This window comes from Schistocerca cancellata, chromosome 1 (assembly GCF_023864275.1).
Source record: "Schistocerca cancellata isolate TAMUIC-IGC-003103 chromosome 1, iqSchCanc2.1, whole genome shotgun sequence".
NCBI lineage: Eukaryota > Metazoa > Arthropoda > Insecta > Orthoptera > Acrididae > Schistocerca > Schistocerca cancellata.
The window spans coordinates 514,119,251-514,246,174 of NC_064626.1; the positions used below are offsets into that span (position 1 = coordinate 514,119,251).

At 42.7% G+C, this 126,924-nt stretch overlaps 1 protein-coding gene across 1 annotated transcript; it reads left to right on the forward strand.

Moving 5' to 3' along the window:
- The first annotated feature begins 35,684 nt into the window (after nucleotides 1-35,684).
- LOC126187411 (beta-1,4-glucuronyltransferase 1-like) lies at nucleotides 35,685-112,593 on the forward strand. Its single transcript, XM_049928517.1, has 5 exons — nucleotides 35,685-35,807; nucleotides 55,573-55,833; nucleotides 70,388-70,695; nucleotides 98,598-98,907; nucleotides 112,369-112,593. Exons 1-5 carry the CDS (start codon nucleotides 35,685-35,687, stop codon nucleotides 112,591-112,593), a joined length of 1,227 nt encoding a protein of 408 aa, XP_049784474.1.
- The last annotated feature ends 14,331 nt before the right edge of the window (nucleotides 112,594-126,924 follow it).

The following is a 126,924-nucleotide window of genomic DNA, read 5'->3' on the forward strand; positions in this document are numbered from 1 at the left end:
AACAACGATGCATGAGCAGCGCCTATTAGACGGAGAGGGTCCGACAGTCCGTCGGTGCCAGTCATTCCATCAGGAAGGAAGCACATGGCTCATGTTGTCAGTAGTCCAACCATGCCTAGATGGTCAGTACTGGGGTTCGATCGCGTCAGCGTTGTTACTTTCTCCCAGGAAGGGCTCTCAACAAGGGAAGTGTCCAGGCATCTCGGAGTGAACCAAAGCGATGTTGTTTGGACATGGAGGAGATACAGAGAGAAAACAGGAACTGTCGATTACGTGCCTCGCCCATGCCGCCCAAGGGCTACTACTGCAGTGGATGACCGCTACCTACGGATTATGGCTCAGAGGAACCCTGACAGCAACGAAGTCATGTTGAATAATGCTTTTCGTGCAACTACAGGACGTCGTGTTACGACTCAAACTGTGCGCAATAGGCTGCATGGCGCACAACTTCACTCCCTACGCCCATGGCGAGGTCCATCTGTGCAACCACGACACCATGCAGCGCGGTACAGATGGGCCCAACAACATGCCCAATGGACCGCTCACGATTGGCATCACGTTCTCTTCACTGATATGTGTTGCATATGCTTTCAACCAGACAATCGTCGGAGACGTGTTTGGAGACAACCCGGTCAGGCTGAACGTGCCTGACACAGAGTCCAGCGAGTGCAGCCAGGTGGAGGTTCCCAGCTGTTGTGGGGTGGCATTATGTGGGGCTCAAGTGCACCACTGATGGTCATGGAAGGCGCCGTAACGGCTGTACGGTACGTGAATGCCATCCTACGACCGATAGTGCAACCATATCGACAGCATATTGGCGACGCATTCGTCTTCATTGACGACAATTCGCACGCGCATCATGCACATCTTGTGAATGACTTCCTTCAGGATAACGTCATCGCTCGAATAGAGTGGTCAGCATGTTTTCCAGACATGAACCCTATCGAACATGCCTGAGATAGATTCAAAAGAGCTGTTTATGGACGACGTGACCCACCAACAACTCGGGAGGAATCTCCGCCGAATCGCCGTTGAGGAGTGGGACAATCTGGGCCAACAGTGCCTTGATGAACTTGCTGATAGTATGCCACGACGAATACAGGAAAGAATTAATGCAAGAGGACGTGCTACTGGATATTAGAGGTACTGGTGTGTACAACAATCTGGACCACCACCTCTGAAGGTCTCTTTGTATGGTGGTCCAACATACAATGTGTGGTTTTCATGAGCAATAAAAGGGCGGAAATGATGTTTATGTTGATCTCTATTCCAATTTTCTGTACAGATTACAGAACCGAGGTAATGCAAAACTTTTTTTGGTATGTGTAATTATGTGTATAGACAGTTCATCCATTCCAGAAATCGAAAATCCCAACGGTTTCTGCCTGTTATCGACACTGATACTGGCAAGATATGGGTCACGGGAATTCCAAGACTCTTTTAATTTTATATTCAATGTCGGATTACCGGCCGTTGTGGCCGAGCGGTTCTAGGCGCTAAAGTCTGGAACCGCGTGACCGCTACGGTCGCAGGTTCGAATCCTGCCTCGGGAATGGATGTGTGTGATGTCCTTACGTTAGTTAGGTTTAAGTAGTTCAAATTTCTAGGGGACTGGTGACCTCAGCAGTTAAGTCCCATGTGCTCAGAGCCATTTGAACCATTTTTTCAAAGTCAGAAATATTTTTTCAGATTTTTTCCCTTTAGTTGTACTGTGAATCTTTCTCCTTGCCAAGTTTCATGATTATAGGTGAATAAATATAGTTCAGACGCAGTTTATACATAGAGAACCATTTTAGTTGGTATGAATAGGTTCATACAACTGACTGCAGTGCGGAAAAATAGTGCCCAATGTACCACGGGGTGTTTGTTTTAACTTGAAACAACTAAATATCTTCAAAAGTGCGCATCGCAGGAAGAAAATGTGCCTGATGAAAAGTTTGTATTTTGGAAAGGGACATCTGTTTGTACTTAAAGTGGCCACACTCCCCCCAAGTTACTTGTAACGTAACATAGACTTGTGTTCCATTCAGTTTTGACTTTGGCGAGTCCCTCGATTGCCGTCACCAGGGTGACTGATGGTGTGTCCTTGCGTCCAACCGCCGTGACTGTGCGCTGGGCGCTACGTGGCCACCAGCGGAATACAGTCCACAGCGACTGATAATGATGACGCACGAACACCAAGCGACTCGGCACAACTGCTTTCCGGAGATGTTTCTCGCACAAGTAATGGATGTTTGGTCTGTAGAAGAGAAAATCGAAATAATTTTAATTTAAGGCGAGGCTGCAAGAAATTTGGAAGTTTCCTTTGCTCTTGCTCCCGAACGTTTTGGTGACAGGCCACGATCCCGTGGTACGCGAAAAAACTATTCCCTTTCGGATGAGTCCGGTCCCATTTGATTGATTGTTTTCTGTTAGAAAAGTATCGTAGTATTGGTATTTCAAGAGTTGCAAAATGCTGTTAGAAGATCTGTGAAAGCTTAGAAACAAAACAGTGCTATGTTTCCACGAAGGAGTTCAAGAGGAGATGTAACCCTACTCCTCTTTCAAGTTAAAGAAAAGCTAGCCATTTTTCAGCACAGTACCTGAGATTCCTGCGGACTGCAGTAAGGTTATTCAGATTGTTTCATTCAGAATGTCTTCTAAAACGTCACAATGGTCAACGCTCGTTTGTTACATGGTTCAATGTCTCGTACTTCCTTGAACTGCTCGGTTTGAAAGTTAATCAAAATGGCAACCCCTAATATAACCGCTCATGTCCTCCAGCACTTCTCCATAAACTTTGTCCTGAAGATAAACCCACAACAAAAAATCCGTCAACGTAAGGTCAAATGATCTGGCAGGCCACTTAACCGGACCACATCTAACGATCCACCGACCGTTGAAAACGCGATTTAATGCTTCTTGGGCTGTTGCTGAGTTGCGTGTGAGACTGCCATCGTTTTGAAACCTCGTGTTCTGTCGTACTACAGGGGTACATCTTGCAGTAGCTGACGATATCTTTCTATGTGCCTCACGAAAATAAGGAACCAAATATTTTGTCGCCTACGATACCGCTCCAAATGTTAACAGAAGAAGGGCACTAATGATCAATGTCACGTATTCAGAGCGGGTGCTCCACACTGCAACAATGCATGTTATGACGGTTAACTTCGCCATGGTTCGTAAAAGTTGACTCGTCGGGGAACATTCCTCGACAAAAGAATTGCGGGTCTCTTTGTAATTGCATGAGTGCACAATTCCAAAACCCCATTCGATTATGAAAATGATTCCCATGAAGTTCTTGATGCATGTATTTGTGACGGTTTAGAACCGCCGTGACACTTGTGTGAACAATTCCTCACCGGCGAGGTATTTCTCGGGTACTCGCGTGTGGATTAGGAGACACAGCTGCTAGTGCTACAGTTTCATAATTGCTGTTCCCCGCAGCAGTTGCTTTATGAAGTTTTGGGCTTCACACTTTCTGTTGTATACGTGAGCGGTGCAACAACAGATAACACAAGGCGTGAGTAATCAACGAGGTTTATTCCTCCAAAAGTGAAGACAGAAAACAGAATAATGCAGTAGTTTAATGAACGTGCTTGAGCTGTTAGTGGTACGTCTATTAACGAAGTCCGCAGATGAATCCCGTGTATGGAGCGCCCAGTAGTAGAAATCCCTGAATACTCCACATCCAAGTGTAGTCTAAATCGATAAGAGGAGGAACCGAATGGTGTGGCATTAAGGTATCAGCAGCACTGAAGTCCGAAAGCAGACTACCGGCATAAGATCCCGTATACGGTTATAAGGCCCTGGCAGTGTTGGAATACGCCCTCCGTCGGTGAGTCTACGATGGTGTGGCATCAAGTGACTAGCGCGGAACCATCACGCAACCATCTGACGTCTCTTTGTAACGGCTACGTTACCGCGGAGGCAGCTCGGGGCAGCGGTCACGCCTGCGTTGTGGGTATGGCGCTTATGGCTGGAACAACTGGTTTTAGGTTACGTCAGTTTTCTTTCAACGCCATTTTAAGCGGACTGTTAAAAACCGCTCAAAATAATCGGCTTCTGAAATAACTGATTTTCGATTTCTTTAGTCCTATTATTTCCTGTAATAAATCTAGAAATCGAATAAACATCGAAAAATTTTGACTTCCTCAGTTACAAGATACATAGGATCAAAATATTAAATTAAGTAGGCAAATAAAAGAACTCAGTCCATACACGCCCGCTGGTTTTCTGTAAACGTGATAAGTGGTCGGCTACCACAAAAAATCACAAGTATTCCCTTACTGATTCAAACTTTTTGAAACTCGACTCAAAAAACTCATGTTGTAATTGGGGATCATGCCGTCATTTGGACGTCGCTTATAAACAGTACTAAAGGATGAAAACGGAGGTTGAAGAACCAGTTTTTCGTGTTAATTTCTCCGTTTGAAGGGCAAAAAGCAGGTTAAGGCATACTGTCTACAGACTGGAAGCAGATCAGCTGCTTTCTATTTTTATTGTAAATTTAAAAAAAAATGATCTGTTAAGTTTTAAGTGTTTTTCTAATGTTATGTCGAAAGTTTGTTGTGACTCTTCCAGTTTTTTAAAGCAAATGGAGCATCCTACTTCGTAAAATACTTCAAGACTGCGGGTGGTGCCATTCCGAAATACAACCGATGTCCGACGACCACAATGAGAAACTACGATATTGACCAGACGGGGCGCACTGCATGTACGCGTGTACTCATAGGCCACGCCACATGGTAACAGGTACATTATTGTCTCAACAATATTGAATTAAACCTTAATGCAATTTTTTTGTTGCTCGTTTCTGTCAGCATTGATAGAAAAATAAAACTGATCGCTTTTTCCATTTTCTACACTAACGCAGATTTCAAAGCAATGAAATTTTTACGAATAAAAATTACTCTACTTTAAGGAAGATTTATTTGGAAAAGAAAAATTTTAGCACTACTGTTATGGCTAATTGTTGTTGTTGTTGTGGTCTTCAGTCCTGAGACTGGTTTGATGCAGCTCTCCATGCTACTCTATCCTGTGCAAGCTTCTTCATCTCCCAGTACCTACTGCAACCTACATCCTTCTGAATCTGCTTAGTGTATTCATCTCTTGGTCTCCCTCTACGATTTTTACCCTCCACGCTGCCCTCCAATGCTAAATTTGTGATCCCTTGATGCCTCAAAACATGTCCTACCAACCGATCCCTTCTTCTAGTCAAGTTGTGCCACAAACTTCTCTTCTCCCCAATCCTATTCAATACCTCCTCATTAGTTACGTGATCTACCCACCTTATCTTCAGCATTCTTCTATAGCACCACATTTCGAAAGTTTCAATTCTCTTCTTGTCCATACTAGTTATCGTCCATGTTTCACTTCCATACATGGCTACACTCCATACAAATACTTTCAGAAACGACTTCCTGTCCCTTAAATCTATACTCGATGTTAACAAATTTCTCTTCTTCAGAAACGATTTCCTTGCCATTGCCACTCTACATTTTATATCCTCTCTATTTCGACCATCATCAGTTATTTTACCCCCTAAATAGCAAAACTCCTTTACTACTTTAAGTGTCTCATTTCCTAATCTAATTCCCTCAGCATCACCCGACTTAATTCGACTACATTCCATTATCCTTGTTTTACTTTTGTTGATGTTCATCTTATATCCTCCTTTCAAGACACTGTCCATTCCATTCAACTGTTCTTCCAAGTCCTTTGCTGTCTCTGACAGAATTACAATGTCATCGGCGAACCTCAAAGTTTTTACTTCTTCTCCATGAATTTTAATACCTACTCCGAATTTTTGTTTTGTTTCCTTTACTGCTTGCTCAGTATACAGATTGAATAGCATCGGGGATAGGCTACAACCCTGTCTCACTCCTTTCCCAACCCCTGCTTCCCTTTCATGTCCCTCGACTCTTATAACTGCCATCTGGTTTCTGTACAAATTGTAAATAGCCTTTCGCTCCCTGTATTTTACCCTTGCCACCTTTAGAATGTGGAAGAGAGTATTCCAGTCAACATTGTCAAAAGCTTTCTCTAAGTCTACAAATGCTAGAAATGTAGGTTTGCCTTTTCTTAATCTTTCTTCTAAGATAAGTCGTAAGGTTAGTATTGCCTCACGTGTTCCAACATTTCTACGGAATCCAAACTGATCTTCCTCGAGGTCCGCTTCTACCAGTTTTTCCATTCGTCTGTAAAGAATTCGATTTATTATTTTGCAGCTGTGACTTATTAAACTGATAGTTCGGTAATTTTCACATCTGTCAACACCTGCTTTCTTTGGGATTGGAATTATTATATTCTTCTTGAAGTCTGAGGGTATTTCACCTGTCTCATACATCTTGCTCACCAGATGGTAGAGTTTTGTCAGGACTGGCTCTCCCAAGGCCGTCAGTAGTTCTAATGGAATGTTGTCTACTCCCGGGGCCTTGTTTCGACTCAGGTCTTTCAGTGCTCTGTCAAACTCTTCACGCAGTATCGTATCTCCCATTTCATCTTCATCTACATCCTCTTCCATTTCCATAATATTGTTCTCAACTACATCGCCCTTGTATAGACCCTCTATATACTCCTTCCACCTTTCTGCCTTCCCTTCTTTGCTTAGAACTGGGTTGCCATCTGAGCTCTTGATATTCATACAAGTGGTTCTCTTCTCTCCAAAGGTCTCTTTAATTTTCCTGTAGGCAGTATCTATATTACCCCTAGTGAGACAAGCCTCTACATCCTTACATTTGTCCTCTAGCCATCCCTGCTTAGCCATTTTGCACTTCCTGTCGATCTCATTTTTGAGACGTTTGTATTCCTTTTTGCCTGCTTGATTTACTGCATTTTTATATTTTCTCCTTTCATCAATTAAATTCAATATTTCTTCTGTTACCCAAGGAGTTCTAGTAGCCCTCGTCTTTTTACCTACTTGATCGTCTGCTGCTTTCGCTACTTCATCCCTCAGAGCTACCCATTCTTCTTCTACTGTATTTCTTTCCCTCATTCCTGTCAATTGTTCCCTTATGCTCTCCCTGAAACTCTCTACAACCTCTCGTTCTTTCAGTTTATCCAGGTCCCATCTCCTTAAATTCCCACTTTTTTGCAGTTTCTTCAGTTTCAATCTGCAGTTCATAACCAATAGATTGTGGTCAGAGTCCACATCTGCCCCTGGAAATGACTTACAATTTAAAACCTGGTCCTAAATCTCTGTCTTACCATTATATAATCTATCTGATACCTTTTAGTATCTCCAGGATTCTTCCAGGTATACAACCTTCTTTTATGATTCTTGAACCAAGTGTTAGCTATGATTAAGTTATGCTCTGTGCAAAATTCTACAAGGCGGCTTCCTCTTTCATTTCTTCCCCCCAATCCATATTCACCTACTATGTTTCCGTCTCTCCCTTTTCCTACTGACGAATTCCAGTCACCCATGACTATTAAATTTTCGTCTCCCTTCACTACCTGAATAATTTCTTTTATCTCGTCATACATTTCATCAATTTCTTCATCATCTGCAGAGCTAGTTGGCATATAAACTTGTACTACTGTAGTAGGCATGGGCTTTGTGTCTATCTTGGCCACAATAATGCGTTCACTATGCTGTTTGTAGTAGCTATCCCGCACTCCTAATTTTTTATTCATTATTAAACCTACTCCTGCATTACCTCTATTTGATTTTGTATTTATAACCCTGTAATCACCTGACCAAAAGTCTTGTTCCTCCTGCCACCGAACTTCACTAATTCCCACTTTATCTAACTTTAACCTATCCATTTCCCTTTTTAAAGTTTCTAACCTACCTGCCCGATTAAGGGATGTGACATTCCACGCTCCGATCCGTAGAACGCCAGTTTTCTTTCTCCTGATAACGACGTCCTCTTGAGTAGTCCCCGCCCGGAGATCCGAATGGGGGACTATTTTACCTCCGGAATATTTTACCCAAGAGGACGCCATCATCATTTAATCATACAGTAAAGCTGCATGTCCTCGGGAAAAATTACGGCTGTAGTTTCCCCTTGCTTTCAGCCGTTCGCAGTACCAGCACAGCAAGGCCGTTTTGGTTAATGTTACAAGGCCAGATCAGTCAGTCATCCAGACTGTTGCCCCTGCAACTACTGAAAAGGCTGCTGCCCCTCTTCAGGAACCACATGTTTGTCTGGCCTCTCAACAGATACCCCTCCATTGTGGTTGCACCTATGGTACGGCCATCTGTATCGCTGAGGCACGCAAGCCTCCCCACCAACGGCAAGGTCCATGGTTCATGGGGGGGCTAATTGATATTTCGAATTTATATCCAGTTATCAGTAAAAAATAAAAGTACCTGTTATTACTGAGGCAGCAAATACAGAAATATCCGGTTATTCAGATTTAAAATACCGGCATTAGTTTTAACCATTCGGTTTTTCCCAGTCGTACTGCGCTCTACAGCTGAACCGGCCGTGGACTGTCTGACAAAGTGTGACCTGCGGACGGGTAGCAACAGGTTCCATGGTGAAGGCATTGATGATACCACATTTTCTTCAGCAGTAAATGGTTTTGTAAAATGTAACCTTTCGCGACCTGGAATGTTACAGCTAATAAAATGTTCCGGGCTATGCCGTGGTTGAATGGATTTTACCCAACATTTCATCCCCATCTGCGGAGGACATTATCAAGGGGAATCTTTGAATGTCTGATTCACACCTTGATTCGCTATTGACTGCAGCAAAAATTCCGCTTCCGTGTGCTTCCGCGCAGTGGCGTGGCGTCCCAAGTTTTGAATACCAGAAAGCAATTGGCCGTTGTCGACAGACGTCGTCGGCTGTTGCTATCACCCTATGGTGGAAGACTGGTACACATCTTCTTCAGCACCGGAATCCGGCTGTCATTCAATTTCACGCCCTCCTCCTCCCTACTGAAATTCCTGGCTGTTTTACAACCTCTGTGACCTGTCTGTATAGCCTTTCATGGTATCCGCTTGTGGCTGCCAGTACTTAAGACCTACCAAACAGAAAGTGCTTGTCACGTAGCTGCAAAGAATGTTCCGCAACAGCTGATCTGCCAAACTAACCTCTTCTGCAATTGCCTTTGTCCTCTTCTAGTCGTTCTTTGACCATTTTTTGTAGTTCCCACGTGCACCGCCCTATAGGCACACGGAATCCTATAAATTCGGTTGGCGTGCATCCTTGGACGATTTTAGATGATTTTACATCTTCCGGATGGGTTTGTAGATTGCCGCGTTGTTCCATCTAGAAGATCACAAGGGCAATCGCAGAAGAGGAGAGATTGACAGATCAGCTGTTGCAGAACATGCTTTGCAGCCAGGAGACCATTACATTCATTTCGATAGGACTCAAGCGTTGGCAGCCACAAGCGGATACCATGAAAGGCTATACAGACAGGCCACAGAGGTTGTAAAACACCCAGGAATTTCAATAGGAAGGAGAAGAGCGTGAAGCTGAATGATATCTGGATACCTGTGTTGAAGAAGATGCGTATAGTGCGCGCAAAAGATGTTTTCAGCCAGCTGGGGAAGCGTGGAGAGAGCGGCAATGGTGCCGGATCGCTCAAAGCGCTGGAGGGGATATGTCGAGCACTGGAGCGGAAGCGCCGCTCTAAACTGAAGTCTAAATTCACATTTTTGGTAAGTATTAAGTGGGTCACCACCATGGTACACTTGCATGGTGACCATTCAGAAAGATCTATCACCTCCCCTTTGGCTAGTATCTAAAAAGAATTCCGCCGAAAATGCAGCGATTTATTTTCACCTGGTTTGTTAACCACTTGTAACTTTCAGTGGGGAATTTTGAGTAAAACCTACACATTTCTCTCGTTGTAATGTTAAAAATTTGGTCTTTTCTCAAACCTCAGCAGAGTTTACACAGTCTCACTTCACTAACATGTTGTGCAGACTCAATTGCGAGAGAATTCTGAAACAATGGTTTATTATTAAGTTAGGAACTGAGGAAAAGTAAAGTCAGCATCTTATGAAAAAGGACATCCTTGGTACAAAATAAACATCTATGACTTAACTTACGTTTTTCCAAAATCCATAGGATTTCTCGTTTCACCAGTTACCGAAGGCCCTTAAAACTTATATTCTTTCATCGGAGAAGTCTGTAGTCAGTGGAATAACACGATAGATAATGAAGTTTTTCATAACAACCATACGGCAAAATACTCTCCTCTTTGTGTGCTATCATTTGGCAATATCTCATTTCGATATCTCAAACCGTTTTTGAAATATAAGGAAGGTTGTGGATCTATCACTTGGTCTTTATCGCTATCGCAGTGCGATCGCAAATGAGTGCGTTACATCAGATCAATTTTCTAGAGATTGGTGCCAGATAGAAACCTCAAACAAAGTCTAAAAAAAATTCAATACATTAGCTAAATTTCATATGCAGCAACATTTTATGTAATATGCACCAGACGCTAAATTATAACGACCCCTATTTTTCATTGCAATCATTTTCGAATGTCGTGCAGTGTTTTACTTTCACAACTGGCCATGGTGGCCAAGCGGTTCTAGGCGCTCCAGTCTGGAACCGCGCGACCGCTACGGTCGCAGGTTCGAATCCTGCCTCGGGCATGGATGCGTGTGACGTCCTTATGTTAGTTAGGTTTAAGTAGTTCTAAGTTCTAGGGGACTGATGACCTCCGAAGTTAAGTCCCATAGTGCTCAGAGCCATTTTAACCATTTGATTTTCTCTTCTGCAGATCAAGCATCCTTTACTTCGAACGTGCCAGAAACCTCCGGAGAGCAGTTGTGCCAAGTCGTTCGGTGTTCTTGCTTGTTAAGGTGCAGCACGTCGCATGGGGGGATGCTGAGCGGTGGGGCGAGCGTTATCACTGTCTTCCTTACAGTCGCTGTGGACTGTACTCCACTGGTGGCCACACAGAAGCCACACAGCGCCCAGCTCGGGTGTTATGGCGGTTGGACGCGAGAACAACCGAAACCAGTCACCCTGATGGTGGCAGTCGAGGGATCCCGCCGAAGTCAGTCATCCCCGTGGTGTGAGGAATCGCCAAAATCAAACCCGAATGGAACAGAACACTAGTTTACGTTACAAGTAACGTACCTGCAAAAGTTTAAATGTCTAACCATAAAAATTTTACTGCACAATCAAAGTTACAGAATTAAATCAAATTTTTAATGAAAATATCAGCTGTTGAGAACAAAAAAAGTTCACATTCTTATCGCCAATGTAACGGGGAATTAAATTCATCGGTGTTGTGTGATGTCCTTAGGTTAGTTAGGTTTAAGTAGTTCTAAGTTATAGGGGACTGATGACCATAGATGTTAAGTCCCATAGTGCTCAGAGCCATTTTTTTAAATTCATCGGTTCTTGAATGCGAATAAACGGAAAAATTGAATTTTGTCGACTACCGTGCCGTCTACCACGAATGGAAAAAAAAGTTTCGGGTAAACCCTAGGTATTTTTTGGTGAACAGCTCTAATCTGCTGAGAGATGTACAAACCAACTCTTTTCACAGATCAAGTCACTCATTGAAATGGACTAGCTCTTTTTCATGACTTAGCATGACTTAGCATTCAAAATAAATAAAAGGAAGGTACATGTCTTTTTAATTCAGATCACTAAACCTGTATTTTTATCTGAATTTGTCCTATTTTGAACGACCACATAAAGAGGAGTAATAATTTTGTGCCATATCCCTAATAATTTTCAGATACAAAGTTTTTAAATTTAGTCTGCTGTAAAAATTATGAAGATTGTAACAAAACCCTAAATATTTCTCATCAAGTAGATAAATTTTAAGAATGAAGACTGATTCTTGTTATTTTTCCTAGTTTTACTGGAAAAAATATAAAAATTATATTAATATAATTAAAATGTATCTGCAGTGATCATTTACAGTCAGTATTATCATATACGTTCCCCATAAAGGAAAAATTAATCAGTGTTTTCATTTATAAACAAAATTTGACCCACTTCAATCGATGCAAGTCTCTTTCTCTTCTTAGTGCACAGTTCTCCTGCATTTGAAAATATTCGTTCACAGGCCACTGACGCTGCTGTGATACACAATACCTTTAGAACCATCTGATACAGCGCTGGCCACAGCAATTTCATTGTTTCCTTGGGGAATGATAGCCATTTCAACACAAACCTTGTACTATGACAAGCCAAAACTTTACTAAAAAGCTCACCGCGACGTTGGATGCCACCTGGTAACGTTGCGTTTACGTGAAGTGGTATATATATATATATATATATATATATATATATATATATATATATATATATATATATATATATATATATATAAGTGGAGCAGACACGGACGGGTGATCACCATAGCGAAGATATGAGATGCAAATGGGGAAATGTATTGAGATTAGCGACTTTGACAAAGAGCAGATTAGTATTACGCAGAGCCTGTAAAATAGTACCTCGAAAACAGAGAAGTTGGTAGAATGTTTACTGTCGACACTGACTATGGAAAGAGTTAGAAGGACAGAGAACCTACCATTAGGCACTAAATGTTTGGGCGTCCACGACCCTTCACACAATGTGGGATTCTGAGGTTTGTCTGCTTTGTAAAATAAGACAGATGGCTATCTGTGGAATCTCTGTCGAAAGAGCAGAATGCTGGTGCACGCACAGGTGTTTTGGAGCCCTCTGTTCATCGCACACTGTTGAACAAAGAGCTCCACAGCAGACCACCCCTACCTGTCCACATGTTCACCCAACAACATCTTCAATTACGATTGCAGTGGGCACGGGACCATCGGGATTCGACCGTCGATCAATGGAAATATGTCGGCTCTTCGGGTGAAAGACATTTATGGTACATCGTGTCGGTTGTCGTGTCCATAACCGCCGTCATCGAGCTGCACGGCGGTTCAAAACGTGCAGCGCGTCATTGGGATCAATATTATGCTATGGGAGACATTCTCCTGCACTTGAATAGGAGCTGTAGAAAGACCTGTGCGTAGACATCCAATGCCACACACCTCCACAAACCTACTAACGAACTGTCGGGTCCATGATACACAGATCAATTACGTGTTTCGTTCCATAGAAGGACAAACAAGCTATGAAGCAGCTGGTCATGATGTTTTGGCACATCAGTGTATGTACACACTATAGTACAAATGATGTATCACTCCTGAGTCCCAATGTGTAGGCCACACCTGGCTGTGTGCAACCAACATAGCATAACTATGTCGCAGGTCCTCAAACCCTTTGCTGCACAGTCGTTTGGCTAAGCACAATGGGTTCCACAAGAGACTACTAGAGAACACTGCCATGGCACCCAGTCCAGATGTAAACTAATGCCGACATACAACAAATACTAGAAAATATGTTATTAGAAATGAGTCGGTCCTTAAAGCTTGTAAATTATACTTCATTACAATAAGTGACACTGCAGAATCTTATCACATTGATTAAATGATATGACGAGTTGTTGTTTGCGATCCAGATTTGAATTCGCTGATAGCCAAACAATGCTTGCATGTCTAATCGAGACTCGACTAGGCATAAAGAGACGTAAAATATCCAAGTGTTCACCAGTATCAGTTTACAAGGCCAAATGTCCAAACGTGGAAATAAATCACGACATGTTCAGCACAGCAACGGGCACCCCTTGAAGCTTATACAGTGTTGCCTGCGAGAAGTAACCACGAAAGGTACGTAACAAATGCAACCCACAAGCATGAAACGCCGTAAAGTAAAGTTGTGGTGATGACGGACAGTAGAACGCAGTATCTATATGAAATTTTAACTAAGTACAGTCAAATGTCAGATATAAAATATGATCACTAATAGCGTGATATTGGAACCTATAACGACGATACAAATTAGTTTTGACTGGGATTCGAACACGACGCCTTTCGCTGTTATATTATAGCTACAAATAAACATGAAATGTTTATTGTTACTTCGCCAGTAGCGAGATGTGCACATCTTCGGCTAAAGGCAGGGTCGTTGTTGACCACATACAAAGTGCTGTCAACTATCAAATTTCTTTTCACCAGTAGTTAGCAGCGTTCCATTCGTGGGTACCTGGAGGAGTTTGGCATTGTGAGGAAATAATGAAGTGATGGGAATGTATAATCTCGAAGGGTTGAAGTCAAGAGAAACGTTGGAATCGGAGCTCGAATCCCAATCGAGTGTCAATATTTTCGAAATCTCAAGGTTATTTAAAATAAGAATTGAAGATCCTACATGACGGTTGGTTCATGAACTAAAATAACTAGAGCTCCAAAAAGGCTTTTCGTATCGTTCCTCATAATGGGCTTTCAATCACATTGCTTTCCCATGGTCTGTCGTCTCAGTTGTGGACTGGATTTGTGATTTCTTGTCTGACAGGTCACACTTCACAGCAACTGGCGGGACGTCACCTAGTGAAACAGAAGTGATGAGTGTGATTCCGCAAGCAAAGTGATGTATACCTTCTGCTATTTCTATTAACTATTTAGCAGATAATCAGAACATTTCTCTTAGATTTGTGGCAGGTAATGCTGCCGTCTAGGAATTGGAAAATCACGTTGAAAACATATCCTCACGGTGCAAAACGTGACAATTGACCCTAAACAATAAAATGTGTGCGGTTACTAAATATTCCTTACTTAGACATATGCTACAGTTCGTTTCATCTTAGAAGAGAGAGAAATGAAAGGAATGTTTCCAGAACGAAGAATAGATTGTAGGTAAGGGGATATAAATGAATACAGTGTGATATGTTTTGAGAGAATGATGGATGACTTTGAAGAAAGTAGAAATTAAACGAGAACGTATAATTTCAGTGGAAAATGGTAGGTTTGTTTACAACGTTTTTGGAGAATGGGGTAGAAGGGCATTCGGTGTGATATTGTAAGAGAGGCAACAGAGAATGAAGGAGAAATTAACAATGAATAACAGTAAGATGAAATCGTTTGCATAATTTTTCGAGGATGGTGTATTAAGGATGCTGTACTAATAGATGGAGGAGAAGAGAGAGAGATGTATTTGAAATAGCACAATATAATTTTAAAGCTTCCCTCTAAACTGATTACTTTGTAAGTATCTAGACAGGTATAAATGAAATAAAAATAGAATATTAAAGAAACTGTATATTCAAAAGAAATTCAAATTTTATTTCATCTGTTGCCAGTTGATCTTCCACTGGTTCTCAAAGAGGAAAACTGGAGAAAAAGACGACATAAGAAAATGTTTTAAATACTCTGATATTTTATCCAGATTCACACACTGTTTTGTACTTCTGTCTGTGTCTTGGCATAGAATCTATAAACCGTCGAAGGTAACAGCCTGAAGAAACAACTTACGCCCAGGCTTCAAAACGGAGTCCGAAAGAGCGTCAGCTGTAGTTCTTCGTTGATCCATTATATACCATGGGACAACGGCTAGTATGTATTGCTTAGTGCAATCATTTACCAACAGCCATATGTAGTGTATAAATTTATTTTATGAACTTATGTGCTACCAGTTTCGGCATTACACCGATGCCATCTTCAGGCCCCACACGTCATAGTCGTAAAATCGCTATACACGGAAGGAGCCACATAACTGGATCCGTAAATCAAATCGTTATGCAACAGCTCTTGGTGGCCAGGCGACACAGAGTCTGTGGTTCCAGATTAACGTTAAACACGTCCAGTTGCTGCTGACTGGAACAGAGTTGAATTAGTTTTGGCTGTCAGAGGCGGAAGTCGCTGTTTGCAGACACTCTGGTTGTAGTAAGCTTTCCTACACAAGTAATGTTATTTTACTTCACGAACCAATCGTCATGTAAGGTCTTAGGACCTTCATTTCTTATTTTAAGTGACACTGAGATTTTGAAAATGTTGACACTGTACTGGGATTCGAGCTCAGATTCCAATATTTCTCTGGATTTGAACCTTTCGAGATGTTACTGTCTCATCATTTCATTGTTTCCTCACTATGCCAAACTCCTCAAGTTCCCTGCGAACGGCGCGATCCTAACTGCTAGTGAAAGAAAATTTGACAGTTGACACCGCTTTGTGTAAGACCAACAAAGGCGATATGCGTAGGTTGGAGTCTCAGCCAGCACAGAACTATTTGTTGCGTTACCTTTAGCCGAAGACGTGCACATCTCGCTACTGCTGAAGTAACAGTAAACATTTCATGTTTATTTCTAGCTATAACATATTAGTGAAAGATGCCCGTTTCGAATCCGTGCCAGGCAAAAATCATTTGTATCGTCGTTTCAGGTTACAATATCACGCTATTTGTGAACATGATTTATATCTGACATCTTATTGTGCTTAGTTAACACTTCATATAGGTACCGGATTGTACTCCTCGTCCATCGCCACAACTTCACTTCACGGCGTTTCACGCATGTGGGTTGCATTTTATTACATAGCTTTCGTACTTACTTCTCACAGGCAATACAGTATAAGCTTCATGGGGTTCCTGATGCAGTGCTGAATATATTATTTCCAGGTTCGGACATTTGGCCTTGTAAACTGATACTGGTGAACACACCGATATTTTACGTCTCTTTATACCTAGTCGAGTCTCGATTGGATACGCAAGTTTTTTTGGATAACATTGGGTTCAAATTCAGATCACGAAAGAAACAAAGAAACTTATCGTTTCATTTAACTGGTATGATAAGACTTTTGTAGTGTCACTTATTGTAATTAAGTTTAATTTACAAGAATTAGGAACTGTCTCATCTCTAATAACGTGTTGTATAATATTTGTTGTATCATGGTATTAGTTTACATCTTCCATAAAGAGCAGTGTTCTCTACTGTTCTCTTGTGGTAACAATTTTGTATAGTCAGACGACTATACCCGTCAAGGCTTCGGTGTTTAGAGGATCTGCGACACAGCTTTGTCATGTTGATTGCATTTTTCCGCAGTGCAGTCGACTGGTTGAGTCAATTCATGTTAACGAAAGTGATTCCCTGTGTATAAATTGCGTCTTAACTCTTTTTTTCTACCAGAGCTATCCTCGTTGGTTTTGTTGAATATTCCACCAGCCAGGTCTGTCACCTCTACGTGTTTCGGTTCTTTAACCCACGGCGACCACTTCACCATTCTTGTTGTTAACTGCTAGCGATTGCATCAGCCTACGCGGCTGGCGTCCCGGTGTCTATAAATGCGTGTACAAGTCCAGTTACTGACTCGTTTCCAAATCTGTTTGGATGAATAAATAATTTTTTACTTGTATTTGTGAAATGTCGGGACATAAACATTCACTTTATATATTCAACTCCTGAGATCATAACATATGTGGAATGAAGCATGAGCTCAGTTATCGAACTGCCAGGTTACAGATGAGACAGAATGCATTGGTTAACACATCATTTGCTAATTTACTCTTAAATTTACGCCACTATATTTCACGCAAGACTAGTAAAATGCTCTGAAACGCTTTTCAATAGGCCCTTTTACAACGGATAGGCACAATTGCAAGAACATCTTAAAATTCTTCGGACAAATACAGTGGCTGATGTGGAAAAGATATGTAAATAATTTCTTTATTTTGTTTGTCTTTGTTACATTAATACACATTGTTCTAACTTATCCATCATGTATTGCTGATTGGAACAAGTGTGAACATTATGTTATAACTATTTAAAATGAGAATATCTAACATTAGTCACAAAATGTGTCGTGTATGCTATTGGTAATGAAACTGGACATTGTAGTACACGCATTTTAATGAAGAACACGAAACATCAAGTCAGATTTAGTTCGTATATCTTCAAGTTCTGAGTACTATAACATTGTCTGCTTACAGGGGCGTTTGGTACACAAGGAAATCAAGTCACAATAAGAAAATTTCGACAGAAATAGGAATAAGGTTTTTGCTGAATAATTGCTTACAAGAAAACGTTTACACCATTTTAAGCTATTTGAATGACAGAAGAGATTTTGTGTTATATATTCACATACTGAAGAAGGCTACGTTTTAGTGCTGTTACAAGCTACCTAGAAGAGAAAAGTAAAATTTTGGACTTGTTTCTGACTGTATTGTACTTGTATCTTTCTCTTTATTCTAGACTCCAGGTTTTATTTAGGAAACAGTAAATGAAATTTCTTTTACTTTGTATATCATTATAATTTTATTCTCTGTACCTGCTTATAACAAATATTTCCAAACACAAAATTACACATTTCAGTTTCAAAGCAAACTGTATTCATTTTCTTCTGCTTGCCCTTGCAAAACTGAGGAAGCTGTTGTGGCAGTGTCAAACCGTAGTTTCAGGAAGAAATGGCAATGCACAGGTGGTATGCATAGCAGTAAATCCTTCATGTCCTTTTTCATTGTTTTTGTTTCTGGTCGAACTTTGGTATAAAGACTGCCCTGCTGGATGTTGCAAAATATCACACAAGATGGTTTGGCTTCTTGATCTTAGGTCACCTTCGTCAAAATGCACATTAGGGTTCAGAATCTGCTTAAACATCAGGGTAAAAGGAGATTCGATTTCATTATGTAGCCATATTATGGTCAGCCAGTTGATGCCATAACTATCGTTAATGTATTCTTACAAGATTCTAGAGGATAAGAAGTCTTAAGAATAGCATTTAAACGACTTCAAATCCGAGGGATGTTTTCTTGCTTCTCTAACGATATCTATCCAATCATTTGGTGTGTAAATGTGCGAAATTGTCCTACTGGCTTTCTCCACTAAACCAAAACCACTTTCGTTAGTTACGGAAGAATGTTCTGATACCAAGAATCTGTGATCAATGGCTGAGACTTGACGTTCGGATCTTTATATAACTTCGTGAAAGACAATGACATTTTAATGTCCCTGTTTTGGGCGGTGCAGGAGTCTCAATATAAGATTATTTTATTATGTGTAGAGATTACATATCCTTACAGATCTCACTCCAATCCTTAAGAAATATTTGAAGCTAGTGCCTTTAGGATTTCCGGACCAACTCTTTAAGACCTCATAATTGGATCTAACTGAACAAGTTCCCAGTGGTATTCATTTTACCGACTGTGATCTCTAAGTGTCCTGAAGGAGTGAAATATTTTTTTCTCTCTTCTTCTTTGACTTGATTTTTGGCTTTGTAACATGCAGCAGGGGGCATTAGCTGCAACACTTACGTTCTTCCTTGTAATATACTCCTGCCCTCAGTTCCACTGGCGTTGTCTAATACTCTTTTCCGACTTCCCAGGATGGCGAGAAGTGGGCTAATATATTACACAATGGCTGTGAAAGTACCATATAATTTTGTTGTTAGACATTTAAGCTCAACAGCCCAGTCTGGTTATTAAGTCGTTATTTAATTCCAACTTGCCCAATTTACAATATAATTATTATCTTACCTGAGCTAGAACACTAATATTACGAAGCGTTATCTTCAGTATCTTCAGATGAGTCACATATAATCAGTTCGATTTAATTAGAGCTCACACAGCGACAAAATAAGCATCATGCCAACTGTGACAATGGACATGTTCTTGTTGTGTCCTGAGCGCTTCCCTCCGTGCTCTGCTGTGTTTGCAATCCTACAGCAGTTATTTGCAAATAACCGGATATGACTCTTCTTCGCTCTCAAAGCAGTTACATAAATAGTGCTTAAAAGTGGGGTAAATCAAAGGAGGACTTGATTCCCTTGTGCTTTGAAAGCCGTATATATTATTCTGATACTGTCATTTATTCACATTTAACGCCAAAATTATACCAAAATTACCATTCAATATAAATAATTTTCATGTTAACAGTGTTCTCATGTTACGTCGATACACCGTACTTTTTTGAAGAGAGATAACATTTTTTTCCAATTTAGAGGCCAGAAGAACCTTGATGTACTCGTACCTGTAATTAACTTATTGGGTACAAGAAATTAGCTGAAAATTTTGTGTCTAAAATATTTTTATTAATAAAAAATTATCCATTTATTATCTGTTACTCATATAATTCAAAACAACGTAGTCGACAAATTAATGTAAAATTACACTACAACTATTGTGTATACGTTGGAAACCATTATGAATAGTTACTGTTTGTAAAACAAAATAATCAAAAATTGGTGTAATCAAGAAAATTTCTCGAATAATGTTGATACTAGAGCCACCTGGGTCAAAACAACTACACTTATTTTTTATGTCGTTTATATAAAAATTACGGGAATGAAAGTATGTAAATATTTACTTAGACACAACAGCATACAAAATCGTTTGTTGCCATGAGAAATTTGGTTTGAAAAGTAGTAGTGTGTAAGATATCCGTCTTTCAGCACAATTGTGCCGTTATCCGTTGGTATTTTTAGTCCGATCATTTTCTTTAGCTTATTAGGACCTTTTTTGCATTATTATACAGTCTGTTATAACTATTTCTGTGGCATCTGCCCTCATCTGCAAGCTCATCTATTGTAGGAGAACACACAGAAAAATAGTAAATGTTTTCGGTGAACCATACTTGCAAGTTAACAATGCAGAACTTCACAAAGCACAATTTTTACGTTGCTGCTGTGTGTTTGAGCACAAATTACATTCACCTCAACAGATGTGTTGCAGATTACTTTATAAATTGTGAAATAGGTGATGTCATCTGCAAAATCGAAAAAAAACTGCGTCTTTTTATCAGTGTTTGGTCTTAAGACGTTCTTGGCCAGATAACCGCTGTGCTATCTAATCAACTGACGATCACTCTTTCGTCATTGCGACTGCTGTTCCCAGGGAGTGTGCGTTCCTATCAATATCTGCCGTCACTTATCAACTGAAAGTGACATGTTGTTGTACTCTTTATTCAGGCCGCTTCCTCTGGCGTGTTATCAGCTCTGTTTCGCAGAATTTGTTCCTTATTTTGAACACTGTGGTCAACATTTCTCTCCAGACTGCTCTCTTATTACAGCCGACAACAAGTCTCATTATACGGCTGTGACTGTGAACGATTGTGACTTAAAGCAACGAAGCATCAGTCGTACTGAAGAGGATTTTAAATCATAACTCAAAGGCAGACTTGATCTAGCTATCCTTGTCAAATTCTACACAAAAATTGACAACGAAGACTAGTTACTACTAATGCCATTTGGCTCTTGCAAATGTGGCAAAAAGAAGATTTTTTAAAAAAATTAGTCATACCGTTACATCAGATGCGGTGAAGTGGCCGTAGGTGAGACATCTCAGAAGAATCCGGTAGCATGCGATTCTGTGTGATATAGGGTATGCTGATCGGTGTGACAAAAGTGACATTTAATCCTCACAAAAGGAAGTATGTTAGTAACGTAGTACACTTTTAAACCGTAGAAAGAAATATTGATACACTATTAAAGTACAAAACGATTCACCTAACACTGTTCTTTAAACTGTACTAAATAAAACTTCACTGCTCCACTACGTGCATCATCCGTTTTTCTGAGTTTCATACTTCAACGCTCCATCCTCTTCTCCCATTGTATTTAGAGAGCCTACTTGTATGTAAATTACAACTTAGTTTCTCATCGACTTAAGTTAATGATCATGAAATATTGGCATTCTGTCATCTGCAGACAGCCTGCTACTACTCATTTACAATAATGTCTCTCAATGCTGTCCATTGCCGCGGAAGAGCAAATAGACTGGATGAGGTACCTCTGAGATTCTACAGAGATTATGCGAAAGAACTTGCTCCGCTACCAACAGTGGTTCATCGTATGTCGCTGGAACAACGAAAAGTATGTACCGATTGTAAAAATGTTCACATCATTCTCACTCGCTAGGAGGTTCGCCAGATAGTTGCGCGTGATTATCGGTGTACATCGCTGATGTCAGTTTGTTATAAAATTACGGAACAGGTTTTATACTAAGCGATTGCGGCGTTTTCGGAGTATGAAAATCTCTTCTGGGTTCTGTAAACAGAGATCTTGCGCAACTCTGTTAGCTCTGTTCGTCCATGAGAGCCTGATCACCGTGGACAAACGCGTCCAGATAAATGTCGTGGACTTTAGCTGCTGCGTGGCACTCGATGCACTTGCGCACTGTCTTTTAGTGAATAAAATACGAGCCTACCGAGTATCGGACTGGATTCGTGACTGGATTCAGAATTCCTTGCAAACACGCGGCAGCATGTCTTTCAAACCGGAACAAACTCGACTGGTGTAAAAGTAATTTCCATAACACGCGAATGGTGTGTTATGGGGCCATCACCGTACACAACAGACATTGATGTTCTAATGCCTAACGGTGGAGGCTCGTGAGGCTATTCACGAGCGATACTGTTGTCTGCTAGGGAGTAACGACACCTGAAGACTCCTGCGAAATGCAGGAAGACATGCAGGGCATCGTCTAACGTGGAATATATTAATAAGTGAACATCGGAAACTGAGTACCGATTTTCAATATTTTGTTTATTTATTAACTGATGTGATTAGAGCCATCAGTCCCTTTCTTACATTGGACCAGGATTGAACACGCAGAGTACATTTTCTGCAACATTCTTTCCTAAGTAATAACAATTTTGATATGACAGATAGTATTACAATGATTTGAGTGTCTGCTGTGGCAATGTGGTTAAATAATACTGACTATAGACTAATAAAGTTAATACTGGCAGTACTTGTACTATTGCAGCTGCTGCCACTAATAGTGGTAATAGTAATAACAATAATAATAACAGATATAAAAAGAAGTTACTGACTACAAGATAGATATTTTCTGATATACCGAGTTCTGGGGAAAGGAAATTTAAGCAGACTGCACCGGCTAAGAATACTGGGAAATGACGAACATCTGGTTGGAAAGAAGGATACACAAGGCTAACGAGCGCGTACAGGAAGAATGGTAATCCTTACTGTTGCTTTACTAGATACATTAATTGTCTTCTGAAGCTGGAATTGTTATTCAGTTGCGGGAGGTTGTTTCATAGTCGAGTTCTTGTTACTGAGAATGACTTAGAGAAAGTGGCTGAACGATGGAGTGGGACAGAAAGGATATTGCTCCAATGTAGATCAGACAAGAGCGTTAAGATCGACGAGAGATTTGGTGCACAGTGTACGTCGATAGACAGCAGAGAAGACAAAAGGCATGGACACCTCTGCGCTAGTCTGCACGCAACCAGGATAGCTATCTATGTAATGGTGAAATGCGATCAAAGAGTCGAGCATCACAGATATAACGAACACAGGAATACGCAAGAAGTTCCAGGCGCCCTGAGATTTCCTGGGAATGGCTTTGCGAGATAACATCGCTGTAATCAGTAATTGGAAGCGTAAATGTTTGTACAAGTTTCTTTTTCAAGTCAAGAGCAAAGAGCCTTTTACACTTTTGTAGGGAATGGAGACATGCTGATGTCTTCTTGCACATTACAGTTACATGCTCAGTCCAGTTAAGATTTTCATCTGTTATTATTCCTAGACTCTTTGCTGAAGGAGAGAAGTTGATATTGGTCCCATTTAGAGTTAAAGGTTGTAGGAACTCCCGATATTTCGGGCTAATGAGCCTAGAATGGCCAGTCAGTACCTCTTGGGTTTTGAATACGTAAAGCTTTATATCGTACGTGCACACAGGTCGGTACTGAGATTTTAGATAGCTGTCTTCAGGTCTACTGCTTTTGCACTTACATGCAACTGGACGTCATCAGAGTAAATTTGGTGTTTGCAGTAGCACAAAACGGATGATATGTCATTTGCGTTCAGTGAAAAGAGTATAGGACCTAATACAGGACAGCCGCGCGGGTTTAGCAGAGCGGTCTTAGGCGCTGCGGTCATTGACTGTGCGGCTAGTCCCGGCGAAGGTTCGAGTCCTCCCTCGGGCATGGATGTGTGTGTTTGTCCTTAGGATAATTTAGGTTAAGTAGTGTGTAAGCTTAGGGACTGATGACCTTAGCAGTTAAGTCCCATAACATTTCACACACATTTGAACATAATACAGGACAATGGGGGACACCAGATATTGACTCCATTGTGGCTTCTTGATGTCGCACATGATGCGATGCTGGCGAAGCCATTGCAATGCATCTGGCGAGAAATTTAGGCTGCAAGTAAAATGTCAAAGTCAACAGTGTCAAAGGCTTTGCTGAAATCTAAGAAGCGCACGACTGTTGGCTCTTGTGCATCCATGTCAAATTGCAGGTCATCTGCTACCTTAGTTAAGGGAGCTGTTGTGCTCCGATATTTACGGAAATGTGACTAGTACTCGTCTAGTAGACTTTTTATACTGTAGTTAGGTTGTTTGCTAGCTGGTTGTGGACTATATATTCTAAGGCCTTGGACAGTGCAAGAAGAAAGCAAATAAGTCGGTAATCAGAGAGTGCTGTGGCAACGTCCTTTTTTTAGGCAGCGACTTATCTAGTCCCTGTTTCCAGGCCTCAGGGAAAACGGTTAAGGATTGGTTGAAAACGTGGCGGCCTGTGTCTGCTTCACAAAAACCAGATCAAATCACAATCTTCTCCATTCCAAGAATGTCTGAAGTAACTGTGTTTTCTTACCCACCATATACTTTGCTTTGAAACATTAGTACAACCCTCAGTACATAATTTGTTTGTAGTGGGACGTATATGCCCGAGAAAACTTCATACAATGTAGAGAACATTGGTATATGGTATGTCAAAGTCATCTTCGAATGTTATGTTGAAACTTGCGTTTTTCGTTGTATTTTTCATTGTCAGTAGAATAAATGCGCTTTCGTACTGACTTGTTATGTTTTCTTTCGTAATTGCCACCCTGTGAAAATCAATCAATCTAAAATGAAAAAATTACCTCTGAAGAGCTTAAATTCACATGAACACATGGATCGAGTTAGGTTCGTGGGACACATGTGTGGAAATCAGAGACTGGAACGCACCCAAGGAATAATTGAGGACGTGGGTTGAAAGTGCCACTCTGAGATGAAGTGATCGGCGCAAGAGAGGAATTCGTGGCGTGCCACATCAAACCAGTCAGAAGACTGATGATTCTAAAAAAAATTGCAATTAACGTTTTTAAACTTCGTAAACTGGCGATGTCAGATCTCATATATTGAATGAAGGAAGGCAGGAAGGAAGACTGGAGTTTAACGTCCCACCGACAGCGCGGTCATTAGAGACGGAGCACGACCTCGGCTTAAGAAAGAATGGGAAAGAAAGTCTGCTGTGCTCTTTGCAAACGAATCATCCCGGCATTTGCCTGGAGCGATTTAGGAAAAATTACGGAAAACCTAAACGTAGCTGGGTGCCTCCTAGCTTAGTTTTATAAATTTAATCATTGCATTGTATTGCACTTAAATTAAATGTCTATCTTTGACTTCTTTCCAAATCTCTGAGACCTCTCTCTGTGGGATCCGTGTAATATGCTAATTTGATGATTTTTCTTATCATATGGCTCATTCTTTGGGATTACGGTATGCCTCGAATGGTAACAGATCATTACGTACACTTTTCTAACGATTTCCGTCAGGGCACATGACGTATTTTTGTTTCATGCCTTTTCTTCCACTGGAACTACACCCCAAGATTGGATTTGGCCTCTTCGATAATTTTTCTCCATTTCTGTCTGTAATTCGCTTTAGACCTCCAGTTAAGACAAATAACTGTGGTTCTTCACCCTCGTCCCTCCATGTCAACCTGGGTCGTCCTCTCGCTCTTTTTCCTCCAGGTTCACTGCCGCAGGCTTTCCTTGCAGGATCCCTCTCATCGAGTCGTATTACATGTCCAGCCCGTCTCGATCCACACAATTTTGTGAACTTGACCACATCACCCTCCTAACTTCTACTTCATTAGAGTATGGAAGTATGGGTTTAACACAATCGTCAAGTACATATTCTAATTGTCCCAGAAAAGTGTTTCAATGTAGCCAATGTTTCTTTAGACTGATTTTCATTCAATTGATTGAGAACCCAGTAGTTCAAAGTTCTAGCGAGCCTCTTTAAATGATAATGTGTGTTATCTGGAAGATTTCTGGTAATTGCTTCTTAAGAGCTGGACGCCGGAAACTTTAACATTTTCGTAAAACACTGATGGATTAAAAAATAAACCTCTATCAGGAGCCACATTCCTTATCTCTCTTCATTTGATTGACACCATGTTCTGGCCACTTAAGAGCTCTCAGATCACACTGGTCCACGGTAATTTTCTTGGTTCAAAATGGTTCAAATGGCTCTGAGCACTATGGGACTTAACATCTGTGGTCATCAGTCCCCTAGAACTTAGAATTAATTAAACCTAACTAACCTAAGGACATCACACACATCCATGCCCGAGGCAGGATTCGAACCTGCGACCATAGCAGTCGCGTGGTTCCGGACTGAGCGCCTAGAACCGCTAGACCACCGCGGACGGCGGTAATTTTCTTGCATCTGAAGCCCTCATATCAGTGGCGAATTGGATCAAATTCTATGATCGGGGCCGTAAACGTGCGCTTCTGCAGTGATGTTCTATTCAGAAGTAGCAGGTTCAAATACTGGCAGTGGAAGGAATTTTCGCCACCAGCGTTTGACAGGTGAGATAGAAGAGGTGATGGCGTAAAGTGTTCATCACCAAACTTGACCCAGTTTCCTGGATTAAATTCCTCAATTCTCTGCTGTGCCTAACGGAGCATAGGAATGAAACACTGTCAGTTGTTTTCAGAATGAATTTTCACTCTCCAGTGGAGTGTGCAGTGATTTGAAACTTCCTGGCAGGTGGAAATGTTTCAAGTCCCAGTCCAACATACAATTGTACTGCCAGGAAGTTTGAAAACAGCGCACACTTCACTGTAGAATGAAAACTTATTCTGGAAACAAATTCCAAATTTCACAGGAGTTCTCCTGCATGCCTTACTGTACTAGAAGTCGTGGAAGAAAGGATACAGCGGAGAAACGTCTTAGCCACAACCGAGGGGATTGTCTCCTGAATGCATTTTCACTCTGCAGCGGAGTGAAACTGTGAGGAATGTTCGTGAGCGGTGTGTGGATATATCAGTCGGTAGAGCACTTGCCCGCAAGAGACAAAGGTCTCAGGTTCGAGACCCGGTCCAACACAGTTTTAATTCGCCAGGAAGTTTTGCTATCATCTGTCGAATGGGGACGTTAAATTGCAAACCCGAGTTAGTGCTGTTCAAGACGAGTAAGTTTAATGCGCTGGTCTCGACTTCCACCCATTCCCTTCTAATCCATCGCCATCAAAAACACAAACACGACGTTAAAAGCTGTACAGACATTCATGAAAATCAACTACACTGGTCACGCACAATGAGGAGACAGCATCCATATTTCGCAAATGAAAAGTATCTACCTGCTTTAAGATAGAAAACTTGTCCAATTAGAGACTTTTTTAAGCACAAGATATGTAATAATTCATATACCTGTGGGCACTCATTAATATTTAGTCCTAATAATAGATGCTGCCACAAGATACAAAGAGCGTCTGGGAAGTTCGATGAATAATCTCAGAAAATAAAGGTAACAAGAGTTACGAACAAAATACCTTCACTTGCCGTCGAAGTAATGAATATCAGTTGCAACACATTTCTGACATCGGTTGTGAATCTACTGGAAATTGTGAGAGAACGCTTGCTGTGGAACCGCTCCAAGTTCTGTGGTCACATCTTACTGGATATTAGTAACGTCTTTGCGTGCTCAGTTTTTCGCACAACGCTAGCTGACTGTTCAGCACCCTCCTTATTCTCCAGATTTGGCGCCACCAGACTTCTTTTTGTTTCCTTGTCTTAAATAAACCCCGAAAGGCTCACCGTTCGCAGATGTTGCGGACGGTGCCTCATCAACATCTACGTCTAGATGGATACTCAGCAAATCACACTGAAGTGCGTGGCAGAGGATTCATCGAACCACCTTCACCATAATTCTCTATTACACCAATCTCCAAAATCTAATATAGCGAGGAAAAAACCAGCACCTATATCTTTGAAGGAGAAAGCTGGTGATTGAAGTTTCGTGAGAAGATACCGAAGCTACGAAAACGCCTTTCTTTTAATGATATCCACCCCAAATACTGTATCGTGTCAATGACACTCTCTCCCCTACTTCGCGATAACAGAAGACATGCTGCTCTTCTTTTAACTTTCTCGATGTACTCCGTTGATCCTGTCTGGTAAGGATGCCAGACCACGGAGCAGTACTCCAAAAGAGGGCCGACAAGCGTAGTGTAGGCAGTCTCTTTAGTGGATCTGTTACATTTTCTAAATGGTCTGCCAATAAAATGAAGTCTTTGGTTTGCCTTCCCAACAGCACTTTCTATGAGTTGTTTCCAATTTAAGTAGTTCGTAATTGTGGTTCCTAGGTATTTAGTTGAATTTGCGGCCTTTAGATGCCTCTGAGCATTATGGGACTTAACAGCGGAGGTCATCAGTCCCGGCCTTTAGATTTGACTGATCTAACGTGTAACCGAAGCTTGATGGATTCCTTTTAGCGCTCATGTGGATGACCTTACATTTTTCATATTTAGGGCCAATTTCCAATTTTCGTACCATACATATATCTTCTCTAAATGGTTTTTCAGTTTGTTTTGATCTGCTGATGACTTTACTAGACTCTCAACGCCACCATCTTCTGCAAGCAACCTAAAACGGCTGCTCATATTGTCTCCTAAATCGTTTATACAGACACGGAACAGCAGAGGACCTGTAACACTGCCTTGAGTAACACCGGAAATCACTTCTGTTTTACTCGATGACTTTTCGTCAGTTATTGATAACTGTGACCTCTCTGAAAGGCAATTACGAATCCAGTGACATATCTGAGACGATATTCCATAAGCCCGCAGTTTCACTACAAGCCGCTTCTGGGATACAGTGTCAAAAGCCCTCCGAAAATCTAGAAATACGGAATCAATTTGAAATTCCTTGTCAGTAGCACTCAACACTTCGTGTGAGTAAAGAGCTAGTTGTGTTTCAGAAGAACGATGTTCTCTAAATCCGTGTTGACTGTGTGTCAATAGACCGCTCTCTTCGAGGTAGTTCATAATGTTCGAATACATGTTCCAAAATCCTACTGCATATCGACGTTAATGATATAGGCCTGAAATTTAGTGGATTACTCCTACTACCTTTCTTGAACATTGGCGTGACATGTGCAACTTTCCAGCCTTCGGGTACGGTTCTTTAGTCGATGGAAATGTATATTATTGTTAAGTATGGACGTACCGCAGCAGTGTACTATGAAAGAAACCTGATTGGTTTCCAATCTGGACCGGAAGACTTGCTTCACTACTCCAAGGATATCTCCTTCTACGTTACTCATGTTGGCAGCTGTTGCTCATTCGAATTCTGGAACGTTTATTTCGTCTTCTTCGGTAAAGTAATTTTGGAAGGCTGTGTTTAGTAACTCCGCTTTAGCAGCACTGTCGTCCATTGCCATCGTGCAGAGAAGGCGTTGATTGTTGCTGCCGCTAGAATACTTTACATACTACCAGATCTCTTTGGATATTCTACCAGGTTTAGAGACAAAGTTTCTCTCATTTAAGTCCGCGCTAAATTTCGAGCTTCTGTAAAAATATATCGCCAATCTTGGAGACTTTGCGTTCGTTTAAATTTGGCATGCTGTTTTCGTTGTTTCTGCATCAGGGCTTCGAGCGATTCCAAGAATCGTTTGCTGACTGTTTCCAGCGGCTTTACAACTGATGTTGTAACAAATTGTGATTACTTTGAAGGCCAATAAAGGTGTTTTGTTTGTAACTCTTGTCTCCTTTATTTTATGAGAACATTCACCGGACTTTTCATAAGAATCTTGTATTTTAATTTCATTTTCTTTTCTTGCTAAGCTATCGTTCACATACTGTTGGAACTCTAAGGTAGCTCTGACCGTGGGAGGAAAATCAGAGCATGGATTCCCATCGACGACGAAGTGAGCAGAGAGGTAACACAAGCTCTGATTAAACAAAGACGCGGAATGAAATTGGCTGTGACCATTTTATGCAAACCATTTTGGAGTTTGCATTCTTTACCACTTTATTCTTATTCTAGATTTCCTGTGTCGCGGCGATATTTCCTGCATTCTTCCATATTTCAACCTGGCCTACCGACCTCTTTACGGAAAATGTTGGGTCATCTACAGGTTATCAATTGAACTAAGTCATGAAATAAATGAGTACGTAATTTTCCTATATGGTTTCGTCTATAGTTCAACTACTTTTTAAATGAAGAAGGATCTTTATACGTTTTGATCTGATTTATACAGGGTGTCCCAGCTATCTTGTCCACCCAAAATATCTCTGGAACAATAACACCTATTGGAAAACGACTTTCACCGGTATCAATGTAGGGCTGGGGCCCATGAATGTACATATTTGGAAACATTCTAAAACGAAAGCATATGTGTTTTTAACACAAACTTACGTTTTTTTAAATGGACCTCATATATTTTTTCTTCAGCAATCCATAGCATGACAAAGCACATACACAACGGCGTTGATTGCATCGCAATATTCCCATTACATCCCGAGATATTGAGACGCGAAGTTGACGCTCGAAACACCCGACATGCACACCTAGCGCACGTCCTGAAGCTCAGGCGTGAACCCCCTGCTGCCCGTAATCGCGATGTGATTGACATGTGTAATCACACCTCCATACTTATCAAGAGGTCCGAGACGAATAATACGGTGTGCTGCCATCAACTCTCATAAGCACATAATGGTTTCCCTCTTGCACGTTTTACGTATCTATGTACGCAATATGAACCAGTACCGATCGGTGTACACCCGTCAGGTTGTCTTATTTATCCTGCACACCCAAAATAAGGTTTATCTAATGCGTCATATGACCCATTGTGCCTGTCGCGCAGGGCCTGGCTCTACCTAGTCAAGTGTCCAACGTAGTTCTCACTACTGCCACAGTTACCACTTCGCCTTGTTTATGATTTGCGACCCATGAAAACTCCTGTACTCCACCACCCTCCGAGCATCCCATTTGTTGTTGCTTTGGGGTGCAGTACACCGCTTGCCAGTGTAGTTGTGCATCAGAGTAATCTAGTGACGGCACGGAGGTAGAACACATTGTGAATAAACGTTGTGTTGTGGAACTTATACTGTACAGTATAATGTACACACATGAAAATATGGTAGAAATGCTGCTGATCTATGGAGAATGTACTTTGACGGGAAATACGTTATGAGATTCCTTGTTTGTTGATAGTACTGTTAGCGAACATTATGATTATTAAGTTAATATGTCTGTTTTCTACCCTATTCTACATACCTGTACTGTACCCTGTTGTAGGTGGACGAAATGCTGTTCAGGCAGAACGACTGTACAGAAGACGATTCCCTGACAAGCCATCGCCTTCGCGCCGGATGTTTGGTCGTCTCCCATCTCGTCTACGTGAAACGGGAAGCTTAAATCCAAAACCTCGACATCGTCCTAGAACACGCACAGATGAACGTGCTGAAGTTGCTGTGCTCGCTACCATAGCTGTGAATCCTCAAATCAGCACACGTCAAATTGAACGTGAAGTTGGTGTGTCGAAATCAAGTGCACAGCGTATTCTTAAACGTCATAAATGTCATCCTTACCATGTTCATTTACACCAGGATCTTCATGGAAATGACTTCCGCAATAGGGTAACATTTTGTCGGTGGGCTCAGTAAAAACTTCTGACTAATCCAAATTTTGTTGCAGATGTTCTCTTTACCGACGAGGCATCATTCTCCAACAAAGGAATTGTCAATACGAGGAATATGCATTACTGGTCCGCAGACAATCCAAAATGGCTCCGTCAGGTAGAATCAACGTCCGTGGAAAATTAATGTTTGGTGTGGGATTTTTGGAGATACCATTATCGGACCTTTCTTTATAAATGGCATCCAAAATGGCAGACAATACTCCAGATTTATACGACACAATCTTCCTGTTCTCTTGGACACCGTACCTCTGAACCGGAGAACAGTCATGTGGTATCAGCATGACGGATGCCCTGCACATAACGCCTTACGAGCACGACGACTTCTGAACCGTAAGTTCCCTGGCCCAGTTAGGTGGCCTGCCTGATCTCCGGACCTTACACCGCTGGATTATTTTCTTTGGGGAGCAGTGAAGGATGCTGTTTACCAACATGAACCAACAACACCAGAGGACATGAAGCAACGCATTATTGATGTTTGTACGGCCATCAAAGAGGAAACAGTAGCACGAAGTAGGGCATCCTTCATCCGCAGAGTGACCCTATGTATGCAAGCCAATGGGCATCACTTTGAGCATGAGATGTGAACGCTTGTAACCTCCCCACAAAATTGTATAAATAATAATAATGAATATGATTCTAATTCTAATTTTAGTGTAACCTCAGAACAAAATTGGTTCCCATTTATAACCTCCCTACAGAAATTCATTCACATTTAACCTCCACACAAAATTTGTTTCCTATTTAATGTACCCACAAAATTCTTTTCTCATTTAATGTAAGCTCGAAACAGGAAAATTCCTAAACCTCGTAATAAAAAATAAATTCAGTAACCTGGTAAATTTTGGACGACAGCAGTGCTGCGTCATGGCCCTGTAAGATCATTCTGAATAAAAAAGGAAAAATTCTTACCTCAATAAAGTACCCGAATATATCTACTCTTACAATAAATTTTCCGGCACAGCTCTGTGCAATGCTGGCCGATAGATTTGTCATTTATGGAAGGAAGCAACTGATTTTTCTTTTGCAACAATCGGAATGATCATGGATTGGAGAAATTAGTAAATTCTTTAAATTGAAATGAATGCTTGTTAGAAATTACTTTATATGACAAAGATTATTATTAGGACATTTTTAAAAGATTTACATGGGAGTTCACATAACATTACTAGATATGCGCGAGGCTGCTTTTTACCTTATACAATAATACTCAGGCTCCAGCACCGCTGCACCGCGAACAGCCAGCCAACACGATACACCGTACCATACCAGAGCAGACTACAGACTAGCGTAGACAAGCGCAGACTAGCAACAACTTACTGCCACAGCTACACAGTTCCTACTCAGTCAACACTGCACTCTGGTCAGCGATTCTCTTATACCTTGCATATCACAGGCAGTGCATGAGCAATACATCGAAATTACATCTGCTCGGACCTCTTACACGCTATGTTTAGTACAGGGCTATTACAAATGATTGAAGCGATTTCATAAATTCACTGTAGCTCCATTCATTGACATATGGTCACGACACACTACACATACGTAGAAAAACTCATAAAGTTTTGTTCGGCTGAAGCCGCACTTCAGGTTTCTGCCGCCAGAGCGCTCGAGAGCGCAGTGAGACAAAATGGCGACAGGAGCCGAGAGAGCGTATGTCGTGCTTGAAATGCACTCACATCAGTCAGTCATAACAGTGCAACGACACTTCAGGACGAACTTCAACAAAGATCCACCAACTGCTAATTCCATTCGGCGATGGTATGCGCAGTTTAAAGCTTCTGGATGCCTCTGTAAGGGGAAATCAACGGGTCGGCCTGCAGTGAGCGAAGAAACGGTTGAACGCGTGCGGGCAAGTTTCACACGTAGCCCGCGGAAGTCGACGAATAAAGCAAGCAGGGAGCTAAACGTACCACAGCCGACGGTTTGGAAAATCTTATGGAAAAGGCTAAAGCAGAAGCCTTACCGTTTACAATTGCTACAAGCTCTGACACCCGATGACAAAGTCAAACGCTTTGAATTTTCGGCGCGGTTGCAACAGCTCATGGAAGAGGATGCGTTCAGTGCGAAACTTGTTTTCAGTGATGAAGCAACATTTTTTCTTTATGGTGAAGTGAACAGACACAATGTGCGAATCTGGGCGGTAGAGAATCCTCACGCATTCGTGCAGCAAATTCGCAATTCACCAAAAGTTAACGTGTTTTGTGCAATCTCACGGTTTAAAGTTTACGGCCCCTTTTTCTTCTGCGAAAAAAACGTTACAGGACACGTGTATCTGGACATGCTGGAAAATTGGCTCATGCCACAACTGGAGACCGACAGCGCCGACTTCATCTTTCAACAGGATGGTGCTCCACTGCACTTCCATCATGATGTTCGGCATTTCTTAAACAGGAGATTGGAAAACCGATGGATCGGTCGTGTTGGAGATCATGATCAGCAATTCATGTCATGGCCTCCACGCTCTCCCGACTTAACCCCATGCGATTTCTTTCTGTGGGGTTATGTGAAAGATTCAGTGTTTAAACCTCCTCTACCAAGAAACGTGCCAGAACTGCGAGCTCGCATCAACGATGCTTTCGAACTCATTCATGGGTACATGCTGCGCCGAGTGTGGGAGGAACTTGATTATCGGCTTGATGTCTGCCGAATCACTAAAGAGGCACATATCGAACATTTGTGAATGTCTAAAAAAACTTTTTGAGTTTTTGTATGTGTGTGCAAATCATTGTGAAAATATCTTAAATAATAAAGTTATTGTAGAGCTGTGAAATCGCTTCATTCATTTGTAATAACCCTGTATGTAGTGCTGGTATCACAGTGGAAGTTTCTACAAAGGGCCATTTTACCCAGTGATGTTAAGAAACATTTGTTTGCAACAATTTGTCATTTAACGCATTAGATAAACATAACATTGATAATTATGTGATAATAAAACTAACTGGTTAAACATGTTTACATTCATCTTCTTTGTCCTACCTGAACTTCCCAAATCAAAACATTTTTACCTAAACAACGGTAAAACTTTTAGTCCACTTGCTCGTTTCACTAAAACCATCAACATGAATTTTACTATTACGAGTGGATGATTAACTGTCACTTGCACTAGATCTACAATAAAGTAAAGTTTTAACGTTGAACGGCATTACCTTTTTAGTAACGGATTAACGATAAGCGAAGTTAACTTTGTGACTAACGTTGCGGTACACCGATATGTTACAGAACCACATCACCTCTAGCCTATGGGATAAATACCTGCTGGAATGTACGACGTTAATTCAGGATGGCAGCAGACCGTATTATTCGTTTCGGACCTCTTGATAAGCATGGAAGTGTGATTACGCATGTCAATCACATCGCGATTACGGGCAGCATGGGGTTCACGCCTGAGCTTCAGGACGTGCGCTAGCAGCGCATGTCGGGTGTTTCAAGCGTCAACTTCGCGTCTTAATATCTCGGGATGTAATGGGAATATTGCGATGCAATTAACGCCATTGTGTATGTGCTTTGTCATGCTATGGATTGCTGAAGAAAAAATATAGGAGGTCCATTTAAAAAAACATAAGTTTGTGTTAAAAAACACATATGCCTTCGTTTTAGAATGTTTCCAAATATGTACATTCATGGGACCTAGCCCTACATTGATACCGGTGAAAGTCGTTTTCCAATAGGTGTTATTGTTCCAGAGATATTTTGGGTGGACAAGATAGCTGGGACACCCTGTATACAGATATATCAATGAAGTGACTGTAACATCATGAAACTATTTCAATCATAAGTAAATATTAACATACAGCAGAAGCGGTCTTTTTCATCGTGTGCAATGCAAAATTTAAACATATACGTCTACCTCCTCACCCAAACTTTTGTCGTTCCCCCGAGAGTTATCTAGGACAGTATACGCGCGCTTAGAATTCGGCCAATATAATCGCACAAAGACTCCTATCAATACGATACGCAACAGCTAAATAGATACAATGTTTTTGAAGTTTTTCTTGGACCAGCGTTCCCGCATGTTAACAGTATTAGAAGACACTGGCGGCCTCTGTTATCGATACTAACACGTTTAGTCGCAGAAGCCTCAATGCTAAATGAATTAGCATTTCGTAGAGGAGTAATGGAGCGGCCGCGCTAACTACGTGCACACGCTTACGGCGCCGTCATTGGTACCTCGCCTTCTACACTGGGAACACCTACAACCCAGATGTGTATCGCCATCTACGGTACTTGTGTGTACACTTTAGCTCTTCGCAGATCAGAATGCGCAGAAATGGCGGTACAGTGATTCGTGCCACTTGCTGCGTCGTCATCGTGTGCATCACACTGGAGCTATACCTGCTGCTGCCCGCCTCTCTGGTCTGCCTTTCACCTAAATCGGAACACGTGAGTGCCATCCTAGGTCAATCATGAAATAATGTTCTAACGGCCCTTGCCATACCAGCACCAGACGACAGCAGTACACAGAAGGATAACATAAAAGAAAACGTAGCAAACCTATAGCGTATGATCACAACTCTGTTTATACAGTGAAGACTACGATCAAAAATTATCGTTATCGTGTGCGTCTTGACAATCACAGTGTACGTCTTTGACTTTAACATTTTAGATTTTCGCCATACCAGTTGGCGTCACCCTGAATGCTTTTCTATCTCCTATAGCACTAATATTTATTTTATTTAACCCATGGAAAGTTTTAGATTTAAATAATACTTTATTTTCGCTTGTTTCATTACGAATTGTGCATGAAGCAGTCTTCCTGTTGGCTGCATGAGACACAATGGGCAATACTTCGACTTACAACACTTCACTGAAACAACTACAGAAGATTTGTGACTAATACAAGACTTAATCTGATGAACGATTCATGAATGGCGCATGTTTACCGAATAGAAGCAACTACTTTGAGCGAAGTTAAATGCACAGTATTAAACCGACACGGTACTGATGATGGATGATTCAGCCCCGGCGTTATCATTAACTATAAAGGCAATAATGTATGACAGGATGCAAATTAAGTCGTAGTGTGTACGCATGTAATCAACAACGGTTTCGCATGTGGTACGCCTCATCGGCGCCTCCTAACAGGACCACATATTTCTCACAAAGACTGATAGGGGGCTGCATATCACCCACTTTGACAGCTTGAAAACACACACTTGTAAATAATGTTCATTTCTTAGGGCATTCCACTCATGTCTAATGTTGAGCTTGTCAACCTGTGTCGAAATCTGTGAACTTAGTATTCTGCCGAGGTGGAAATCTTGTAAGCGTGGCGCCTCCATTGTCCAAGGGCGCTACGTGCCCAGTGCTTAAGAAACATACTGAATTCGCATCCGGGAGGTCGACTGTTCAAATCCCAGTCTGGTCATCTAGCCGTGGGATTTCCATGATTTATCTAAATCACTTGTCGCAAATTCCGGGATGCTTCCTCTGAAAGAGTGTAGCTAATTTCTTTGCTCAGCCTATACTGATATTCGGCTTCATTTCAAATGACCATGTCGTCGACGGGACGTTTAAACCCAATCTTCCTTCTTCCATTGTGCGCTATTATCCTTACCAGCATGCGGAACAAGCGCATTTTGTTGATTAGGTGCCAGTGAGAAATCGTACCGAATACCTAACAGAAATGAAAGAAAACAGCACTACCTGGCTTCCGGTGTCTACCGCCTTCTGGATCTGGACAAACAGAACGACTTGAGTTTCTCACGATCCTTGTCTTCGGAACCCATTTTGATTCTTACAGAGGAGATTTTAATCTCCAGAAATGTCATAATATGCAAGCGTAAAACATGTTCTAAAATTGTACAAATGACTGATGTCAGAGATACAGACCTATAGCTCTGTGCGTCTGTTCGACGACCCTTCGTGCGTTTTTCTAATTACCAGGAACACTTCGCTCCTCCGGAGACCTACTGTACATCGCTGTCACAAGAGGGGCAAGTTCTTTTGCGTACTTTACATGGAATAGAACTGGTATCCCGCCAGGTCCAGTGGGATTCCCTCTGTTGAGAGATTTCAGTTGTTTTTCTACCACACCCATGGTTGCTTACACTGAGGTGACAAAAGTCATGACCTTCAACAGTACCTCATAAAGTTCTGTCTGACCTCCTTTTTTCTGGCGTAGTGCAGCACTCGATATGTCATGGACTCAGCAAGTCGTTGGAAGTCCCCTGCAGAAATATTGAGTCAAATGGTTCAAATGGCTCTGAGCACTGTGGGACTTAACATCTGAGGTCATCAGTCCCCTAGACTTAGAACTACTTAAACCTAACTAACCTAAGGACACCACACACATCCATGTCCGAGGCAGGATTCGAACCTGCGACTGTAGCAGCAGCGTGGTTCCGGACTGAAGCGTCTAGAACCGCTCGGCCACAGCGGCTGGCAAATAATGAGTCATTCTCGCTCTATAGCCATCCATAATTGTGAAAGTGTTGCCGGTTCAGGATTTTGTGCATGAACTGACGTCTCGATTATGTCCCATAAATGTTCGATGGGACTGATGTCGGGTGATCTGAATGGTCAAATCATTCGCTCGGACAGTCCAGAATGTTCTTCCAACTAATAGTGAACAGATGTGGCCCCGTGACATGGTGCACTGTCATCCATAAAAATTCCATCGTTGTTTTGGAATATGTAGTCATGAATGGCTGGAAATGGTCTGCTCCAGTCAATGTTCGGATCAGCTGGACCAGAGGACCGTGGCTCGAATCCTATCATCAGCTTTTACGAACTGAAATCGGGACTCATCTGACGAGGCCACAGTTTTCCAGTCTCTAGGGTCCAACCGATATGGTCCCGAGCCCAGACACTGGAGGCAATATCGTGCTCTTAGCAGAAACATTCGCGTCGGTCGTCTGCTGCCATAGCCCATTAACGCCAAATTTAGCCGCACTGTCCTGACGGATACGTTCGTCGTACGTCCCACATTGATTTCTGCGATTATTTCACGAAGTGTTACTTGTCTGTTATCACTGACAACTCTACGCAAACGCCGCTGCTCTCGGTCGTTAGGTGAAGGCCATCGGCCACTGCGTTGTCCGGGGTGAGAGGTAATGCCTGAAATTTGGTATTCTCAGCACACTCTTGACATTGTGCATCTCGAAATACTGAATTCCTTAACGATTTCCAACATGGAATGTCCCATGCCCCTAGCTGCAATTACCATCCCGCGTTCTCTTCAAAGTCTGTTTACTTGTGGTGCGGCCACAATCACGTTGGAAATCTTTTCACATGAATCAACGCACTGGCCTTTTATACCTTGCGTACGCAATACTACCGCCATCTGTGTACATTCATATCGCTATCTCATGACTTTTGTCACCTTGGTGTACTCGCCATTTTGTCACTTGTGCGACGATTTGACGTAGGCACTACAGTGCGATCTTCTTCTGCGTGAAACAGTTTTGGAAAAATACGTTTTACATTTCGAATCTTGTGTGTCCTTCTCCTCTTCAGTTTCGTTATGGTCACAGAGTGCCTGGACAGATGGCATCGATCTGTTTGTTGATCTAACACAAGACCAAATCGTCTAAGGACTCTCTGTCAAGTCGTCAGATAGAATTTTACTTTCTAATTCACTGAACGCTTCACATTTGACTTTCCTTACTGATCTATGGTTAAGACTGAAACGCTATCAATTTCTGTCCATAATGGCTGCGGTATCGACCGTGTCTTCGGCGATCGTTTTCGGTGCGTCGTGCGCCGCTCTCGTCTCCGCAGAAGAAACACTTAAATCGGCCGCCGCAAGCCATCGGTAAAGAGGGCTTGCCAAACGCCACCGTGTGTCGCTACAAATGAAACCAGAGGACGTAGAATTCGCAATTGTGATTTCTTCGCGCGTCCTTCTTGACCGCCTTCCTCAGAGCTCCACCTCAGATTTTCCTCAGGCTTCTCTCTGGTCTCATCGACCGTAAGGATGACAATGCATTGAGAACTTTACAATCCTAGCAAGACGCTAGTGCTACTACGACTGCTAGTGAATATTGATAATCAAGACTAGTGGAACAGAGAAAGAGAGACGGACTCCAAGACTGCAGAGAGACTCAAGGATACAAACTTAAATTTGCTTCATACAGAACATATTGAACATAAATACAGTTATATTTTAATACTTCTATAGTGTTTGATGTGTTCTAGAGTGTCCAACACCTCGTTAGACCGCTGGACAGAACAAACCCATCATTAGATTTCATTAAAATAGCGAAGCCTTGCAAATTCTAAGAAAAATAAATAAATAATCGACGGACACGTAAGAAATTATCCGACTTGGATGGAAAACGGTAGATGTAGCGTACATGTATAGACAAACAAGTGATTACAATTTCAGAACAATTGGATAACTTATTCAAGAGAACGAGCTCCACAAATTGAATAAGTCAACAATGCGTTGATCCAGCTGGTCCTTATGCAAACAGTTATTCGGCTTGGCGTTGACTGAGTGATATCGTGACAATTTCTATCCAATTGGCGCGTAAGATGGTCAATATCCTGAGCTTATTGGAAGGCGCTACCCTTAAAACTCCGAACGTCCTCAATTGGGTAGAGATCTGGGGACATTGCCGGTCAAGGTGGCGTTTGAAAAGCACGAAGACAAGCAGCAGAAAGCCTCACAATGTGTACCCGCCCATTATCTTGTTGAAATGTAAACCCAGGATGGCTTGCCATGAAGGGCAACAAACAGGGCGAAGAAAATCGTCGACGAACCAATATGACAATCAAAGTGGTCCTGCTGTGAAATGTAATGTTACCACAGACCATCACTCCCAGTTGTCGTCGGGCCGTATGGTGCGAGTCAGGTAGGTATCCTACCGCTTTCCAGGGAGTCTCCAGATACGTCTCCAGTGGTAATCGAGGCTCAGTTCGAAGTGGGACTAATCACTGAAGACAATTCTACTCCGGTCAATGAGATTTCAGGGTGAAGACATGTCTGGTGACGTCCTACACAGTGGTGGGAAGTAGTACGGAGCTGGTTACGTGAGGACACTTTTGATATAAAATTGATACGCAAATTAATTAAATTGATAAATTAATCACTCCCGCCCAGCCCACACCCGCTCCCACACCCCCTCCCACGACCACGCCCGCCCCCAACCCCGGATGATGTCACGTGTTTTTCTCAGGTGGACGTGTTTTCTCGCTTTGGTAGAAGGGGACCTGTCGTAGTGTACAAGACAGCTACATTCTCTTGAATTATAGCTTCTTGTTGTCGAATGGAAAATGACTGTGTTTTTCTTTTTTAATAGTTGCTTTATTATAGGAGTCGAATTGATATTAAATAGTCCCGCGCAAACGGCGGGCGATTACCCTACGAAGCTCTAGCTCTCCCTTGGTCGGGATAGCGGTCATTTATCACGGTTCTGAGTGATGCCGGCGACGCGCCTTGTACTGAAGGTACTGCAGTGTGAGGCTGTGCTCACTTTATGCGGGAGGGGCTTTCTGTTTCGCAAACAGCCGACTTTTGAAATAGCCATCTGGAGCATCCTCCGGATGGGTGGGTTTATGCTACTTCATTTCCTTTTTTGTGTTATCTAGGACCGTCGACTTAGAGAAACCTTTTGACAATGTTGACTGGAATACTCTCTTTCAAATTCTAAAGGTGGCAGGGGTAAAATAGAGGGAGCGAAAGGCTATTTACAATTTTTACAGGAACCAGATGGCAGTTATAAGTCGAGGGGCATGAAAGGGAAGCGGTGGTTGGGAAGGGAGTGAGACAGGGTTGTGGCCTCTCCCCAATGTTATTCAATCTGTATATTTTAGCAATCAGTAAAGGAAACAAAAGAAAAATTCGGAGTAGGTATTAAAATACATGGACACGAAATAAAAACTTTGAGGTTCGCCGATGGCATTGTAATTCTGTCAGAGACAGCAAAGGGCTTGGAAGAGCAGTTGAACGGAATGGACAGTGTCTTGAAAGGAGGATATAAGATGAACATCAACCAAAGCAAAACGAGGATCATGGAATGTAGTCGAATTAATTAGGTGATGCTGAGGGAATTAGGTTAGGAAATGAGACACTTAAATTAGTAAATGAGTTTTGCTATTTGGGGAGCAAAATAACTGATGATGGTCGAAGTAGAGAGGATATAAAATGTAGACTGGCAATGGCAAGGAAAGCGTTTCTGAAGACGAGGAATTTTTGAACATCGAGTATAGATTTAAGTGTCAGGAAGTCGTTTCTGAAAGTATTTGTATGGTGAGTAGCCATGTATGGAAGTGAAACATGGACTATAAATACTTTGGACAGGAAGAGAATAGAAGCTTTCGAAATGTGGTGCTACAGGAGAATGCTGAAGATTAGATGGGTAGATCACATAACTAATGAGGAGGTATTGAATAGAATAGGGGAGAAGAGGAGTTTGTGGCACAACTTGACAAGAAGAAGGGACCGGTTGGTAGGGCATGCTCTGAGGCATCAAGGGATCACAAATTTAGCATTGGAGGGTAGCGTGGAGGGTAAAAATCGTATATGCCGACCAAGAGATGAATACACTAAGAAGATTCAGAAGGATGTAGGCTGCAGTAAGTACTGAGAGATGAAGAAGCTTGCACAGGATAGAGTAGCATGGAGAGCTGCATCAAACCCGTCTCAGGACTGAAGGCCACAACAACAGCAACAACAACAGGACCGTCGCCTCAAAGGCACACCACATATCGTGAGTGCCGCAGAGGGCTGCAGTGGTACGCGGGTTGGCAGATAACAGTAAAGGGCGCACAGCGGTCGTCGAACACAGCCACTCTCTGTCTAGGGAGGTGGTGCATGGGGGGCTCTGTCGCTATTTTGACGAACAAGTTGCTCTTGAGGCGGCCGTCCTTTCATCTCCTATTGTTTGGTTGACTATACACGCTATTGGCGTAGGAGCGTCGCCTCACGTGGTGACTTCGCCACTGTAGCTTCCGCGCCGTCTCCAGCCCCCTCCCAGCAGGTAGCAGCTTTCCAGCCTGGTGACATTCACGATGGCCGCCTCGCGCGACATGAAAGGTTCTGCGCCGCGTGAGCTGATGCGAGTGTTCTTAGGCGGCCTAATGATGCAACCACGACACATGTGCTGCACGTCCACGTGCCTGGCGGTCTACTGGTGACCACGTGTCTGCCTCCGTCAGGGGGGCAGCTGACAGAAGCTGTAATCTGTATACAATTCTGCTCTCAAGCCACACTTTGTTGGTCATTACCGGTTTTAAAGGTTAGCTTCTTCCGCCACAGCTCTGTCCTAAGGATACCATCGACATATATTTCGAGGACTGCAGCTGGCACCGGGCATGCTAGATTTTCCATCTGTCTCAGATTGGACAAAGAATGTTTTTCTAAAGCTAGCAGCTGCATCCAGTTTTCGATCCACTTGCCAGCAAACATAGTATGGGTGTATCAGACTATCCATCTGTCTCAGAATGAACAATGTTTTTCTAAAGCTAACAGCTGCATCCAATATTCCATCCACTTGCAGTCAAACACAGGATGTTTGTTTCAGATCTTTCTTTCCTCCCCCCATGGATGTGATACTTTCCTCAAACAGCCGCACCAAGCCTGCTTGAAGAAAAAGGTAATGAGATGGGGAGCTATTAATATCAATAGGGGTTACTCTGGGAAGAAGGTAGAGCTGGCAGAGGCTGCAAGTAAGATGGGGCTGGACGTTTTAGCTGTTAGTGACATTCGGATAAGGGGTGAGAAAGAAGAGGAAGTGGGAGAATACAAGGTCTAGCAAGTCAAAGCAGGAATAGCACAATGGGGTGTAGGGCTTTACATCAGGAAAGAAATGGAACCCAGCGTAGTTGCAATAAGGTATGTAAACGAACGACTGATGTGGATAGATTTGACAGTCTCTAGCAAGAAAATTAGGATTGTGTCAGTATATTCGCATTGTGAAGGGACAGATCAAGATAAGATGGATAGTTTTTATGAGGCACTCAGTGATGTAGTTGTTAGAGTAAAGGACAAGGACAGTGTTCTGCTCATGGGTGATTTTAACGCCAGGATTGGAAATCGAACAGAAGGGTATGAAAAGGTTATGGATAAATTTGGAGAGGATATGGAGGCCAACAGGAACGGGAAACAACTCTTGGATTTCTGTGCCAGTATGGGCTTAGTAATCACAAACTCCTTTTTTAAACATAAGAACATTCACCGGTATACTTGGGAAGGCAGGGGAACCAGATCTGTCATTGACTATATAATAACAGATCAGGAATTCAGGAAGGCTGTGAGGGACACGCGTGTATTCAGGGGATTCTTTGATGACACTGATCATTATTTAATCTGCAGTGAAATTGTGATTGTGAGGCCGAAAGTGCAGGAGGTCAGGTCCAAATGTAGGAGGATAAGAGTGGAGAAACTTCAGGATAAGGAAATCAGGCACAAGTACATAACAGCGATCTCAGAAAGGTACCAGTTAGTTGAATGTAGTCAATTACAGTCATTGGAAAAGGAATGGACAAGGCACAGGGACACAGTACTAGAAGTGGCTAAAGAATGTCTTGGAACAGTAGTGTGTAAAAGTAGGATGAAGCAAACAGCTTGGTGGAATGATGCAGTCAAGGCAGCCTGTAAAAGGAAAAAGAAGGCGTATCAAAAATGGCTACATACCAGAACCCAGGTAGACAGAGAAAGTTATGTTGAAGAAAGAAACAAAGCCAAACAGATAATTGCAGCATCCAAGAAGAAATCGTGGGAAGACTTTGGAAACAGGTTGGAGACTATGGGTCAAGCTGCTGGAAAACCATTCTGGAGTGTAATTAGCAGTCTTCGAAAGGGAGGTAAGAAGGAAATGACAAGTATTTTGGACAGGTCAGGAAAACTGCTGGTGAATCCTGTGGATGCCTTGGACAGATGGAGGGAGTATTTTGAAGAGTTGCTCAATGTAGGTGAAAATGCGATCAGTAATGTGTCAGATTTCGAGGTAGAATGGGATAGGAATGATGATGGAAACAGGATCACATTTGAGGAAGTGGAAAAAATGGTCAATAAATTGCAGTGCAATAAAGCGGCTGGGGTGGATGAAATTAAGTCGGAACTCATCAAATACAGTGGAATGTCAGGTCTTAAATGGCTACACAGGATAATTGAAATGGCCTGGGAATCGGGACAGGTTCCATCAGACTGGACAAAAGCAGTAATCACACCAATCTTTAAACATGGAAACAGAAAATATTGTAACAACTACAGAGGTATCTCTTTAATCAGCGTTGTGGGTAAAATCTTCTCAGGTATTGTTGAAAGGAAAGTGCGAGTATTAGTTGAGGACCAATTGGATGAAAATCAGTGTGCGTTTAGGCCTCTTAGAGGTTGTCAGGACCAGATCTTTAGCTTACGGCAAATAATGGAGAAGTGTTATGAGTGGAACAGGGAATTGTATCTATGCTTTATAGATCTAGAAAAGGCATATGACCGGGTTCCTAGGAGGAAGTTATTGTCTGTTCTACGAGATTATGGAATAGGAGGCAAACTTTTGCAAGCAATTAAAGGTCTTTACATGGATAGTCAGGCAGCAATTAGAGTTGACGCTGAATTGAGTTCATGGTTTAGAGTAGTTTCAGGGGTAAGACAAGGCTGCAACCTGTCTCCACTGTTGTTCATATTATTTATGGATCATATGTTGAAAACAATAGACTGGCTGGGTGAGATTAAGATATGTGAACACAAAATAAGCAGTCTTGCATATGCGGATGATTTAGTTGTGATGGCAGATTCGATTGAATGTTTGCAAAGTAATATTTCAGAGCTAGATCAGAAATGTAAGGACTATGGTATGAAGATTAGCATCTCCAAAACGAAAGTAATGTCAGTGGGAAAGAAATATAAACGGATTGAGTGCCAAATAGGAGGAACAAAGTTAGAACAGGTGGACGGTTTCAGGTACTTAGGATGCATATTCTCACAGGATGGCAACATAGTGAAAGAACTGGAAGCGAGGTGTAGCAAAGCTAATGCAGTGAGCGCTCAGCTACGATCTACTCTCTTCTGCAAGAAGGAAGTCAGTACCAAGACTAAGTTATCTGTGCACCGTTCAATCTTTCGACCAACTTTGTTGTATGGGAGCGAAAGCTGGGTGGATTCAGGTTACCTTATCAACAAGGTTGAGGTTACGGATATGAAAGTAGCTAGGATGATTGCAGATACTAGTAGATGGGAACAATGGCAGGAGGGTGTCCACAATGAGGAAATCAAAGAAAAACTGGGAATGAACTCTATAGATGTAGCAGTCAGGGCGAACAGGCTTAGATGGTGGGGTCATGTTACACGCATGGGAGAAGCAAGGTTACCCAAGAGACTCATGGATTCAGCAGTAGAGGGTAGGAGGAGTCGGGGCAGACCGAGGAGAAGGTACCTGGATACGGTTAAGAATGATTTTGAAGTAATAGGTTTAACATCAGAAGAGGCACCAATGTTAGCACTGAATAGGGGATCATGGAGGAACTGTATAAGGGGGGCTATGCTCCAGACTGAACGCTGAAAGGCATAATCAGTCTTAAATGATGATGATGATGATGATGATGATATAAGTTATAATTTGCAGGTATGACACTCTGAGTTCCTATGCCAGTGGGAGTGGTGGTGTAGCACGGAAGCTACAATGGTGAAGTCACTACATGAGGCGATGCTCCTACGCCTATAGCATGTATAGTCAACTAAACAATAGCAGATAAAAGGACGGCCGCCTCAAGTGCAACTTGTTCGTCCAAAATATAGCGACAGAGCCCCCATGCACCACCTCCCTAGAGAGAGAGTGGCTGTGTTCGACGACCGCTGCGCGCCCTTTACTGTTTTACTGCCGACCCGCGTACGGCTGCAGGCCCCTCCGCGGCAATCGCGACATGCGGTATGTCTTTGAGGCGACGATCCTAGACAACACAAAAGGGAAATTAAGTAGCATACTCCACCCATCCGGAGGACCCTCCAGATGGCTATTTCAAAAGTCGGCTGTTTGAGAAAGAGAAAGCCCCTCCCGCATAAAGCGAGCACAGCCTCACGCCGTAGTGCTTTCAGAACAAAGCGCGACGCCGGCATCACTCAGAACCGTGGTAAATGACCGCTACCCCGACCAAGGGAGAGCTACAGCCTCGTAAGGAACTCGCCCGCCGTGCTGCGCTGGACTATTTAACATCAACTCGACTCCTATAGTAAAACAACTATTAAAAAAGAAAAACACAATAATTTTACATTCGACAACAACAAGCTGTAATTCAACAGAATGTAGCTGTCTTGTACACTATGACAGGTCTTCTTCTACCAATGCTATGCTATATCATACTAGAGTTTATGAAACAAATCGTGAGAGCCTGTCTCGCCCTGTGTAGGTGGAAGAGTGAAATTTCGTTAAAAGATATCGCCACAACGGAAAAAAAGAAACTCTTATCAAGAATCATTCTGTGGTGCCCTAGCCATCTCTTCCACCCGCCAGGCGGCACGTCATTGATATCAATTTGATAGGCTAATTAACTGAACTGATCGTGAGAATCACACTGCGAAATTTTTTCCCTGCATAACACCAGTTGGTATCGTCAGTTTTTGAGTTGTATTGCGATTTTATGCCATCCTTGTGCAGCACTATGCATATTGTTGTGTAATTAGGCCCAATCTTTTTGATTAATTACATAATAAGGGTCAATCTTTGCGTCAGTTTTCCGACCAGAAAAATAAAGTACACTAACCTAACCTTCCCCCCCCCCCCTCATGTGGACAGTTTCCTTGTGTTGGGGGAAGAGCACTTGGGCTTTCCATCCAGTAGAATCACGCTTCGAGTCCCAGAAACGGCACAGACATTTTTAATTTCCCGTCAATTCCAAGCACCTCTGGTGGTTTAATTGTGTTTGGGGGGTACACTTGGGCTTTCCGCTCAGAAGGAGCAGGGTTCGAGTCCCTGAAAGGGTACTGGCAATTTTAATTTACCTCCAATTCGCACGTGTGGGGAGGGGAGGGGTGGGATGTCAGCATAGCCCTGGTACAAAGAAATTCCCGCCGAAATTCGAAGTTCCTATCAAAATTCCAATTTCCCGCCAAAATTCAAAATTTCTTCCAATAGTGTAGGTTGGGGGAAGGGTAGGGGAGGGGTGTGGGAGTGGGAGGGGGAGAGAGGTTGATGCACACGTGCGACTGAGAAAAATACGTGACGTCATCCGGGGCGAGGGTGGGCGTGGTCGGGGCGTGGATGGGGGAGGTGACCAGGTGCGGGGGTGATTAATTGATCAATTTAATTAATTTGCAAATCAATTTGATATCAAAAGTGTCCTCGCGCCGCCAGTCCCCTACTATTGTGGGATGCCAAGCCTAGTGTTGCCCACCATACAGCCCGACAACAATGACTGATGGTCTAGGGTGGCATTTCATTTCGTAGCAGGACACCTTTGGTTGTCATCCGCAGCACCCTTACAGCACAGCGGTACGTCGACGACATTCATCGCCCCGTTTTGTTCCCCTGGATGTCAAACCATCCTGGGCTTGTATTTCAGCAAGACAAAGCACGATGAGAGTTTCTACTGCTTGACATCGTTCTTGTGAAACCCTACCACGGCTAGAAAGGTAGCCAGACGTCTCTCAGAGTTGGAACGTTTGGAGCATTATGGGCAGGGGCCCCCAAGCAGTTCTGGATCCTGACGATCTAACGCGCCAGTCAGACAAATTCGCGCACTACATCCCTCAGGAGGACATCCAACAACTTTATCTATCAATGGAAAGCCGAATAACTGCTTTCATAAGGTTCAGAGGTGGAACGTTATTGACTTGCTCAATTTGAGAAGCTCGTTCAGTTGAATAAATAACCCAATTTTTCTGAAATTGTAGTCATTGGTTGTCTATGTATTTACATCACATCCAATTCGCACAATTCTTTCGTGATAAGTCGCTTTTTCTGATATTATCACAACATAATTAAGCCACAGTTACATCGGCAATACATATAAACAACGCCAAGGTAATTTTCTTTATATCTAGACTGATGAGCCAGAACATTATGACCACCAGCTTAATAGTTTGTTTGTCCGTCTTTGGAAGGAAATACATCACTGATTCTGCATATCAGGGATCCAATAGTTTGTTGGTAACTTTCTGGAGGTATGTAGTATTACATGTGTAAGCACTGGTCACGTAATTCTTGTAAATATCGGGCCACTAATTTGCGTACTCGGTAATATCGCCCGATAGCGACCCAGATGGTTTCCATAGGATTTACAGCAGGCGAATTTGGTCGCCGAGACATCAACATGAGTTCACTATAATGGCGCTGAGGCCGCTGTAGAACGATTCTGGCTTCGACACACGGTTTTACTACTGACAGATGACAAGGCCGAGGGGAAAGAAATCAAGCATGAAGGGATGCAAGTGGTTCGCAGCTGACAGCGTGTCTTCGATTATTACCACAGATCCCATGTAAGTGCAGGTGAATGTCTCACATAGCGTAATACTGCCCCCACCAGCCTGGGTCCGTGGTGGATTGACGTTTCGAGCCGCCGTTCACCTCGTTAACAACGTTTGTGGAGACGACCATCGACCTAGCGTAGCAAAAATATGATTCATCCGAAGAGCTGATACGTTTCAATTCATCGACGGTCGAATCACAATCATCCAGTGCCCATTGCAATCGGAAGTGAAGATGTCGTTGCTTCAACATGTGAACACGTAGGGTGATCTGCTGCGGTGCTTCATGTTCGACACGTACGACAAACGGAGTGGTCTGAGACACCTGTGTTTGCATAAGCATTGTGCTCTTTTGGTAGAGATGCCACTATCCTACTTTACAGAGCAGACAAGCCTCCGAACCCCACTTTCTATTAAGAGTCGTGGACGTCCAACCACTTTGTACTCAATGGTTGTTTCACTGTCCTCCTATATTTTTCCGTAGATTCTCACGACAGTAGCACGTGAACATTTGACCAACTACGCCGTATTCGAGATACTAATTTACAGGCTCTGCGTAACAATAATCTGCCCTTTGTCATAGTCACTTATCTGAAGTGTTTTCCCCATTTTCAGCCCATATCTTCCCTAGCGTGATCCCTCGCGCGTATCTGCACCGCTTACATACTTCTGTTACCACGTCACGTGCCCGGGACGCCACCAGGCGGCACCCAACGTCGCTATGGGCAGTGATCATAATGTTTTGGCATATTAGTGTATTGACGATGCCACTTTGACTTTATCATATTAGGATAATACAAGGGTTCGTCTGTTTTAAAAAGATCTGAAGATGGTCATTGTGTCCCGAGTATGAAGACATTTCTGTGATCATAGACTGTAATTAAAGAAACAAATTCCCTCTGCTAGTGTCGTTGCTGATCCTCGATGAACTGTCGTTGTTTGCTAATCGTATATCTCAGACTCTGTATCACTGTCGGGTACAAGCGCCAGTGTCGACTTCAGTTTTCTTGATTTGCTGTCATACTCATCGAATGTCAATGCTGTTGATAAAAGAGAGAAATACATAGCAAGACGGAGAAATAAATGACACTTTTATAATAGCCAATAATTACACTGAAGTTACCGCGATCCATGACGGTCCCTTGGATATTACAGAAGGCGCGACGTGGTTCTTATTGGGCTGTGTGATCACCACGGACGGCAACGAATGCTCTGAAACGTGCTCCCATGTTGGCCACAAGGTTGGTAAAGGAGTTATTCTCCTCGACCACCACAGCTGACAGCTGCTGAAAAATCTTTGGTGTATATTGACATGTTGCAATACGCCTCCCCAACGCATTCGACACGTGCTCGATGGGATTTAAGTCAGACGAACGGGAAGTCCAGTCAACTCGCCGAATATTCTCTCGTTGATAGCGCTTCACCACCTGCGCAGTTCGATCAGGTTGCGGATTGTTATCTATAAAAATGAAGTCAGGGCTGAACACATCCTTGAAGAGACGCACGTGAAAGAGTAGTACAGTGTCACAAAAACGTAGAGCGGTGAGTTCACCGTGTTAAAAGATTTGGAGGTCAGTACATCCACGTAACAACGTGCCTCCCTGCACGATAGTAGACTACATGGATCATCGTGTTCGACAATCTTGCTGGGTGTGTTACGTGTTCCCACCTCTTGCCACATGAGAGTACGTGCATTAATGATCTAGTGGGTAACAGTGAACGGTCTGTGAGACTATTCATGGGCTATCTTGTTGTCTACAGGACGTTAACAACACCAGAAGACTGAAGCGAAATGTACGAAGAAGTTCAGAGGACCGACTATTGGTACAGGGACTGGAAGTTGACCCTTAACGTACAGAAATGTAACATGTTTATAAATATGTGAAGAGATCCATTAATCTTCCATTACACCATTCGAGACAAAACACTGAAAATGATAACTACCGTAAAATACTTAGGAATAACCATCCAGAGCAACCTGAAACGGAAGACCACATCAAATGCAATTTAGGAAAAGCAGATGCCTGGCTGACATTGTGGGAGAAACTTCACGACATGTCATTCGTCCACGAAAGAAGTGGCTTAAGTAACATTTGTTCAGTCCATTCTCCACTATTGCTTATCACTATGAGCCCTTACCAAGTTGGGTTATTAAATGAAACAACAAGTTTACTATTACCAGTTACTGTTTATTTATCTCCACGATACGTTTCAAAGGTTTAATGGTCACAGGTTTCTTTTACTATCGTAACACATCACATATATACTGCCGTATCTTGTAAACAAATATGGCGTCGGAAACTACTGGGTGCATGGATTGTAAAGCAGAGGAGAAAACATTATCACAAGGTACAAAGAATATACCTCCTACCAGCATTATTACAGAATAAATTTTAAAGGATTGGGAGGTGTTGTTTTGAGGTGTCGAATAAATTTGTTGGTATAAATACCTCAGGTGGTATATAAAACCGATTTTGACAACTTGAAATAGCTTAAACTACATACTCGTTTATACAATCAGGTGAAGTGTTACAAACTTTAAGTACAATAATCATGTTGGCTGCAGTGGTATAATTATACACAAATAACAGTTTTGGTTGGGATTCGTAGATAGATATGAAAGGCTGGAGGCAGAAGGGGAGAAAGAGAAAGTGAGAGGGATAGAGAGGGTGGAAAGAGTGATTTTATGAGAGCAAACTTTACAAGGAAAGGGGTCCTAGGATTATATCTGTTACATATAATAACTGCCTAAAGGTTGGTGTAATACATTGTTTAATGCTTCAAAATATGCAGATGGATGTGTAATTTGTGCCAGTAGTTGATGTGCATATAGTTTCAAGCTGACAAGGGGTACAAGCTGTTGGTGTGATGATATGTCTGTAAATGAGGTCAATCTCTTGTACACTGGACGGCTGTCATGATAACATAACTAAATATTTATGGTAAATATTAAGATGTAGGTGTGTATGTGTACATTGCAATTTTAATGGCGTACGCAGTTGCTGAAAACAAAGATGATAGTATTTTATTATTGTCATTTTTGTCATTTAAGATGGATTCAGGTTGTTTTGTTTGGTGTCTGTATATTTGGAGTGTTTCAAGGACGTCTAGTTTTCTGCCTTTTGGTTGGATGTGTAGGATGCTGATACTTGTGTTGTTAACATGGTGTTTTGTTTCGGGCAGCTATTGATGGCGTGTGGCATTTTTTTGTTTTTTATTGCTGCCATGTGTTCTTTGAATCTAATCTCAAATGACCTGCCTGTCTCGCCTATATAGAAGAAGTCACAGTCCAAACATTCAATTTTGTACACATCTGTTTGATGAAGTGGGAGTGATCTCCGTTATTTCTTCTTCTAATGTGAGAGGAAGTAATGTGTTGCCCGACTCTTCCCCGAATACACTCTGTCGGAATTCCCAAGGTAAAATTCTCCTCGATCACAACGCCTCTCTTGTACTATCTCAAATTCTTTGAGAATTTTGAAGAGAAGCATACACATTCAATAATGAGAGAACACTTAAAACCGCAACAGAAGTTACACATGTCTAAAACATAGAAGTACCTACTGGTTCCACACTTGCCTCATTTGACATACAAAACCTTTATTCCTCTGTGCCAATAGATCCCACACTACAGATAATCAATGCCAACCTACAAAAGCACAAAAAAATTCCTTCATCTCACATTACTGAGCTAATGGACCTGCTTGAATTCACACTTTCACACAAATATTTTAAATTTAACAATAAAATTTACAGATAAACAGATGGTATGGCAATGGTCTCGAATCTTTCCGGATTGCTAGTTGAAATATTTATAAGTAACTTAGAAGACAAAATCCTGAATTCCAGTCACCACCTCCTCAAAAATATCATCTACTACTACAGATATGTAGATGGTCGCGAAATGACCAAGACGAGAAAATCACATAAACTAGAGCTCATACGGACGTTTACCGGTAGTGATTCTTCCCACACGCCATTCGCAAATAGTACCCTCCGCAACACACCGTAATCTAGCTTAAGAAGTATAGACGTAAATGTAAATGCAGAAGGCAAAACGCGCGGCATCTGATCCTCAGCCAGAAATGACTGAATGTCTATTACAACAGACAGTTTTTCGACTCCATACCGTTTATCGCAGCAAATATGATTCAGCGACTCCTCTTCCCAATCCATGCCCCTTCCATCCCCTCGTCTTGATTGAAACTTTACACTTCCAAGAAACAATATATAAATTCGCATACAAATAAATTCTTCACTATAATTTCGCATATTAGTTTTAAATAGGACAAAGTGTAGTCTGATATATACTGGAGTGCCAAGGAAACTGGTACACCTGCCTAATATTGTGTAGGGCCCCCGCGAGCACGCAGAAGTGCCCAACACGGCGTGGCATGGACTCCACTAATATCTGAAGTAGTGCTGGAGCGAACTGACACCATGAATCCTTCATGGCTGTCCATAAATCTTACGGAAGAGTACGAAGGGATGGAGATCTCTACTGAACAGCACGTTGCAAGGCATCCAAGATATGCTCAATAATATTCATGCCTGGGGTGTCTGATGACCACCGAAAGTGTTTAAACTCAGAAGAGTGTTCCTGTAGCAATTCTGGACGTGTGGGGTGTCGCATTGTACTGCTGGAATTGCCCAAGTCTGTCGGAATGCACAGTGGACATGAATGGATGCAGGTGATCAGACAGGATGCTTAAGTGTGTATCACCTGTCAGAGTCGTATCTAGATGTATCAGGGGTCCCGTATCACTCCAACTGCACACGTCCCACACCATTACAGAGCATCCAGCAGCTTGAACAGTCCCCTGCTGGCATGCGGGGTCCATGGATCCATGTGTTATGTGTTGTCACACTACTTTCTGTTCCTGGTCTTCAGAACTCAAGTTGTACATTTTTTCTCGAACATATGTGGTACTGCTTCCTTCAAGTACAGTATATATCAATACAATTTAAAATAGTTATCGTAAGCCTTTTCTTCGAGTGTTTTCGTTAATTCTACAAGGCCGTAATCAACACCTACAGCTTTATTCTTTGAACCGATTTACTGCTATCTAATTCTTAACTCACAACTGACGGACCACTCCTGTCTTCACATTTTATAGAACGCTTCGCCAAAATATTTTGAATTGCACTTTTCGTTTCAAAATGGTCCTGAAATTTTTGGTACGCACATTCAATGCTTAGCCAACGTTTCAGCAATCATGCATCGGATACACACAGTAAATAAGTGTGTGTCTTGAAATATTTGACTTCCAGGTAAGTAAAAAATGCTACATCACTTTATTTGTAGACTCACTGAAAAATAAAAATTCATCTTTTATCTTGATTCGATCATAATTTTCCAGCAGTATCGAAGGCTCTGAATGGATTAGAAGCCGCTTTTAGGCCAAGTTTGTTTTTTTTAGTCAGGTGGCCAGTTCAGAGATATTGTAAGTGGTTCATTTTGTTGAACAGCCAAAAAATTTAGGCATTTTTACAGTATAGCTGAATGTAATTAAGCTACTTACTTACTCACTGGTCATACCGTACTCGAGTCCATTACCGCAGGAAGGTATTTTTGCCATCTGTCCCTGTCTTGGGCTATTTCCTTCCATTCACCTTCAATACCTAGGCTCCTCAAATCAGCCTTCACATTGTCCTCCCATCTACTCCTCGGTCTCCCCACAGGACGTTTTCCCTCTAGGTGCCCTACCAGTACTCTGCGCGCTGCCCTGCCATCCATTCGAGCTACGTGACCCGCCCATCGCAGCCGACGTGATTTAATAACACTGATTATGTCAGGGCTTGAACAGAGTTCGTGAACCTCTTCGTTGTGCAGTTTTCGCCACTCTCCGCTAATGTCATCCATTTTTGCTCCGAAATTTTTCCTCAAATTTTGTTTTCAAATACTCGAAACGGCTTTTCATTTTGCACAGTGCGAGACCAAGTCTCACACCCATACAGCATAACTGGTAGAATAATAGGTTTGTATATTCTAATCTTTTAATTCCTAGACAATATCCGTGATGAAAGTAATCTATTCAGTGAGAAGTAGCACGCATTTCCCACCTGTAACCTCTTCTTCAGTTCGGATTCAATCTCATTTCTCGAAGTGATGTCCACGCCTATATACTTAAATGTGTTCACCTTTTCAAACTTTTTCCACACCCTCTCAATTATCTGCTGTCATTCGTACAATATATTCTAGGACTAAATTAAAAAGTAGCGGAGACAGGGCATCTCCCTGCTTAAGTCCGTTCTTTATTACAAATTCCTCTGACTCCAATTTCCCCACACGTACTCTATCTTTTGTGTTTTTCAAACTCGCTTCTATAAGTCTAACATACTTCTTTGGTATTCCAAGTATCAAAAGAATTCTGTACAATTTTGATTGCAATACTGAGTCATATGTAATTAAGCTACAACCATTAATATTCCAGAACTTAAAACTAGCAGTGTCTCAAGTCTTTTATGATTCATGACATAACTTAGTTTTAATATTCGGAATAAGAAAGGTCACAACAAGAAAGGTACGCTCAACTGCACTGTCCCACTTTCTGTAAATTATTACACATATTTCTTGAAAGGATGAAGATGTTTATCACGTTAATACGTGGAGAGTTATTACTTGTACCTCTGACACAAAAATAAACTTGGACTAATTTTTGGCCATCCAACGTAACGAACCTCATTTGAAAATGTACTGTCCTGCAGAGTTTTCAGGCTCTCAGCGACTCCAACCAATTTACGGCAGCGCGTTCACCGTAACTGAATGTGCTTCCAGTGACACAGGCCTTTCTGGTGCAGGTATCGGCACCGGAAAAGTACCGCGTGCGGCAGTTCGTGTCGGTGGGCGACCGCTGGCAGCAGCTGCCTACGTCAGCGGGGGACTGGACCACGTGCCTGGCGCTGCACGCCTCGCTGTCGCACGTGCACCACGTGGAGCGCCAGGCACGCTCCTGGAGTGGGCCCCTCTCCGTCGCGCTCTTCGCCGCCGGGGACGACGTCCGCCTGCTGCTCGCCTACGTCACGTTCCTCAGGCGTTGCCGACGACACGTGCGAGACCGGGTACGTCCGGCCACGAACCCCGCTGTTCTGCAACTGGGCGTCTGTCACATATACTCCTGAGATATTGTCACCGTCATGAACTTTTTTGAAACAGGTTTTATGGACCTGTTACACAGAAGGTAGTGGAAGGACATTCACAAAAATGTTAGAATTAAAAAAAAAGCCATGATTTTCAGGATGTCTTTTACAGTGGACACTGGGTCTTTGTAACGTATGAGATCTCTTCAAAAAATACCGGAACATTCGTAATTTCGCACCAGTGGTGTATTGGACCGTAATGCGGTTGGCATCCCTGCACACGCCTATATTTAATGTGTAATTCCCAGAAGTTTCATTGTTTTATATCTGTTAGTTATTGTTCAGTGCTGTACTGAGTGGAATGCTGTGTCGTACAGTTTGCGAATTTCGAGATGACAGAGTTAGAGGAGCAATGCGTCTGCATTCAATTTTGCGCGAAACTCAAGAAAACCTTCACAGAAACCAAACGATGCAGGAAGCGTATGGTGATAAGTGCTTAAGCCGTTCTCGGTGTTACGAATGGTTCGCACGGTTTAAAAATGGGCGGAAGGATGTTAAACATGACCCTCTTTTAGGGCGCCCATAGACGTCTACCGACGACGCTCATGTCAACGAATTTGTGTGTGGCAATCGAAGACTGATTCTCCGAGAGATTACAGAAGAATGTAACATTTCAGTTGGATCAAGTCATGAAGCTCTGACACAGCATCTTGGAATGCATCGTCGTACAGCCCGTGAGTCGAGACCAAAAAGACCTTCGCCTGGCAGTCTGTGAAGAGCTATTGGATCCCGCAAATGAGAACGAGTTGTTCCTCAAGAGAATCATAATGCTGGTGAGTCGTGGGTCTACGGTAATGATGTTAAGAGTAAGGTTCGATCTTCACAATGGATAGGGAAAGGTTCTCCAAAACCAAAAATGCTTGTCAGGTCGGGTCAAATCTCAAAATCATACTGATAGTTTTCTTTGACTTTGAAGGATTAGTTCGTGCCACAGGGACAAATTGTAAATAGATGGTACTACCGCGTCGTGTGGTGACGCCTGCTTGAAAATATGAAAAGGAAACGTCCTGAAGTGTGGCGAGACAATTCGTGGCTGTTGCATCACGATAACGCACCCACACATTCATCCCTGTTGGTGCGTGACTATTATACAAAGAAAGAAATTACTGTGCTCTCTCATCCTGTGTACTCTGCAGCCTTGATCCCTGTGGACATTTTTTTTATTTCCAAAGTTGATAACTCCGTTGGAAAGACGAAGATTTGCAGCAATAGACGAGATAAAAGAAAATCCGATGACGGATTTCGCGCGATCCAGCAAGAGGCATACCAAGACTGTTTCCGGAAATGGAAACAGCTTTGGGAGCGGTGTATCAATTGTGGAGGAGAGTATTTCGAAGGAGACCATGCATAATAAGTAAAAGGTATGCATAGAAAAATTTTGTGGACAAAGTCCCGAATGTTTTGAAGAGATATCGTATGAATAAACATTAGAAAGAAAGTGAAAAATGTAAAGAAAGTGCTTCATTAGCGATTTACTGATATCGCTTCTATACTGTCATTCCAAATTTTGAAAAAGGCTGCTGCTGTATTCACTTGGGGAAGGAACGTGATTTTGGTGCAGCTCAACAGCTAACAGACCGGTATCATCCTCCTCCTGCCGCTCCTCCTCCTCCTCCTCCTCCTCACTGACCTCAGGATCAGACAAGTCTCCATTCAAAAAGATAATCTACAATTTCTTCTGAACCGAGTTTTGACTTGTATCCTTTAACAAAATGATCTTATTAACATAGTACCTACTTTGCTTACTTACAATAGTAATAACAATAATGCATTAGATAATGTCATTTAGCAACAATGTTAGCAAAGATAATCACCATTGGTGCCTTGGGACTAGTGCTCGAAACTGTGGTACTAAGTCCCCCCGTCCGTTGCAATGGACATTACTATTACGTTACCATAAGAAAGAAACACCCAGTAAAACCAAATCTTACTGCTCAGCAAATCCATATAAACAACACTTATAAATATCATCTGCAATATATTTTCATGGAATAAGTTCCGAGAAATACACGGTAGTGAAGGAGTATTCGCCTGCTGTGGTAAAACGTCGTAAACAGAGTGGCTGCTTGGCGTCAAGTGGTCGTGGTGCCGTGTCTCCCGCCAGATGGCTGCACCATACTGTCCATTCAAATGGACCACGGGAAATACAGCATCTTTGATAGCAGGTCAGAAAATTCCATGTCCATTATAGTGGCAATTGGGTCTAAGGGGGATATGCAAGTATTCAGGCTAGGAAAAGGCTATACATCATAAGCGACGTGCCTCAAAAGGGATGCTATAATCCAACTCTGCATCTTCACCATATTCCGAGACATTTATACTGGAATGTTCTTGAAGGGCACGGTATAGGCTGTCTAATATCGGTCCCCCACTATGGCCCATAAATAACGTCTTCCGTTAGCAGTTAACCGTCTCATTTCTTCCATAGATTCTTGAAAGGTCACGCGTTGATCTTGTCATAAAACTTCTAAGGACTTTTCTCCTTCTGCAGGTGTTGTAACTTCGTTGTCTGTCACTTCTAATGAGCTGTTTTAAATGTTACTGGTTTCACTATCTTTCTGAGGCTTCTTGTATTTTTACCATTGTGTTATTCGCTAAGTTTTCAGGCAAGTCCCACTTGACCTAATTACGGTCTATGAGACGCACGCTATTAGATTGCATAGACGCTCCTTTTCTATATTGAACTTAACTGTCACATCCAAACAATAAATGTTTAGACTTGACTCCCAATTCACATATGCACATTTGTGGCTTAATAATCTGGTAACCCCACTGTCAACAATTTTTCGCCCAGTACCGCCAAAACTTTGCGTACGCGACGGCAATTTGATCCTAACTGCTGTATAGTCGAATTAGACGGGAACTCCGTCAATTTTGTTTCCATCTTACGAGTGAACTAACAAACAAAATGTTCAAATATGTGTGAAATCTTATGGGACTTAACTCCTAAGGTCATCAGTCCCTAAGCTTACACACTACTTAACCTAAATTATCCTAAGGACGAACACACACCCATGCCCGAGGGAGGACTTGAACCTCCGCCGGGACCAGCCGCACAGTCCATGCAGTCCATGTCTGCAGCGCCTTAGACCGCACGGCTGACTGAACTAATCGACAGCATTGAATGATGCAAGAACAGTACGGGGGATCGATCTTTCCTCTGTCCATTGATATATAATACTTCGTGCTATCTCTTACATAAGTGATGAAGTATTATGAATAGCTTAAGGCTGCACTACACGGCTCTCACTCGTGGAAATAGAGAACGACCTTGAAAAGCAGTACGGCTCACAGCCGTGGAATTAATCTAATAGTTTAATTCCGAATAAATATACAGGATAGGGGCCTTGGCTTGTCAAAAAGTAACGTCATCACAAACAAAAAGTTTCGTCCTTTCGAGACCTCAGGCTGATAACGTATAAGACAGCCCTAGCTTATATAGCGGCCTCAAATCAGCGAGGAAGAGAGCCCAGAAGTTTCTACAGTTGTATCAATATCCAGGCATAGTCACATGCCACTCACTGATGATCACATCTTGCAGAGCTACCAGACTGCGATGATGTTGACCGATACATTTCCACCGTTCCAAATAGCCCCAAACATTTTAACGGCATTAAGACCGGGCGATTTAGTGTGTCAGTTGATGAAAGGTAGGTTGTGTTCACCAAACCAAGAACGGGTGCATGCACGGCTGTTGGTGTACTGGAAGACGGGAAGAGTCCACAGCATACCTAACACAAAGATGAAGGAGCAGTGTTTGGTCACTGAGAATATTGATATAAACTTCCTAGCTCCAGCATAAAGTTTTAATCTCTCAGGAAGTCTCAATTCTACGCACACTCTGCTGCAGAGTTAATATTCATTCTGGTAATAATCCCACCCAGACTATAACTAAGCCTTCTCCCAATATCCTTTCTTCCAACAGTGCTAGACCATCAAGTCTGCAGGAGATGTTCTGTGAAGTTTGGAAGGCAGTAGATGAGATACTGGCAGCAGTAAAGCTCGGAGAGCGGTTCGTGAGTCGCGCTTGGGTAGTTCAGGCGTTGGAGCACTTTCGCCACAAAGGCAAATATCCCAGGTTCGAGTCCCCGTCCGGCAAACAATTTTAATCTGCCAGGAAGTTTCATACCCGTCCATCTTCATGATAACCTAAATGTGCGGACACTAGCCGTGGTACAATAAACACCGCGGAAACGTCCGGGCTGAACTACGCTCTCCACACACTGCGGGTGCCGACGCTACACTTGTCATCTAGCATCATTTCAAATGAGGCAAAATCGAGACTCTTAGGAACATACTACATGCCTGCAGTAAGCTACTGCCCCGTTTCTGTGTCTTTTGGCCCCATAGATACGTGCAGAGTTTTGCGCCGCTGAGGGCAATATCCTTTTACAGACTAAATATCCACAGCATGTAGTTCTGCTTACAGTGTTCATTCTGAAACTGGTGAGATGGACCTGCATTCAGAGACAGCAGCAGTCCCTGTCGGGTTTTAGTCATTGACGAGGAGTGACCCTTGTCTCCGGTCGCTGTCGGCTACAATGTCCTTACGGCCTTTGTTCTTACCCCATGTTATATGGCTACGAGTAGCACACCGTTACTTTTTCACGTGCGGGACAACCCGCGTTGATACGACAACAAATATGGCAGTATCATTCACAATGTGGTCACTGACACATCCAAACACGACAGCTTCTGTCTTTCCGCTGTACTGCTACGTCTATACGTCGATGAGTCTTACTGCGCTGGTTCCATACACATAAATCACTCCATTGCGATGGCTTTCAATGATGGACTGTTAAATGAACGCATGGTACCAGACCAACATCATTAGCATTTATTCAAAGCGACCACTGTGCTCTTTTAAGATGGTGGCTAATACGACATCTGGTGAACTTATTTCATTCTTGTTATTGGGATGATATAGTTTCGTTGCAATCGTTCACGGATCTTTGAGAAAATCCCACAAGCCATCATGCTGCATTTCTCATGCCCCAGACGTGTTGCCATTCAGCAAGCACGCATTATTTACGTTTTTTCTTGACAGTGATGTTCCGAACACTAAAATCACTTTCTCTACAGTGCTTGTGCGTAGCTAATAATAATAATTACATGTGGTTCAACGGCCACATATTTCAATTGTACGCAACTTTGGCCACACGCATTTACTGGCGGGGAAAGATGACCTACTGTCTGACGAATCACGTGTCGTTCCTGGCTACTTTCAGATTATTGAGAAGTGAAGGCTATGTTAAAGACAGAGTGAATTATTCTGTATTCGAACCTGAATCTGATTTCTCTACCTTTCGGATTCCCGACCGTGCGGAACCGATGACTAGCCTCTAGATACCACACTTCTATGTCGATGACGCCAGAGCTTAATATAGGGAAGGGTTTCACAGCCTTTGTACTAAAAGCGCCCATTACTACGAGCTGTATTTCTGTTTGTCTATGTCACGCAATTTGACCGCAAAATGTAATTTTTAGTTCCATAAAAAGTAAATATAAAAATTACACTACTGGCCATTAAAATTGCTACACCAAGAAGAAATGCAGATGATAAACGGACATTCATTGGACAAATATATTATACTAGAACTGACATGTGATTTCATTTTCACGCAATTAGGGTGCATAGATCCTGAGAAATCAGTACCCAGAACAACCACCTCTGGCCGTAATTATGGCCTTGATACGCCTGGGCATTGAGTCAAACAGAGCTTGGTTGGCGTGTACAGGTACAGCTGCCCATGCAGCTTCAACACGGTACCACAGTTCATCAAGAGTGGTGACTGGTGTATTGTGACGAGCCAGTTGCTCGGCCACCATTGACCAGACGTTTTCAATTGGTGAGAGATCTGGAGAATGTGCTGGCCAGGGCAGCAGTCGAACTTTTTCTGTATCCAGAAAGGCCCGTACAGGACCTGCAACATGCGGTCGTGCATTATCCTGCTGAAATGTAGGGTTTCGCTTGGATCGAATGAGGGTAGAGCCACGGGTCGTAACACATCTGAAATGTAACGTCGACTGTTCAAAGTTCCGTCAATGTGAACAAGAGGTGACCGAGACGTGCAACCAATGGCACCCCATACAATCACGCCGGGTGATACGCCAGTATGGCGATGAGTAATACACGCTTCCAGTGTGCGTTCACCGCGATGTCGCCAAACACGGATGCGACCATCATGATGCTGTTAACAGAACCTGGATTCATCCGAAAAAAATGACGTTTTGCTATTCGTGCACCCAGGTTCGTCGTTGAGTACACCATCGCAGGCGCTCCTGTCTGTGATGTAGCGTCAAGGGTAACCGCAGCCATGGTCTCCGAGCTGATAGTCCATGATGCTGCAAACGTAGTCGAACTGTTCGTGCAGATGGTTGTTGCCTTGCAAACGTCCCCATCTGTTGACTAAGGGATCGAGACGTGGCTGCACGATCCGTTACAGTCATGCGAATAAGATGCCTGTCATCTCGACTGCTAGTGATGCGAGGCCGTTGGGATCCAGCACGGCGTTCAGTATTACCCTCCAGAACCCACCGATTTCATATTCTGCTAACAATTATTGGATCTCGACCAACGCGAGCAGCAATGTCGCGTTACGATAAACAGCAATCGTGATAGGCTACAATCCGACCTTTACCAAAGTCGGAAACGTGATGCTACGCATTTCTCCACCTTACACGAGGCATCACAACAACATTGTTTCCAGGCAACGCAGGTCAACTGCTGTTTGTGTATGAGAAATCGGTTGGAAACTTTCCGCATGTCAGCACGTTGTAGGTGTCGCCACCGGCGCCTGCCTTGTGTGAATGCTCTGAACAGCTAATCATTTGCATATCACAACATCTTCTTCCTGTCGGTTAAATTTCGCATCTGTAGTACATCTTCGTGGTGGAGCAATTTTAATGGCCAGTAGTGTATTTGTCTGTCTGACACATCCAGTATTACTAGGAGCAGTTCTTAAAGGGCATCTTGTTGCTCAAAATTGGTCACACCACCTTCGGCAGTAATGGAGTCTTCCAGCGTAACTATGGCCCCAATGGGGTACTACGATGTTGTTGTTGTTGTGGTCTTCAGTCCTGAGACTGGTTTGATGCAGCTCTCCATGCTACTCTGTCCTGTGGAAGTTTCTTCATCTCCCAGTACCTACTGCAACCTACATCCTTCTGAATCTGCTTAGTGTATTCATCTCTTGGTCTCCCTCTACGATTTTTACCCTCCAAGCTGCTCTCCAATGCTGAATTTGTGATCCCTTGATGCCTCAGAACATGTACTACCAACCGGTCTCTTCTTCTCGTCAAGTTGTGCCACAAACTCCTCTTCTTCCCAATTCTGTTCAATACCTCCTCATTAGTTATGTGATCTACCCATCTGATCTTCAGCATTCTTCTGTAGCACCACATTTCGAAAGCTTCTATTCTCTTACTGTCCAAACTATTTATCGTCCATGTTTCACTTCCATTCATGGCTACACTCCATACAAATACTTTCAGAAACGACTTCCCGACACTTAAATCTATACTCGATGTTAACAAATTTCTCTTCTTCAGAAAAGCTTTCCTTGCCATTGCCAGTCTACATTTTATATCTTCTCTACTTCGACCATCATTAGTTATTTTTCTCCTCATCGAAAAACTCCTTTACTACTTTAAGTGTCTCATTTCCTAATCTAATTCCCTCAGCATCACCCGACTTAATTCGACTACATTCCATTATCCTCGTTTTGCTTTTGTTGATGTTCATTTTATATCCTCCTTTCAAGACACTGTCCATTCCGTTCAACTGCTCTTCCAAGTCCTTTGCTGTCTCTGACAGAATTACAATGCCATCGGCGAACCTCAAAGTTTTTATTTCTTCCCCATGGACTTTAATACCTACTCCGAATTTTCCTTTTGTATCCTTTACTGCTTGCTCAATATACAGATTGAATAACATTGGGGAGAGGCTACAACCCTGTCTCACTCCCTTCCCAACCACTGCTTCCCTTTCATGCCCCTCGACTCTTATAACTGCCATCTGGTTTCTGTACAAATTGTAAATAGCCTTTCGCTCCCTGTATTTTACCCCTGCCACCTTTAGAATTTGAAAGAGAGTGTTCCAGTCAACATTGTCAAAAGCTTTCTCTAAGTCTACAAATGCTAGAAACGTAGGTTTGCCTTTCCTTAATCTTTCTTCTAAGATAAGTCGTAAGGTCAGTATTGCCTCACGTGTTCCAACATTTCTACAGAATCCAAACTAATCTTCCCCGATGTCGGCTTCTACCAGTTTTTCCATTCGTCTGTAAAGAATTCGTGTTAGTATTTTGCAGCTGTGACTTATTAACCTGATAGTTCGGTAATTTTCACATCTGTCAACACCTGCTTTCTTTGGAATTGGAATTATTATATTCTTCTTGAAGTCAGAGGGTACTTCGCCTTTCTCATACACCTTGCTCACCAGATGGTAGAGTTTTGTCAGGACTGGCTCTCCCAAGGCCGTCAGTAGTTCTAATGGAATTTTGTCTACTCCCGGGGCCTTGTTTCGGCTCAGGTCTTCCAGTGCTCTGTCAAACTCTTCACGCAGTATCGTATCTCCCATTTCCTCTTCATCTACATTCTCTTCCATTTCCATAATATTGTCCTCAAGTACATCGCCCTTTATAGACCCTCTATACACTCCTTCAATCTTTCTGCTTTCCCTTCTTTGGTTAGAACTGGGTTTCCGTCTGAGCTCTTGATATTCATACAAGTGGTTCTCTTTTCTTCAAAGGTCTCTTTAATTTTCCTGTAGGCAGTATCTATCTTACTGCTAGTGCGATAAGCCTCTACATCCTTACATTTGACCTCTAGCCATCCCTGCTTAGGCATTTTGCACTTCCTGTCGATCTCATTTTTGAGACGTTTGTATTCCTTTTTGCCTGCTTCATTTACTGCATTTTTATATTTTCTCCTTTCATCAATTAAATTCAATATTTCTTCTGTTACCCAAGGATTTCTAATAGCCCTCGTCTTTTTACCTACTTGATCCTCTGCTGCCTTCACTATTTCATCCCTCAGAGCTACCCATTCTTCTTCTACTGTACTTCTTTCCCCATTCCTGTCAATTGTTGCCTTATGCTCTCCCTGAAACTCTGCACAACCTCTGGTTTGGTCAGTTTATCCAGGTCCCATCTCCTTAAATTCCCACCTTTTTGCAGTTTCTTCAATTTTAATCTGCAGTTCATAACCAATAGATTGTGGTCAGAATCCACATCTGCCCCTGGAAATGTCTTACAATTTAAAACCTGGTTCCTAAATCTCTGTCTTACTATTATATAATCTATCTGATACCTTTTAGTATCTCCGGGATTCTTCTATGTATACAACCTTCTTTTATGATTCTTGAACCAAGTGTTAGCTATGATTAAGTTATGCTCTGTGCAAAATTCTACCAGACGGCTTCCTCTTTCATTCCTTACCCCCAATCCATATTCACCTACTATGTTTATTTCTCTCCCTTTTCCTACTCTCGAATTCCAGTCACTCATGACTATTAAATTTTCGTCTCCCTTCACTATCTGAATAATTTCTTTTATCTCATCATACATTTCATCAATTTCTTCATCATCTGCAGAGCTAGTTGGCATATAAACTTGTACTACTGTAGTAGGCGTGGGCTTCGTGTCTATCTTGACCACAATAATGCGTTCACTATGCTGTTTGTAGTAGCTTACCCGCACTCCTATTTTTTATTCATTATTAAACCTACTCCTGCATTACCTCTATTTGATTTTGTATTTATAACCCTGTATTCACCTGACCAAAAGTCTCGTTCCTCCTGTCACCGAACTTCACTAATTCCCACTATATCTAACTTTAACCTATCCATTTCCCTTTTTAAATTTTCTAACCTACCTGCTCGATTAAGTGATCTGACATTCCACGCTCCGATCCGTAGAACGCCAGTTTTCTTTCTCCTGATATCAACGTCCTCTTGAGTAGTCCCCGCCCGGAGATCCGAATGGGGGACTATTTTACCTCCGGAATATTTTACCCAAGAGGACGCCATCATCATTTAACCATACAGTAAAGCTGCATGCCCTAGGGAAAAATTACGGCTGTAGTTTCCCCTTGCTTTCAGCCGTTCGCAGTACCAGCACAGCAAGGCCGTTTTGGTTACTGTTACAAGGCCAGATGAGTCAATCATCCAGACTGTTGCCCCTGCAACGACTGAAAAGGCTGTTGACCCTCTTCAGGAACCACACGTTTGTCTGGCCCCTCAACAGATACCCCTCCGTTGTGGTTGCACCTACGGTACGGCCATCTGTATCACTGAGGCACGCAAGCCTCCCCACCAACGGCAAGGTCCATGGTTCATGTGGGGGGGGGGGGGGTACTACGATATGGGAGCCCAAATCATCACCGACGCACCGCTATGTTCCAGTCTTTGGGCGCAAATTCGGCTCGCAGTCTCATCCGACCAAATGGCATTCTTCCATTGCTGCATGATCCAGAATTTATGGCGTCGGCACCACGTTTTCCTGTTACGAGCGTTTGCATCTTTGATGAGTAGTGTTGGAATTCCATTTCCTGCATTTTCCTGATTTTGGAGCTGCCTTCGTGTTGTTTTGGTGCTGACAAGGCTCGCCAGTGCGACATTCAGCTGTGCAGTGACTTTTGCATCTGTCGTCCTCTTACTTTTCGTCAGCATCCTTTTCAGTGACTGCCTGTCACACAACACACACTTTCGTCCGCGTTGTGATTTAGCGGATGACATTTTCCGCTTACCCCGAATGTGGTGTACATCTATGATACTGTGTCTCCTGGAACATTAAACACTTCGGTTACCTTTCCTACCAAAGCACACACCAAACGAGTACCGACAATTTGCCCACTTTTGAATCTACTTAGCTCCGACATAAAGCACTCACACCTACACGGAGCACTGTTCAGATCACCACTGACACTTGCAACGTGTTGAGGACACGGCACACCTTGTGGTTCAAAATGGTTCAAATGACTCTGAGCACTATGAGACTTAACATCTGAGGTTATCAGTCCCCTAGAACTTAGCACTACTTAAAACTAACTAACCTAAGGACATCACACACATCCATTCCGGAGGCAGGATTCGAACCTGCGACCGTAGCGGTCGTGCGGTTCCAGACTGTAGCGCCTAGAACCGCTCGGTCATCCCGGCCGGCTGCACACTTTGTGGCTAAACATCAGTACAACTGCGCAACCTGTAGGCTTGGCTAGCATGGCTGTTTTTGGCAACAGTATATTGCTTGTTTAGTGTTTTTACTGCTATTGTACAGTTCCACCTTATACACTCCTGGAAATGGAAAAAAGAACACATTGACACCGGTGTGTCAGACCCACCATACTTGCTCCGGACACTGCGAGAGGGCTGTACAAGCAATGATCACACGCACGGCACAGCGGACACACCAGGAACCGCGGTGTTGGCCGTCGAATGGCGCTAGCTGCGCAGCATTTGTGCACCGCCGCCGTCAGTGTCAGCCAGTTTGCCGTGGCATACGGAGCTCCATCGCAGCTACACTGGTAGCATGCCGCGACAGCGTGGACGTGAACCGTATGTGCAGTTGACGGACTTTGAGCGAGGGCGTATAGTGGGCATGCGGGAGGCCGGGTGGACGTACCGCCGAATTGCTCAACACGTGAGGCGTGAGGTCTCCACAGTACATCGATGTTGTCGCCAGTGGTCGGCGGAAGGTGCACGTGCCCGTCGACCTGGGACCGGACCGCAGCGACGCACGGATGCACGCCAAGACCGTAGGATCCTACGCAGTGCCGTAGGGGACCGCACCACCACTTCCCAGCAAATTAGGGACACTGTTGCTCCTGGGGTATCGGCGAGGACCATTCGCAACCGTCTCCATGAAGCTGGGCTACGGTCCCGCACACCGTTAGGCCGTCTTCCGCTCACGCCCCAGCATCGTGCAGCCCGCCTCCAGTGGTGTCGCGACAGGCGTGAATGGAGGGACGAATGGAGACGTGTCGTCTTCAGCGATGAGAGTCGCTTCTGCCTTGGTGCCAATGATGGTCGTATGCGTGTTTGGCGCCGTGCAGGTGAGCGCCACAATCAGGACTGCATACGACCGAGGCACACAGGGCCAACACCCGGCATCATGGTGTGGGGAGCGATCTCCTACACTGGCCGTACACCACTGGTGATCGTCGAGGGGACACTGAATAGTGCACGGTACATCCAAACCGTCATCGAACCCATCGTTCTACCATTCCTAGACCGGCAAGGGAACTTGCTGTTCCAACAGGACAATGCACGTCCGCATGTATCCCGTGCCACCCGACGTGCTCTAGAAGGTGTAAGTCAACTACCCTGGCCAGCAAGATCTCCGGATCTGTCCCCCATTGAGCATGTTTGGGACTGGATGAAGCGTCGTCTCACGCGGTCTGCACGTCCAGCACGAACGCTGGTCCAACTGAGGCGCCAGGTGGAAATGGCATGGCAAGCCGTTCCACAGGACTACATCCAGCATCTCTACGATCGTCTCCATGGGAGAATAGCAGCCTGCATTGCTGCGAAAGGTGGATATACACTGTACTAGCGCCGACATTGTGCATGCTCTGTTGCCTGTGTCTATGTGGCTGTGGTTCTGTCAGTGTGATCATGTGATGTATCTGACCCCAGGAATGTGTCAATAAAGTTTCCCCTTCCTGGGACAATGAATTCACGGTGTTCTTATTTCAATTTCTAGGAGTGTATAACATAGTGGTTTCAAATAGGAGTTCTTTTTTTTTTTTCTAGCGCCTTCGTCTCGGATCTGCGCAGTATCTCGGAATTGTTATGAATGGATTTGGCATGTTTATGTTTCTAAGAAGCCCTTCCTGTCACCACCCTCACCCTCTTACTTCCCCCCCCCCTCCATCCTTCCCCCGTGAGCCCGTGAGGAGGGGGAGGGAGTGTCCAACTGCGACGGTCTGCGTGTAGCGTGATTCATGGAGAAATGTGTGAATGTTTTCTAAATCTTTGAATGTTTGCGAATGGTGTAAATGAGTCGCGACTTGGATGTGGAGAAACCGCCTATAAACCATATCCAGACTGGACACTGTCCGGCACACCGTCCCTTGTCGTTAATCCGATGGGTGGAATCGATCCGGGGCCGGGGGCCGGCGCACCTCTCCGATCTGGAAACGGGGGTTCAACAAGCACGGCTATTCTGGTGGAATTGCAGTGTGGGATAGCATATATTTCAACATCAGAGTCCTGTCCACACTGGATTTATACGTTTATTTTTTGTTATTTTGCCTCTGGATTTAATCCACGATCATTGAACTTTGCAGTGCGTTTTTTAAGCAACCCTAGCATAAATTTGGTGGCCTTGATTCATGGTCTGCGAATACATCATAGTATCTAAGATACAGCTGTGTCTAGTGAAAAACTGTTTGCTCATGAGCATTAGCTTCCTATACAATTCCGGCCACAGCGATATCAGAGATTTGATGTTTTGCCGGATTTCTGATATCCATAGTACACTCGTGAAATGGTCGAACGGGAAAATCCCGACTTCGTCGCTATCTCGGAGATGGTGTGCCCAATGGTAGTGCGCGGATTTAAATTTTGATAAGCTGCCATTGTAGCAGCAGTAACCGATCTCACAACTGCGCCAGACACTTCTTATCTTATGTAGCCTTTGCCGTCCGCAGCCCCGTATGCTGCCTGTTTACATATCTCTGTATTTGAATACGCATGCCCATACCAGTTTCTTTGCCGCTTCAGAGTATACGGGGTGGTCCATTGATCGTGACCGGGCCAAATATCTCACGAAATAAGCATCAAACGAAAAAACTACAAAGAACGAAACTCGTCTAGCTTGAAGGGGGAAACCAGATGGCGCTATGGTTGGCCCGCTAGATGGTGCTGCCATAGGTCAAACGTATATCAACTGCGTTTTTTAAAAATAGGAACCCCCATTTTTATTACATATTCGTGTAGTACGTAAAGAAACATGAATGTTTCAGTTGGACCACTTTTTTCGTTTTGTGATAGATGTAGCTGTAATAGTCACAAACGTATAAGTACGTGATATCACGTAACATTCCGCCAGTGCGAACGTATTCGCTTCGTGATACATTACCCCTGTTAACATGGTCCGTTTACCAATTGCGGAAAAGGTCGATATCGTGTTGATGTATGGCTATTGTGATCAAAATCCCCAACAGGCGTGTGCTATGTATGCTGCTCGGTATCCTGGACGACATCATCCAAGTGTCCGGACCGTTCGCCGGATAGTTACGTTATTAAAGGAAACAGGAAGTGTTCAGCCACATGTGAAACGTCAACCATGACCTGCAACAAATGATGATGCCCAAGTAGGTGTTTTAGCTGCTGTCGCGGTTAATCCGCACATCAGTTGCAGACAAATTGCGCGAGAATCGGGACACCATACACGAGTATTGTTTATTGGCGTCCACTTTCTATGATTGGAAATGATTTGTGGACTCGAGCATGATGAACTATTCCTGTATGCAGGTGAGTTTCCACTTACTGTGGCCTACGGAGCAGCCACCCAATGACACCGTCGTCGCGGCTGGGGACCAGCTGGAGGAAGCAGACTGCGGAGAGGACGACGAGCAGGTGCTGCAGCGGCTGCTGTGGCGCCAGGCGCACCCTGTGGGGGAGCAGCTGTCGTACCCGCAGAACCTGGCCAGGAACACAGCCAGGCTCGCCTGCCCCACCAGCCTCACGCTCTGCCCAGACGCTGACATGCTGCCCCCTGCAGGCTTCGATGTCCACGCTGCACTCGCGGAGCTGTTCAGCCGCCAACCACCATGTAACAGGTATCGTCATAAGTGTTGAGTTACTTTGTTATGCTCACCTGCTAGTTTTCAGATTAGCTACCGCTTGCAGGTAAACCACCTGGAAGTGCTCAACAGGTATTCACAAATCTTCAGAAATGTCAGAAACCAAATCATGAGTATGAGCCTACAGTCATTGATGGATGTATTGGGAGGGTTCCCATAATCCACGTGTCAGTATCCAGGGTATTTCCTATTTGCAAATAGACCGTCTGGAATTACCTCATTTGGTATTTGTCGATGTCCAGAAACTATCAGAAACCATGCCATCTGCATTACTTCCACAGCTGTTGATGGATGTATCTTGGGGGACTCACACAGCAAGCACGACCATCGAAGTTTTCTCAGATGTCGATCTGAGTTACAATCAGCGATATTTCTGGACCAGGAATGTACTTTCAGCTCTTGATCATACACTTCCAACCACTTGTGGACACATCAATCAGCGCGACAAGCCCCACTGTACTGCTGAACGATTCTATCCTCCCCAAGAAAGTCAATCATTTTGGTCGGATGAACATGAACATTAAGTACGCACAAGCGTTCCACGTGCATTAACAATCTAGAGAACTCAATGCAACTACGCTATTGGCCATTAAAATTGCTATACCAAGAAGAAATGCAGATGATAATTGGGTATTCATTGCACAAATATATTATACTAGAACTGACATGTGATTACGTTTTCACGCAATTTGGGTGCATAGATCCTGAGAAATCAGTATCCAGAGCAACCACCTCTGGCCGTAATAACGGCCTTGATACGCCTGGGCATTGAGTCAAACAGAGCTTGGATGGCGTGTACAGGTACAGCTGCCCATGCAGCTTCAACACGATACCACAGTTCATCAAGAGTAGTGACTGGCGTATTGTGACGAACCAGTTGCTAGGCCACCATTGACCAATTGGTGAGAGATCTGGAGAATGTGCTGGCCAGGGCAGCAGTCGAACATTTTCTGTATCGAGAAAGGCCCTTACAGGACCTGCAACATGCAATCGTGCATTAACTTGCAGAAATGTAGGGTTTCGCAGGGATCGAATGAAGGGTAAAGCCACGGATCGTAACACATCTGAAATGTAACGTCCACTGTTCAAAGTTCCGTCAATGCAAACAAGAAGTGACCTAGACGTGTAACCAATGGCACCCCATAGCATCACGCCGGGTGATACCCCAATATTGCTATGACGAATAGACGCTTCCAAAGTCCGTTCACCTCGATGTCGCCAAACACGGATGCGACCATCATGATGCTGTAAAGAGAACCCGGATTCATCCGAAAAAATGACGTTTTGCCATTCGTGCACCTAGGTTCGTCGCTCCTGTCTGTGATGCAGCGTCAAGGGTAATCGCAGCCATGGTCTCCGAGCTGGTAGTCCATGCTGCTGCAAACGTCGAACTGTTCGTTCAGATGGTTGTTGTCTTGCAAACGTCCCCATCAGTTGACTCAGAGATCGAGACGTGGCAGCGCGATCCGTTACAGCCATGCGGATAAGATGCCTGTCATCTCGACTGCTAGAGATACGAGGCCGTTGGGATCCAGCACAGCGTTCCGTATTACACCCCTGAACCCACCGATTCCATATTCTGCTAACACTCATTGGATCTCGACCAACGCGGGCAGCAATGTCGAGATACGATAAATCGCAATCGCGATAAGCTACAATCCGACCTTTATCAATGTCGGAAATGTGATGGTACGCATTTCTCCTCCTTACACGAAGCATCACAACAACGTTTCACCAGGCAACGCCGGTCAACTGCTGTTTGTGTATGTGAAATCGATTGGAAATTTTCCTCATGTCAGCACGTTGTAGGTGTTATCACCGGCGCCAATCTTGTTTCACTGCTCTGAAAAGCTAATCATTTGCATATCACAGCATCTTCTTCCTGCCCGTTAAATTTCGCGCCTGTAGCACGTAATCTTCGTGGTGTAGCAATTTTAATGGCCAGTAGTGTATTTTATAGAGCGTAGCGATGAGACCAACAACTTGTGCTATTACAGAAATGCTTACAGATTCTTAAGGCACGTCCATCGTACAAGACACAAAAAAATTACTCGACGGACAAATCTGCAACAGTACAGTTTCGATACTGTTGATCACGTTCAAGTTTTTCTGGCCAATACACCACAGCCAACACTAATACAGAACCATCAGTATAGTTTGGAGCCCCATGTGTAGCAGGGTTAATTAAAACGTTGAAGGAGACATATCTGTCTTTTCACTGATTTGTTTGGATGATGAGCTGTTTCATTATAGCATGAAGATCGGCTGCCAAAGAAGCTCGATAACAGTTTACAGAATTTCACGCTAGGTCATTTAGCTTACTTATGTTATACTAAAGCCATCCAAGCTCACTAATAGTTCACAGACTTCGCCGTTCGATAAATCCCGATCTTTGTATGAAAGCACATTATCATCCAAGCTTTGGAATTAGGATAATTCACTTCCTTTATTCACAATGGCAATAGACGAAAAACATGCAGTAAAAATGTAAGTTCTATCATGTTAGCTGAACTAAGTCATGATCATAGATTGCCACATGCCACCGGCTACACGCTGCAGATGCACAACTATGATGTGCTCATAATAAGATGACCCAACAGTGTAATGTCTGTGTCTTGTAAGCTGATGTATCGAGATAGTCTAGCTCAATAACTCCACTGTTCAGACAATTTTTATCAAGTGAAACTAGGTATCGTCTAGTCCGAAGCCTAAACACAGTCTTTTAGCAGTTGTTTCTAATCACTATCTGCAAGTAGAAAACTGTCGCAGCCATTTACGTATTCAGACCCATGTAAACATAAATAATTGTTATTCACTGCGAAAGGAAAGCGAAGTTAAATTTTGTTCTTTTACTGTTATTCAATAACTCTAATGTGACATAAAATGCACTTGAAAGTGTAATGACGAGTTGTAAAACAAACCTGCATAAGTTGTGACAACTGGGAGGATTATTCCTCGATAATACTTTATTAAAGGGGATGATTATTAGGCCCCAGTTGCTATCGTTTTAAACATAAACTAAAAGAAGAATACTGTCTCTGATGCACCAATCAGATTTAAGCGTTAGGTTAATCGTAGGTGCAATAAATCAAAATAATGGACCCCAATTAAAGATTTTAAGTTTAAGAAATGAAGATATTGCTATTAATAACACACAAAATTTCGTAGGCTGGCGATAAACTCTTCATAACTGAGTAAATTGAAGCTTCGCTCGATCCCCCAATATACAGGCTGGCGAACAGCTACATAATTAAAATAACCACATTAGCTGGGAAACGCAGGCGGTGTTCACAGCTAAAATAACCGAAAAATGGTTCAAATGGCTCTAAGCACTGTCATCAGTCTCCTACTTAAACCTAACTAACCTAAGGACATCACACACATCCATGCCCGGGGGAGGATTGGAACCAACGACCATAGCAGCAGCGCGGTTCCGGACTAAAGCGCCTAGAACCGCTCGGTCACAGCGGCCGCCAAAATAATCGAAGTCATATTCGACACTAACACAATTAAGTCATAGTTTAAATCAACACGATGCACTCATCTTAAGTGTCAATCAGGGACGAAAATAATCGAAGTGCCCGTTGGCAAATGGAGTTAGAAATCAGAGTCAGTGCAAATAATCCAAATTCCAAATCGGCTTCACTCGCAAAAATACAAGCGCTGCTGAACAATCGACAGAAATAAAATAGTTGCACTTAGTCATCGACGCACCCCTTCCAAGAGACTCCAAGCATCTAAGTCACTTAATGACTTCATGCTGTTGTCAATCTCTTACAGCATTTTAAATAAAAGTACAATTGAAAATCTGAATGCATAATTAGACGCAAGATAAAATTCTAAACAAAACTGGTATGTTATACTTAAGTCTGTGCTTAGTAGTTCTTCACAAATCAACTTTAAACATTTGCAAAATTGAGCTGCGGTTATCTGGATCGTTCATGATCTTTGCGCATTCATTAATTACAGCACAGTATAGACTTGTGTGCCATCTTTACCCCATAGAAATTTGGCTGCCATTTCCACTGCCATAGTCAGAGTTCATGCAGTTCTAATGATGCAGAATAAACACATCTCATTGTTCCAGAGTGGCCAGATGCTCATCACTGAAGTCGTCCATCGAACAGGTGACGTTACTGATAGAAATGACGTTAACATTCCAAATTATCATGCTAGATAATTCTGAAAAGACTATGGAAGTGATTACTCACGCTTCTGCCTACGTCATTACTCGCACAATCGTGCTGTACGACGAATGAATTAGCTAGTAAGTCTTTCCAACAGGTTAAATACAAGAAACGTTTTGTTTATTCTTGCCGAATCGTGTACTCGCGTCATGAAGACTTGCGAAGTGCTCTTCAAAGACTGTAGAAACAGACAGAAATTAATTTGTTCTCACCATTTTTTAAACAGCATTCAACGTCGTTCTAATATTGCATAACTGTCTGAAGCTATCATGTTCCATGTATGAGGACATTTACTCTTTTCCTGTAGCACTTATCTTAGAAGACTTACCTTAGAAGAAATATTAAGGAAAGGCAAACCTATGTTCCTAGCATTTGTAGACTTAGAGAAAGCTTTTGACAATGTTCACTGGAATACTCTCTTTCAAATTCTGAAGGTGACAGGGGTAAAATACAGGGAGCGAAAGGCTATTTACAATTTGTACAGAAACCAGATGGCAGTTATAAGAGTCGAGGGACATGAAAGGGAAGCAGTGGTTGGGAAGGGAGTGAGACAGGGTTGTAGCCTCTCCCCGATGCTATTCAATCTGTATATTGAGCAAGCAGTAAAGGAAACAAAAGAAAAGTTTGGAGTAGGTATTAAAATCCGTGGAGACGAAATAAAAACTTTGAGGTTCGCCGATGACATTGTAATTCTGTCAGAGACAGCAAAGGACTTGCAAGAACAGTTGAACGGAATGGACAGTGTCTTGAAAGGATGGTATAAGATGAATATCAACAAAAGCAAAACGAGGATAATGGAATGTAGTCGAATTAAGTCGGGTGATGCTGAGGGAATTAGATTAGGAAATGAGACACTTAAAGTAGTAAAGGAGTTTTGCTATCTGGGGAGCAAAATAACTGATGATGGTCGAAGCAGAGAGGATATAAAATGTAGACTGGCAATGGCAAGGAAAGCGTTTCTGAAGAAGAGAAATCTGTTAACATCGAGTATAGATTTAAGGGACAGGAAGTCGTTTCTGAAAGTATTTGTATGGAGTGTAGCCATGTATGGAAGTGAAACATGGACGATATATAGTTAAGACAAGAAGAGAATAGAAGCTTTCGAAATGTGGTGCTACAGAAGAATGCTGAAGATTAGATGGGTAGATCACATAACTAATGATGAGGTATTGAATAGAATTGGGGAAAAGGGAAGTTTGTGGCACAACTTGGGTGGAAGAAGGGATCGGTTGGTAGGACATGTTCTGAGGCATCAAGGGATCACCAATGTAGTATTGGAGGGTAGCGTGGACGGTAAAAATCGTAGAGGGAGACCAAGAAATAAATACACTAAGCAGATTCAGAAGGATGTATGCTGCAGTAGGTACTGGGAGATGAAGAAGCTTGCACAGGATGGAGTAGTCGTTCTCGCTTCCCACGCCCGGTTTCCCGGGTTCGATTCCCGGCGGGGTCAGGGATTTTCTCTGCCTCGTGATGGCTGGGTGTTGTGTGCTGTCCTTAGCTTAGTTAGGTTTAAGTAGTTCTAAGTTCTAGGGGACTGATGACCATAGATGTTAAGTCCCATAGTGCTCAGAGCCATTTGAACCATTTTTTTGATGGAGTAGCATGGAGAGCTGCATCAAACCAGTCTCAGGACTGAAGACCACAACAACAACAACTGTAGCACTGCCAATCTGTTTAGAGGTCAGGTGTTTACTTGGGACAAACGTATTTGGGATGAATGGAGTAGAGAGCAAGGGTGTTTTCTCTGAAGAATGAATAACAAATCAATTTCCTTCTTTTCCTCAACACGTTATGTAGCCATTATGAAAACTCAACACTTTATGCAAAATACGTTATTATATTGCATACTTCTACTTAATTTATAATAAGGAGCGTGAACCATGAATGAAACTTTAAAAAGCCACATGTTACGCAAAACACAGTAGGACAATCATTTCTGTATGTTCGTTCATAGTTCCCGTGTAACAGACTATATAATCAAAGGTATACGAACACACTATGTAATGAGCAGTAATAGATCACTAGATCTCAAGAGAGGCGGCCCCATCAGTGTACACGGAGGCGGGGAGTATCGTGTTAGAAGTAAAGAAGAAGATTGGGCCGGCGAGGAGAACTTAGCAATGTCGAAGGTAGGCTAGTTAGTGTGGATTTCACCTGAGTAATAAATCCTTCCTGGAGAATTCAGCCTTCCTAAAGGCTCCCAAGGCGACTGTTGGTGATGTGATTGTGAAGTCCATAGGGGAATGAGAATCACAGATAAATCTAGACCAGGCAGGCCTCATGTACTGACGGACAGGGATCGTCGAGTGTTGCAGAGGGTGGTTGTAAAAAATAGCGTGAAATCAGGGAAAGGAGTCACTCGTGAGTTCCGAAGTGCTGCCAGTATAGTGAATCAACGTAGGGAGTTGGAAAGAATGGAGCACAGTGTTCGTGCAGCTCCTCATGAGCCACATATTCCTGTCGACAATGAAAAGCAGAGCGACGCCACTGGAGAGCGGATGTCTGGAAACGAGTGATTTAGAATGATGAATCACGCTATACCCCTGTTGCAATAAGAGGGAAGGTTTTGGGTTTGGCGAATACCTGGAAAACCTCAGCTGACATAATGCGTGATAACAACAGTAAAATAGCAAGGAAGTGATGTTATGGTGTGAGAGTGTTTTTCGTAATTAAAATGTGGTCCCCTTATTGCTTTAACAGAACACTAAATGCTGAAAGATATGCACACATTTTTCAGCTTGTGTACTGCATACAAATGGGGAACAGTTCGTAGACGGTGATTCACTGGAAATGGAAATGAGCGTTTGGCGTCATTGGCCGGAAGGCCCCTTACGGGGCCTGCCTTGGTGCAGGTCTTATTACATTCGACGCCACATTGGGCGACTTGCACGCCGGATGGGGATGAAAGGATGATGAAGACAGCACAACACCCAGTCTCTAAGCGGAGAAAATCCCCGACCCAGCTGGGAATCGAACCCGGGCCCGTAGGACGGCAATCCGTCACGCTGACCACTCAGCTAACGGGGCGGACATTGTATCAGCATGATAGTTAATCCTGTCATAAAGTATCAATCTATGAGCCAATGGTTTGTGGGTCATAACATTCCTGATATTGACTGGCCTGCTCATAGTTCCGACCTGAATCCGATGGAACACCTTTGGAATGAGTTAGAACGCTACCTTCGCTGCAGACCCTAGTATCCAACGTTACTAACTTCTCTGGTTTCGGCTGTTGAGAAGGAACGGACTGCCATTCCTCCACAGGCACTCGGGCACCACATTTAAAGTGACCCCAGCAGAGAACAGGTGACGGATAGACACATTTGATATTAATGTCCAATAACTGTTGCCTGAATCCTTTGGATAAGCTAATGTTGTTTAAATCTGGATGTAAAATATGTTGTTTACAGGGTTATACTGCTGCTGATATACTAATTTAAAAAATTATTGGAGAAAAAAAGATTACAGCATCCACAATTTTAATTAGACGGAGTTACTGGTGAGATTAATGTATTAAAAGTTGTATCAGAGGAGTTGTAGAGGTGTAGCACAATACAAAAACATTGACACACTAAAATGGAAAGCCTGTACAGGTAGTTTGCTCACGTCTTCTATTGTGACGGTGCTAAATTTTTTGCTTCACGTGCGGAAATTTATCTACATCTGCTGCATAGAGTGCAAATTGCCGTAAACTTACTAAGCAAATTGCCCATATTTTTCCCGAAAGCAGGTTTGTTTTATTCAGATCTCAGCGCACCATATTATTCCCCAATCTTTTGGCTACAAAACCTTATTTTTGAGCATAGTCTCTGCTCAACGCATCGGCTTTACGCCACGTTACTGGGAGGGCCTGTACCCACGCATGCAACCGCTCAGCTGCGCGGGATTAGTCGAGCGGTCTTAGGCGCTGCAGTCATGGAACTGCGCGGCTGGTCCCGGCGGAGGTTCGAGTCCCCGCTCGGGCATGGGTGTGTGTGTGTCCTTAGGATAATTTAGGTTAAGTAGTGTGTAAGCTTAGGGACTGATGACCTTAGTAGTTTTGTCCCATAAGATTTCACACACATTTTTTTTTTTTTTTTTTTTTTTGCAACCGCTCTACTGGTCGACGTCGGAACCAACGTCTTGCTGCATCAATAACCTGCCCACCAGCCACATAACGCTTCCTGAGAGGTGAATCAAAAAAATGGTTCAAACGGCTCTGAGTACTATGGGACTTAACTTCTGAGGTCATCAGTCCCCTAGAACTACTTAAATCTAACTAACCTAAGGACATCACACACATCAATGCCCGAAGCAGGATTCGAACCTGCGACCGTAGCGGTCGCGCGGTTCCAGACTGTAGCGCCTAGAACCGCTCGGCCACACCGGCCGGCAGGGGTGAATACTTCATTAGCCTCAACAGAAGGAAGTCGGAAGATGCGAGATACGGGCTGTAGGGTGGAAGAGGAAGAAGTGTCCAATGAAGTTTTGTGAGCTTCTCTCTGCTGCACAGACAACTGTGAGCCCTGGCGTTGTCAAGGAGGAGAAGTTCGTTTGCATTTTTGTGGCGAGGAACACGTTCAAGTCGTTTCTTTAATTTCCTGAGGGTGGCACAACACAGTTCAGAACTGCTCGTTGCGCCATGAGCAGGACGTTAAACAGAATAGCCCCTACAGAATCCCAGAAGATTGTCGCCATGACTTTACCGGCTGAGCATGTGGCTTTCAACTTTTTCTCCGAAGGAGAGGTGGTATAGCGCCCACCGTGGATTGATGCTTTGTTTCCGGTTCGAAGTGATAAAACCATGTTTCATCGTCTGTGATATTCGACTAGCCTCTCAACGCGCAATCAACTCCGCGCAGCTGATCCTTCGTTGCTCCTTACAGCCTTCTGTTAGGCGGCGAAGAACCCAGGGGGGACACACCTTTGTGTACCCAAAATCGTGTACGAGTGGTTAAGCACTACCATCGGATGTCCAGTTGTGCAGCGAGGTGTTTCATTGTAATCCGACGATCACAGTGTCCGCACGTTCCAACATTTCACGAGTCAGCTGTGTTGGACCGACCGGCACATGGGACTTCGGACAGGTTTGCGCTACCTTGTTGCGATGATGACGAACGCCTCGCCCAGCAAGTCATCGTACTTTTGTTCACTTCCAGGTCTCCGTAGATATTCTGGAAGCTACTATGAGTATCTGGTCTTCCACAAAAAGGAACTCAGAGACACCTCTCTGTTTGGAACGGACCTCCATCACAGACGCCGCTTTGAAGACTACGTATAGCTCAGCCACCTATCGGAACTTCATAAAACTGCTGGGGCTGACGCGGGAGTTTTCCACGATGTCCCACAAGAAATCCCGCATTTTTTCAACAGAAACTGGCCGAGAAAAAGGAGTTTTGTATTACTTATTGAACGCCCCTCATATTTGCATTCGTCATTGAAAATCGGTTCTTGCAATGTAACAAGTAGACTCTTACGACACAGTTTGCATATTACTTCGAACCTTGACCTTTCAGAATTATCAATATTTCCAGGATCCCTTCCGTCAGTTAAATTAATCAGAACGTTCTACGAGGGTCACTCCAAAAGAAACGCACACTATTTTTTTAAAAATCCATCTTTTATTCCACATGTCTGAAAGTTTTACAGTGTGTAGATACATCCTTTAGGAACAATATTTTCATTTCTCCACATAATTTCCGTCCCTCTCAACTGCCTTACGCCATCTTGGAACCAGCGCCTGTATACCCGCAGGGTAAAATTCTGGACCAACCTGTTGGAGCCACTGTTTGGCAGCGTCCACAAGGGAGTCATCATCTTCAAACCTTGTTCCAAAAAGAGTGTCTTTCAGTTTCCCAAAGGGATGATAGTCACATGGAGCTAGGTCAGGACTGTAAGGTGGGTGTTTCAGTGTTGTCCATCCGAGTTTTGTGATCGCTTCCATGGTTTTTTGACGGACATGTGGCAGTGCATTATCGTGCAACAGCAAAACATCCTGCTTTTGCCGATGTGGTCGAACACGACTCAGTCGAGTTTGAAGTTTCTTCAGTGTCGCCACATATGCATCAGAATTTATGGTGGTTCCACTTGGCATGATGTCCACAAGCAAGAGTCCTTCGGAATCGAAAAACGCCGTAGCCATAACTTTTCCAGCAGAAGGTGTAGTTTTGAATATTTTTTTTTCTTGGATGAATTTTCATGATGCCACTCCATTGATTGCCTCTTCGTCTCTGGTGAAAAATGATGGAGCCATGTTTCATCACCTGTCACAATTATTCCAAGAAATTCATCTCAACCATTCTCCTATTGTTCCAAACGTTCGCTGCATACCGTTTTTCTTGTTTCTTTGTGAGCCACTGTCAACATCCTGGGAACCCACCTGGCCCAAACCTTTTTTAACGCCAACATTCTCAGTATTCTGCAAACACTTCCTTCCCCTATCCCAACGTAACGTGACAATTCCTTCACTGTGATGTGTCTGTCAGCAGTCACCAATTCGTTAACTCTCTGGAGTGTGTGCATTACGAGACCTGCCACTGCAAGGACAATCCTCAATATTGCCGTGCCCACTTTCATCACGTAACCTGCTTTCCCACCGACTAACTGTACAGCGATCGACAGCAGAATCTCCATACACCTCTTTCTACCTCTTGTGGATGTTCCCCACTGTCTCGTTTTCATAGCACAGGCTTCTGACGAACGTCAAGTGTAGCAGCCATCTTGAAGACATGCTGTGATGGCGCCACTCACGGGAACAGGTTGAACTAAGAATGAGATTTTCACTCTGTAGCGAAGTGTGCGCTGATATGAAACTTCCTAGTAGATTAAAACTGTACGCCGGACCGAGACTCGAACTCGGGACCTTTGCCTTTCGCGGGCAAGTGCTCTACCAACTGAGCTACCCAAGCACGACTCACGCCCCGTCCTCACAGCTTTTACTTCTGCCAGAACCTCGTCTCCTACCTGCCAAACTTTACAGAAGCTCTCCTGCGAACCTTGCAGAACTAGCATTCCTGAAAGAAAGGATACTGCGGAGACATGGCTTAGCCACAGCCTAGGGGATGTTTCCAGAATGAGATTTTCACTCTGCAGCGGAGTGTGCGCTGATATGAAACTTCCTGGTAGATTAAAACTGTGTGCCGGATCGAGATTCGAACTCGGGACCTTTGCCTTTCGCGGGCAAGTGCTCTAGCAACTGAGCTACCCAAACACGACTCACGCCCCCTCCGCACAGCTTTTACTTCTGCCAGTACCTCGTCTCCTGGCAGAAGTAAAAGCTGTGAGGACGGGGCGTGACTCGTGCTTGGGTAGCTCAGTTGGTAGAGCACTTGCCCGCGAAAGGCAAAGGTCCCGAGTTCCAGTCTCGGTCCGGCACACAGTGTTAATCTACCAGGAAGTTTCAGGTTGAACTAAGTTTGAAAACAAGCGGGAAAAATATATCTACACATTGTAAGACTTTCACACATGCAGAATGGACACTGTATTTTTACAAAAATAGTGTGCATTTCTTTTGGTGTGACCCTCATACTTTGTTCTTTTTTTTATAGCCTCAACATCGTTATTTTCTCCAGCGTGATATAAAATTTTCTAACATGATGGCTTTGTGTCAGCTACCTATCTTTAGGCATCAACCTAAGTCGCTCCTGTAGTAGTCTGCATGTTTCCTCATACAGTGTCCGACACTTGCTGCGTAAGAAGGAGATTTCCAGTTGTCCATAAGATACTAAACAGAAAAGTTTAGGTTTCAATGCCCCTCGACGAGGAGGCGAGACAGAAAACAAGCTCGGGTTGGGTGCAGGAACTGTTCTAGCATTTGTCTTAAGCAATTTAGAGAAATGGCATACGACCTAAATCTTGACGATCGGGTAGGGATTCGAGCTGTCGTCCTCCAGTATGTGAGTCCAGTCTGCTATCTGCTGCGACACTCTTCTGCTGGACCGCACTGAATATTCGCCTGTTCCAGTAGCAGATCACAGGCAACAGCAGACAAGACCTGCAATCCTAGGAGACCGTGCATGTCTGGGCACCACTTTCCACTAGCTCACACTCTCCACTGTGCAGGGATCAGCATAAACTGGCTGGGACCAGTGGCAGATGGGTCAGAGTTATACTCTCAGGCGAATTCCAGTACAGTAACAAACCGTTCTGACACCAGCTAGTGTGGAGAGAACGAGGGATATGTTAGAATACGTACAACATGCTGGAAGTGACGGAAGGCTGTCGCAAAGTCAAAATTTCGGCTGGTTTCGTGATGAATACTTCAATACATTTTCAAGCAACAAGATTAGTCACAAGCCAATGCCATTTTGGATTTTCAGTATATAGGAGGTGCAGGGGCAGCGATTTCGTTTACGTGGACTTATAGCTGATGTCTTTGGAGGACGTCAAGTGAATGAAACAGCCTACATATTGAACTCAGAGCATGGGAGATGCTTCGCAGACGATGCCCCCACCTTGTGGGGATTGCTAGCGTTGTCACCCGTCCCGATTTTGTAGGAATCGTCCCTGTTTTTCTATGATTGTCTCGTGTTTCTACATGAGAATGATGGGACACCTCTAGTTCCTACTGATATGGTTTACTTATACAGTTTTACTGTTTTATAACATGGTGCATAATTTTTAATTTCATATTCTTAATTTTATCATCTTACTCTTGTTAACCAAAGCCAATACATGTAAAACACGAGAGACCAAGTAAACGATGGGTTTTTGCGCTCTCGTTTTCAAAATAGGTTTAGTTATGAAGCGATACAGTGAAGGAGTATTGACATGTTTCGTATTGTCGGTATACCGTAAGAGCAAACCATTATTAATATTGCGGTGACATTAGCGTTTTCTAAAGTGCGAGTCATGTTTAAATGCTCAGTAGATTAAGTAGAAATACAAATAGCAGTGGCAACGAGAATAGAGACGACAATTATGACATAATCAAGTCTGAAAAGTGAAAATTTGCTCATTTAGTAATGAACAGTCAGAATATAAACATTTCAAAATTTGGTTGGCTAAAGGTAATGATGAAGAGATGGTAAAGTATACAGTGTTTTGCTTCCTTTTCAATAAAAAGTGAGTGTATTGGGGCCGTGAGAAAGCATTTTCAAGAGAGAAACAAACTTTCTCTTGCATCAACTTCTAAAAGTAAATCGATTGTAGGCTTTTGTAGTGTAAAGCAGTTTTGTGTTGACAATTAAGTTTCACTGCTGAACTGTCACGTCTATATTGTGGAGTTATGCGTAACGTTAGTTATGTTTCTACAGATAGTAATATTAATCTAGGAAGCACAATTTTCAAACACTTAATTTTAAGTTCGAAACTTCATTGTGGACATACAAAATGTGAAATGGTAGTACAAAATGTGTTGGCTACGAATTCGGTAGAACTCGTAGAAAATATATTACAAGATGGCGCTTTTTCTGTTTCGATAGATGCCTCCAATAAAGGTGATATTAAAGGCTCTCCTGTGTCGATAACATAGTTTTCTGAGGTACATGGAGTGAAGTAGAAATTACTAAGCTCCTATAACGATAGTAATGAAACAGCTGAGCTATTTTCGGAAAAAATAAGTTCGTATTAGATAAACACAGTTTGGAAGTAAATAGTATATCAAGTCTGTGTAGACAATGCAGCAGTGATCTCCGTAAAACATCACTCAGTTTTTCAGAATTTTAAATCTTTAATTAATAATATAATCAGAGAGAATTGTAACTGTCATGCTATTCATAAAATGGCCAAAAACGCATCCAAAATGTCGAGAGTCTAGTATTGAAAGCCTACAACGAGTTCTCTTCTTCTAATAAGGAAACCCATGAACTCAAACAAATATTTGACATCGTTGAAAAAGAACATCCAAAAGTTTAACGGTCCTCTTTGCCGGTTCTTGAGTGCTGACTAAGACAGTGGGAAGCTATTCTGTCTTACTGACCAACTCTTTAATATGGACTTTCGTCAAAGGCGTGGACAAAGAAGGCGAATGGTGACTTCCCTTTTTATACAGGTAGTTCATACATAACTACATGAGTTTTGTTACATCAACTATTTTACGACTTAAAAATCGGAAAGCGCAGGCTACAGGTCTTTACGACATTTTAGAATATTTGAAGAAAAACCTTGAATCTAGATTAAAAGTTGGTTTTCTTGCTTTTAATGTGAATAAAAATCTGAAGAGATTGAGCAAATCGGACAAGGACAATGTTAGGAAAGATGCTGCTAACGTTTCTCAGAGAAGCCTGAATTATCGAAATAAGTGGTTTAATTTCAGTGTCTCGCCTGAGCATGAAAGATGAGATGACCTTTTGTAGCGTAATAGATATTTTAAAAAACCATAGCACAAAAGTAAACGATGACGGATTGGACAATGAATTCGCAGCGTTAAGAAGTCTCATCGTAACTTTTAAAACTACAGATTTACAAACAGACCAATAAATGAGTTCATTTGTTTGGTAAAATTGCAGCCTCAAATTTTTGAAAGAGAGAGAAATTTGTGTTTTCTATTCGCGCTCGTAGAACAGGTGTTTTTCTTCATGAGAATCTTGTGGACTGATGCGTGAAACAAACTTAAGCTGAAATATGTGAAAAGTAAGCTTCTTGATAAAAATGAATTACTTGAGCTGCTCTGAATTCTATCGGCATGTTCTGCACGAGAAGAAATTTCAAGGCCGATACATCACAGAACAAGTACTTCTACAAGATCCAGCCCGAATCCGCTAGATTTTCGCCAGTATAGGTCTCTTAGGTAAGGACTTAACTTTTAGATATTTTAAAATTTCAAGCGTGGTATCTATGGTTTAGTTTGCCTTGAGGATAAAAACTGAGGAACGTTGGTAAGACCTGAACATTTCATGTATTAAGTGCAACCTTCTGTTTGACATGATATGACTTTTGACTTGCCAAAGGCGGCAGCGTCCCGACTTTTGAGTTGCCAAAGTCGCAAACCTAGACTTCAGCAAACGACGCTGGAAGATGATGGAGGACTATACCCACCGGTATAATTATGTTCACCTTCATGAAGAATACCTTAGGCACTGACTGTACGTCACTATCTGCCGTAAGCATATTTCTTTGTATCCTGACAGCACAATTACTAGGATTTTAAGGTACAAATTATGATCCAAAAAGAAGAAGGTTCTGAAAATAAATACAAAAAGATACAAAAGAGGTGGTGCTGAAATTACTTTATTTGGGTTTAAATCACCTTCGTCTTTCTTTGTCCCATTTACAGGATTCTTTTATACTTGGCTACACATATCATGTCAATATTTTTGACACTAAGTCGCTGGCGCTTTGGGCTCACTAGGTCCTTACACACGAAGAAATTTTGCTCGACATCTACAGAAACCAATGGAGCATATCTTTTCAGCACCCATAAAGCAAATTTAGTCACAGTTAAAAAAATTTCCACATCTTGATTGGTCTTCAAATTTAATTTGAACTTCTGTTTAGCAAATCCATCAAGGATGTCCCTAATACTCACCAACTTCTTCCATTGTTCCTCCTCCGTATCTTCTTCTTCCAAACTCAGAATGATACCAAGCAAATAGCTGTCGCCATACACTGCCAAAAGTTCCAACTCTAGGTCTTTGTTGTTGACTACTTGTTGAGCTTGATTGATCGCTGCTACGTCCGTCGATTCTAGGGCACATATGAAGTGTTTGATTTCATCATTGTTTTTTCACAAGAAAATTGCTCATCTTATCCAAGTACATCACCTTGTGATGACAGAAAACTGTGGAAGATGGAGCTCTGTCATTTCTTGATACAAAACTTGACGACTGGCAGCGTTTACCAGTATCTTCTTGAGACTAGCGGTGACGTCAATTACCGCACAGTAATTCTCCCTCACGTTTTCGAAAACACGATTCAGACCATGTACAATACATGTCCCTTGGTTGAGGTTGGAGTACATGCCCTTCAACTGTTGGAAAGCTGAAAGCATGGAGCGTGCTTTGTCAGTCACCACAAACCTGACGCTTTCGTATTGTATGCCTGGTGGCCATAGGTTCATACATGATCTTTGAATGATTGCAGTAGCTTGCAGGCATATGTCTTCTCGAGTTGGTACATTTTTAAAAGCATAGGTTTTACACATTCACCAGATGGTGGAAAAACCAACACATTTAAAATATATCTTTTCAGCTCATCAGTAGTTTCATCTAAAACGAATCCCACTTCATGTTTCCCGACCGCTCTTTTATTTTCTCTAAACCCTTGACATACATGTATGTAACTTTTACTCAGAGTGCTCTCATCCGTTAATGACCTTTGTGCTTACTTCTCAAGAAATAATGTGAGTGTAGGATTGTTTACTTCGGGGATTGGAATTCCTGACTGGATTCATGCCACGGCAAGATCGGCACTGAAACCGTTCAATGATCGCTGTTTTCCAGATCCTCAGGTGAATGCGTGTATCAGATTAGTTTGCTCAGGTTTCGTCTTATGAGGTTCCGTGTTCTTTAAATATTTGTTGTTCTTCATGTACTGGTTTATTCCGTTTCTTTGAGGCTTGTTGTCGACTGCGATACTTACTTCACACAGGGCACATCGTAGAATGATGCCATCAGTTCTGATACAATAAGTGTTGAATTCTTCTGAAAGAGCACACAAAATCTCCTTCTTAACCTCTCTCACAATTTTGTTGTGAAAAATCCGATGTGGTAAAACACTAACACCGGCGACAAAACAGTACACAGTCGATAGATAGGAAACGCAAAATTAATGCTAGCTCTAACTGAATTTAGGTTCAACTGTTGCAGCATCACTGTTTAAATTTTATTTGATTTAACAGCTACTGCTTTACAATTGTTACTGAGTTTGACTGTTGCTGCTGAGGTTAGGCATTGCTGTTGAGGTATGAATAATTACTAATATTTTCCATAATTTATATTTATTGATGATTTTTGACGTACGATTAAACAAAATCTTAAAATCCTGTTGTAGAAGAGAAAAAAATTCTGTCTAATTTATTACCAACGCAGAAAACCGGGGGAAAGGTGCCTAAGCATGGAACAGAAGGAGAAAGGTGCATAAAAATCGTGGAAAAATTTAAAGAACTACTTTTAAAGTAAGTGAAAATTACCACGTTTTAGAAGAATGGGTTTCTTAGAGTTACATCCATGAAACTTACATCTTAATGAAGGAGCATGTTTGTGTAAACATTTTTACGTAACCATATTAGTGTTCAATTTCTGTGAAATCTGTAACAGTAAGAATGATATACTGCGGTGCCGATCATTTAATTCCATCGCTATCTGATGTCTTCTTATGCATATAATATTCATTGAACTAGAATTTTATTTCAGGCTTCAAATAAGAGAGACTGGTGCCGAATTGTTGGAAACCGAACGACTGAACACTAATCCCGCTCTCTCGTTACATGCTTCTTTAAATGAAATTAATGTGTCGCAAACATATTTTTTACCGATCAGTCTAATTTTTCGCAAGAACTATATTAGGCTGATCAGCCACCCACCATCTAACAAGTGCGTTTAGAACATTGCTCACTGGTCTGATACAAAAGCATAGGAAAAGGGAGCCTTTAAGGTAAAAAGTCTTAACGGAATGTTATCTACCTCTTTCGTACTCCTCCGTAAGGTATACTAACTTACATTTCTGGCCCCCATCTTCAATGAGGCTATCTTTTGTGAATGTCAATTAAGTACGATTAAATGAAAGTTTTTTGGAAGGTAACGCCTAATCTGGCGTCCAACGTGAAGCGACGAAACAAAATTTCATCATTATTTTTTGTCTAATACATCTATTTTCTCTTTCACGTTAACATGACAGCTTTGGAGGACATTAATTTGATGTTATGAGGTTGCGCCTGCAAGAGAATATAGTAATACAACAAGACGAGAGGTATTGCTACCATTGTTTTACTGTCTGCTGTAATGTCTCTTTCTGCTATAAGTTATATGAGGATTCTATTAAGTTCGTGAAGTTAAACTTCGTAAAGCTATCTTTCCTAAAACCTCGTAAGAAACAATTAAAAATAAGTAATATTATATTTGCAGGTTGCCAAATTAAACTTTAAATTCTGATTGAAAACTAGCGCAAGGCTCCCTACAAATAATATCAGATGCGTTAGCGTAATAAAATTTATGCAAAGAGGCACATGACCTTTAATAAATTGTATCACTGAAAATAGTCACTTTATGATAAAATCAATCTTGTGATTTGATGCTAATTAATTTTGACAGCATTTTTAAATAAGTTCTTCTGCTCCTGCTTCGTCGTATTTCCTGTGGAAATAAAAAGTTTAAATGCACCACAAAATGGCGGCCAACTTTCTCAGTCAAAGATGATCGCAGCTAGTTGCAAAAAAAGCTACACAAACTCTTGCGTTATAACAAATGTGGCGTGGGTTCCTTAAATGATTACTCTGCACTCAAGATTAGCTTATTATATTTTCGTAACTCTTTTACACCTCAATTATATTCTAGTAATTAAACGAGAGCAAGGCACAAGCTAACGCAATACAATCGTACCCTCTGCACTCGAACAATAGCTAAGACACAAGAAAACATCAGAAGACGACTAAGTTCATTGTTTTCCAGTCATTTTATAGTATAACAAATATTATAGTGTTCAATTCTTTAGTTTACACATATGATCTTATATCACGGAGAATAATGTCTTTTTTCTATTATCAGAATCGATAAATTGTCTTTAAAGTTATTTCGTCACTTTGTCCGTATCTCAGTTAGGCATTAAAGTTCACACAACATGACGCATGTATAGATCTTTTGTCGTTATTTACATTGTTCATGTCAAATATGTGGAAAGGTACACTATACTGCAAATCGCATATAACGATTTCTCAGGATTACTGTTGAATGATTCATATTTTAAATTCAGTTATTACAAGTTCTTTAGTTACAAGTTTTAAGATCTTTAATCTCCACTGTTCTGACAGCAGCTATGGACAGCACAAACTCAAGATGGAAAATGTCTACTGTTTTAATTAGGAGCATCCCTCTTGTCTTGTTGCTAATAAAATAGTCTTGATGCGCATAAATTAGACAAACCTCTTCTGCGTATAGTAAAAAATTAATTTTAAGTTTATTTCTTAGTGTGTGACAAGCCTAAAATTGGAAAGGTAGTAAAATGAATACAGTAATTGAAGTAAAGTTTGGAATTGATGTCGATGGCGCCAATGACGGCGAACCGATAATACCGGAAATAAACCCATGTATTTCAGAGTTATAATAAGATACACAGCCTCAATCTTGTGAAGAGGTTTCACAAACCACTCAAATTTTCCAGATTACGCAACAAAATTACTGCCGTGACGAGTGCAAATGTTAATGAGAACACTGCGACGTGGAGCGCGAGAGATTGAACCGGCCCTGCAGATTACGACACAAGCAAACATCATACTTGAAACTCGCGATAAGGAATGATCCAAGCAAATAAATCTTACTCTGACAAAGATAATGAGCTAGAATGGTGACTTTAAGTGCGGACGAGGAATTTAGTCGTGAAAATTTCGACACACGGAAGCACCACACTTGAAACGCGAGGCGGAGAACCGACCATGTAAATTTCGACACAGGTGGTAAACACCACACTTGAAGTGCTGGACAAAGAGTTGGCCTTGCGGATGAATAATAGTTTATTTGATGTGTCCAAAGAAAGCTCAGATCTAAAGGAGGCCTACAAAGGTATGCTTTCGCCTATTCAAAAATAATCTAACGATGTTCAAACACTACAAACCGCAAAAAACGACGCTAAATGTACCATGCAGCAGGTTTCTCAGAGAGCAGAGAAGTTGACACTCGAACCCAAGGACGTGTTGCGAGAGTCCTTAGACGCTCAATGGGAGAGAGTTACAAATTAATCTACTGAACGGGTAGACGAAAAATATAAACAAATTGTTGGATGCCACCTGGCGGCTTTGCCGGCTCGTGACGCGGTGACAAAAGTATGTAAGAGGAGCAGACACGTACAGGGGTCACCTTAGCGAAGATATGGGGTGTAAATGGAGACATCCATTGAGATAAGCAACTTTTGACAAAAGACAAGTTATTATCACGCAGAGCCTGTAAACGAATATCTCGGAAACGGCAAAGCAGATCGTGCTACTGTAGTGAGCATCTACGGAAAGAGGTAGCAGGACAGTGAAACTACCGCTAAATGATTGGACGTTCACCACTCTTCGCAGAACTTGCGGTTCGGAGGAGGAAGGAAGATTCGGTTTATAGTCCTGTCGACATCGGGGTCGTTAGAGACGGAGCACAAACTCTGATGATGTAGTGGATGAGGAAGGAAATAGACCGAATCCTTGCAAAGGAACCACCCCGGCGTTTGCCTGGAGCGGTTTAGGGAAATCACGGGAAACCTAAGTTGGATGGCCGGATGCAGGTTTCTACCGTCATCCTCCAGGAAACGAGTCCAGTGTGCTAACCACTGCGCCACCTCGCTCGGTGCGGTCAGAAGGCTTGTCTGCCGAAAGAGCACAATGCAGAAGAGTTTCGGAGCACACCGCTTATCGTACATTGTTGAACGTGAAGCTCTGCAGCACGCCACCCCTACATGTTGACCCAACGACGTTGCTAATTACGATTCCAGTGGCCTCGGGACCATCAGGATTTCGATCAGTCGAAACGTGGCGGTTCTTTGAGTGAATCACATTTTTGCTACACCTCCTCGATGGTCGTCTCCACGAACGCCGTCATCTAGATGAACAGCGGCTCGAACACTGCAGACGCCACGGACGCAAGCTGGTAGGAGCTGTATTAAGCTGTGGGAGACATTCTCCTACGCTTGCATCGGGCCTATGGTGGTAATCAAAGATACGCTGACAGATGATAATCACCTGCTAATCTTCATGCTTAATGTCTTCCCCAAAAGCGATGTCATCTTTCAGCAGTATACTGTTCGTGTATCGGAGCCAAAACCGTGCGACAGTGATTTGAAGAGCATTATAGTGAACTCACGTCGATTACTCCGCGACCAAATTCGACAGATGTAAATTCTGTGGAGCCCATCTGGCTCGCTATAGTGCGCCAGTACCGCGTACGCATATTAGCGCCCGTTATTTACGCGAATTACATGACATGTGCGTAGACATCTAATGCCACATTGCTCCACAAACCTACCAACAAACAGTCGGATCCCTGATACGCAGAATCAGTTATATATTTCTTCCAAAGCCGTACAAACAAGTTATCAAGCAGGTGGTCATAATGTTTTGGCTTATCAGCGTAAATATGGAGTGGAAGGAGGCCATGCAAAGGCAGGTGTCGAAGCATTCACTGAACAAAATACTTCAAGTTATGCTATCTGAAGTGAATTAGAAAATATTAAACGTATGTTAATGGACGGTATTCCATAATGGCGAAACAATCTCACCTCTAAGGCCACGGACTGGCATCACACGATTGCTGGTATACAGAACATGCAGCATGATGCTTAGTGCTCATAAAGTTTATGAACAGTCCACTTTACCTGTCGTATCGTAACAACTTTGGCCAAGTCAGTCTGAACACTGAGTACTCTAATAAATCGGTGGGGGCAGTATCCAATTTGATGGGAATATTGCTCGAAGAAAGGCTATTGAAGCCTATGTCAGTTCCAGTGTTTACATTGGAGAAGACGTCCCCCCATCCGGTTGCTTCCGTAAAAGTTTTCAGGAACGTGTTACCGAAGTCGTGGAACGACAGATAAAAGATTCTGTTCGTTGCAGCACACATTCAGGGCAAAGGAGCCTTACGGACGAGGAAGCTGAGGAAAATTGTATTATGCATGACCAATTTGAAAGGACATTTCTGACCAAATATGGTCAGGATGTGATCAGGAACGATTACGTGAACAGGTGTCCATCCTGAAACATGACAGTTTAAGGAAATACTTTGGAAGATATGTTAACAAGATACGCAACTGTAGTGATCCGATAGTTCACAAAGATCTATTGGGAATTTTAAAGGCAAAGTTGCCTGTCAGTATTGGCGAGAAGTTAATTACTGTACCAGATCACGATTTAGAGTATGTTTTATCAGTACTGGACTCAACAGATTTGATTCAGGCTGATGTTAAGAGTAGCTCTGGGAATGGTGTGGCGCCGCCGGCGAATTCGAATGGCAACGGCAGCAGTGAAGAATGTAACGGCGGGTGGGCACCGTTGCAACACAGTGATGCAACACGGCATGGAAATCAAAATGCAGATGATAGTATCATCCAGAGTATCACTCAAATCGAAAAAGGAACCCTGGCAACCAAATAACAGGAACCAGTGGCATCAAACTTACGGGAGTTAGTGGCCATCTAATACAAGAAACCCACCATTGCCTGTGAGTCAGAACTGTGAAAATAGACCTAAGCACAATGATGGACCTCCACAAAACTGGACTCTACAACATAGTCATGACATTTGCATAGTCGAGATGGTTGAAAGATGCCTACCTGACTACAAGTGAGCAGACAAAGCAAAAGTTAGTTCATCAAGCTCCTTGGTGACAGTCATGGAACGGAATGAGTGCACCATTGCCAGCGTGCATCTTCAAAAGTTGCATTATAACGACGGCATTGACATCTGTGAAGAATTTTGCAATGATCATGAAACCTGTGGGAAAGCTCTATTGGAATAGTGCAGGCAGTTGTTAATGCTGTGGTGAGAGGAATACCCACCACTATTATTTTTGACATGGATGCAAATTTAAATGTGGTTATGAGTAATTTTTCTCAAGAAACTGTTTGTTATGGATGGACTTCATGCATTGGAGAGACCTACAGATCGACCTTCCAGGCAGAAAGTGCCACTTGAAACTGAATGAGAGTTATGTTTTTTTTAATTTGATAAAAATGAACACAGAGCATGGTGGACTCTGGGATTTGAATGTTTCAATTGAAATATAAGATGTAGTGTGCTGCGTATGCATGGTCATACCACTTGTGGAAATGTTACATCTGTTTCTACAGACAGTAACGGTGTACTGATAGATTCTAGAATGATATGAAATAAAGCTATGGACACTGAAATTTTAGCTGGACACCAGAGTAAGAAATTAGCTACCTTATTGTTTCAGCACAAAAATGTTTTTTTCCCAGGCACCTGGTATAGTAAATGGTTGTGAGTATGAAATGGAAATGGTCTCCCTATTGCCTACTGTTAAAAGAGACATACAGAAGATACTGGAATGGGGGACTATAGAAAATTCTCTGTCACCTGACAGTAGATCACTATTGACTGCTGCAAAACTAGAATCAGGTGTGTGCCTGGACCTAGACACTAAGTCAGTTGATAAGATTATTGTCCCAGTAAGGACTAGGCCTGATCCATTAGAGTAACAGCTGCAAAGTTTTTATGGTGTGCAATTTTTATCTGCAACAGTTCTTTGATATTCATATTGGCAGGTAGCCGTGACAGAATTCCTGCAAATACACAGTCTTTATTTTTGAAGTGAGGTTGTATCAGTTTAAAGTCCTACCTTTCGGCCTTAATACCAGGTCCATCTCTCGAGTCTTTATCATAGCACTAGACGCTGTCCATGGACCATAGCTGCTGGACAAAGTCACTCTATACATGATGACTTATTAATTGCCTCCTCACCTTGGCTAGAACATACTGAGTTGTTAACTAGGGTACTGAGTAAATTTTTTTGTTCCACGATCGCTGCATATCTGGCGAGATCCACATTCGTAAAAGACAAAGCTTTTTGGGCACATCATCTCATCAGTGGGAATTCCGCTGGACACAAAGAAAATAAAAGCGATAGCAAATTCCCCTCCTCCAACAATGATGAAACAAAAGCATTTTTAAGACACCCTCATTTTTAGGCAATTTGTTCCTAGCCAGTTAATGAACAGTACAGAACTGTTGAATCTGTGGCAGAAGAATGCTACTTGGTTTCCGTCGGACAAGTATCATGAAGCTGTTTGCAAAACTGAGGATGCACTTGTGAATTCTGACTTTTGCACCATCCTGACATGCATAATGACTTCTGCATCGTAACAGATGTGATGCACTTGTGAATTCTGACATTTTGCACCACCCTGGCATGCATAATGACTTCGGCATCGCAACAGATGTGTCTTGTTGTGATGTAGGCACCTGTCTGTTTCAGATTTTTAAGAATGATGGGAAAACTGAAGTAAGAACTTTGAGTTTCGTCATTGGCTGCTTACTGATGTGAGAGATCATACACAACGACTAAAGTGGAGGGCTTGGCTGTGGTTTGGTCCTTCAAATAATTCGGTTATCTATGACAGAAACATAAAGGTGTTTTGTGATCATCAAGAACAGTTTTTTCTTGCCATGTAAATTGCTGCACTCAATGCTTGTCCAGTGGTCACTCTTTTTGCCAGTGTATGACTATGAGATTGTCGATAGAAGTGGTAAAGACAATGTAATTGGGGATGCTCTCTCGAGACTTCTCAGGCGGTTCCTAGAATATTAAGACCACTTGAAACAAATGTCTCATTTTAATGTGTTAGTAATGAAAGGCCTGCAAAATCGCCTTTACTTTTAAAGTTGTACTAAGACATTGGAATTTTGCAAGATGCGGATCCTAGGTTATAAAAGTTAAAGACATCATGACAGGAAACTCGCATCACAAACTGACATAGTACTACCAAGTGCATAAGAATGTCTTGCTCCAGGGTTAAACAAACGGTTCGAATTCATGGTGTATGTATTCCATCAGCATATCAAGCAAATCTTGTAATGCATATGCGCTTAACATGAAGCCACCCTGGGGTAGAAAAGTGTAAACAAAAGCTATCTCAGTGTTGTTACATCCCAAACCTGGATTGATGTGTGCATCAGTTACTGCGAAGTGATACCATCAGTCAGAAAACCAAACTGATGAATGAGTCAAACAAAATTCCCTTATATCCTATTGTAACAAATAAACGTTTAGAAAACATTGCCACTGACGTCGCTGGACCCGTCCCCCAGGCTGATGATAAAAAGGATCAGGGCTGTTTACATAACCAGGTTTGGAAAACCTGATGCATGTCTCTCAGACAACGCTCCGAATTTTACTGGTAAAAGAAAGAGGAAGGCCTTTTTATAACAGTATAACATCAGCCAGATATTTTATCACCCAGCGTCACATCCGATAGAACATGTTTTCCAGGAATTCAACTGTTTCATAAGGACCTACGGCTCCACAACAAAAAACTAAACGGATTGCATTTGTGTTTTCCTTTGAACTGGTTGTCAACAACCTTCCGCATATCTCCACGTGTCTTATACCTGCTGAAGTAATACTGGGAACCACAGAAAGAAATGAACGGATAGATCCACCCGCCCAAATGCCCAGTATCGAGCCAACAAAAGAAGAAAGAATAAGACAAAAACTCCTCTCACTAAATATGTCGGCATGCCTTTGAAAGTCCGTCTCTAACAAAAGACTAGGTCAGATACAGGAATTTCGAATAGGTAAGATAATTCTATTTAAATCGCATCCAAAGCACTCACTCCTCGAAAAGGAACAGAAAATGGCAATTATCATACACTGGATCATAAAAGATAATTAGAAAACCCCATAAAGGGCGCTATCCGATTGCACAGCCCGAGTTTTCAAAAATCAAAGAACTGTATCATAATAAGGATTTAAAGAAGAACATACAGTAGAAATCTTGATATATCGTAAGATAGTGTGAAAATATTTATATTTCAGATGTTTCCATTCATGAATACGTTTGTGTATGGTATAAAATGAGATTTGCTCTCTGATCAAATTAGAAATAAGCAATATGTAAATAAGATTTTTCTTTGTCTTGTACGTACACATTGTTTTACTCTGCTTAAGTTAAGCTAAGTCTAAGATAAGTAATACGTACTGACATGATAAGCATTTCTGTTTCTTTACGCATGACCAAAATATGGTTTGCAAAGGGAGAGATATTTAGTATCATTCTGCAAAGATGGCTCTTTGCGAATAAGTAACAAAATCTCGACTGTAAATAGCTGTCTCAATGTTTAACAAGGGAAGAAGTTTCATCTACTTGTACTGAGAAATGACAAAGTCATCTAACGGATGTGAGGAGTAAAAGGTAACAGAATTATATGATAAAGCAACATGAGTGCATTTAGTAATTACCAAATAATTAATGATATGTAATTCAACAAAAATTATTAATAGGGATGTCATTCATATGACATACGCAAGCTATAAGGATTATAAGAGACAGTAAAATAGCAATTTGGCTGTAGGTCATGTCTTGCTTGTCCACGTATTGTGAATATGTAAATAACGCAAAATGAACATGATTAGTTTTAATTCATGCTGAGCGTGAACCAAAATAATTTTTTAATCTATTATGCAAAATACATTTTCATGATTTTATCCTTAGGATAACATTAACAAATTTATTTTGGTCCTTCAGATTTTGTCTATACTCCCTAATACTTTATTTGTGAACAACACTGTATCACATGTAACGACGGACCATGAATTCTTGAAGACATGTTGCATTCTAAGTTTCTTTCGCATACGTGATTTTTTTTATATGTCCTTTCTATTTTATTCGGTGTGCAGCAAGGTATCAGATGTTTCTATTCTGCAAAATTAGAACAATGGTAACCTTGGTAGCCTGTAGACAATGCCACTGGGTAAGAAAAATAATTTCATTTGTATGTGTCAGGCCACTGAGTAATACACCAGAAACACGACCATATGTATGATAAAAAGAAAAAGTGTGAGCTTAAAACTAAATCCAGTAAATACTACGTATGCAATTTCGTTTCTGTAGTATAAGAAAATCTTTACGCTCTGCAGGACATAGAAGCTCTGCCAGTTCCTAAGAGAAAATAATTAGAAATGAGTTGATGCGAGACTGGAGTGCTATATAGAATAACTGGCGGCTACAACGAAAAGTTGTAGCACACTCATGCGAGCGATGTTGTTTGGCGGTGCGAGAAGTGCAAACGCCCAAAACATATTAAAACATACAGTGCAATGGAAGTCACCTCAGACGGACTGGATGCTAGGTGCAGTGGTCTGGTAATCCACAATCGATGGACAGCTTTTGTCTCCTGTACGTTCTGAATTCTGCATGTGATTATGTATCCACAAAGACGTAATGCAACCGCAGTCACGGACTGAACCACTACTTAGTTCGCGAGCACAAAGAATGTGAATGCACAGACAGCTGTTGTCGCATGCTGAACTCTGTAAAAAAGGTATTTCAGGTGCAAATTTAGTATTCGATGGCACTACGGTGACATTTCTTTACTGCCTCAAGTGGCCGTTTGTGTAGTTACGAAGTGTGTTTACTCGTTCCCCATACTCAACATGGCGATTTCCGGAGTTTTTTCACCAACATTTATTACAACACCTCACTTCCACTTTTCACTGTGTGTTGACAACGTGCGTGTGTGTGTGTGTGTGTGTGTGTGTGCGTGTGTGTGTCACAACATCACAACAATGTTTCACCAGGCAACGCCGGTCAACTGCTGTTTGTGCATGAGAAATCGGTTGGAAACTTTCCTCATGTCAGCACGTTGTAGGTGTCGCCACCGGTGCCAACCTTGTGTGAATGCTCTGAAAAGCTAATCATTTGCATACCACCGCATTTTATTTCTGTCGGTTAAATTTCGCGTCTGCAGCACGTCATCTTCGTGGAGTAGCAATTTTAATGGCCAGTAGTGTATATTTGCTAATCGACACACGGCTGCGTTCCCACCATCCACTTAGGTGGATAGTCAAGATGAACTTGAAAACTGTTCAGTCTTTTTACGATTTTCTCGATGTCGTCCCTTCTGTCAAACAGGTGCGCGTACGTGCTGCCGGTATTCGAGATGGACTCGAGACTGAAGCGCGTGCCGAGGGACAAGAAGGAGCTGCGGCAACTGGCGCTGAGCCAGCAGGTCCGTCCCTACCACTGGGCTCTCTACCGGCGCAACCAGAGGTGCGTGCAGCCCACACGCTGGCTGTACCACGAATCGAATGCCTCTCAGCTTAACATCGCATACGAGATGCCGTACGAGTGGAAGGCCGAACCAGTATTTGTCGCAACGAGCGAAGATCTTCCCCTCTTCGATGAGATGTTCGTCGGCTACGGATTCACCAGAAACACGCAGGTGTGGCTGCACATTCGTCACTTGAACAGATCTTGCGGAATACGACATATGTCACTAGACGTCGGATTTTCTTTCATTTTTAATTGTTTAATCTGAATTCTCTTGTCTGCACCGCTATCTTATGCCGGTCAGAGAGAGAGAGTAGTGACTCTGTTCGAAATTATGTGGGAAATAGTCATTGAGGTTCTGCAGAAGGAAGAAGGACAATATTCACTTCTACGAGTTCGTATAAACTACAGCCACACAGACTTTAGGTGGCGAGATTGAACTTCCCTGAATACAAGATCTGTTATCACAGGAAGGTATTTGTGACACTTTTAGGCGTTGTGAGCGGCCAACACCTGTCTCCTCTAGGTTAATGCTAAAGGTCGAGGTGATAATGTATCCTGTGATAGGGACATCTGCATTAAACTCTACCAAGTAAAGAAATTTTAGAAATAAAATACTCAGGAACTAAAATTTAGGCCTATTAATTAGCTGTTAACTGTAATTGATTACAAACAGCAATACAGTAAGAGTGTAGGTGGTGCAGAGGGGCTACACAAATGTCAAGTCCTACTGAGGTACAGCGATACCAGTGGTACCTGAGGAGACGTGGGACGTGTACTGCGAAGTCTTACAAGCCACTGGTCGGGAGTCGACTATCACACAATAGGCTAACTTTCGTGGCGCCGAAAAGGATCCTCTATTTAAAAGCAGAAAGAGGCTTTATGAGCTAGGGGTCCTTCTTTTCAGTTGCCTCAAGAAGTGGGGATACGTGGCCAGTTACGTTCACGCGTTTTAGAGGAACCACGGAACTATACGAAATGCGGTTGTCTCCTGTGAGTGTCCCCGAGAGCTCGGGTCTCTTGGCTTCTATGATGTAAATATTAACAACTATCACCCGTCCGGCGCTTGTTGGGAATATGGCTGATGCTTCAAATGGGTTCAAATGGCTCTGAGCACTATAGGACTTAACATCTGAGAACTACTTAAACCTAACTAACCTAACGCATCATACAAATCCATGCCCAAGGCAGAATTCGAACCTGCGACCGTAGCAGTCGCGCGGTTCCGGACTGAAGCGCCTAGAACCGCTCGGCTACCGCGGTCGGCTTTTGGCTGATGCTATTTCTCCTTAGATGGAGTGAGGATCAATCAGTTGTAGGCCTCAGCTAAGTTTTCACAAGCCTGGCTGCTGTGTCATGACTCGTAAATCGCACGAGTGGATACTAGCACCCATACTCTCCTTGCAAATCTGACACAACCATTGTCACGGGAAACCTCGATGTGACCAATAGAGGCTCCTTGTTCGAAGTACCAGCTGCCGTCAGTTCTCTAGTTCGGCCACTTCCGGGGACGAAAATGTACAGCAGCGAGGTGGCCTGCGTTTTCACCGATCGTCTACCAGTCTCAACTAGCGCTTCTGTTTCGCCTCTCATTTCCTCCCACGTTAATACTGACGGCAGTTGTAAGTCACAATAGAGCACAGAGCTACAATACTGGGTCTGATTCCCCGTTCAACACCATTTGATTTCTGCTTTTGGGACATGATATACACAAAAATTATCTCCTTTTTCTTTTTTGTAAAAGCTCTTCGAGAGATTATTCTTAAGTCAGCTGGTCTGTTGTCTCAATGTGTCTTTCCTAACAATCCCAACCTTTATTGTTATTTTTTTGTGATCCAGTGTAGCGTTGTTCCTGAATATGCAGAGACTGCGTATGCCGTGCACCGCTGGCTGATGTATACCAGCAGTGATATTTATTGTTTTAGAATAAAATACCCTTAATCAAACGTAGCTAATAACTGTTGAAAAATACATTAATTACACCATTCACGGACGCAATGCCTACATACTGTGGTAAGTCACTTGTCTGTTATAAATCAAAAGATAAATTTTGAAGCAGGGCTCTCTATCGGAACCTCGTGTTATAATCAGACATAAAATATCAAAGAACCCTTTGAATACGAATTGGCAAGTTCAATCTTTACTAAGGTTCATTTCAAAGTTTTGTGTTAACAATTACGACAGGAATAATATTAGCTGCTAACGACTCAGACAGGAGGGTGACAGAAAATGAGCGTCCGGGAGATTTAGAGACCAACCTTCTATGGGATATAAGTATTAAACGTCACAAAATGGCCATTGTCGTCAATCAAGAAATGTTCAAAACAAACTGTTAACTTGCACCATGACTACCGAATGAGAAATGGCACGCCAGAGTGATCGGAAAGGTTCGCACCCTCATCATCGAAGGCGAACTCCTTCGGACCTGCAAACTGTGCAGAACGTTCCGCTAGGCATCCATTCTTAAAGAATCCATATAGAATCATATTGGTGTAACGAGGGATGAGGTATGATGGAATGTGATGGCATGCAACCGAATGAGAAACAGCCTGTCGTGGAGCTTATCTCGAAACTGGCTATCCTTTAAGGCGTGGCTGCAGATAGTGCGATAATATATTTTACCGGCACGGAAAAAACAGACAACCAGAGGCTGAGTTTGTCCAGTGGTTACAAGTGGTATGAACCTCAATGTCACACATTTTTCAGGAGGAATAGTTTCCTCTAAAGGAGTATTATTTTTATTCGCAAGCCAGGAATCAAGCAAAAGCGAGTTATTTTGACCAGCTATTGGCCAAAAGCAGTGCTCATACTATAGTTGTAGTTCTCTTAAACCCGTTTACCAATCTTGCCTGTCGTGACGTAAATACAGGGTTATTACAAATAATTGAAGCGATTTCACAGCTCTACAATAACTTTATTATTTGAGATATTTTCACAATGCTTTGCACACACATACAAAAACTCAAAAAGTTTTTTTAGGCATTCACAAATGTTGGATATGTGCCCCTTTAGTGATTCGGCAGACATCAAGCCGATAATCAAATTCCTCCCACACTCGGCGCAGCATGTACCCATGAATGAGTTCGAAAGCATCGTTGATGCGAGCTCGCAGTTCTGGCACGTTTCTTGGTAGAGGAGGTTTAAACACTGAATCTTTCACATAACCCCGTAGAAAGAAATCGCATGGGGTTAAGTCGGGAGTGCGTGGAGGCCATGACATGAATTGCTGATCATGATCTCCAACACGACCGATCCATCGCTTTTCCAATCTCCTGTTTAAGAAATGCCGAATATCATGATGGAAGTGCGGTGGAGCACCATCCTGTTGAAAGATGAAGTCGGCGCTGTCGGTCTCCAGTTGTGGCATGAGCCAATTTTCCAGCATGTCCAGATACACGTGTCCTGTAACGTTTCTTTCGCAGAAGAAAAAGGGGCCGTAAACTTTAAACCGTGAGATTGCACAAAACACTTTAACTTTTGGTGAATTGCGAATTTGCTGCACGAATGCATGAGGATTCTCAACCGCCCAGATTCGCACATTGTGTCTGTTCACTTCACCATTAAGAAAAAATGTTGCTTCATCACTGAAAACAAGTTTCGCACTGAACGCATCCTCTTCCATGAGCTGTTGCAACCGCGCCGAAAATTCAAAGCGTTTGACTTTGTCATCGGGTGTCAGGGCTTGTAGCAATTGTAAACGGTAAGGCTTCTGCTTTAGCCTTTTCCGTAAGATTTTCCAAACCGTCGGCTGTGGTACGTTTAGCTCCCTGCTTGCTTTATTCGTCGACTTCCGCGGGCTACGTGTGAAACTTGCCCTCACGCGTTCAACCGTTTCTTCGCTCACTGCAGGCCGACCCGTTGATTTCCCCTTACAGAGGCATCCAGAAGCTTTAAACTGCGCATATCATCGCCGAATGGAGTTAGCAGTTGGTGGATCTTTGTTGAACTTCGTCCTGAAGTGTCGTTGCACTGTTAGGACTGACTGATGTGAGTGCATTTCAAGCACGACATACGCTTTCTCGGCTTCAATCATTTGTAATAGCCCTGTATTTCCAACTGTCCTTGCAAGATCACGCACACGAGAAAGAATCATAGGGCAGAACATCTCTAACTCCTCGCAGCACAGTAAATAACTTTCCAGCCAATTTACCATTCAGATTGTATGTCAATGCGTGAAGGCATAGATGTTAGTTGATCTCGATACAGCTCTCTTCGGACCTGTAATTTCCAGGGTTCCTTTCATATGCATTTCCTCTTTAAATCTGGACTGGTCGGAGATGGAAATAAATTTCTTACTGACACGATGGGATGAGTTTATTTATCTCATCTACAAATTTTCGGGCTGATTCTACAGTTTGCTGTGCTTCGTCAAGTTGAAGCTTTGTTTGAAATTTCGTTGTCTTATGTCTTCTAATTCTGTAGCACTCTTTCAAGTTATGTAACCATCAACTGCTTCGAATGAAATCATTGTAATCTATGTTGCGCGCGATTTAATGGGTATAACGTAGCAGGTCACTATCACGCACATCCAGTAAATTGAAACGTGCAAACACTAGTTTCTGTAACAAATGCAGCTTGTCCCCCCTTGAATATCTGCAGCTCTTCTTCTGCGTTACACGGTCATATTACTGCTGCGGACTTATTCGAAATCTCTTCAGCATTTTTTTTACTGTACTGTGTGTGATGTTCCGCCTACGTAACCATGTTTACTATCCGTTCATTGGACAACGGTTATCTCTTAATATGTTTCACTGACGAAGGGATTTGTGACTCCCTGTTCGACAGAGATGATGGACTACATGCTCAACACCTGTTTCAGTGTCACTTTCATTTGTGAAGCACGTATCGTCATCATTGTATTACTCACGTAAGTTGTCCGCACAATCGAGCGAATAAGACACCTCACATTCCGCTGACCCATCTTCTTGTTGTTGATATAATGCAGTGTTTGCTTAGTTTATTCAAAAAATGGTTCAAATGGCTCTGAGCACTATGGGACTTAACATCTTAGGTCATCAGTCCCCTAGAATGTAGAACTACTTAAACCTAACTAACCTAAGGACATCAAACACAACCATGCCCGAGGCAGGATTCGAACCTGTGACCGTAGCAGTCCCGCGGTTCCGGACTGCAGCGCCTAGAACCACACGGCCACCGCGGCCGGCTTGCTTTGTTTATCATTGCCATTGTTCTGATTTGTATCAACACCATTAGTAGTATAGTACTGTTGTGAGTTATTCGTAGCCTAAGCAGTCCAACTACACTCCGTAGCCTCATGCTGTGGTCACCACTGGATACCTCCAGTTCTGTCCCCTGCTGCCATTAACAGCAAATATTGTGGTTGATGGCAAACAATATGTGGGGCATTGAATGCTCTATCATCACTGGCCTATTGTGGCCTTGCATTCAAGGGCTTTCTTGTAAGACATACCTGCGCAACTGTTTTCCGTTGGTGAGCGTCATGTACATATTAACTTACAGGGTGACATAAGGTACAGTGGTAAGACTGACAGCGAGACACTCGAGAACCAATAGCTTATCAAAAGTGTTGCAGATGCATTGGTATAAAAGTCGTGTTGTTATAATTTCGTTTACTAGCGATATTTGTTTCCCGGATGTGCCTTGCACGTTTTTCTTGCAATTTCTGTTTCATAGTTACACTGGGATTCTTAAATAAACTCAAAACATTACTGAAAACATTTATTTCGGACTGAACTCATACGAGAATCTTCAGAGTATGTAAGCGGCGAAAAGGGAGTCTTGGGGCACTGTCCAGTTTATCTTTTATCGTGTGCATAAACCTCAACGTTGCCCTCGCACGAATTGTGGTACTGCGCCTAACTGTCTCTGCAGAAATGGGTCCAACAAACACTGTCCTAACACTACAAATCTTGCAGTTCACGGTTTTAACTCACCTCGTGATGTTTCCGTCTACAGGCCGCTGGTACAGTGTATAAGCACTGCATGGACGGAATGCGACTGAGCAACAATTAATTCACAATCCAATTCAAATTCGCTGAATTATTTTATGTAGCTATCAGATTCCGTAGGACTATGTGAACCGAATTACTTGGTTATGGAACGATTGAGAACAAAGGTTTGATTAGAAAATTTACGGACAAGAGAACTAAGGAATTAATCAAATGCAAATAAATTTGAGAGAGTCTATGAATAAATAACACTTTACAGAGAAAAGTTCTCAAATTCAGTGATTAATACCTGTACATAATATAATGAGTGTGTAACAAAGAACCCTTTCCACTTAGATTTGAAGGCTTGTGGATTGTCTCTCAGTTTTTTGTTAAGTTCTGCTGGACGTCTATTACAAATGAAACCTGATTGATAGTGGAGATTTTTCAACGCAATGCTTAAAGAACTGTTATCCAACTGCAAATCGTTTTTACGCCTAGTGTTCACTGAATTAATGTTGCAATTTCTTCCAAATGAGCCAATATTGCCAACAATAAAACCCATAACTGGTAAATAATCCACAAAAGCGCACATGTTCATTTAATGTGAAGTATATAATAGTTTACAGGCACAGCATTTATCACTACACATCTAGCTAAGTGCGATTATTGTCACACGTCTGACCGTTGATGCGATGTTTTACCGCTACCAAAAAATCACGCGTTTGTGATTTGAAATGAATGGTAGAGCATTAGAGGCATAGCCTACGCCATTGGGATGTAATAATGTTCTCTATAAGTGAAGCATGTTGTGTGCACACATTGACAAACGTTCTGTCAGTGATAATGAAGACCCACAGTTCCCCGCTGTAAGGGACATAGCAATATGAACTATACGGAAGCCATAATGCCGCTCTACCGCACGCCATCGCGTCCCGCTTACTACTGTTGGCACTTGCCACGTGGGCAATAATGTCTAAAAATATCAACAACGGCGTCCATTAGTACCTCAGGAGACCTCGCGCCCATTCAGGAAGATACATGATCTAAAGCGGAACACTGACTGTATGCTTACAAATCGGCAATAGTCGCAGCTAGCTGCTGTTCGACTCCACTCGGCATTGTGTGGAGTTGTGTGGAGTGTGGAGTGACGATTCACGGTACACAGTGTGGGGATCCGATGGCAGGGTGTGGCCATAGGGAATGTCCGATGAATGTCATCTGCCGGCGTGTGTAGTGCCAACAGTAAAATTCGGAGGCGGTGGTTTTATGGTGTGACGAGTTTTTCATGGAGGGGCCTTGCACCCCTTGTTGTTTGCGTGGCACTATTACATCACAGACCTACATTGATGTTGTAAGCACCTCCTTGCTTCCATGCTGTTGAAGAGCAATTCGGGGATTGCGATTGCATCTTTTGACACGATCAAGCACCTGTTCATAATGCACGGCGTGTGGCGGAGTGGTTATACGCGAATAACATCCCTGTAATTGACTGGCCTGTACTCGGCAAATTGATAGGCTGTTGGATCCAACTACATCGGATAGCAACGCTCTTTATATATGGTAGGTTCATATGTTCAAACCCCTGCAGCTGCTCTCTTGGAATCTGTAGGAGCACTGACTCCAGCTTGGTCACGATGGAGACAAGAACGGACGTCCGAGGTAAGTCAGCCCAAAGTTGTACTTCCGTAACTCGACGTTCACAGCGTAGATCTCGAAGGAGCACCCCCTAAATAAGGCCTGAGTGGCCTTATGTACATATGATGCTTTTTCTGCCTCCCCCTTGAATGTTACACACCTTTGAAAACACTTCATACGACTTCATTGCCACAGTAGAAGGGCGGTCATGGTTTTCTAGATGTTGTTGTTGTGGTCTTCAGTCCTGAGACTGGTTTGATGCAGCTCTCCATGCTACTCTATCCTCTGCAAGCTTCTTCATCTCCCAGTACCTACTGCAACCTACATCTTTCTGAATCTGCTTAGTGTATTCATCTCTTGGTCTCCCCCTACGATTTTTACCCTCCACGCTGCCCTCCAATACTAAATTGGTGATCCCTTGATGCCTCAGAACATGTCCTACCAACCGATCCCTTCTTCTGGTCAAGTTGTGCCACAAACTTCTCTTCTCCCCAATCCTATTCAATACTTCCTCATTAGTTATGTGATCTACCCATCTAATCTTCAGCATTCTTCTGTAGCACCACATTTCGAAAGCTTCTATTCTCTTCTTGTCCAAACTATTTACCGTCCATGTTTCACTTCCATACATGGCTACACTCCATACAAATACTTTCAGAAACGACTTCCTGACACTTAAATCTATACTCGATGTTAACAAATTTCTCTTCTTCAGAAACGCTTTCCTTGCCATTGCCAGTCTACATTTTATATCCTCTCTACTTCGACCATCATCAGTTATTTTGCTCCCCAAATAGCAAAACTCCTTTACTACTTTAAGTGTCTCATTTCCTAATCTAATACCCTCAACATCACCCGACTTAATTCGACTACATTCCATTATCCTCGTTTTGCTTTTGTTGATGTTCATCTTATATCCTCCCTTCAAGACACTATCCATTCCGTTCAACTGCTCTTCCAAGTCCTTTGCTGTCTCTGACAGAATTACAATGTCATCGGCGAACCTCAACGTTTTTATTTCTTCTCCATGGATTTTAATACCTACTCCGAATTTTTCTTTTGTTTCCTTTACTGCTTGCTCAATATACAGATTGAATAGCATCGGGGAGAGGCTACAACCCTGTCTTACTCCCTTCCCAACCACTGCTTCTCTTTCATGCCCCTCGACTCTTATAACTGCCATCTGGTTTCTATACAAATTGTAAATAGCCTTTCGCTCCTTGTATTTTACCCCTGCCACCTTTAGAATTTGAAAGAGAGTATTCCAGTCAACATTGTCAAAAGCTTTCTCTAAGTCTACAAATGCTAGAAACGTAGGTTTGCCTTTCCTTAATCTTTCTTCTAAGATAAGTCGTAAGGTCAGTATTGCCTCACGTGTTCCAGTATTTCTACGGAATCCAAACTGATCTTCCCCGAGGTCGGCTTCTACTAGTTTTTCCATTCGTCTGTAAAGAATTCGTGTTAGTATTTTGCAGCTGTGGCTTATTAAACTGATTGTTCAGTAATTTTCAGATCTGTCAACACCTGCTTTCTTTGGGATTGGAATTATTATATTCTTCTTGAAGTCTGAGGGTATTTCGCCTGTTTCATACATCTTGCTCACCAGATGGTAGAGTTTTGTCAGGACTGGCTCTCCCAAGGCCGTCAGTAGTTCCAATGGAATGTTGTCTACTCCGGGGCCTTGTTTCGACTCAGGTCTTTCAGTGCTCTGTCAAACTCTTCACGCAGTATCGTATCTCCCATTTCATCTTCATCTACATCCTCTTCCATTTCCATAATATTGTCCTCAAGTGCATCGCCCTTGTATAGACCCTCTATATACTCCTTCCACCTTTCTGCTTTCCCTTCTTTGCTTAGAACTGGGTTTCCATCTGAGCTCTTGATGTTCATACAAGTGGTTCTCTTATCTCCAAAGGTCTCTTTAACTTTCCTGTAGGCAGTATCTATCTTACCCCTAGTGAGATAAGCCTCCACATCCTTACATTTGTCCTCTAGCCATGCCTGCTTAGCCATTTTGCACTTCCTGTCGATCTCATTTTTGAGACGTTTGTATTCCCTTTTGCCTGCTTCACTTACTGCATATTTATATTTTCTCCTTTCATCAATTAAATTCAATATTTCTTCTGTTATCCAAGGATTTCTACTAGCCCTCTTCTTTTTACCTACTTGATCCTCTGCTGCCTTCACTACTTCATCCCTCAAAGCTACCCATTCTTCTTCTACTGTATTTCTTTCCCCCATTCCTGTCAATTGTTCCCTTATGCTCTCTCTGAAACTCTCTACAACCTCTGGTTCTTTCAGTTTATCCAGGTCCCATCTCCTTAAATTCCCACCTTTTTGCAGTTTCTTCAGTTTTAATCTACAGGTCATAACCAATAAATTGTGGTCAGAGTCCACATCTGCCCCTGGAAATGTCTTACAATTTAAAACCTGGTTCCTAAATCTCTGTCTTACCATTATATAATCTATCTGATACCTTTTAGTATCTCCAGGGTTCTTCCATGTATACAACCTTCTATCATGATTCTTAACCCAAGTGTTAGCTATGATTAAGTTGTGCTCTGTGCAAAATTCTACCAGGCGGCTTCCTCTTTCATTTCTTCCCCCCCCAATCCATATTCACCTACTACGTTTCCTTCTCTCCCTTTTCCTACACTCGAATTCCAGTCACCCAGGACTATTAAATTTTCGTCTCCCTTCACTATCTGAATAATTTCTTTTATTTCATCATACATTTCTTCAATTTCTTCGTCATCTGCAGAGCTAGTTGGCATATAAACTTGTACTACTGTAGTAGGTGTGGGCTTCGTATCTATCTTGGCCACAATAATGCGTTCACTATGCTGTTTGTAGTAGCTTACCCGCATTCCTATTTTCCTATTCATTATTAAACCTACTCCTGCATTACCCCTATTTGACTTTGTGTTTATAACCCTGTAGTCACCTGACCAGAAGTCTTGTTCCTCCTGCCACCGAACTTCACTAATTCCCACTATATCTAACTTTAACCTATCCATTTCCCTTTTTAAATTTTCTAACCTACCTGCCCGATTAAGGGATTTGACATTCCACGCTCCGATCCGTAGAACGCCAGTTTTCTTTCTCCTGATAACGACATCCTCTTGAGTAGTCCCCGCCCGGAGATCCGAATGGGGGACTATTTTACCTCCGGAATATTTTACCCAAGAGGACACCATCATCATTTAATCATACAGTAAAGCTGCATGCCCTCGGGAGAAATTACGGCCGTAGTTTCCCCTTGCTTTCAGCCGTTCGCAGTACCAGCACAGCAAGGCCGTTTTGGTTATTGTTACAAGGACAGATCAGTCAATCATCCAGACTGTTGCCCTTGCAACTACTGAAAAGGCTGCTGCCCCTCTTCAGGAACCACACGTTTGTCTGGCCTCTCAACAGATACCACTCCGTTGTGGTTGTACCTACGGTACGGCTATCTGTATCGCTGAGGCACACAAGCCTCCCCACCAACGGCAAGGTCCATGGTTCATGGGGGGTGGGGGGGTTCTAGATAGCAGCTATAAAAGAAATATGCCACTTTATAACTCGTACAGACATCCAGCCGTTTCGGAGAGAGAATTCAGTAATAAACTCCTCTTAAATGACAATAAGTGAAATGTACACAGAGAAACGAATAGGAGGTAGAGACTGCGTATTGTTCTCACGATTGTTCGACTCATCAACAGTGGTTGTCTATATTCGATGCATATAAGGCAGAACTGCAGCAGAAGTGTAAGGATTTCTGAAATCTGCACCACGTTAGTAACTGGTCAGTTTAAAAGCTACAAGACAGTTCTTCGTACCTTCATTGAAGAACTGAGCGAGGGGGCGCAGTGGTTAGCAGACTGGACTCACATTTGGAAGGACGACGGTTCAAACCTGTTTCCGATTTAGGTATTCCGCCATTTCACAAAATCGCTCCAGGAAAATTCGAGGATGGTTCCTTTGAATGGGCACGGCCGAATTCTTTCCGCCCGCCGCGGTGGCCGAGCGGTTCTAGATGCTTCAGTCCGGAACCGCGCGACTGCTACGGTCGCAGGTTCGAATCCTGCCTCGAGCATGGATGTGTGTGATGTCGTTAGGTTACTTAGGCTTAAGTAGTTCTAAGTTCTAGGGGACTGATGACCTCAGCTGTTACGTCCCATAGTGCTCAGAGCCATTTGAACCATTTTTAAATTCCTTCCTCATCGCTGACACAAACCGAGTTCGTGCTCCGTCTCTAATGATTCTTCCTTCCTTTTTTCTTCATTGAAGACTTGGGAAACAAAGAACATCAGAGATCTGAAGAGGAAGAGTTGCATGCTCTTTAAAATATATCTTTCCCGCTACCTCCAGTATGTTATACAGAGGGGTCCAAAAAAATGTATCCACTGTTTAAAAGTTCATAAGTGGCAAAGTAATTGACTGAGTTGTCTCATCTTTGGTAGTGTAATAGTTTTTAATTCCGGCAATCGCCACACAAGCGTTGTTTTTCGTTGTTTTGTTTTGTCAGATGACAGTCGCCAGATAGTCAGTGTTTTGTTCTTAGTCGCACCTACTTACTCGAGTAAACATGGCTGGCGCAAGGCTTACATTCGATGAAAGGATGTCAGTTTTGAAGTGATATTTTAAGTACGAACACATTAATGAGGTTCAATGACAATGGCGAAATGAGTATCAAACAGAGCCACCGACACGTTTAACGATTCCTCGCATGCGAGACAAATTTGAAGCCGAAGGCTGTGTTAAAGATGTACACAGAAGTCTGTGAGACAGTGTGCCCGTGAAACTGGAGTGAGTCGCTCAAGTATTTGGTGAATTTTGATGACAGCAAAATGGAAGTGCTACATCCCACGATCGCTACACGCAATGAACGAGGACGACCCAGATCGTAGAATGGAGTACTGCGGGTGGTTTACTAACATGGTGCACAACGATGAAGAGTTTTCAGAGATGATTGTGGTGTGTGGTCTGATGAGGCACAGTTCAAACGCAGTGGTACAGAAAATCGCCACAATTTCATCTACTGGGCCGTCGAAAATCCGAACGTCCCTGTAGACAAACCCGTGAATTTGTGGTGTGGGGTGTCTTACCGTGTCTTGATTGGGCCATCCTTCTTTGACGGACAGTTACCGCTGAGGTGTACCTTCAGAAGCTTCAGACATCCATTTTACATGCCATCCGAGACTTATAATCCCCTTCATCATTTCTTATATCTGTAAAAACGGTTTTCCGTCTGTCGTTGCGCGATAAACTGAATCCAGGAATCTTGTTTATCACTCGAAAACAAAACAAAAAAAAACAAAAAAAAAAAATTGTTCAAATGGCTCTGAGCACTATGGGACTTAACATCTGAAGTCATCAGTCCCCTAGAACTTAGAACCACTTAAAACTAACTAACCTAAGGACAACACACGCATCCATGCCCGAGGTAGGATTCGAACCTGCGACCGTAGCGGTCGCGCGGTTCCAGACTGAAGTGCCTAGAACCGCTTGGCCACACCGGCCGGCGGAAGAGTTTACTTTCAACAGGATGGTGCCCCAGCCCACTACCAAAATCGTGTTAGGGCGTATCACGACGAAAATCTACCAGGAAGATGGATAGGCCGTAGAGATGCTCTGGAGTATCCACCACGTGCCCCAGACCTAACTCCTCTGGAGTTTTACCTGTGGGGAACACTAAAGGTCGTCGCTTATCGACAAAAGCCACGCACATTGGATGAACTTCGAAGAATCCATCGTACATTCATGTGCAAATATCCAACTGAACTCGTTGCAGTCAGTAGATCGTGCTGCAGTTCGGCGGCATCGTTTGTGTGTGGATATTTGGTGACCATTTCGAACACCTACAGTGATATCTTTAAGTTGGACTTTAAGATACACTTTCACCAAAAATGAGACAACTACGTCAATTAGTTTGCAGTTATGGACTTTTAAACAGTGGATACATTTTCTTTGGACCCCTCTGTATATTAATACCAGTTTTACAGAGACACACAATAATGTTGCCGTGCTGCTATGTCTCGGCGGAATATTTGCTCTGTCTAGTGTGTTACTCTATTAGAAGTGAAACGTGTTGTTTTTGTACACAGGCCTACGAGATGTTCGCTTCTGGTTGGCGGTTCTTAGTGCTGGACAACGCCTTCCTGGTACACTCCGGCTTCCAGTCTGCGAAGCAGCGACCAAAGTGGCGGCAGAAGCAGATGGCCGAGAACTACGGCCTGCTGAGGAAGTGGGCGCACCGCGTCGCCGTCCAAAGCGGCTCAGACCCTCTCCGTCTGGCTCGCAGGTACTCGCTCAGGAGGAAGCGGCCCTGAAGGGCGACGCGCGTCCCTCATGGTGGCCTGGACACTATCCGGCAAGGCAGCTGCAGCGGCCAGCGCGAGCAGCGGAAGGCACTTCGTCTCTAACGGCATCTCCGCGAGCTTCCGCCCTAGGCTTGTGTGAGGCACCTGTCTTGCGGATGTCACCACTTTATTCGTGATTTCCACCGGCGTTTTTGTCTGCACATGCTCCATTACAATATTTGTAATACTTCATGTTTATGTTTAATTGTTATACGAGATAGGTGATGAACAAGTTTAAATATGACGTATCACAATAGTTGGTGTACAAGAATGAAATGCGGGTATCTTTTTCTAAAAAAATATTGAATTCGGAAGAATGATAAATAGTGCTTTATTCAAAGTATGCTCCATCGTTTGTTATACATTTTTCCCATATTTCGGGCAATTTGTTAATACCACACCAGTAAAAATTTTCCCCTTTTGCTTCGAACCACTCATCGAGCCATTTCTTCAGATCATCTCACTAACCAAAGCGCTGCTCAGAAAGTGCGCGATCCATCGGTGCAAACGAGTGGTAATCGGAAGGAGGCAAGTCTGGCGAGTAATCTGTATGGGGTAGGACTTCCAGCCGAGTGCTTCCAGTGTGTCGCGAACCGGTTTTCCCCTGTGTGAAGGGACATTATCATGAAGAAAAATGACTGTGTGTTGCCTCTTTCGGTATTGTGGCCTTTTTTCAAGCAGCGAACGGTTCAGATCGGTCAATTGTTGTTGATAATGTTTAATATTAACCTAAAGCGTGATTTATTTTCAAAGAATATTCTTAAGAATTAATTTTATTTACTAGCGATTCATCAAGAACATTAACACATTTAATCATACTATGTAAGCATGGAAGTAACTGCCAGGGAGTAACTGATGAAATCATAACCAAATTCCTTTTAACAAATGGGAATTTTATTCACTCTAATAATGCATAAAAGCATTTTTTAAAAGAAACGGATTTAAAATTATAATCAGAAAGCACCCTCTAAATATCAAAGTTACAATTTATTCAGAGGCAGAAAGAAACAAGTTTTGACTGTATGAGCTTCTGGGCAGAGAACCTTGCCGCTCCCTTTTGACATGGCCGTAGTTACGACCGCTCACAACAGCCTCTGAAAGACTAAACTGGTGCAAATCTGCAGCCCACCAGATAACTCTAACTAAGAGTTTTAACAATTTACACAAGCATACAAACTATGCACCCCCCGTAGGAGGGATGGAAATGGTACAAAACACTAACAATTAAAATATTAACCTTGCCACCGAAGGTGCAACTTGATTTTAACTTCGAAGAAAAGTCTTACGGTGAAAGGCTGGCAACTTTATATACTAAAATGATCATTTAAATAAAAGCCCATGAAATGCAATCTTATATAAAATTGTACAAGGTTGGCCAAACAATAGTTAAGATGCCCTACAGTACACAGATACCGCCTCTCAAGATCACAGGCAATAATATCAAAGTTTCCAAAGATCAAAACATATTTCAGGTATTAGGCCGTTACACTCCAATCAATAAATTCGTTAACACACCAAATCCGACACACATGACAGAGGCAGCTACTAACGTACGGTAGATTGATAGGGAGATTGCCGAACAACCCGAACCGCAGGTTGCTCTAACCTGACCCTACTCCACAAGGGAAAAACGGACCACCCAATTTATAAACAACCACCTTCCCGCGGGTGGGCAAACGGAGAAGAACGGTGGTAACCTCACCAAGTAAACGAGTAGAATTTAACAAGAGTAAATCAAACAACATATCACCAATCACGTAACTTCTAATAAACTGCGATTTCTCGAGAAGACCTGGCGCAGCACCCCCAAATCGCTCTCCCGAACCGTCCGCTGCCAGCCGCTTCAACGGGCGCAGGAAGGCGCGCCGATCTCCCGTCTCACGGCATCCCAGCTCGCACCGGTCAGACTGATGTCGTGGGCTGACTCCTGTTGCTCCCGTGTCACTACCCCTCGCTATACGCCACGGCCCACTGGACTCACGTGGCGACCTCACATGCGCCGACGCTCAAGACGGACAAGTCATCTTGTGTCTCAGTGCGCGACCGACCAACCGATCGATCCTACCGCCAGTGACCATTGCCTGAGCAAACTCGAGCAGACTGGCGGCCTAACGCGCAGACTCAGATGCAGGGACTAAGCCCCGACCGGGCGACCACTCCCTGAGTTCTCGTACTGGCGGAGTGGAAAGACTCTCATTTTGCCGGCTTTAAAGGTTGATCCGAACGACAGACATACTAGCACTCCGAACGACAGACAGACACTAACTGCCTAACAGATGCGGGCGAGAGACAGCAAGCTGGGGACGAGAGACTGGACGACTGGCGAGCTCATAGCGCCCCTTAAATGCACGTAAACAGGCAACCTTTCCCCTTTCCCACGAGAGGGAGACACCAAAGCTGCGATTGCCACAGCGGCGTCACCGCCAGAAACGGAGGGCGACTGCTTCCTTCACACTACACGCTGCGGCGCGCTCTTCAAAACAGCAATTTTTACCACGGCTGAAACCGTTTTGCCAGGTTTCAACAGCTCGTAATAGACCACGCCCCTCTGATCCCACCAAATACAGAGCATCGTCTTTTTGCCAAAACTTTTCGGTCTTGCGGTCGATGTAGATGGTGGGTCTGGGTCTACCCAAAGATTTTTTGCACTTGGGTCAATCAAATCCACTTCTCATACCCTGTAACTATATGATGGAAAAATGACATTCTTTTGTACTGAGCGAGCAAAATGTCGCATGTGTTTTTGCGCTTTTCCATTTGCCTATCGTTCTAATCGTGTGACACCCAACTATATTTCTTTTGGTGTTTGCGAATCATCTTCGTTCAACAATGCTTCCAGTTTCACATTTTCGTATGTTTTTGGCGATTTACCAAGCTCGTCGCTGCAACATCGAAATCACCAGTTTTGAACCGTCGAAACGATCTTTCACAGGTATCTTGCGATGGAGCACGTTCACTATAAGCTTCTCGAAGTAATCGTATGATACATCAGCGGTTTTCTTCAAATGAAAACAGAAAATTATTGCTGTCCGCTAGTGCTCTTTCTGCGGTAAATTTAGACATATTGAACACAACACCACAACACTATGCACACACTTGTCCAATTTATCACTTGTGCGCGTCTGTCACTTATTGATGACACAACAAAATGGCGCAGTGTCAGATCTTTATATTGTACGCAGCTCGTGGTCGTGCGGTAGCGTTCTCGCTTCCCGCGCCCGGGTTCCCGGGTTCGATTCCCGGCGAGGTCAGGGATTTTCTCTGCCTCGTGATTACTGGGTGTTGCGTGATGTCCTTAGGTTACTTAGGTTTAAGTAGTTCTAAGTTCTAGGGGACTGTTGACCATAGATGTTTAGTCCCATAGTGCTCAGAGCCAGATCTTTATAGCTCAAACTGCATTGGCGCGACATCTGTTCTCTGAAATCCGCATGTCATACTTGTACACCTTAACAATACTTTCCAGTTTGTTTCATATTCTGTCAAAGTGACGTTTTACAGTTATATAAAAATATATCGTAATGTCGGTATAAGAATAAGTGGATAGGTTGATTCAAAATTTCTATTACAGGCTTTCAGGAATTGTAAAGCGGACTTAGTAGATGAAGTTTTGATAAGGATCCTATGTCCGGAAATGTACCATTTGGATATAAAATCGGTTTAAAGATATTATGATTTTCAAATCTTCCACTTCAGGGTACGCCCACAAGCCGAGAAGAGGACACCGTCCTCGGTCCCTGTTGTAATTACATCACGCAACTCTTTCGTCTAGTGCAACAACGCCTGCGAGAAGCTGGTAGTTCGAAACTAGGAGGTGCTCCACGGACACGATGCACTCTTAGCTTAGAAGATGTTCTTCATCTCACAGAAGAGAACCCGAGGAGAAGTTGCTACAGTACACAGGTCAAAGCTTGTTGTTTCCGCTATTTGCGTACCGGGAGGTTTGAAAGTTATCCGATTCTCATACAGATTTTACATCCAAACGCTACATTTCAGGACGTGAATTCCTTGTAGAAAACTTCATGCACTAAGTCCCCTCAGCAACCACTAGAAGCCTGTAATAACAGTTTTGAATCACCCTGTATACTTCACATAAAGTTTTCAGACAGAACAACGGACGATGATCTCTTTAGGTTTTTTCTTTTTTTCACTTTGTGTAGAAATATGATTATTTGTATGTTGGGAAAGTTTATTACAACGAAATTTGTGAAACTCATTAATATACGGTTTTACTAAAACTGGTTTCTCAACTGGCCAACTGGCTCTCTTTTCTGTTGTACAGTATTATTCACGAATTCATTATTTTTTATTTCATAAAATATAAATTGAATATGAATAATCTACATGCATCTGGAAACAGAAAGTTTTAAAGCTAACAAACGCAGGTTTGAGACGTTCATTGTAACCCCCTCCTGCTACAAAGCAAACATTTGAGCAGTAGCCGAACTCGTTTCACATACGAGGAGTCACCTCTTGTGTTACAGAGTTCACCTCAGCTGTGATACGGTTCCGCAGGATGGAGTTGTTGGTAGAGATGGAACGTGAACTGCCTCTTTTACAGAACCCCGAGGAAAAAATCACATGGAGAGAGACCAGGGTACCTCGGTGGCCAGAACATGAGAGAATCGGTCTTCCTTTTCCGTGTAACCTACCCTTTCTTGAGAAAAAGACTCATTCGAAAATCCGCAGACATGAAAACGCCAGTGGGGCAAAGCTCCAAACCTGTTGAGAAATGAAGTCTTGTGATTCTTTGGTAAGTTTAGGACAGAACTATTTTTCCAACATTTTCGGGTATGTTATTCTAATAACAGTTTCCTCCGCAAAAAAATTTTGTGGCCCTTTGATTTACGAAAAGGCACGAAACAAACACATTTACTTTCACTGAGACTCATGTCACAATGTTTCATAAGGATTTTTCAGGCACAACATGCGAACAACGAGTCTTTTCACCCTTCAACTAAGCTGAAATCTCGTTTTGTCTTCAAAAATTCAGTGCAGGAGAAACGTTTTAATCCGCCATCTACGTTCCCATTTAGCCGCAAAGTTCAGTATGCCTTACTTTGTCATTTTCAACAAAATCCTATACAAATAGTAAGCAGTATGGCTTGTGGGCCAAAGCTGTCTCAGAAGTCACCATACAACAGATGAGATTCCTACTTCTCAACTAGCTCTATCCGTTGACTTACTTGAACTATGTACACAAAGTGGGCCTTTGTTTCGTCCTTTGTTCGGACTGTCAAAATTGTACACATCGACGGTTTTTCCTTTACTTGGTTCGTGGTTCAATTCCGAGTCGCCGTGCGGTTAAAGGCGCTGCAGTCTGGAACCGCAAGACCGCTACGGTCGCAGGTTCGAATCCTGCCTCGGGCATGGATGTTTGTGATGTCCTTAGGTTAGTTAGGTTTAACTAGTTCTAAGTTCTAGGGGACTAATGACCTCAGAAGTTGAGTCCCATAGTGCTCAGAGCCATTTGAACCATTTGAATTCCGAGTCGGACAAAATGCCTCCTGCAGTGAAAATGCCAAGGCGCTTCTTCCTAACACAAGAATGTAGAAGACCTACTGCTACAAGATGGTCACAACTGACGCGAGCTGAATGTCTGATGTCACGAGCACTCTGGTGATTATCTGCATTGCGCAACCGTCACCACTCAAGGGGCAGTAGTCGAAACTTTAGATCCTCTTCTCTCCAAAGGTGTGTAGATTATTCATATCCAGTTTATATTCCACGATATGAAAATCAATTCATTAGGGTGCATCTTTCTGAATAGCCCTGTATTCTTGTTATGTTCATGACACACCTACAGGTGGTGGATCAAAATATGGAAACACCAAAAACACTACCCATTACATGCTTAATACGGCTTCCAGCCGTCTCGGAACTGATTAACCTTTCTACCAGAGATCAGAAATGGGCCCCGAATCTCGCTTTAAATTCGTCAGCGAATCCTGTGACATCAAATCCGAACTCGCCGTCTCCGTGTGCTCGTGCACTCCACTCGTGTGTCCCCGCTGCAGCCCACTCGTCAACTGAATCAGTTATCAGACACAACTGGAGTCGACTCGTTCAGAAAGGAGAGCGAGAACGCGCGTTTCCGCCATTAAACTGTAAACTACTATTAGTTAATTTTACAAAATTATGATTTCGTTTTTACAGCCATTCTCAAGCGCAAGTTGAAGTGTTATAAAACGTCAGACCTGCCTAAACGACAGAAGCAAGTTATATAACGACTGATCAATTAGCTGTGAATATTGATCTGTTTGTGCACAATTTTATATAAAAACTATACACAAGACTACTGTAAATGTATTTTAATACTTAATGTCTATGGAGTGAATGTTTAATAATTATGTTGACATATACATACTTTCGAAGCGTTACCGTGTCTGTAACGACCGCAGCTGAAAACATAACATGAGGATGAAGCGCAATCTCTAAATGGTGATTGATGATTAAAATAAATTACAGAAATGAATAATAAGCTACTATGACCAGGGGAATACAGAAATAGCGTGCTTTTTGTCGCAGGGATAATAATAGTGACGTTGACTATGTGCCCAGTTTTCGTTTCACGCAGTATATGTTTTCTCATGTTAGAAGTGGAATAAACAAAAATACAAACATTACCTTTGCTTAGGACGAAATTTGTATGTTTTTCGTCTGAAGCATGGACTCTAGCGTAAAACTTATTCTAGGTACCGTTCTTCTTCTAAGGAACACATTTGCAATTGAATCAGTCGTTTTGAAATGGGCATCAATCATTTTTTTTAAAAAGTAGTTACGAATTCAATACGTACTTTACGACTTTATCTGCCAGTTTTCATTGAAAAGGGCACCAGTCCACTACATATTGCCATAGTTACCAGGGTTTGAAAATGTCGTATGTTTTGAAAAGTGTCATCAGTCGAGGACTACTGCCCTGCTGCTGAAGTTATTTTTATTTTAGTTAGATTCTGTTAAATCTTTCTGAAAAGATGAATTCTAAATCTGATTCTCAAGTGGAAATAATTTCTAAAAACTGTAAAAAAGGTACAAAGAATGCAGATAGTTATAATCAAAATCTGATAGAACGAGTGCAAAATACGTCGTAACGAAGAAATGGAACAATTATGTATATCAAAATACTACATGTTTGAATGCACTCAGAAGAGTCCTCCATCCTCGGCGTCGCATCGTCAGTCACGCACGTCGCAGACGCTACAGTCTTACCCTGAGTGCGGCAGCGAGCGTACCAGAAGGCGATGCCCGCTTAGTGCTGCGTTGTGTTGGGCGTAAGGCAAATGTGGCCACGTGGCTGTCGTGTGTCAACAGGCGGCCTGCCAGCAGTAGGAAGGGCAGCACTGCGGCCCACTCCATCACGGCTGCAGCGCCGGTAATTGTCCTGCTACCACTGAAACACACTTTGGGCAGGCTGTGGCCGGCGCTGCCGTGTATTAACCTAGGAGAACACACACTGTCCGCCTCTTCTACAACGGGCCCGGCACAGAATCCTATCTTACTGCAGCAGGGCCATTGTAACGGTATTTTTAAATGGTGATTTGCTTGTTGTTGTTTTGTATGCAAACTAGTTTCCAATTCTTTAACTTTCGAATGCATCTATATTGTAACGTGAATCTGGACAATGCAAGTAGTGCGTTTACGTAAACACTATCTGATAAAAAGAGCCGCCAAATCCTTCCGAAACTTACAGCTGTACGCAATAACTTTTACCGGAAAATAATTAAAACCCTAAAATTATATACTAAATTACCTATCCTGTGGTATTCTGTACTGTGCAGTGTAGTGAACAGCGTTACAACAAGTGACGCCACAGGGCTTGTCTACCCATTCTAACACACAAAGATAAAAGAATAAAAACCCTAAATAAAATTATAAATAGAATTTTGAAAGAATAGATCTCCATAATGCTTTTATTAAAACGCCAAACACTTTTACGTACGTAGCTGATTAAGTAAAATCCCGAACACTAATTGACACATATGCACGCACTCCATGTGATCAAAAGTATCCGAACACCCCCAAAAACATACTTTTTTCATAGTAGGTGTATTGTGCTGCCATCTACTGCCAGGTACTCCATATCAGTGACCTCAGTAGTACAGGGTTATTACAAATGATTGAAGCGATTTCACAGCTCTACAATAACTTTATTATTTGAGATATTTTCACAATGCTTTGCACACACATACAAAAACTCAAAAAGTTTTTTAGGCATTCACAAATGTTCGATATGTGCCCCTTTAGTGATTCGGCAGAACATCAAGCCGATAATCAAGTTCCTCCCACACTCGGCGCAGCATGTCCTTATCAATGAGTTCGAAAGCATCGTTGATGCGAGCTCGCAGTTCTGGCACGTTTCTTGGTAGAGGAGGTTTAAACACTGAATCTTTCACATAACCCCACAGAAAGAAATCGCATGGGGTTAAGTCGGGAGACCGTGGAGGCCATGACATAATTGCTGATCATGATCTCCACCACAACCGATCCATCGGTTTTCCAATGTCCTGTTTAAGAAACCGGAAGTGCGGCTTCAGCCGAACAAAACTTTATGAGTTTTTCTACGTATCTGTAGTGTGTCGTGACCATATGTCAATGAATGGAGCTACAGTGAATATATGAAATCGCTTCAATCATTTGTAATAGCCCTGTAATTAGACATTGTGAGAGAGCAGATTGGGGCGCTCCGCGGAACTCACGGACTTTGAACGTGGTAAGGTGATTGGGTGTCACTTGCGTCATACGTCTGTACGCGAGATTTCCACACTGCTAAACATCCGTAGGTCCACTGTTTCCGATGTGATAGTGACACGTACATCACAATACCGAACAGGCCGACCTCGTCTGTTGACTGACAGAAACCACCGACAGTTGAAGAGGGTCGTAATGTGTAATAGGCAGACATCTATCCAGACCATCACACAGGAATTCCGAACTGCATCAGGATCCACTGCAAGTACTATGACAGTTAGGTGGGAGGCCAGAAAACTTGGAATTCATGGTCAAGCGGCTGCTCATAAGCCACACATCACGCCGGTAAATGCCAAACGAAGCCTCACTTGGTGTAAGGAGCGTAAACATTGGACGACTAAACAGTGGAAAAACAATGTGTGAAGTGACGAATGACGGTACACAATGTGGCACTCCGACGGCAGGGTATGGGTATGGCGAATGACTGGTGAACGTCATCTGCCAGTGTGTGTAGTGCCAACAGTAAAATTCGAAGGCGGTGGTATTATGGTATGGTCGTGTTTTCCAAGGAGGGGGCTTACAGCCCTTGTTGTTTTGTGTGGCGCTATCACAGCACAGGTCTATATTGATGTTTTAATCACCTTCTCGCTTCCCACTGTTGAAGAACAATTCGGGGATGGCGATTGCATCTTTCAACACGATCGAGCACCTGTTCATAATGCACGGCCTGTGTCGGAGTGGCTACACGACAATAACATCCCTGTACTGAACTTCCCTGCACAGAGTCCTGACCTGAATTCTATAGAACACCTCTCGGATGTTTTGGAATGCTGACTTCGTGCCAGGTCTCACCGACCGACATCGATACCTTTCCTCAGTGCAGCACTCCCTGAAGAATGGGCTGCCATTCCCCGAGAAGTCTTCCAGGCCTGATTGAACATATGCCTGAAAGAGTGGAAGCTGTCATTAAGGCTAAAGGTGGGCCAACACCATACTGAATTCCAGCATTACCGATGGAGGGAGCCACGAGCTTGTAAGTCGTTTTCAGCCAGATGTCCGGATACTTTTGATCACATAGTGTATGTAACCTTGCTCTGTAAGAATAAGATTGTCTTATAACTGAACTAAGCTTTACTGAACCTAAACTGATAATAATTTTGAAATGCAAAGCTTGCCTGTCAACGCTTTTACTGAGTGCTGACTGATGTTCAACCGGCCCTAACAAATTTTCATGATTTACCTTGTGGCAATGAAAACCCAGGGCTGCTGGAAAGTGATTAATATTAAAATAAGCTCCACAGCAAACTAGCTAAAGAAAAAACCTTACTGGGTGCAACGGAAAGCAGTTTGCTTTATATACTTTATGCAACTGTTTTCCGCTGAGTGCAATGCGGCAACACGCAGTAGCAAAGTCAAATAAATATTCGTGAGGAGACAGTGGGAAAGATTCGACTTACTGAACAATTGAAAAGAGACTAGCATTCAGAGCTGTATTATGAACCTCAGTCTCTAGCAATTACAATCAACTTTACAAAAACCACCTCTGATAAAGAACATGCAATTCTACCATGTAATTAGTTAGCAAAATGCAACTCAGAGGCCAAGCTATGTAACTTGGTTTAGTTATGTCTCGATAGCTTAATCAACTGACCCTAACCAGAAAAGAAAAAGAAATCGTGTTTTTCTCAAACTCTTGATAAATGACAAGCGATCAAGCAGTGGAGCAACGTCATTACCTGAATATCTTCACACTTCTCAAATCAATCCTAACAAAGTGATACTTCCAAAAGCAACAGCCTCTGCCTTTGCATCTCTCTGTTATGCTAGTTAGTTTCAGACTGGTCAACAGCATAACAAGCCAGAGCCACCTAGAAATAAGACCTCAACACTTTGTGTATTACGTCATTGGTAGGGTTCATACTACTATGCAAGATGATTCCAGCTGCTAGCCTATATTGAACTTTATTTTCATCAAATTCTTATCCAAAATAAAAAGGAAATTCTCATACTTTAAATAATGAGTATTTGTTCCCTTATTTTTGTGATACACTGCCTTTTTTCGTGAAATTACACATTGAAACGTAATTTGAAGTTCAGTGAAATTTTGAATCATCTGAACAAATTCTATTTTGGGGAATCAAGGAATGTTTGTAAATTCGATAAACGATGAATTAGTATTTATATTTACCTAATTATTTATTTTTATTTGTACTTAAAAATTCAAAAACCTTCACAGAACCAAATTTTCAGTACACTTATCTCTTCCTGTTGAGTCTTGTAACACTATTCGTATTTACAATATCATTGACCCTTTTGGGGGGTAATTATTCAAAAGAATATTGACAGCAGGACCAAATATATAGTCAATGATTTCATGTACAGTGTGATTTACAATACAATTAAACCCAACAAATATATATCATCAGGCAAGTTGCTACAACATACATGAACCAATACATTTCTTTGGCATCTCACCCAGAGAAACAACTCTTCTTTTCCAGTAAGCAATATACACTCCTGGAAATGGAAAAAAGAACACATTGACACCGGTGTGTCAGACCCACCTTACTTGCTCCGGACACTGCGAGAGGGCTGTACAAGCAATGATCACACGCACGGCACAGCGGACACACCAGGAACCGCGGTGTTGGCCGTCGAATGGCGCTAGCTGCGCAGCATTTGTGCACCGCCGCCGTCAGTGTCAGCCAGTTTGCCGTGGCATACGGAGCCCCATCGCAGTCTTTAACACTGGTAGCATGCCGCGACAGCGTGGACGTGAACCGTATGTGCAGTTGACGGACTTTGAGCGAGGGCGTATAGTGGGCATGCGGGAGGCCGGGTGGACGTACCGCCGAATTGCTCAACACGTGGGGCGTGAGGTCTCCACAGTACATCGATGTTGTCGCCAGTGGTCGGCGGAAGGTGCACGTGCCCGTCGACCTGGGACCGGACCGCAGCGACGCACGGATGCACGCCAAGACCGTAGGATCCTACGCAGTGCCGTAGGGGACCGCACCGCCACTTCCCAGCAAATTAGGGACACTGTTGCTCCTGGGGTATCGGCGAGGACCATTCGCAACCGTCTCCATGAAGCTGGGCTACGGTCCCGCACACCGTTAGGCCGTCTTCCGCTCACGCCCCAACATCGTGCAGCCCGCCTCCAGTGGTGTCGCGACAGGCGTGAATGGAGGGACGAATGGAGACGTGTCGTCTTCAGCGATGAGAGTCGCTTCTGCCTTGGTGCCAATGATGGTCGTATGCGTGTTTGGCGCCGTGCAGGTGAGCGCCACAATCAGGACTGCATACAACCGAGGCACACTGGGCCAACACCCGGCATCATGGTGTGGGGAGCGATCTCCTACACTGGCCGTACACCACTGGTGATCGTCGAGGGGACACTGAATAGTGCACGGTACATCCAAACCGTCATCGAACCCATCGTTCTACCATTCCTAGACCGGCAAGGGAACTTGCTGTTCCAACAGGACAATGCACGTCCGCATGTATCCCGTGCCACCCAACGTGCTCTAGAAGGTGTAAGTCAACTACCCTGGCCAGCAAGATCTCCGGATCTGTCCCCCATTGAGCATGTTTGGGACTGGATGAAGCGTCGTCTCACGCGGTCTGCACGTCCAGCACGAACGCTGGTCCAACTGAGGCGCCAGGTGGAAATGGCATGGCAAGCCGTTCCACAGGACTACATCCAGCATCTCTACGATCGTCTCCATGGGAGAATAGCAGCCTGCATTGCTGCGAAAGGTGGATATACACTGTACTAGTGCCGACATTGTGCATGCTCTGTTGCCTGTGTCTATGTGCCTGTGGTTCTGTCAGTGTGATCATGTGATGTATCTGACCCCAGGAATGTGTCAATAAAGTTTCCCCTTCCTGGGACAATGAATTCACGGTGTTCTTATTTCAATTTCCAGGAGTGTATATATATGCCACATATGTTGTAATATCCTGATCAGGATAACACATTGCACCTCCACAGTTGTTAAATGATTTTGATCATCTTTCACATCCTCATCATCTGCTGTTAGATACATTTTACAATAATTACATTTATTTTTCTTAATGACTCGATATGACCAGTAGCCACCTACATTTTGAAGTACAGGCCACATTTCCTCATCTAACTTTTGTATGCCAGCATCATGTATAACTAAATTTAATTTCTCATTGAATGTCATTTGTGAAATGCCATTTATATGTGACTCATTAGACAAAATATCATCCTTGGAAACTACAATATCACCAATTTTTTGTGTTACTTCCTGTCTCAAAAATCTGTCTGATTCAGACACTGTAATTACCAGCATTTGGCTAGTGATATTTCCAAAACGTGTTTTTCAGGTCATCAGTTTGAATTGTGCCTCTTAGGCAAATCTCGTTGAGCCAGTATCCAGTCAAATCGATCAAGTCAAAATGCTATGTCTAAGAGCTAAACAAGTTTGTCTGCTAAGACCAATTATAGGCCTACTGTCCGAATTTTCCATCATTAACCAGTTTGCAAACGGATGTAGGGACTCTAGTATGTGTTTAGAATTACTGGTTACTGTCTGTTGACACCTATTTGATAATCTCTGACTTCTTAACAAAATTCAAACAGCAACTGTATCCCATGACCAGCAAGTTATCTCAGTGAAATTTGTATATCATTCCAGTATTCAATATTGTGCCTAGAAGTTAATTCCTTGAGAGCAATAGCTGTTGTATGATCAAAACTATGAAGAGCAAATTTTACATTCTGCTTTTTGTTGTTGATGGATACAGTGATTTGAAACACAGTCTGTTGGCAAATTTCAATAAATTTACCTTTCCATGCAAATGAAGAGATAGCTCTCTTACTGACGACATTATTATAAGATACAGTACCACTAACGTCTAACCCCATGCTCTCCAATGTCAATACAATATCTTTAAGGAAGGTGAAAAGAGCAGGGGTCTGCATGACATTGACAGGCAGAATATGAGCTACATCAGTGTACTGTGTATCCAAACTATGCACCATGAATACATAGGCTGTAGATGCACAGTGGCTACTACTATAGGCCTGATACACAATATTACCACCATCTGTGACTTTAAATGGATTTCATCCAGCAAGAGGAGAACAGTTTGGTCTTTTTAAGTTAAAAATGGCACTTTCTTAGCTTTGTATCCTAAGAAATGTACATAAACTTGTTCAAGAACAAGGTTACTGGAAAATCCACCTCATATTCTAGTCAGAGTAGCAGGCCTAGGCATCATTTTTATTCCACTGCTTCTTAAAAACTTCTAACAGAGAGGAGAAATGGCATGAACTAATGACCACAACGCTAAAATATCCCATAAATATCTTGTCCTTTTTTTACATTATAGTAGTGAAATCTGTTCTTTAAAAACTCATCATTTCTTGTTTATCTGGCAACTGTTCAGATAAATTATTGAAGACAGTAAATACAAAATCAACACTCTCAATAGTATTCAGGTCTTCTCCATTGCTAAATTTTAAGTTCACAATTTTAAGCATATTAGTTAACTGTGTTGTATTACTTACAGCTACTGCAAACTTAAAGTTATCTATTTGACCAATCTGCAGATCATTTACATGAACAGTGAGTCTTAAGTTTT

Coding starts and splice junctions, on each gene's coding strand:
- LOC126187411 (XM_049928517.1), top strand. CDS start 35,685: ATGCGCAGAAATGGCGGTACAGTGATTCGTGCCACTTGCTGCGTCGTC. Junction 55,834..70,387: donor GACGACACGTGCGAGACCGG/GTACGTCCGGCC, acceptor TCCTGTATGCAG/GTGAGTTTCCACTTACTGTG. Junction 98,908..112,368: donor GATTCACCAGAAACACGCAG/GTGTGGCTGCAC, acceptor TTTTGTACACAG/GCCTACGAGATGTTCGCTTC.